The sequence below is a fragment of the Dromiciops gliroides genome, chromosome 1 (genome assembly GCF_019393635.1).
Source record: "Dromiciops gliroides isolate mDroGli1 chromosome 1, mDroGli1.pri, whole genome shotgun sequence".
Classification (NCBI taxonomy): Eukaryota; Metazoa; Chordata; class Mammalia; order Microbiotheria; family Microbiotheriidae; genus Dromiciops; species Dromiciops gliroides.
Window position 1 is genome coordinate 418,315,436 of NC_057861.1, and position 127,680 is coordinate 418,443,115.

The window sequence follows — 127,680 nt, forward strand, 5'->3', positions numbered from 1 at the left end:
CCAAGACAATCCCAAGGGACTAATGATGAAGCATACTATCCACTCCCAGAGAAAGAACTGATATTGTTTGAACACAGACTACAAAAAAAAAGAGTACATGTGCATTTTACATATATAACCTGTATTAGATTGGTTGCTGTCTTGTGGAGCAGAGAAGAAAGGGAAGGAGGGAGAAAAATTTGGAACTCTAAATCTTATGAAAATGAATGTTGAAAACTACCTTTACATGTAACTAGAAAAAATAAAATAGATATTCGTTGCAAAATAAATAAATTGGGGCAGCTAGGTGGCACAATGGATAGAGCACCGGCCCTGGAGTCAGGAGTACCTGGGTTCAAATCTGGCCTCAGACACTTAACACTTACTAGCTGTGTGACCCTGGGCACCCCAATTGCCTCACTAAAAAAATAAAAATAAATAAATAAATGAATGATAAAGATATAGGGACAAACAAAAAAAGAAAGAAAGAAAGAAAGTTATTCTGATTCAGTTACCCATTGTTCCCAGCCCTACTTGTCAACCAGTGTTCGGGAAGGCTCTGGTAGGGAAAGATACACTAAGTCTGCAACTTTTTGTATTACCTGCTCTTTGTCACATAGCCCTATCTGCAAATTGTCACATTCTTGCTACCTTAAAGAAGAAATGAGATACAAAGGCCCAACTGCTTTTGCTTAAGTAGATCTATCTGAATTGTCTTAAAGTTACCTATAAAAGCTGTACCCACCTTGAAGCCATGGCTGATCTTCAATGATCAGCCTGTCACTATATTGCTGCCTTGATGTATTTATAAGAAAATCCTTTTAATTTTTTTTTCCTGAGTTTTGTCTCATTAATTAGGGTGAAAGACTAAATGAAGAATTTTCCTTTCAACAGTTCCTATGATTGTCTACAATACATGCTGAGAAGCTCTATACATTCTGATTTGGAGCTGTGGAGAAGCAGCAAAGTTTGCTATAGTACTTCTTGAGTGATTCAACTATCTCCTCTAGCCCACACAACTTCTTATAATTTACTAGATTCCTCCACCATGATGAGAAGTGGCAATGGAAAGGAGTAGGGATTGGACTTGAAATAAGCAAATAAAGAAGTGGTTTGTTATGAGAATGTAGAGGAGACCCCTATATATATATATATGCATATATACACATACTCATACATACATGCATGTGCATATACACACATATACATATTTTACACATATGTATGCATATATAAATAGATGAATAGTTTGTCATTTATTTTTCTATGCTAATAATTAAATAACTTTTACTTGGAAGCATAAATTAATCTACTCAGTTTGGTTTTCATGAAAAAAGAACTTGAGTGGAAACTGAGTTACAGTATTTCATTTATGTTGACCCAAGCTTGCCTAGAATCTAAGAGGTAATTTGGCAGGGAAGGGGGATGATTAAGGGAGAATCTTGAGCTACATTTTTTTTTTTTGGTGAGGCAATTGGGGTTAAGTGACTTGCCTAGGGTCACACAGCTAGTAAGTGTTAAGTGTCTGAGGTCGGATTTGAATTCAGGTCCTCCTGAATCCAGGGCCTGTGCTCTATCCAACTGCGCCACCTAGCTGCCCCAAGCTACATTTTTAAAGAAGATCACCATTGGCCTAGAAGGGACCTCAGATGTTATCTAATCTCATTTTACAGATGAACAAACTGAGGTTAAGTAACTTGGCCAAGGTCACATACAGCTGGAATTTTTTCCTAGGTTGTTTTGGCTTTAAATCTTTCATTTCTTCTACTATTTCATGTATAATGTAGGTCTAGACAATGAAATCCCAACCTTTATGAACATGTCTAATATATCCTTGACCTGATGCAATCCTCAATGTGAACTCTGGAGTGTGTACAGATATCAGAAGCAGTTGATGGTACTATGGATAGAGTTCTGAGCCTAGAATCAGGAAGACCTGAGTTCAAATCTAGCCTCAGATACTTACTAGCTGCATAATCCTGAGCAAGTCACTCAACTTTAGTTTGTCTCTGTTTCTTCAACTGTAAAATTGGGATAATAGTGGCACCAAGTTTCACAGTTGTTGTTAGGATGAAATGAGATAATATCTGTAAAACAAATTCTTATCACAGTACTTGGAACACAATATAAATGCTTATTCCTTTCCTCCCTCCCCCCTCCCCGCCCGCTTCCTTTGCTCTGATCTGCTTATTGCTTTGTGAGAATAGGCTTTTCAATTCACTTCTGAGTCAAAACTGAGCATATGTACAAAAGGTCCCAGTGACCTGACCTCATATTCTTTTCTAACAGTATTTGAGTGAGGAGGCTAGGCCTGCTGAAAGCCTCAGGGTAGAAATTGTGAGCTAGAGCTACTCTCTTCACCAAGGTCAACATGAAGCCACAAACACATGCTTTCTTGGTTATAACCACTTCCTGCACCTCACATTCCCATGATAACACCCAAGTGAATAGCAAAACAAGTGGACTACGTTGAATTTTGGGAATGTAAGCAGCAGTACCGATGGATTGTCTTTCTTTTTGAAAATTTATATCCTTAGGGGCAGCTAGGTTGCACAGTGGATAAAGCACTGGCCCTGGATCCAGGAGAACCTAAGGTTCAAATCCTTCCTCAGACACTTGACACTTACTAGTTGTGTGACCCTGGGCAAATCACTTAACCCTCATTGCCCCATCCAAAAAAAAATTATATCCTTAGTGCTTAGCAAAGTGCCTGGCACATAGTAGGTAATTAATAAATGTTTACTGAATTGAATTGAATTTTCTGGGGCACTGAGAGGTTCAGTGTCTTGCAAAGAGTTGTACAACCAATGTGCCAGTGGTAGGACTTGAATCCAGCTCTTCCTACCTTTGAAGCTAGCTCTTAATCCACTATACTATGCTGCCTCTCAAATCATAGAATGACTGGTCTAAGCAGGGCAATCCAGTGGGTTAGGGCTGCAAGCATTATTGTTAGTAGTTTGCAAGCCCCAATCTGGAAAGATTCTTGTATATTGGGACCTTGTTATATACCCTTCAGAAGTATTCTATATTTATATACAATCTAATTTACATTTCTAGGCAAATGCAGTATAATATATGCATCACGGTCTGGAGAAGCCCTACTGTGCCTCAGAGTCGAATGTTGTGGGTGTTTTGCTTAAAGAAAGGGAAGAAGGATTCCAAACAACATCCATTCAAAGAATGCTACAGGGGCAGCTAGGTGGCGCAGTGGATAGAGCACTAGCCCTGGATTCGGGAGGACCTGAGTTCAAATCCGGCCTCAGACACTTAACACTTACTAGCTGTGTGACCCTGGGCAAGTCACTTAACCCCAATTGCCTCACTAAAAAAAACAAAAACAAAAACAAAACACAAAGAATGCTACAGCTGGAAGGGACCCTAGGATCAACACATAACACCATCCCACCTACCAGGATTTTTATACATGGAGAAATTGAAGTGAAAACCAGCAAGGTACAGTGGAAATGCACTGAAGTCAGAGGATCTCTGTTCCAACCCATTCTCTCAAGTGTCCTATTTGTGGGCATTTCAGTAAGTTGCTTAAGCTCCCTAGTCTTCAACTTTCTCATGTAAAAAATGAGGGGTTGGAGTGGATGGTCTCTGACGTCTCTTCTAGTTCTAAAGTTAAGATCCTGTGAGTCCCAATGACTCACTGGTCCAAAGTCATTCAGATAGTAAGTGACAAAGTTCAGACTAAATCCCAGGTCTCCTGTCTCCCAATTCAATAATCATTCTGTACCCCCACCCCTGTATCAGGACCATCTGCATTTTTACATGGCCAAATTGTGCATGGGCATAATTGAGTCCATGAACGAGGTTTACTCTATTTCATGCTAAAATCATTAGCCAAAGAGAAGGAGCAGTGGGAGGGAAATCAACAGATGTGACTCCATGGTAGCAGGGGCAAGAGCAAGTGTACCTATTGCATTGGGAATGTACTTGTGCCGCTAGCATAGACCTGCTCGCTTAAGGTAAGGAGAAGCCACCATTAGTAGCCTGTCGTTTTAGACCAGCCCCCATCCTTCTGTAGATATAGAGTATGTCTTTAAGTAGGAGAGCAAAGGGAATGTGAAGGAATCTCCAGTGAAACCCAGTTAGTGCAGCCACAGTGATCTGGGGTTACTCAGCTTCCTTTCCTCCTATACCAGCCTATGTACCCACCTTGTGATGCTCATGCATGTTCCCATGATCACAAATTGTCCATCCACATCTTCATTGCAGGCATTTCAAAGGTCTGGGGAACATGAACATCACAAGACAGCTGGCTGGTGACAAATTGTCCGCAATGTCCACAGACACAGCTGGCTGCTGGATGCCGATACATCCTTCCAAGGCCAATTCCCTTTCCTCTCTGAGCATGCTGGCAGCAGAGGCCAGGACCTTTGTCAATCTGACATTACCGCAAAGATGATCATTTCTATCCTTATAGCCAGAAGTGATAGGAGCAATATCTGTACTGTTGCTTTATTTGAGATAGAGTTCAAGATAAATTCGGATTAGAAAATAAGTCTGCTTTGCTCTCTCTAATAGCAAAAATATTCATATACATATATATTCATATATATTTAAAAACAATATAGTGGGGGGCAGCTAGGTGGCGCAGTGGATAAAACACTGGCCTTGGATTCAGGAGGACCTAAGTTCAAATCCAGCCTCAGACACTTGACACTTACTAGCTGTGTGACCCTGGACAAGTCACTTAACCTTCACTGCCTCGAAAAAAATAAATAAATAAAAATCCAATATAGTGAAAGTATAGACATAGCAATGTAACTTTGCCCAGCTCCCAATCACTGACTTTCCTTGCTTTATAACTAAAATCCATAGTTATATAATAAAAACATACTTTAATGTCTTTAAACCTATCACCTCAGATAAAAATCAATGACAATCCAAATTGGCATTCAAGCCTGATTTTTCCCCTAAGCATGTCTGTTTACTATTCCATTGGAATTAACCATCCCCTGTGATGTTCTTTCACCCAAAATCAGGCTTTTGCTGAACCACTTAATGATGTTAGGCAGGGTGTGCCTGTATAATAATAGAAACAGAGCCAAAATTTCCAGATTTTCTTAATTACTTTTAACCACTTTTTTTCTCACACACCCATCTTAAAAGGCAATTAAGAAATGACATTTTGATCCATTATTCAGGGCTCTTGGATCAGAAGGGAAAGAAAATGTTAGGGAACATCAGGTCAACATGTGGGTGATAAGGGCCCACTTTTCTATTCTTGTACATTCCATTGTCCTCTCTCAGCCTCTGTTTCCTTGAGAGTCTTTAAATAACAGATACAAATTTACTATTCAGACCAATATTTTATTGAAAGAAACCCAGCAAGTATGCATAAACAACATTATGTCTTTTTTGTGACAGCCAATCTCAGAATATAAAACAAGATCTGCTATACTAAACAAAAGGGGAGCTCAATAAAAACTTGTTAAATTGAACTGGAATGAATTAAAGTGACTTGAATAGTAAGGCAACATGATAGAGTGGAAAGAGCAATGTAAGGAAGGCAACAAGCATTTATTAATCACCTACTATGTGCCAGACACTGTGCTAAATACTTTAAAGATATCTCGTTTGATCCTCACAACAACCCTGGGAGGTAAGTGCTATTATTATTCCTATTTTACAATTAAGGAAACTGAGGTAGCCAGAGGTTAAGTGACTTGGCCAGGGTGACACAGATAGTATCTTAGAGGGGATTTGAAATCAGTTCTTCCTAACTCTAAACCCAGTGCTCTACCCACAGAGTCACCTAATTGCCTACTGGCTTTTAGTCAGAAGAATAAAGAGTCAGGTATCAGCTCTGCCACTTACTACCTTCAACAATCAGTAAATCAACCAACATTTATTAAGTACATACAATGTGCCAGACACTATGCTGAGCACTAAGGATACACAGAGGCAAAAGTTAGCCCCTACCATCAAGCACCTCACAATTTAAGGGGACAACCACAAACAAAAAACCATATACAAATAAACTACATACAAGAGAAATAGGAAATAACCTAGGGAAGGCACTAGAATTAAGAGGGGTGGGAAAAGCTACCTTTAAAAGATAAGATTTTAGTTGAGATTTAAAGAAAACCAGGAGGAGGAAGATTTGAAGAGGGAGACCATTCCAGGCATGGGAGAGAGCCAGAGAAAATGCCTAGAGCCAATAAATGGAATGTCTTATTCAGAGAACAACAAGGAGGTCAGTGTCACGGATCAAAGAGTACAAGGAGGGGAGTAAAATATAAGAAGACTGGAAAGGTGGGAGTGGGCCAGGTTATGAAAGGCTTTGAATGCCAAACAGAGAATTTTGTATTTGACACTGTAGGTGATAGGGGGCCACAGGAGTTTATTAAGCAGGGGGGTAGCATGGTGGGACCAGCACTTGAGGAAAATCACTTAGGTAGCTAAATAGAATATGGATTAGAGTGGGGAGAGACTTGAAGCAGGCTGATCCACCAGCAGGATATTGCAATAGCCCAGGCATGAGGTGATGAAGACCTACTCCATTGTGGTGGCAGTATCAGGAGAGAAAAGGTGGCATATTAGAGGGATATTTCTTTTTTCTTTTCTTTTTTTTTGGTGGGGCAATGAGGATTAAGTGACTTGCCCAGGGTCACACAGCTAGTAAGTGTCAAGTGTCTGAGGCCAGCTTTGAACTCAGGTCCTCCCGAATCCAGGGCTAGTGCTTTATCCACTGCGCCACCTAGCTGCCATGGAGGGATATTTCAAAGGGGAAATTGGCAGGCTTTGATAACAGAACAGTTATGGGGGGGGGCAGTGAGAGAGAGCGTGAGGAGTCAGGATGACTACTAGGTTATAAGCCTGAAGGCCGGGGAGAATGGTGTTTCCCTCTATGGTGATAGGGAAGAGGGTGAGGTCAGTCATTTTACCTGAAAATGAAGAAGGTAAAGAGTTATAGGAATTGCTTCAGAGTGAAGAAAGCAGAACCAGGAAAATATAATGACTACAATAAAGTAAATGAAAAGAATAACAAGAACAAAAATGAAATGGAACTCCCTGTAATTATAATGACCAAACTTGACCATGAAAAAAAAAAAGAGTTGAGAAAATGCATCTCCTTCCCTTCTTTATAGAGGTGTGATGAAATAATGAGATTTAGCAGATACTCAAAGACCCACCTGGAGATTAAACTAGACTGATTGGATCAAGTGAGAGTGATTAACTGCTGATTAGCCTACTTCAAGTTAACTGGATTGTAATCACACCTTGAGAACACCGTCAGAACCAATGGATTTGGATGATGCCAACCAATCAGCTTGAAGCAGTGTGTAAGGACCGCCTCTGTTCCAGACCTATAAAAAGCTTCCACAATGAGTTTGCTGGAGAGAGTTCGTGATTGAAGCAGGCTTGTGGCAGAGGACTTGAGGAAGAACCAGACCAGGCTGAAACTCTAGGCTAAATAGGCTTTTTTCTTAACTTTCTGAACTCCATGGGAATATCTGTATGCTTTAATAAATGTTTAATGCCCAAGGACTGGTGCTAAAGCTTCTAATTTAAGGCGACCACAATTTAGATTTTAAACATCATAGAGGTAAGTGGTTATGGGTGCTGAATATTGTGCATACTGTCAGATTCAGTTAATATATTGGTTAGTTTTACTGGACAACTTTTTTCTTTGTAAAGATCTTTTGGTATAAAGGATAATTCAGTAGGAGAAGGGAAGGGATACACTCACAAATATAGGTCATACAAAATCAAGAAAAAACTTAAAGATGAATATTTTGTTATGGCAAGAGTGTTTATTTATGAAAATATCATCATGAAGAGGATGGTAAATGATCACTAACTGTCCATGAAGGAAGTAGAAAAGGGTTTAAATTGGGGTGAAGGGGTTAGACTTTTATATGTCAATGTGTAGGAGGTGAGAAGTCAGGGTATACAATAAGCAAGGTAGCTGAAAGAAAGAGACATGGTGAGGGAAGGCCAGACTCTTAGATTCATAAATTCTTCTTATATCTGGAAGGAATCATCGAGACCCTCTAGTTCAGGAGTTCTTACATTTTCTGAGTCATGAACATCTTAGACATTCTCATAAAGCTATGGACCCCTTCTCTGAATCGTTTTTATATAATTGAAGGATATGCCAAACTTCAGTGAGAAGCTAATGAACATAAGGATGTTTTTTTTCCCCCATCCAAGTTCAGAGATTTCCTGAAATCTATCCATGCATCCCTTGGGGTCCCTTGTGGATCCCAGTTTTAGAATCCCTGGTCTAGTACAACCCTCTCATTTTGTAAATGAGGAAACTAGAACCCAAAACACACACAGATATTTAGGAGCAAAATCAGGATGGGATCCCAGGTCCAGTGGTCTTTTGACTCAACACTACACCACCAATGCCACCCCACCCCCTATTTAGAACATGAACAAGAAAAGAGTCAGGGAAGGAGTGGCTAGAATGAGTAGCAGAGAACAGAAATGGATGAAGCGGTTGAAAGGAGGAGGGGACAGGGATTGTAGAGAACAGGTAATGGCCAGAACTACAAATCAGATGTATCCGAATCCAACACTGGCAAACACTACTTGGCCTATATGCTGGTGTTCCCTAAGCTGTGGTCCTAGGCCTGTGTGACCTAGACAGCAGGAACATTGCTACCTTTTAAAAATACCCTCAACTCAGTCCTGGTCAAGGAGTTTGTATAAAAATCATCAGCCTCTATGGAGTTGGCAGCAAAGGCTAGCTAGGTGACCCTGCCAGGGAGAGTTTTCCCAAAGAGGCTTTGAGGTTGTATCTCAGACTGACTGTTCCAAAGTTCAAAGCCATTAGATTAGATGGCTAGCTGGCACAGTGGATAGAACACTGGTCTTGGAGTCAGGAAGACCTGAGTTCAAATCTAGTCTCAGACACTAGCTATGTGACCTTGGACAAGTCACTTAACCCTTTTTACCTCCATTTCCTCATCTATAAAATGAGCTGGAGAAGGAAATGGCAAACCACTCCAATATCTTTGCCCCCAAACCCCCAAATGGGGTCATGACAAGTCAGACACTAAACAACTAAAAGTGACTGAACAAGTCATTAGATGCCATTGACTATTATGGCAGGTGAAAGATGAAATGACTGAAGGTTAGATCTTCCAAGCATATTGATCTACTAAGCAATGCGTGCCAATTGCCTAATGAAGTGGGACAAGACCTCCTCAGCCCAAACCTGGACCCTGGATACAGTGGGAGATACATTTTTATATATTACAAAATTAATCAAATAAGGCCAATTAATGAAAAGGAAACAATACAGCATCAGGTAATCTAACTTCTAATTGGATGAAGGATATGGGGCTTTCCAAGTTGTGGGGTGGGGGTAGAGAATGAACAAGTGCAAATCTCTGAATTCAGAAAAGGAGGCATCCCATTCCTCACAGATCTGTAAACAACCAAAGGAACATGGAAACGATCACTGTGAGATGCAGTAGCAAACTGTTAAAGTAGTGGACTTTTCTTCAGTAAGGGAAAAGCAGCCCATATAAGGAACAGCAAGGCAATATTGTCTTAGTAAACTAGGTCAACTCAAGAATTTGAGAAAAGTAAGTTTTTCAGTGTTAGAGGGAGAACTGATTAAAAACTAGTTTGAACTCACTCTTGCCAGTACTCTAGTAAAAGTAGGTAAGAGTTCAACTCTAGTCACTACTGCACTTGCTTAATAGACTTATTAATATTAACTTCTCTTCCCATGCCTAAAATCTCCACACATTTTTGATCATGGTTTTCCTGAAGGTGTATGTGGATGGGAGGGGTAACATATCAAGGAGAATTTAGTTAGAACTCTTCCAGGAAGATTGTGAACCTGAGCCTAGAAACCTATAGTGACTCAGCAGAGGGACTTACTGAGAAAGAGCTTAGAATAAATATGGGGGACAGCTAGGTGGTACAGTGGATAGAGCACTGGCTCTGGAGTCAAGAGTACCTGAGTTCAAATCCAGCCTCAGACACTTGACACTTACTAGCTGTGTGACCCTGGGCAAGTCACTTAACCCCAACTGCCTCACTTAAAAAAAAAAAAAGAAGAAATATGAGCTGCACACCCTTAGCACCCACACTCACTGATTGGTTTTACTGTGGGTGTCCATTCTCATGAGAATTCAATAAAGGCTTTTGTCAAACCAAAGTTGCCTCTGAAAGAACTTATTTTGAGAAGGTGGTCTGTATCTGTTTCTCACAATCACTATGGGGTCAGTTTTCAGATAAGACATATGGGTTGCTTGAGATAATACAATTATAATAAAACTCCTTGTACCAATTTTTGGATGTGTCTGAGTTTCTGGTGAACATAACCAAGGTCTTTGGTTAAGGGTCTCTAAGCAGCAGGGAGAGGTGGTCCAGTTTCTAGGACTAGGTTCAAACAATGCAATAAGATTTTCTCCCAGTTCTGACAGTTGAAAAAAAGTTTTCTCACAAGACAGAAATTGAACTAGACCCATAATTGAATAGAAACTAAGATAGCTCCAAAACTGAGTCACAAGATGGAGTCAGTGTGGTTCACTCAATTCCCACAATTAGCCACTTGCTGTCCTAATTCCCTCACTATTGTCCCTCATTCACTACATTCACTGTACAAAAGAGAAACATATTCTCCTGGAAAGCTGTGTGTGAAACAGATTATTATCAATGGGGTCATCCTCTAAATGCATCAAGGGAGCTTGTTATAAGGAAACTTTCACAAGGGAATAATCCTCTTGTAAATAATTTACATGGTTTTGTAAATCTGCCTTCTACAAGTCAGGATTGCTTAAATCCATAGATCTGCCTATGATCATATACAAATAAGACTCTTGTGGGAAATGCTTCAGTGAAGAGAGTACTGACCACTTATTCAAACTCAGTTCTCTCCTGACTATCTGATGATATGCTATTTTTTATATCAGTCAATGAGCATTTATTACACACCAATTATATGTTAGGCTTTATGCTAAGTTCTAGGCATACAGGAAAAAAAGTCCCTGTCCTCAAACTGGAGGAAACGTGTGCAAATAACCATGTAACTACAAGCTATATTCAGTATAAATAGGAGGTAATCTCAGAGGCAAGGTATTGAGAAAGGGGGAAGAGATAGAAAAGGCTTCTTGTAGAAGGTGGGAACTATATCAGAGACTAAGAGGAAACCCAGGAAGCCAAGAAGCAGAGGTAAGAAGAGAAAACACTTCAGGTATAAGGGACAGCCAGAAAAAAGGCAAAGAATTAAGAGATGGAGTATCATTGGAGAGGATCACCAAGACCAGTGACATGAAATCCTAAAGTGAAATAGAATTAAAGATAAGAAAGCCAGAAAGATAGGAAAGGGTTTTAAAAGCCAAACAGAGGGGAGCAGCTAGGTGGCACAGTGGATAAAGCACAGGCCCTGATTCAGGAGGACCTGAGTTCAAATCCTGCCTCAGACACTTGACACACTTACTAGCTGTGTGACCCTGGGCAAGTCACTTAACCCTCATTGCCCTGCAAAAAAAACAAAACAAAAACAAAAAGCCAAAAAGAGATTGTTATATATAGTATGCATATAGCTCTTTCCTGTTTAAATATTTTTTATAATAAACATTTTTATTTAAAGTTTTGAGTTCCAAATTCTCTCTCTCCTTCCCTCCCTCCCCTCCCCCCTCCCCAAGGCAGTAAGCAACCAGATATAGGCTATACATGTGTATGTATATGTATGTGTATGTATACATGTATATGTAAATGATATGTATACATGTACATGTACATGACCATATTAGTCATTTTGTATAAGAAAACTAATAAAAGAAAAGTCATGAAAGAAAGTGAAAAATAACGTGCTTTTATTAAAATGGTATCAGCATATTGGGTCTTATTTTTAAATTATGTGTGTCTAAGTTCTACACATATTTAAATACTCAAGGAAATTTACCATGAGGATAAGCCATTGATACAAATCACACCTCCATGCCTAAGTGCCCTGGTCTTTATGTGTTACTGTACCTGAAAAAAAAATCATTATCAAGTGGTCAACTCTGATGATGGGCCTTGAAAATTGAATGAGGCTTGCTCTTGGGTCACAGACAGAGAGTGCATAAAGGGCTACTATATTAGAAAACTTTTACTGCTTGGTAGAATCTATCAATGCTTGGTCTCTGCAAGCACAGTCTCTGGAAACTGAGTGCCATGTCCTTGATAAAATCAAACATCAGGACTTGCCTAAGAATTCAGTAAAAGAAATTACACTCAAGACAAACAAAATCTTCACTTGAAACACTCTAAGTCAAAAGGTTCCATACAAATCTGGGCCTTAGCTTCTTCATCTTCAAAAGGAAGGGACTGGTGTCCAAACAAGAGATAGAGAATATTATGAAATGCAAAATTGATGATTTTGATTACATTAAACTAAAAAGGTTTTGTACAAACATAAGCAACACAGCCAAAATTAGAAGGGAGGCAGAAAACTGGGAAATAATTTTTACAGCCAGTATTTCTGATAAAGGCCTCATTTCTAAAATATATAGGGAACTAAATAAAATTTATAAGAATGTAAGTCATTACCTAATTGGGAAATGGTCAAAGGATATGAACAGGAAGTTTTCTTTTTTTTTTCCCTTTTTTTCTTTTTTTTGGTGAGGCAATTGGGGTTAAGTGACTTGCCCAGGGTCACATAGCTAGTCAGTGTTAAGTGTCTGAGGCTGGATTTGAACTCAGGTCCTCCTGAATCCAGAGCCAGTGCTCTATCCACTGCACCACTTAGCTGCCCCTAACAGGCAGTTTTCTGATGAAGAAATCAAAGCTATCTATTGCATATGAAAAAATTCTCTAAATCACTAAATTCTCTAAATCTGAGGTACCACCTTACACCTATCAAATTGGCTAATATAACAAAAAAGAAAAAAATAATAAATGTCGGAGCTGTAGAAAAATTGGAATACTAAGGCATTGTTGGTGGAGCTGTGAACTGTTCCAACCATTCTGGAGAGCAATTTGGAACTATGCCCAAAGGGCTATGGGACTGTTAATACCCTTTGACCCAGTGCTAGGTCTGTATCCCAAAGAGATCATAGAAGAGGGAAAAAATATTTATAGCAGCTCTCTTTGTGGTGGCAAAGAATTGGAAATCAAGGGAAAGCCCATCAATAGGGGAATGGCTAAACAAGTTGTGGTATATGAATGTAATGGAATACTATTGTGCTATAAGAAATGATGATCACAGGGCAGCTAGGTGGCATGGTGGATAGAGCACTGGCCCTGGAGTCAGGAGGACCTGAGTTCAAATCCAACCTCAGACATTTGACACTTACTAGTTGTGTGACCTTGGGCAAGTCACTTAACCCCAATTGCCTCACAAAAAAAAAATGATGAGCAGGAGGAGTTCAGAGAAACCTGGATGGACTTACATGGACTGATGCTGACTGAGAGGAGCAGAACCAAGAGAACATTGTACACAGTAACAGCAACATTGTGTGATGAACAATGGTGATAGACTTGGCTCTTCTCGGCAGTGCAATGATCCAAAGCAGTTTCAAAGAACTCATGATAGAGAGTGTTCTCAGCATCCAGAAAAAAGAACTGTGGATTCTGAATGCAGATTGAACCATACTGTTTCTACTTTGGGGCCATTTTTTCCTTCTTTTTTGAGGATTTTCCCTTGTGCTCTGACTCTTCTTTCACAAGATAACTAATATAGAAATATGTTTAATGTGATTGTACATATACAATCTATATCAGACTGCTTTCCATCTTGGGGAAGAGGGAGGGAAAGGAGGGTGGTAGAAAAAAATTGGAACTAAAAATCCTGTGAAAACACATGTTGAAAACTATCCTTATATGTAACTGGAAAAAAATAAAATACTTAAAAAAGGAAGGGACTGGACTAGTCAACTAACATTTATTAAGGGCTTGCTATGTGCCAGCAACTGTGCTAAGCACTGAGGATACAGAGAAAAGTAGAAAAACAGTCGTTGCTCTTAAGAAACTCACATTCAGGGGCAGCTAGGTAACACAGTGGATAGAGCACCGGCTCTGGATTCAGGAGGACCTGAGTTCAAATCTGGCCTCAGACACTTGACACTTACTAGCTGTGTGACCCTGGGCAAGTCACTTAACCCCAATTGCCTCACTAAAAAGAAGAAGAAGAAGAAGAAGAAGAAGAAGAAGAAGAAGAAGAAGAAGAAGAAGAAGAAGAAGAAGAAACTCACATTCTAAGAGGGGAGATAATATGCAAACTGTTGTTTGTCCTCGGTTTCAAAGAGAACCAATGACATCATGAGGTGATGTCATGACTAGTGAATTTAAGTGAGGCAGTTACACAAAATAGTCAGATTTACTCTCTCTTCTAGTGTTGTTGAAGTCCAGTGGCAAGTAAAGTCAGGATGATTGGTAATAGATTGGGATGCAGAGGATGACCTTGGGGTCTTTGATGTCTAACCAAGCTCTAAGTGCTCCACAGCACCTACTTCAGCCATCTTTGTGGTCATTGGAACAGATTGTTCTCATCTGCCTATTCTGCTCAGGGAAGTTCACATACTTGGAATAGATATCCCTCTAACTCACTGACAAGTTTGAGGCCTTTTGGCTACCCTCAACCTTGTTTCGCCTGTTTGCCTGGATAGTTTTACTAGACTGTGGCTGCTGTACATGCTATAGCTTCTTGGAACCACAGGATAATAGACAGGATAAATTAGTGGTAGTCTTGGAAGGAAGGCAATAAAGGAATACTGGGAAAGGCATCTTGTAGAAGATGGGGCTTTACCTGAGACGAAGGAAGTCAGGCAAGTCAGGAAGTAAAGATGAGAAGGGAGAGAGTTATTGGCATGGGAGATAGCCATTATAAACATTATGAGTCAGGAGATGGAGCATCTTCTTCAAAGAAAAGCAAGAAGGCCTTCCAGCCCTAACATGGTAAATATTATTCCTCTTTTTTCCAGCAGTGAGTTGTTCATTCATCTCCAGCCCCTGGCTTCCTCCATAGGTATCTAATACGTCTTTGTGGTGGCTGACTAATGGGTGAAGGAAGTGGTATGTTAAGAGTGACACTTACATACTATCCAGAAGATGTCAGACTTGTATCTTTTAATGGTGAAACCCAAGCTCTCCCAACTCAAAGAAAACTCGACTTATTTTAGAAGCATTTGATCAGACTGACCGGTTGGATAGGTAACCTGAAAACTGAAAATGAGGCAGAAAATATCTTTCAAAGTAGAAAATAAAAGCTTCCAAGAAACAAATCATGTATAGACTAAGTAAGTTTATTAATAAAGACATTCTGAGACAAAGAATGACCTGAACTAAGGAGCTTTCCCTTCTTTTTTCAGTCTCAATATAGCATTTGCTTTTGACATAAAGAATTGAAAGACATTCTGTGCTCGAATGTGTGATAAGTTGGGAGGTAGGAGACATGAAATCAAATCTAGGCTCTGCTACTTGGTACTCACATGACTTAGCCTATCTGAGCCTCAGTTGCTCATGTATAACATGAGCAGTTCAGACTAGATGACCTCCAAAGTTGCTTCCAGCTCAAAGTAAATGATCCTACATTTTTGTTTCTATTTTTCTGAAAACATACCAGAGGAGGCTCATGTTTGAAAGCAGTGATTCAACTTCAGAAAAACAGGAGATTATATTAGAGAAGCCACACCTTGAATCTAGACTCCATGGAGGGCTTCCTGAATACTGAGCAGGGATAGACAAAATATTCATTATTTCTTTGATCTGAGTTGTACCTTAAGAATTCTCTGCCGTTGACTTCCAACTATACTGCAAAGAACACAACTCCAATGTGCTGGCTGCACAGCCTGAATGGCAAACAGACTTTTACCTAAAAGATGATTTTATGGAGAACTCACACAAGGCAAACACTCACACGGAGGTCAGAGGAAGCAGTACAAGGACACTCTCAACGTCTCTCTGAAGAACTTTAGTATCAATTATGAGATGTGGGAGAGAGTGGCACAGGACTGCACAGCATGGCATACCTGCATCAAAGAAGGTGCTGTGCTTTGTGGGCAAAGAGGAATTGCAGTAGCACAAAGGAAACATGAAATGTGCAAATATAGACATCTCCATCCCAAATGTTCGAAAGAATTGTTTGTGCACATCCTTCAGTAGAGCTTTCTGAGCTTTATTGGACTGATCAACCACAGTCTAGGACACTGTACCTCAACCCCACCATCATAGCATCACTGATACTCTTCAGATATGGAGGACGAACAACAACAACCTTAAGAATTCTGAGAAGGGGACAGCTAGGTGGCGCAGTGGATAAGGCGCCGGCCCTGGATTCAGGCAGACCTGAGTTCAAATCTGGCCTCGGACACTTGACACTTACTAGCTGTGTGAACCTGGGCAAGTCACTTAACCCCAATTGCCTCACAAAAAAAAGAAAAAAAAAACAAGAATTCTGAGAAGTCTAGACAAAGCAAGAATTTCATGGAAACCCAGTTTAATGAGAAAAGGATATATCTACAGAAGTAATCCTTCTTGTATTGTACTAAATGTACTTTCAAAATATTCTAATATAATGACTTTCAAACTAACTTGACCATAGGGCACTTTGGGATTCCAAATATGTTGATAGAAATCTTAAATGTTGGTATACATGGTAATATAAAAGAATTTGAGATATTTTGAAGCAAAATATTCATAGAGGGAAAAATTCTACACATGCTAAGTGGTTGTATTATACATGCATTTTCATATTTAGCTTTGCAGAGGGAAAAATAAAATCACTACAATTAGCATTTTCTCTTGGAAACCCCTATTTATATCATGGTTTCTTGGAATGCAGTTTGGAAAACACTTGTCTACTGAATGTAGGTGACAGCAGGTGAACCTCACTTTACAAAACAGGTATACGTTGGAAAAGTTGTATAAATTAAAATTTTGTAAATGAAATTTACTCCCTTTCCCCCATTTCTGTACTACAAACTTTCATATCCAATTAGCGACTGCTTCTAACATTTTAACCTTAAGTTTACTTGACTCACTCTTTCCTGCCAAAGGGATTAATAATCTATAAACAGATACAAATACACTGGGGATGGATGGGAAGAGAAAAGCTGCTATTTTTAAAAGTCCTTTTATTTAAGAAATCTATTAAAAGAAAATGAACAGATTAGGGAAAATATTTAAAGTTAATTTTTCAAATAAAACTCTAACACCCCAAAATCTTTAAGAAACTCATACATACATATACATAAACACACACACATACATATGTATATATTAGGGCAAGGATTGCTTTTTGCCTTTCTTTGTATTTTTCAGTTCTTAGCACAGTGCCTGGCATATAGTAAACCCTTAATAAATACTTGTTGACTGACTGATTGACTGGAATGACAAACATAAAGAGTTCAAGAAAACTTAGAAGGACTTTATGAATTGATACTAAGTAAAGTAAGCAGAACTAGGAGAATGATACTTTTAATGACCACAGTAACATAAAGAAGAACATGGAAAGATTATCAAATTATGGTCCAAAGCAATGACTAATTGTGATTCTGAGGTCTGATTGATGGTTTAGCATACTTCCCTCCTCTTAGTAGAGAAGTGGTGGATAATAAGTGCAAAATGAAGTATGCATTTATAATATGGTCAATGGGTTTATTTGTTTTGCTTAACTATATTTCTTTGTTATAAGGGAGGATTCTATTAGGGGCATCATGGTGATAGTATGGAAGGCACTGAAAGATAACACTAATGTAAAAAAACAAAAGACACATCAATTCAACATTTATTGAAAAGAAAATTTCCCATTGATTTCCACCTTGGGAAAACTCCCTTACTGCCCTTGCTTTTTCTTTTGAGATTTCTTTCCATGGAAGTTCAGTGTCTATCCCGCATGCCTATAATTCTCTCCTTCCTCATATTTCAATCCCCCTTAATTCTAGTGTCTTTCTTTTTTTTATTATATCCAGTTTATGATATATATGTGTGTATATATATATGTGTGTGTGTATGTATGTGTGTATATGTACAAACAAGATTACAGATAGCTATAGATATAGATAGATGATATAGATAGATATATAAAATCTTGTTTGTACATAGTTTTTTTGCATGCTGTCTCTACCATTAGACTGTGAGCCCCTTGAGAATAGGGATTGTCTTGCCTCTTTGTATCCCCAGTGTCTGGAATATAGTAGATGCTTAATAAATATCTGTTGATCATCTGAGTTCATGATTTAGTCTATTTGAGATTGAGGAATGTATAAACCCAAAGCTTTAGTAATTCTGACATTCCTTGTCAGGCTGGAAACTTAGGAGGTTGGCAATCAACATCAAATCTCCAAATTATTGAAAATGTTCTTCCTACAAAATCCACTGCCTTCCTCCTAACCAGGCAGCTGAATATTTAGGTGGAAAGATACCTAATTGCTTTTCAAACAGGACTTAAAAGTGTGGGAGACTAAATAAAAAAGAAACTACAAGATCTTATTTTCCTTCAAAGCCACTAAAGGCACATTTACCTTTGAAAAACTAAAAATAAACATTAGGGATACTATAGACATAGAGAGGCCCATCATATCTGGGATCCTGTATAAATTGTGTCATCCCAGGAGACAAACACCATTTTCTAAATAAGAAATTCTCAGGGGTTATTTTCAGGTCTTCTGAGAAGAGTGATGCCCATACTAACTCACTGTTTTGAAATAACAAAGAATTACAAGGACAGAGACAGACAGAGAGACTAGATAGATAGATGAGACAGATGAATGGAAAGACAGGCAAATAGTTTGGTATATAGATAGAAAGGTAGACAGACAAATAGAGATACAGACTGATGGATATATGTGTGTGTATACACACATGCATATATATATATACATATATGTGTGTATGTGTGTGTGTATATATATATATATATATATATATATATATATATATATATATATATATATATACAAGCAGGTAGATAGACAACTATATAGACAGAAAGATAGACCAGACAGATAAATATGATAGACAAATAGATATACAGAGAGAGAGAGAGAAAAGACAACACATCAAAGGACAATGAGAACAGGAAGGAGAAGGTAGCCATGGAGGAAAAAGTGGTGATAGGTGAAATGTGGAAGGGACAAACAAAGAAACTTCAGGAAGTAACATAGAGGCCTAGGTCAGAGAAGGGTAAAGGAAAAATGTTATTTCTCCAAGCCCAAGTGCCAGAATCAATAACACACCTGCTCCCCACCCACCAAGAAAACAAAGCCATTAACCAAGGAGAAGAACCTTGCTCTAGTCAGTAAATCTAGGCTGCAAGCAGACCAGAGGATGTAAGGATAGAGAAATGATGAAGGAGAAGCCCCCTTCACTAGGGAATACAATGACAAAATCTCCCATTTGTCTTTTATTGCTCTTTCCTGCTTCTCAAGGTCTGGATGGGAACTGCTGTACCTGCACCAGGTCAAGGTCACAGCTTGACATCTGAGGTCAGCCCCACTGTGGTGGACAGCTTCAGTGCTTATTTTCTTGACTTAAATTTAGGATAATGAGAGGAAATACTTTTTTTTCACACAGGATTCTCTGAACCAAAAACTGATACTGGAAGGAAAGAATTTGGATCCATTTATGAATTATAGAGCCAGGAACAAGGTTTGACTTATGAAGGATGTGAATCCCTTCAACACCTTCCCATTCCATCATTTTGGCCTATTGAGTAATGTTCCCTCTCTTTCAAATAGTGGTGTAGAGTCTGAAAAGATGTTCTCAAGCATAATTGTTCTAATTAAAGTAAGGTAGGCACTGGTAGCACACTGGAAGTTAACACTTCTCTACAATAGTCTCCAAAGCCTGTTTTAAGGACAAGGTCAGAGCAGATAAAAAAACTTGCTCTGGAGTTTGGCAGTCACCCACCAGACAAGATAACCATGAGACAGCCTAACTACTCACACAGGAAAAACCAAGCTGATTAAGAATATCTGTAATCCAGACTATAATATGGAATTAGATACTCAATAACATAAAGTTCATCCATCAATATGTATGTCTTAGACAGTCACTAAGAATGGCCAGTGAAATAGACCTAAAACTAAATAGAAGAGTAGGCTGGATTGACTTTGGGAAATTACATAGTGCTTTCATAGATCCTTAAGCTTCCTTCCAAAACAAAGGGCAATTTATTTAAACATCAGAAATCTTCTGGTGATAGTATATAGCTACAAGTCATGAAATCACTATCACAGTCTCATAAGAGTTAAGGCTGCCTAAAGGTAAACAGAAAGACATGTTATTGGAGCATGGTAACATACAACCAATGAGAAGTGGCCCAGGAGTGTAAAGGATGACATAAGAGAGATGCATGAAGGAAGTAAGCTAATGCTCCAATGAAAATTATGGATAACCAATGGACAGCCCTCCCTCTCGATCACTACCCATGCAATGACATGCTCTAGAACAGGGCTTCTTAAATGTTTTTCACTTGAAACCCGTTTTAGCCCAATAACTTTTTACACAACTCCAGGTACATAGGTATATAAAATAGGTATACATAACCTTTTACTGTTGCCAAATTTTTCACAACCCCCACATTCAGTTATGTCACCCCATATGGGGTCAAAACCCACAGTTCAGTTTTTAAAATTAATGTTAAAATTATTTTACATGTAATTGGGGGGAAATCAAATTTTAAATAAAAAAAACTCCACAGTTTAAGAAACTATACTCTGGAGAAAGCAGATTAGGTGGAGAAATCCCCCTGTGGAGGAATTATGGGAGTATAGGAACAAGAGTCACATTGGATAGGAAGGCTTAGATATGTTGTAATTGGCTCGGTTGAAAAGAGAAAATGAGCTATGAAGTCATAAATACAACAAAGTATCTCTTCCCATTTATATTATATATATACATGTATATATGTGTGTGTATAATGCATGTGTATCTTTTATATGTGTGTATACATAAAGAGAGGGAAAAGAGAGGGAGGGAGGCAAGGAGGGAAGGAGAGAGGAGGAAAAGAAAGGGGGCAAGCAGCATAGTATAGTAGAGATCCAGCCTTTTCAAAGTCCTGCTTCTGAAACATCCTGGCTATGTTAACCTGCACAAGCTATGTGTGCTCTAAGAAACTCTCTAATTTACAGAGGAGTTGGCCTGCATTGATTGGTATGGGGTGTTTACTCACTTGGGAATTCTCAATACTGTCAGTTACTATTATATATACATTTATAATATCATATACTATATGACATATAGTATTTGTATTATGTTATTATACAACACTATATCGCATATTATATAATTATTACATATTGTACAACATATCTCACAGATTGTATAATATATTTCACATATGGCTTTGAGGCCCTGGACATAGTGACTTCTTGCCATTCCAAGCCTCCAAACTTTCCCACTGAGGTAGTTAGTTACAGTTCAGTAGACCTACAGGATGCTACCATCTTTGAATATTGATCCCCTACCAGATATCTCCAGAACTCTGGTCAGAAGGACAGTGGGCACAGAATATGTTCTGAGAGAGCCTCCTTATTGTGAAATCTGCAAAGGGAAAACATAGATGACCTTTGAAACTATGGGACTACCCAGTCTAGCAGCAAATAGCCCTATTACAAAAGCAAAGACATCTACAGGGATTAGGAGGATTATACAAGCCGCCTAAATTGATTGTAGCCAATGTTGCAATGAATGAGAAAACCCTTTGAAAAGGTCCAGAAGAAAATGTGATGAAACTATTGCCCACAGAGCAACAAAGCCACAAAAGCACTTCTAGAAACTTCCTAAGGATTAAGACAATTGACTCACTGAGGTCATCCAAGGCTTTCCTACCTCTCTTATCTGGACCTCTATCATTTTTTTTTTTTTTTGCAACTGAAATGAGAGATAAAAGGGTACCCACCATACTGGCTCCAAAGAATCCAACCAGACCAGACCAGTGCGGCAAAGTAACAGGGGAGTAGACTTCAGATCTATCTATAAAAAGGAAGTACTTTCCAATAAGTAGAAATGCCTGGTTACTCAGTGTACAGAGTGCAGGAAAACCTCAACTATGACTTCAGATACTTACTAGCAGTGTGACTCTGGGCAAGTCACTTAATTTCTGTTCACTTCAGTTTCCTCATTTGTACAATGAGGATAATAATAGCACCTACCTCCTGGGATCAATGAGATAATCATTGTAAAAAGCCCAGCACAGTGTCTGGCACATGGTAAGAACTAGACAAATGCTAGTCGTTGTTGTTGTTCTTATCACAGAAGGTATTCAAGAAAATTCCAGCTGACCCCTCATATTACAGAACACATTCATACTTCAGGTAGAGGTTAAATTAGATGACCTCTGATTCCTTCCAACTCACAGATACCTAGTTTCTATGGCAGTGTTCTTTTGTCCATATGCCATTGCTTCCTATATCAAGGTTTGGAGATTTAATTTATATAGCCAAATGAGTTGCCACCTACCTGGTGTAGGCTGGCTGATAAGGAATCTCCTAAATTCCCAGGAATTCTCAAATACAAATAGGAAGCCTCTGTCTCTGGCCATGGTTTCATATCATACTTGGATAGATTCATAATTTCACTGATGTGGGTATTCCCATCAATGAAGCAGATTATAAGCCATCCCACCACTTATTTTGTGGAATACTTATTTAAGCTTCTGTGTATATAGCACACACGCATGCACACACACATACATACACCTTGCACACAAAACTACCCAAGGTTCACAATACTCTGTAGGTCCATGTACCCTCAAAGTCACAGAACATGACCCCTACCAATGATTTTACTTTTCCTAAACAGACAGAGGACACAGTTAGTTTAAAGCAAAGGAATGTAATGAAATTGCATTTCAAGAAAAGTAGCAATAACCACCTTCCCTATAAACATGTGTCATATTTTCCCACAAATACACACAACATTAATGCAAAAAGTAGGTATACATGGAAAGGTGCCCAGGCAAAATGAGTGGCTAGGGTACACATATGAAGAAGCATTCACATAGGAAACACACATGACCAGGGCACACGCAATGAGAGGCAACTCATGCCTCCAATACAGAATCACCAGTTTTTTCTTGCATTATAAAAATACAGATGTTCCCTGGCCTGCTTCCTAATGGTCTGTCCAGGTGTCATCTATTCACTCTTTTTTTTTTTAATAAAAGTATTTTATTATTTTCCAGTTACATGTAGAGATAGTTTTCAACATTTGTTTTTATAAGATTTCCAATTTCAAATTTTTCTCCCTCCTTCCCCTCTCTCCCCCCTCCCCAAGACATCAGGTAAACTGATATAGGTCATATATATATGTGTGTGTATATATATATATATATATATATATATATATATATATATATATATATATATATATGATAACCTTAAACATATTTCTGCATTAGTCATGTCATACGAGAAGAATCAAAGCAAAAAGGAAAAACCTCAAAAAAGAAAAACAACAGCACCAAAACCAAAAGAAATAGTATGGTTCAATCAGCATCCATATTTCACAGGTCTTTTTTTTTCTGGATTTGGAGAGCCTTTTCCATCATGAATCCTTTGGAACTTTCTTGTACCGTTGGATTGGTGAGAAGAATCTAGTCTATCACAGTTGATCAACACATAATTTTGATGATACTGTGTACAATGTTCTGACCTGGTTCAGCTCATCTCACTCATCATCACTTCATGCAAGTCCTTCCAGGTTTCTCTGAACTCTTCCTGCTCATCGTTTCTTACAGCACAATAGAATTCCATTACATTCATATACCACAACTTGTTCAACCATTCCCCAATTGATGGACGGCCTCTCAGTTTCCAATTCCTTGCCACCACAGAAAGAGCAGCTATAAATATTTTTGTACATGTGGGTCCTTATTCACTCTTATTACATAAGTCACTCACCCTGTTTTTCCTGTTGTGCAGCACATACTTTGGAATTATCAACCCTCACTTGAATTGGGAGACTGGGCCCCTCAGAACATGGCCACTATGTACTCTCAGGACTCTAGAATTAACCCTGAAGGATCAGAAGAGTAGCCTTTATATTATCTGAGTCCACAAACTCACATAGATGTATTTCCCCCATTCATTATTAGTTGATTTCAATGTCAGTCAATTTAATTTGCTTTTTAGAAATGGGTATTTACTATAGTAGTTGGTTGGTTGTTGTTCTTTGTTCTCAAAGAGGACCAAAGTAGCATTATAATTTGTACAAAACACCACTCCACATACAGGCTGTGACATACTCTTCCACCAGTACTTGTAGAATCCAGGGGAAAGTGACCTCTAACTTAGAGTGCACATGTGATACACATGTGCCAAAAGGTGACTCACAGCTGGAATGCTTTTATAAGAATCCTCAAAGTGTTCCCTTTGGGCATTGGGTAGATTTCCTTTTAGGTTTCTTGTAGAATAAGGGTCCTTAATTTGTATGTGTCATGAACCCCTTTGACAGTCTAGTGAAGCTCATGGACCCCTTCTCAGAATTATGTTTGTTTCCTGTATTCATAATTAAAGGAAATAAATTTCAGTTAGAGGTTAATGAAAATAAAGATCTGGGGTTTTTTCCCCTTTCAAGTTCATAGACCATCTGAAATCTACCCAAGGACCCCAGGCTAAAACCCCCTCTTTTAGAGACTTGAAGATTCAAGGCAGATGCATTTCTTCATCACAGCCTGTCCTCATCTGATGTAGACAGTGCCATCAGATGTTCCAGATATGCTTCTAGGGCAAGAACATCCAAAATTTTCTGGCACTCCCAAAATTGCACATCCCTTCTTTGGTAAAGACAAAATGGAGAGATGAGGTAGACTGAGGCTGATAACAAATGCTCTCCTCCAAAACAATTGCTCAGAGACTTGGTCATGGGTTTCCACCACTATGCTGGTTTGAATCCTTGCATGCTGAATTGGTCTGCTATTATATAGACAAAAGCCCACAGAATGTGACCAAGTTTTCTTAACCATTTTGATGATACTTTCTGTACAAGATCACTCCGGTTCATGCAGTGGCTTTCAAGGGTATCTAAACTGATCAGAACTTTTTGTACTTTGTCTAAAGTCTGTAAATGACCACACACTACCTCCACCACCTTGCCCCAGGCTCAACACAGTATCTTGCATATACCAGGTACTTAATAAATACTTGTTGACTGACTACTATACTTACATATGTTAGTTGTTATCTTTCCACTGATGATCATTCTTTAGTTAATGAAATTTTGATTATTTGGAAAGCATGATATTTCATCCTTCAAATTCATATAGCTTCACCACAAGAACAATGGAGTTAAAAAGGGATTTCAACTTACAAGTATAAAAAAGTACCACACAACTTCTCATTTATGATTTGCCTTCTTCTCCTAGTAAATTCTGGACAAAAATTCACTTGTTACATTAAAAAGTCACACAGACCATTATTTTATTTAATCTTCTTGTTGGTTTAACAAACAAGAAAACAAAAAGGTCTCTCTCAGTCAGTATGTAAGTCAGGTGGAGAAGAGGGCTGAGCTGAACAGTCACCTGGGAGGACAACTATCCAATAGACAAGGAGAGAGAGCACACCTTGACCTCATAAAAGAAAGGAAGACAAGTAAGAAACAGGCCTGAATCAGAAAACTGGAAAGAAAGCTCAAGGTGTTAGTGCATTCTGAAAGGTTTATGAAGGCTATGCACACACAGGCAACCAGCCCCCCAGGCACACAGAGAAACAAGCATCCCCCTCATCATGGAGTTCAGGTTCATTCCATCACCCATGAAACAATCAGTGGAAATTTCCAGCCCTGCTCCACTGTAATGTTCATCCAGGCCTCTACTGTTTGTGAGAGGCTTTACAGCGTTTGTATATTCCCTATAAACTTTGCTTTAGAAATGATAATGATGGGACAGCTAGGTGGTGCAGTGGATAAAGTACCAGCCCTGGATTCAGGAGGACCTAAGTTCAAATCTGGCCTCAGACACTTGACACTTACTAGCTGTGTGACCCTGGGCAAGTCACTTAACCCCAATTGCCTCACCAAAAAAAAAAAAAAAGAAAAGAAAAGAAAAGAAATGATAATGACTCCAGGCCCATGCATCAGCCTCAGTCATGGGGAACTTGAGCTCCCCTCATATGAGTTCAGTGTTTCCTTTGTTACTGGGACTGTACTGGGGCTATGTCTTAATTTAACACAGTATGAGAGAGCTAATATGTATCTCCAAACAACTAACTCAATTCATGCACTACAGTTTGCAATCCTGCTGTTTCCTGGCTATGAAGGAAGGAAAGAAGGCAGGAAGGCAGGAAGGTAGGAAGGAAGGAAGGAATAAAAGCACTTATAAATCATTTGTTATATGCCAAATGAGACAGTCCCTGTTCTTGAGGAGCTCATTATCTATTTGAGACAGACTTCACATAAAAGATGACACAGCTACAAGGTGGATGAAAAGTCCTTTTGATCCTTAGGGTCTATTATCAGGTAAAATGGCAATGCCTAGGGATCTGGAGGGCATAGCTCGGTGGGTTGGAGGGTAGATGGTAAGGTTCAATATAGTGCAAGGTAGGTGATAAGGCACCATGGGCTTTATGGCATGGTGGCAGGCAGATGTAGGACCCCAAAATGCTTCAATATTACTTGCAGCATTGTAAGTGGTATTCATCCTAGCAGTGTGAGAGGCTGTGTCAGCCCTGTAATCAAAGGAGCTGGAAGACCTAGCCCTGCTGAGAAGAGGAAAGTGGGCCCAAGAATAAGAGTGGAACAGGGGTTCTGATTTCTCTTCCATGGGGTCAGGAATAGAGGAAGAGTGTCCAGATGGGAGGAAGAACATAGTATTTATAGGATAGTTGTAGGGAAGGATTCCCTGGGGCACTTGCCCAGTAACAGCTGGGTGCTGAACAACAACAATCTTCATGTTACAAATAGGGAGACTGAAACACAGAGAGATTAAGTGATTTGTACAAAGTTACACATGTACTAAGTTGCAGTGTCAGAATTTGAACCCAGGTCCTCTAACTCCAAATCTATCTGACCACTGTACCATGCTGTGTCAGGTAAGAGAAAAAGAGAGGCAGATAACACTCTCAAGTAGTTTATAGGCTATTAGCATTAACATGATGTACACAAATGATGAAAATACAACCTGATACAGGAGAAAACAAAATGCTGAATGATTGTTGTTGTTTATCCTTCATTTTCAAAGAGGATGTCATGATTTGCAGTGAATTGGATTTAAGTGAGGGTGGGCTGTGCAAAGTCACTGACCTTACTCTCTTCTCCAGAGCCATCTGGGTCCAGTGGCAAGGTATATATCAGGATGACTGGGGATGACCCTGGATGTTTAAGGCAATTGGGAATAAAAGACTTGCCCAAGGTCACACAGCTAGTGTCTGAGGTAAGGTTTGAACTCAGGTACTCTTAACTCTAGGGCCAGTAGTGTGTCCACTATGCCACCTAGCTGCTCTTTTTTGGGGGGAGGGAGGGTGGCAGGGCAATGAGGGTTAAGTAACTTGCCCAGGGTCATACAGCTAGTATGTCTCAAGTGTCTGAGGCCAGATTTGAACTCAGGTCCTCCTTAATCCAGGACTGATGCTTTATCCACTGTGCCACCTAGCTGCCCCTACCTAGCTGCTCTTATGCTAAATGATACAACTGAATCATCCTACTCAGGGTTAAGATCAGGTAGTCAGAAAAGGTAGCCACTCATAAAACAAAATTATCCAAGTAAGGCTCTCATTGTCTTTTCCTTTGACTTTTCCACCTCCAAACCAAACAAATACCTCCTCTACCAAGATGTTAGTGCCTGAAATGCAACAAATGGAGATTAATTTATTTGATTTTAAAACTACTCAGTGGCAAGGCATGATAATGCATGCCTATTATCCCAGCTACTGAGGAGACTGAACCTGACAAATCTCTTTACCTTGGAAGTTCCGGACCATAGTGCTCTATACCATGCCAGTGTCAATACCTAGGTTGGCATCAAGATGATGAGTACTCAGGAATGGGGCCCGGAAGTGAAGTCCCTTTCTGGACCTGGTTTCATCATCTGGACTTGAGTGATCTCTAAATTCTCATAGTGATCTCTATATTCTCATAAATTCAATAGCCTCTTATCTGGTCTCTTATGGTCAAAGTATTCCAAAGCTGAAGAATGACATTCATTCATTCATTTTCTCAACATCCCTGGAAGTACACAGAGACAACTTGAGTATCAGGAAAGATAATCTGAGCCCCAGAGAGTAATCTATCCTGACTCACTAGGGTCTGGCCCTGTGTACGTGCATGGGTACACTCCCAACCAGCTATTCATTCCCTATCACACCTGCCCATCAGCACTACTGATTATTTGTAGAATTACATTATGGTTTTCTTTTAGGCTTACATTTTTCTTCTGTCTATAAATCATTCAAAACATGCACATAACTCTTTTGTATCCTGCTGCTGATTCTGCCAGCAATTTATGTCAAATGTCAAAAGTTTTGAAAATATCAGCTTTCTGGGAAGCTAGGTGGTGCAGTGGATAAAGCACCAGCCCTGGATTCAAGAGGACCTGAGTTCAAATCCAGCCTCAGATGCTTGACACTTACTAGCTCTGTGACCTTGGGCAAGTCACTTAACCCTCATTGCTCTGCAAAAAAAAAAAGAAAGAAAGAAAATATCAGCTTCCTTCTTTATACCCTGTCTACTTTGAAAGATTCAAAGAAATTTCTACAAAATATCATTGCATAATAGCTCACATTTTTACAAAGCATTTTCCTCATCAGCCCTGTAAGGTAGGCAGTGTGTGTGTGTGTGTGTGTGTGTGTATATAAAACTTTCTCCATTTCACTCATCCATTCATTCATCATTCAATAAGCAATTATTAAGCAATAGGTATCAGAAATACAAAGACAAAAAACAAAACAATCTCTGTCTTTAAAAACTTTACCTGTGGGAAGGCAGGGCATGGCAGGTGGAATAATGTATATACAGAGAAGTGAATACATCGTATATATAAAGAAAAAAGAGACAATATGAATAGATTGGGGCAGCTAGATGGCACAATGGATAGAACACCCAGACTGGGGTCAGAATGACTCCTCTTCCTGAGTTCAAATCTAACCTCAGACACTTCCTAGCTGTGTGACCCTGAGAAAGTCACTTAACCCCTTTTGCCTCAGTTTCCTCATCTGTAAAATGAGCTGGAGAAAGAAATTGCAAACCACTGTAGCATCTTTGTCAAGAAAGCCCAAAATGGGTCACAAAGAGTCAGACATGACTGACAAATGACCGAACAACAGCAATAACCTGGATAGAGTAGTGGCTTTTAATCAGAACAATCTGAGTTCAAGTCCTATCTTTGGTACATGCTAGCTATGTGACCTGGGCAAATCACTTAACCTTAGTGCCCCAGGCAATTCTAAGAGGTATTCAACAATTCTTGCCTTGTAACTTCTTATAGGAAGGAAATCAGAGGTCTGACCAAAACATACACGTGCATACACACATACATGCATATGTGTGTTTATATGTATCTACATGTGTGTATATGTATATATGTACCTACATATACATGTGCATATGTATGAAGAGAGAAAGAGAAAGGGGAGGGAGGAAAAGAGGAGAAAAAGAGACACAGAGACAGACAGATGGATGGGTGGACCAACAGACAGATTAAACATATGTGGGGGAAGTCCTTAACAATTAGGAGGAATCAGGAAAAGCCACATGAAGAAGATGTTACTTGAGATGAATCTTGAAGAAAGCTAGAGATTCTAAGAAGTGGAGGTAAAGAGGGAATGTATTTAAGGCATGTGATCAGTCTGTGCAAAAGTACATTTTACAGATGAAAAAACTGAGTTAGAAATGTTTATTGACTTCCCTCTGATCACATACTACTAAGTTTCAGGACTGGGATTCAAGGCTGTTTCTCCTGACCCCAAGTCCAGAGTTCTTGCTCTTATACTTTGCTAGAAGTAGACCTGGATTGAGAATCAGGAGACCTGGATTTTAACAAACATTTATTTTTTTATTTTCCATTTACATGTAAGAGTAGTTTTCAACATTCATTTTCATAACATTTAGAGTTCTAAATTTTTCTCCCTCCCTCCCTCCCTTTCCTCCCCCCTGCACAAGATCGCAATCAGGTTATATATGTACAATCCACAAGTGTTCTTTTTATCAGTTCTTTCTATAGGGATGCATAGTAAGCTCCCTCATTGGTTCCTTGGGATTGTCTTGGATCATTGCACTGCTGAGAGTAGTTAAGTCATTCACAGTTGCTCATTGAACAATACTGCTGTCACTACACACAATGTCCTCTCAGCTCTGCTTACTTTACTATACATGGATGTTCATTAGTCTTTCAAGGTTTTTCAGGATCATCCTGTTTGTCATTTCCTGTAGCACAAGTCCATTCCACTACAATCATATAACACACCTTTTGCCATCATTCCTCAGTTGATGGACATTCCCTTGATTCTCAATTCTTAGCCTCCACCAAGAGTTGCTATAAATATTTTTGTACAATTTTCCCCCTTTTCTCTTTTTCATGATTACTATTGTTAACTGTTTCCCTTCCATCCTATTCCCTTACCCATGATATTTATTCTATTATCCTTCTTCTTTCATCCTATCACTTTTCAAAAGGGATTTGCTTCTGTCTGTCCCCTCCCCCACTCTGCCCTTCCTTCTTTTGCCCCTCTTTCTTTATCCCTTTCCCCTCCTACTTTCCTGCAGGGTTATAGAGAATACTCCACCCAATTGAGTGTGTACATTATTCCCTCCTTGAGCCAATTCTAATGAGATTGAGGTCTTTGAGCCAATTTTAATGAGTGTTAGGCTCATTTACTGCCCAGATTAAATAGATTACTCCACCCAGTTGGGTGTGTCTATTAGTCCCTCCTTGAGGCAGCTCTGATGAGTTTAAGATCTTTGAGCCTTTTCTGATGAGTGTAAAATTCATTTACTGCCCTGCTCCTCTCCCATCTCTTCCCCTACTCCATAAGCCTTTTCCTGTTACTTTCATGTAGGATTTTGCTTCTGCCCTTCCCCCTCCCCCAATGAATTCCCTTCACCCCTCAATTTAACCCTAAAGATGTTATCATCTAGCTAAGTGACACAGTGGACAAATCATCACCTGGCCTCAGACACAAGACAGTTGCCCACTGTACGACCCCAGGTATGTACCCCAGCTCCATTTTTTTTTAATGGTTCTCTAGGGTCTTGTATTTGAAAGGCAAATTTGCCATTCAGTTCAGGTCTTTTCATCACAAATATCTGAAAGTCTTCTTTATCATTAAAGTCCCATTTTTTCCACTGAAAGATAATTCTGAGATTTGCTGGGTAGGTGATTCTTGGTTGTAATCCCATTTCCTTTGCCCTTTGGAGTATCATATTCCATGCCCTCTGGTCCTTTAATGTAGAAGCTGCTAGATCTTGTGCTATCCTGACTGGGGCGCCACAGTACTTGAATTCTTTCTTTTTGGCAGCTTGCAATATTTTCTCCTTGACCTGAGAGCTCTGGAAATTTGACTATAATATTCCTAGGAGTTTTCTTTTGAGGATCTCTTTCTGGAGGTGATCGGTGGATTCTTTCAATTTCTATTTTAGCTTCTTCTTCTAGAATTTCAGGGCAATTTTCCCTGAGAATATATTGGAAGATGGTGTCTAAGGTCTTTCCTTGATCATGGTTTTCAGGTAGACCAATAATTTTCAAATTATCTCTCCTGGACCTATTTTCCAGGTCAGCAGTTTTCCCCAAAAGATATTTCACATTGCCCTCTATTTTTTTATTCATTTGGATTTGCTTTATTGTGTCTTGGTTTCTCATAAAGTCACTGGCTTCCATTTGTTCAATCCTAATTCTTAGGCAATTATTTTCATCAGAGAGCTTTTGTACCTCCTTTTCCATTTGACTTTTCAAGCTGTTGACTTTTTTCTCATGTCTTTCCTGCATCACCCTCATTTCTCTTTCCATTTTTTCCTCTACCTCTCTAATTTTATCTTCAAAGTCCTTTTTGTGCACCTCTATGGCCTGAGACCAATTCATATTTTCTTGGAAGCTTTAGATATAGGGGCCCTGATGTTGACATCTTCCTCTGAGGGTGCTCCTTGGTCTTCCTTGTTACTGAAGAAACTTTCTATGGTCCTCACCTTTCTCTGTCGTCTCATCTTGCCTTTCTTTTACTAGACTTTTAGCTCCTTAAAATGGGGCACTGTTTCCAGGCTGCAGTATCCCAAGCTTAAGATGTCCCAGGTGGTATGATTTAAGGAGAATCAGGTTCTTCCCTTGCCCGCCTGTTGCTTTGTGTGTTGTGGTTGTTAGCTCCGACGAGTCTGTGCCCCTCCCTGACCTGGGCCACTTCTACTCGAGCCTGCCACCTGGTTCTCAGTAGGGGTGTAGAATCCAAGTTCTGTCTTAGCACCAGCATGGACCCCTGTAGTCTCTCCCCTGCCCAGGGCTCAGCCCACTCACCAGACTGTGAGCTTAGTTCCAGATGACACTGGTGCTTCAGCTGATTCAGAGGCTCTGGGGATCTCCTTCTCTGGTGAGGACTTCCTGAGACTGGATCTGTGTCAGGTTGACTGTGGGGTTGGGGCCAGCTCCTGTATGTACCAGCACAGCAGCTCCCTCCTTCCAACCTTCCAACCTGTTCAAGTGACCTGGATTTTAATGCCACTCAACAAGCTATATGTTCTTGGGCAAGTCTCTTAGCATCTCTGGGACTTAGCATCCCTAGTTGGGGAAAGATGAATTCTCTCACGGTATTACTATTAGTATTATTGAGGATATTTTCTAGAACTCTGTGATACTGTGGTTGCATGAAACATATTGAATTGTTGTTTAGTCATTTTCAGTCATGCCTGACTATTCATGACCCCATATGGAGTTTCCCTGGCAAAGATACTGGGATGGTTTGTCATTTCTTTCTCCAGCTCATTTCACAGATGAGGAAAATGAGGCAAACAAGGTTAAATGACTTGCCCAGGGTCATACAGCTAGTAAGTGTCTGAAGCTAGATTTGAACTTGTCTTCTTGACTCCAGGCCCTGCTTTATCCACTGGGCCACCTGGAAAAGGGGAAAATAATAAGCATCTTTACGGTACCAGACACAATACAAAATGCTTTTTTTTTTTAACAAATATTATCTGGGAGATAGATAATATTATTATCCCATTTTACAGTTGAGAGAACTGAGGCAAACAGAGGTTAAGTGACTTGCCTGATTCCAGGCTAGCACTGCCCTCACCACAAGCACTCCTTTAGACAAGGGAAGATAGTTTGATGTTGTTGTCATGTGAGCTGACACAAGTTCTAAATCCTATCCTTCTACACATAAACTTCATACAGTGTACTGTGAGACTCAGTATTAGAGGAAGTAACTCAGCCACTAACTTTTTAACTATGAGCAAGTCACAACCTTCATTGGCCTCAGTTTACTCATCTCCTTCCCTTACTACCTTATATTTAAACACTTTGTATTTATTCTTATTCTGTTTATCCATCATATACTTATATATTTGTTTGTTGTTTACCCTGTTAGAAATAGGCATTGCTTCATTTTTTATATTGTATTCCCAGTGCCTGGCATATAATAGGTGCTTAATAAGTGCTGGCTTGAGTGATTGATCTATAAAATCACACATAACATCCTATACTTGCATAGCTTTTCAAAGCACTTTCACTCATAACATTTCATTTGATTCTCTCAAAAGCCCTGTGAGGAAGGTAGGTTAGGTGTTGTCATTTGCATTTTACATATAAGAGAGGAGCGTGGCGCAATAGAATAAATCAACCAAAATCCCTACTCTCACTTAAGTAAATGACAAAATATTCTAAGCCCTCATGCCTTTTATTGGGTAAGAACACTCTAATGAATAAATCAATCAAAGGTTTTTAACTAAATGTGAACAACCTAGTTAATTAAATGAGACTTGGTCACATCCCATGAGCTTCCTTAAAAATGACCAGCTGATTCTCAGAAATTCAATGCTCCAGTACAATCCCAAAGAACTAATGTTGAAGCCTACTATCTACCTCCAGAGAAAGAATGGATATTATTTTAATACAGAGTGAAGCATGCCATTATTCACTTTTTCTTTCATTCTTTTGCTTTTATTGAAGTTTTCTTGTACATAATGACTGATATGGAAATGTTTTACATGATTGCACATGTATAGCCTATACATGATTGCTTACCATCTGAGGGAGGGGGTAGGGCAGGGAGGAAGGGAGGGATAGAATTTGGAACTCAAAACTTTTTATTAACATGTAATTGGGGAAAATAAAATATAGGTATATGTATATTTTTTTAAATGACCAGCTACTTCAGAATTGGGCATTAGAGGATCTGACAGCATAGAGGAGAGAACAATTCCATACTTTGAGGGAGGATTGGTTGCAGAGAAGAAGAAGTTATGCCTCCCCCTCCCCCTCCCCTATCCCTACCCCTAAAACTGAAGAACTTGAAAATTTCAACAGATCCAGAAGATTTGGACTTTTTATTCAACATCCCAACATCAGAACCAGAACAGTCATGGTAGAAGCTGATGGCATTGTCTCCATCAGGAGACAAGGACAAACTAGGCATGATGAGGAAAGGAAGCTTCAATACTATAAAGAGCCCAACAGAAAGCTACCCCATGCCTAAGGAAAACTTCAGGAGGTTTCCATGAAGGGGAGAAAAAGATTTCTAACAACCAGGAACTTCAAATTATCCTCTTTTTCCTCAAAATGTTTTCTAAGCCCTAGCTTCTTAAAATGTGGGTCACAACCCCATATGGGGTAACATAACTGAATATGAGGATCACAAAAAATTTGGCAACAGTAATGTATATAATTTATATATATATTTATTTATATATAATTTATATATATTTTAATATAATTATTTATTTAATTAATAAATAACATAACTGAATGCGAGGATCACAAAAAATTTGGCAACAGTCATATATATAATTTATATATTTTATACAATTATTTATTTATTTAATTAATAATATATTTATATATTATCTATATATTTATTAGTATATAATTAGTATATACTTATTATATATAATATTTATTAATATGTGAATGAATATATTCACTCATTCATTCATTTATTCATTTATTTATTTTTTATTCATTCATCTATTTGTTCATTTATTCATTCATTCATTTATTTAATTGTTTATATATTTATATATCCAGGGACATGTAAAAATTTCTCAGGAAAAAGGAGTCAATTGCAAGTGGAAAAACTTTAAGAAGCCCTCCTCTAAGCTTTCGATCCATTTTTTCCTGGACTCTGTATGTACTTATGGTAGAGAATAGCCCTAATTTGGGAAAATGTTTTGTATCAACTGATCTTACTATGACATGTCAGTAAATACTCATTTCTAAAAACTAAATTGTCTAGCTAGCTTATTCATACAAAATAATTATCAGTGAGTGAAGCACACTTTGGGGGAAGGGAGAGCTGTTCATGAGCTTTATATACTGTTAGAAACAACCTCCCAAACCCCTAAAATCCCTTAAATCCCTCAGGGGAGAAGTATCCATCCAGTTGCCTTCTGGGGAACTAATTGACCTTACACATTCTTACATACTCCCTCACATATTCCTAGATCTAGTAGTGTTACTGGCCTTCATGCCGTCCCACAAAGTCACTCTATCTCTCTCCTTTAGGTATTTTCTCTGATTCTCCCTTAAGCATGAAAGGCTTTTCCTTCCTCTTCTCTACCTCCTGGTTTCCCAGGCTTCCTTCAAATGCCAGCTAAAATCCCATCTTCGGTGGGAAATTCTTCCCAGTTCCCCCTTAATGCTAGAGCCTTCCCACTGCTGATTACTTTTAAGTTATCCATATGTAGTGTGCTTGTATTTAATCATTTACCTGTTGTTTTCTCCATTAGATTATGAGCTCCATGAGAGCAGAGACCATCCTTTGTCTTTCTTTGTATCCCTAGCACTTAGCAAAGTGCATGGCACATAGTAAGTGCTTAATAAATGTTTATTGACTGATTGGCTAACTTGCCAGTGTAAGTAGGAGTCAGAAAGTAGTCCCCAACACATGTGCTACATATAAAGAAATTGAGGGTCAGAGTGGTAAGTAACTTTGTAAACTGTCACATGGATAATAGTATGCACTTCTTAAGACTTCAAGTTTCTTTCTCCCTATACACCATAAGCCTTCCTGCAGGAGCTGGACTCTAGATGATCCTTAAGATCACCCTCAATCTCTGAACATTTTATGATTCTACTACAATCTACAGACTGACCTTCTCTAGCACATGACCTACATTCTTGTCATTAGATTGTAAGCTCCTTGAGGGCAGGGACTTTTTGTTTTTTGTTTTTGTTTTTTGGTAGGGCAATGAGGGTTAAGTGACTTGCCCAGGGTCACACAGCTAGTAAGTGTCAAGTGTCTGAGGTCGGATTTGAACTCAGGTGCACCTGAATCAAGGGCCAGTGCTTTATCCAGTATGCCACCTAGCTGTCCCCCCACCACCAGGGACTGTCTTTTGCCTCTTTTTCTATTGCCAGTGCTTAGCATAGTTCCTGGAATATAGTAGGCACTTAATAAATATTTATTCATTGAGTGAGTGAGTGAGTGAATAAGTCTGAAAATCATAAGCTTGCAAATAAAGGGAGAGAAAAGAAAAGCATCCTATGATCTGTAAAGCAATGAAGTCTATTCACATAAAGGAATATTCTAGTAACAGCCTTCAGGTTAAAGGTGTAATGGATGTTACAGGGAAAATGCTTAATATTTTTGGCCCCCTCCCCCTGAGACAATGTAGATAGTTCAGGGATAGTTCCTGGAAAAGAATATTTGCCATATAATATATTTATTTTAAAATAATTTAAAACATTTTTTTAATTCATGTTTTAACAATTGTTGTCACTTTTCAATAACCCTCCTCCCCATGGCAATTTCCATAGTAGTAATGATGTATGGTTAAGCAAAACAAATCTGCAAATATGCCTCAGGCAGGACGTATAGGTCACCACTTCTCTATTGAGAAGGAGAGATGCTTTACCACCAGCCCCTCTGAAATCAAGACTAGTAATAGCTGCATTATATGTGCATATGAAATACCTTCCCTGCTTATCGATATAAGGGGGATACGACTAAATCGTGGTGGAGAAAATTGGGCTGAAGTATGAGACATGTATTAAATATGAAAAGCAGCTCTGAAGCTGGGTTTTGCTATCATTTTTGCACTTCCTGACTGGTGCTGAAAGGACAGCCAGCCTGAGAGGAGAATTCCAGGCTAGGGTAAAGTGGAAAGTTACCGGTATGCTTAGGAACAGCTTTAAGACAATTATAGGCTGAGGTCAGGAACACTATAGACAGTACTTAATTCCTAGTATTTCCTTGGGCTGTTAGACAACTAAACTTTGACCTATGTAAAGTATGTTGCCTCCTCGGATGGAAAAAAACCCAGATGATGGAAAATTTATATTATCTCCAAACAGAGGGCTATTGAGTTTTCAATCAGGGAAACATGTAGGAATTTGTTAATAATGGGACCCCAGATGCAGTTATGAGTCATGTTAAACTATAAGCAATTTGATGGGAAGGAGTGTTCCGGGTGAGTTCTCACTGACCCTACAAATTGGAAAATGCACCCCCACGAAACTCAAATAGAAGCCTATCTCCATCCAGCCCCATCTCCAGCCCTGCCTTTTACATGGCATGCTGATGTGCTAAGTGTCTCACATGGGTTCAGGTTTTCAAGGAACTGCTCCTGTTTAGTTCCTAAAGTGGGGTTATCAGGGTTAAGGCCATTCCACATCAGTTTAGACAAAACTACATCCCTATCACAAATCTAATTTGTTAATATCAAATATTCTTCTAATATTAGAAAAAATATTTCTAATTCTCTTTGGTTTAAAAACTTTAGAAAATTTGGAAATAACTACCTCTGGGCCTCAGTTTCTTTAATTATAAAAATGGAGTAGTTGTACTAGAAGACATTCATGGTCTCTTCTTGCTCTATATCTTTGATCCTATGATCAGCCATTCATCACATCACATAACAACCAAAAATAGCATGTTTGATGGCCAGTTGTCTAGTGTTGACACAGGATAAGAATTTGATGGATGGTCCATAAGATACCTATATAAGATTTAGAGTGAGAAGGGATATTAGAGGCCATCTAGCTCAACCATCTCCTTATTGTAGTTGGGGAAACTGAAGACAAAAGAAGTGCTGAGTTGTTCAAAGTCACACAGATAATAAGTAGCAGAGCCAGGATTTGAACCCAGGTCCTCTGCCTCCAAATCTTGTATTCTTTCTAGCACACCACTCCATAAAGAATTGGAAAAAAATCTGGAGCTGAGATAGGCACCAAAGTGAAAGACCATAGGACAAAGCAAGATCAAGGAGTCTGGAGGGTAATGAACCACTGAAAGGGAAAGGATTTGGAGTAGAATGCAAGGAAGGGGGTGGTAAGATTTGTAGGCAAACCACCCTCACCTTTGCAGTTTTGCTAAGGGTCAGTGCGCAGGGATCACAGCTGGGGAAGGTTAACCTTGAATTATTTTACCAGGTGTGGGAATGACAATGGTGATGCTGAGCTGCCTGTAGTCCCCAGATGCAAACACGGTATTGTCATTCTGTAAGGTTTTCTAAGAAGAATTTAGCTGAAAAGATAAGCTTTAATATTGATAATGGGATGGCTAGGTTATTAGATGGATAGAGTGCTGGTCTGGAGTCAGGAAGACCTGATTTCAAATATGACCTCAAACACTAGATCACCTTGGGCAAGTTTCAGTTTCTTCATCTGTAAAATGAGCTAGAGAAGGAAATAGCAAACCACTTCAGCATCCTTGATAAGAAAACCCCAAATGGGTCAAGAAGATTGGCTGCTTATGTAGCAGATTAAGCATCTTCTTAAGAGGAGCTATCTATTATGGATTTTGTTTTTTAATTAATCATTCTTTTACTTTCCCCCCTACTTCCATTAGATATTAGGTGGTAAACTATTAATGAATAAATGGAGAGAGAAAAAGGGTGAGGGGAAATGGGGGGAGGGAGAGGGAAGGAGGGAGAGGGGAGGGAGGGAGGGAGAGAGAGAGAGAGAGAGAGAGAGAGAGAGAGAGAGAGAGAGAGAGAGAGAGAGAGAGAGAAAGGGTTTATCAGAATAAACTCCAGGTTGGGGAAATGTGCCAAAGAGAACATGAACGCTTTTGTACCAGCACCCAAATCAGACCTCATCTCTATGAGTCCAGTATCTTTGGAGGGGAAAGTGGGACATAAACTGAGGGGCCTAGATGGAGACTTTCTATTGTTATGATCTATTGTTATGGCATGTATCTTTGCCTCTGTCTCTTTCTGTCTCTGTGTCTCTCTGCCTCTTCTGACTCAGGCAGAAAACCTACCGCAGTGTCTTATCTCTTACTCCCCTAAGGAATTTGTTCTAACCTGAGTTCTGGTAGAAGTGTGTTAATGTGTCTCATAGAACTTCCCTCCTAGCTTAAGGATGTGTGCATGGCTAAATCAAATAGGAGGGGGTGGGGACAGACAGACAAAGACAGAGGCAAAGACCAACAGAAAACAGAGATCTATGAGACTCTCTGTCTCTCAGTGTCTCTCTGTCTCTGTGTCTTTGTGCTCTCTGTAAATTCCTTAAAGGAAATAGGGTAAATTCCTTAAAGTGAGGCACTGGTGTGAGATTTCTACCTGCATCAGCAGGCATCATCGACAGCACTGTTTCCTCATTGGTAAGACTGATGAAATGCTATGTAGGTAAATAAAGAAATATCATGTAATTATAATAATAGCTCCCATTTATATAGAACTTCATGGTTTTCATTATTTCTCCTACATTATGCCATTGTTTCACTTGATATATGTCCTCTGGATGCAAAGATGACATTAATGATCAAAGATCAGGAAAACCAAGATTAAAATCACACCCCTTTATCAACAAAGTCCAGCAACAACAGATAGAAAGAGAAATTCCATTTAAAATAACTGTGACTGGGGCAGCTAGATGGCGCAGTGGATAGAGCACCGGAGGTGCTGACCTGGAGTCAGGAGGACCTGAGTTCAAATCCGGCCTGAGACACTTAACACTTACTAGCTGTGTGACCCTGGGCAAGTCACTTAACTCCAATTGCCTCACTAAAAAAAAAAAACAAACCAATAAAATAACTGTGACTGATATAAAATACTTGGGAGTTTACCTGCCAAGACAAACACAGGAACTATATGACCAGAACTTGAAAACACTTTTCACACAAATAAAACTATTGGGAAAATATTAATTGCTCATGGGTAGGCCGAACCAATAAAATTAAAATGGCAATCCTACCTAAGTTAATTTATGTATTTAGTGCTATACCAATCAAACTATCAAAAATATTTTATAGATCTAGAAAAAAATAATAACAGAATTCATCTGGAAAAAAAAAAAGTTCAAGGATATAATGGGAATCAGTGAAAAAAATACAAAAGAAGGTGGTATAGCAGTACCAGATCTCAAACTGTATTATAAAGTGGTAATTATCAACAATCTGGTACTTACTAAGAAATAGAGAGGTGGATCAGTGGAATAGAATAAGTAGAAATTACACTATAGTAAATGTCTATAGAAATCTAGTATATGATAAACCCAAAGGTCCAGGCTTTTGGAACAAAAACTCATTATTTGACAAAAACTGCTGGGAAAACTGGAAAACAGTATGACAGAAACTAGTTATAGACCAAAATCTCACACTCTATACTAAAATAAGGTAAAAATGGATACATGATTAGGGCAGATAGGTGGTGCAGTGGATAGAGTACTGGCCCTGGAGTCAGGAGTACCTGAGTTCAAATCTGGCCTCAGACACTTAACATTTACTAGCTGTGTGACCCTGGGCAAGTCACTTAACCCCAATTGCTTCACTTAAAAAAAAATGGATACATGATTTACACATAAAGGATGATACCATCAGCAAATTAAGAGATTATGGAATTGTTTATCTGTCAGATTTATGGGCAGGGGAAGAATTCAGGACCAAAGAAGATATAGAGAGTAAAACAAAATGTAAAGTAGATCATTTTGATTATATAAAATTAAAAAGGTTTTGCACAAACAAAACTAATGTATCCAAGATTACAAGGGAAGCAGAAAACTGAGAAAGAATTTTTGAAACAAATATCTATGATAAAGGTCTCTGTTCTCAAATATATAGAGAACTGAATCAAATTTATAAAAATACAAGTCATTCCCCAAATGGTAATGATCAAAGGATATGAACAGGTTTTCAGACAAAGAAATCAAAGCTATCTGTAATTATATGAAAAAATGCTCTAGATCACTATTGATCAGAGAAATGCAAATTAAAACAACTCTGAGATATAACCCTCACACCTGTCAGAATGGCAAATATAACAAAAACAGAAATATTGGATGTTGGAGGGGATGTGGGAAAGCTGGGATGCTAATCCACTGTTGGGGGAATTATGAAAAGATCCAACCATTCTGGAGAGCAATTTGGAACTATGCCCAAAAGGCTATAGAACTTTGCATACTCTTTGATCCAGCAATACCACTTCTAGTTTATATCCAAAGAGACATCCCCCAAAAGAGAAATTACCTATTTTTGCAAACTATTTCTAGCAGCTCTTTTTGTGGTGGCTAAGAACTGGAAATCAAAGGAATGCCTATCAATTGGGGAATGGCTAAACAAGCTATGTTATAGGATGGTGATTGATGGAATATTATTGTGCTATAAGAAAAGAAAAGCAGGATGATTTCAGAAGGGCCTGGAAAGACACGTATGAACTGATATATCAGTGAAGTGAGTAGAACCAAGAGAACATTGTTACACAGACAACAGCAATATTATTTGATGAAGAACTGTGACTGACTTACTATTCTCAACAATACAATGATCCAAGACAATCCCCAAAGGACTATTGATGAAACATACTATCCACCTCCAAAGAAAGAACTGATATTGATGGAACAGAACTGAAATCATGACATTTTTCACTTTCTTCATTTTTTTCTTTTATTCAAGTTTTCTTGTATAAAATGACTAATATGGTACTGTTTTACATAATTGTACATGTATAACCCATTTCTGATTGTTTGCCACCTCAAGGAGGGGGAGGGGAGGAAGAGAAAAAGGCAAAAAAAAATTGGAACCCAAAACTATTAATAAAAATGTTTATTACTTTTTTTTAAAAAAATCACACCCCAGGGGCAGCTAGGTGGCACAGTGAATAGAGCACCAGACCTGGAGTCAGGAGGACCTGAGTTCAAATCCGGCCTCAGACATTTAACACTTACTAGCTGTGTGACCCTGCGCAAGTCACTTAACCCCAGTTGCCTCACAAAAAAAAAAAAAATCACACCCCTGACAATTTATTAGCTGTATGAGTCTTAACAAGTCACTTTGCCTCCTTGAGCCTCAGTTTCACCATCTGTAAAATGTGGCTAACAACACTTATACCTACCTCCCAAGATCATTATGCGTCAAAGTGGGAGTTGTGTATAAAACTTGTTTTGCAGAAATTAAAATTGCAAATAAATTGGTTTGAACCTATCATTCCATTGTTTTGTAGAACTTCCAGTGTGAAAACCCCCTTCCCTGCTGGGGCACTGTGAGGTTAAATGCCTTGTCTAGAGATACACAGTGCAGTAAGGCCAGTTAAACCACAACCTCTGGAATTCACTTCATGATGTCTGGTTTACATTGCTAAGAGCTTTCTAATGATATGCATAAGAATATGATTGCTATTAAGAGTTTTTGTAATTTTAAGTGCCACTCCATTTATGAATACAAAGGAATTAGTAGAGAATGCATATATGTGTGCATGTAGAATGCTGGACTTGGAATCATCAAGAGCTGTGTTCCAATCCCACTTTTGATACTTATTAGCTGTGTGACCATGGGCAAGTCACTTAATCTCTCTGTGCCTCATTTTCTTCATCTATAAAATAAGAGAATTGGACTTGATCTACTCTAAGCTCCCTTCTAGCTCTAATTCTTTACACTTATGCTATGCACACTTATACAAAGTAATACTGATAGCTGAGGCCTCTTGCTAATATTTTAATCTCTTTTTATTAGGCATTTTTCAATCTTATATAAACCTCTTACTCTTTTCTCTAGAATCAAACTAGCATTCATATGTAGACACCCAAAGGGAAGTTGCAAATGCCTCAATCAAAGACCTTCGTCCTTCCCTTGAGAAGTTTTGGGGAGACCATTCTCCTGGTAATGGCCAAACAATTTAGAAATAAAGAGAAATTCCTCAGGATTCCCGTGCCCATATCAATTCCTTATATTCTGTAAACTGTCATTTAATTAAGCATCTAGGTCTGTCCCTTTGGAGAGATAGGCAGCATAAGAGAGTAAAGATATACTTCCTAGGTAAAAGAGGACCTGTGTGTGAAGACCTTGAACTGCTACTTACTGGGGGATGACCATGGTTAAATCACTTTGGCTTTCTAGCCTCAGTTTCTTCCTATAAAAATGAAAAGGTTGAACAGATGACCTTTAAGGTCCCTTTCAGCTCCAAATCTATGGGCCTGTGATCTCTAAAGTCTCTTCCATTTCTGTTTATGAGCTTCCATATGGTAAAATATAATGACAACCATTTTATCAGTTCTCCTATTGACCCTTTGCATACATCTCTATTTTACTCACCACCTCAAAGACTCCTTCTTGCCCACTCAAACTAGCAGGTTTCTAGATATTATCATGCTCCTTTCTTTTTTTTGTCAGTTGTGTTATGGGGGAAAATGGGGTGACAGGGTTGAGGTAGGGGCTTGGGGTCCTTAGGAATTCCTCTTAAAGAATTACACCCTCTTGCACACAAAAGCAGTTAAATAAGATGGATAGTTTATTTAGGGGCAAGGGAAAGGAAGGGAAGGGAAACCATGTAAAGAATCCTTGGACTTCTCATGGGGAGAGAGTGTATGGAACAAAGCACGTGGCTCTGAGGTACCAATCTCTTGAGCAGGAGACTGGCAGGTACTTTATAGGAGACTGATGGGGGTAACCATCTCACTGTGGAAAGTGAGGGAGAACCATCCCCCACTGGTGGTGGCTGGAGGAGTTGGGTGAGGGGTGGCTGTAGATCTCTCAAGTCATCTCCTCCAGACACAAAGGAAGCAGGCACACCCAATGTTATCTCCCCAGGGGTAAGGGAGACTAGAATGAAGGGTGGAGATCCCAGAGTTAGCTCAGTCTGATCTGGTTCCACTTATCTCTCTAGGCATATCTGTCCTCTGGTTTAGTTTCTCAAGGAGAAGATTCCTTGATGTGCCCCAAAGAACTTCTGGGGTACTTTGGGCCCCATGACAGTTGTTTCTTCTGCCTGGGCATGATCAACAGCTCCCAGTTCGAGTGGAGAACAAACACTCCTTGATTATATTGACTTAGATTAGGTAAAAGCTTTACTCCTTTCTTTCTTTGACCTCATCACTTCCTTTGACTATTTCCAGAGTCACCTCATTACAGGGGAAGAGGTTCCCTGAACCTTTGCTCCAGCTGGGGATGGAACCTGGTATCTTCAGAGGAATCACCACTCCAAGATTCTGAGAATTCTAGAAGTATCACATATCTGCTTTTGAAAATCAGAAGAGTTACAGGATCACAGGAAGCAGCACCAGTGAACTATGAAGAGATTCCAGCTTAGTCCCCAAGTCTCCTATGGGCCTAAGGGTTCACACTTAAATTTGGGAGATGGCCAAATTTAGGTTAGAAGCATGCCCAAGTCAGGCTTTCAGTGACTGTCCATTCCTAAGCAATACTGTTTGGAGCAGCTTGTCTTAAAGTCATCTTGGAAGGGACTTTTAGACATAGGTCTCGAAATGATTCTTTACTAGCCAGGGAACAAGATCATTGGCTTGGTTTCTTCCCTCATGGAATCATTCAGGGTGAAAGATGTCCAAATGAAAGAGAAAGATAATGCCATGAGCCAGGATTCTGAAGCGCTCCTCCCTGCCCAAATCATTTAATTCCTAGAAATGGTTTTGGAGAGAGAAAGTAGACAAAAATAATTAGAAAAAATGAAGTACATGAAAGGCACTTTCGGGAACATTAGTAGGCGTTCTCTCTAAATCTTAAGAACCATTAGTCCTTCAACACTTGGTCTCACATCCTGAAGACATTGGAATAATGCATTTCCTAGTGGTAGTGTTTTACTTCCTCTCTGCTATGGATTCTAAGGCTATTTAAATCTCCTAATTGCATTATGCAGGATAGGAGTGCTTTCTCTCTTTTTTCTTTAAAACTTCTAAGCCCTTGTTTTTTTCACATTAAGTTCACACAGATATTGAAAAAATTAAACACACACACAAACCCCTAATTAGGATTCCTGTAAAAATGTAATTCTCTATTCATTCAGAATCCTGCCCTTTGGTTTTATAGAACCTTCTTCTGAATTGCCAACAATAGGGACTTGAACTGGCAAGCCCTCAATAGTATCAAATTGTACTCATTTAATGAACCCCAAATTGAATAGAACCCAAAAATTCATTTTTGACTGAACCATTAACCAAAGAGGGTTTTTTTGTTTGTTTGGTGGTTTATTTATTTTTTTAAAAAACACAAGAACAACTATTGAATCAGTTTGAACCAGAATGCAATCAATATACATAGCTGGAAATAAGAGCATTTAATGTAAGCAGTTAACCTCTGTTTGACTTTTAAAATCTTTCACAACCTGGCCCCTTCCTACCTTACTAGTATTGTTGGACTTTATTCCCATTTTGTGTTCCTTAAATATAATGCCCCATCCTTATACTCTGTATCTTTTCTTTCTTTCTTTTTTTTTTTTTTGGTGAGGCAATTGGGGTTAAGTGACTTGCCCAGGTTCACACAGCTAGTAAGTGTCAAGTGTCTGAGGCCAGATTTGAACTCAGGTCCTCCTGAATCCAAGGCCGGTGCTCTATCCACTGTACCACCTAGCTGCCCCACCTCTGTGCCTTTTCATTGCCTGAAATGATCTCCCCCCACACCTCCACCTCACTTCCCTGGATTCTTTCAGAAACCAGCACAAATCTCACCTTCTGCAGGAAATCTCCCCCATGTTGTACCCCCACTCATAGTGCCTTAGATATTGATATCAGTAGATATTTATGTACATAAACATATGTAGTACGTATAAAGTAATGTTATGTTGTATAATGTGTGTATAAATATATATATATATATGCATATATGTATATATAAAACATAATGGTCTATATAAAGTAATATATAGTAAATGGAATGTGATGTTCATGTGTATGTGTGCATATATATAAAACACATAATGATCTATATAAAGTAATATATAGTAAATGGAACATGATGTATATATAAAATATATTTATATACACATATAAACATATTTAAATAGATATGTATATATATATATATACATATACATGTGTATATACATACACATGTGGCTGTATCAAATATTTGCCACTTGAAGGGGTGTGTGGCAGGTTGCCCAAAAGAAATCAAAGAAAGAAGAAAAGATTCTTTATGTACAAAAATATCAATAGAGCTCTTTTGTGGTGACAAAGAATTGGAAACTAAGGAGATACCCTTCAGTTGGGGAATGGCTGAATAAATTGTGGCATGTAAATGTAATGGAGTACTATTGTACTGTATGAGGAAATAAATTACTTCAAAGACATATGTACTGGTGTGAAATGAAGTGAGCAAACCAAAAGACTGATTTATCCCATATACATCAATATCAGTTTATAGAATAAATACGAATCCTGTAATTCTATACATACAGTGTGTCCCCTGAGGGAAGGCTGTGAGGGACCACGCCAGGAATCTTCCATCCACTCCAAAACAATGACTTCCTTCTGTGCCAATGCTAGGCAACTTCCACTTCCTGCTGCCAGCCCAGTCTCCTACTTGGAATGTATAGAACCTATAGTGCAAAAAGGATCAACCTGCCCTTTGACTTCAGGCCTTGCATCTTCTACTGTGCCTGCCCTTTGAGGGAAGAGGAAAAGGAACATTGTTGGGGGATGGGGCTTCTTTCTCCTGCTGTGCAGGTTCAACTTTCATCTCCAGTTGCATTCTTTCCCTGCCTAATCCCCAGCTTCTGGAGGGTAAAAGAGAAGTCAAGCTGGGTCTCTGACCACTTGACCATGTGTCTTCCATCTCATGTTGCAGTAGCCTCCAGCCCTAGTCTCCAACCTCCATTGGAAAGAAGAGTGGTGCACTCTACTCTATAATAAACATTCTTCCACCTGGTTATATATCCTTCATATCCCAGTGATTCTGAACCCCTCTAGATCATAGCTCAAACCCCATTCCCCACTACACAGTTCCTAATTCCCATCCCCCTTAATGCTCCTACCCCAAAGTCTCGACCAAGCTCTACCCAGCCCTGACACTGTGCCCTCTGGAAAGCCTATTCTATAGGCAACAGATTTCCCTTCATCTTAAATCTTTTCCTTTCCCATTCCCTCCATCCTCTAGCAATCATTGAAATCTGACTTCCCCACTGATAATGCAGCCTCTCTGGCCACCCTTTCCAGTACTTGGTATAGCTTCATTCATTCTCCTGAGCTCACTAGTTGAAGTGGAGATGGGGAAAGGGATAAAAGGAGGAGTTGCAATATTCCTTGCTCCCCATTTCCACTTCCAGGTTCTCCCTCTACCTTTTTCATTCAGTAATTCTTCTCCTCTTGAGGTTTGTGCTATTCATATCTGCCACCCAATTAAAATCTTGGTAGCTAAATAACACTATTATTTATTATTTTAAAATCCCCAGGTCACTCTCCTTCCTTATTCACTTCAGTACCAGACTCATATTTTCTCCTCCCCAACTGCTTTCATACTAGCAGACTTCAACACACATATTGACTTTTGCTCAAATACCCTAATCACTCGGTTCCTCAATCTATCCAGTTAGCTACTCTCCCACCCCGCCTTTAGCCATTCACAAAAATGATCATACCCTTGATCTTGCCATCACTCACAAATATCCCACCTCTATGTTCAGGAATTCTGAAATCCTCTTATCTGACCATAATCTATTGTTTTTTCAACACTCCCTTGGCCTTCCCTTACAAAACCCTATGGATGAAGGCCACACCATGACCTCCAATGACCCCTTAATTTTCTCCCCAGTCATCTCTTCTACCATAGCTACTTTATCTTCTTAACCTCATCTAACCCCTTTGGTAAACCAATGCAATGCTACACTCTCTTCCTCTTGGGAATCCCTTGCCCTTTATCATACTACCAATGTATGCCCACCCAAACCTCAGCCATAGATCAACTGCCTTCACTCCAACATATGTGCTGCTAAAATGAAGATGAATAAAACTGTGAAATCCTGCTGATTGGGTCCACTACAAATTTGGTTACACAATGTCAACTGGACCCTCGCTAACTGCTAGGCAATTTTATTATAGCTCCCATATCATCTCACTATCCCATTTCTCCATCAGCAGCTCTTCTGAACCTTTTCATCCTTCTTCAAACTTCCTATGTGTTCTCCCTTACCCCACTTTTTCAGCAGGCTATGGGTTCAGTTGCAGAAAAAAGATACACACATATGTATGTATATATATCACACACACAGATATATATATATGTATATATATGTGTGTAACACAGATACATATAATATGTGTATTTTTTAATATGGCCATTGAAGGAATTTGTTTTGCTTAACTATGGATATTTGTTACAAGAAATTCAATTCTCTTTTCTTTTTCAATGAGGTATAAAGTAGGAGGGATTTCTGTTATTTTTTTTAAACAGAGGTGGGAATTGCTATGGTTGGAAAATATTGTATACACTTTCTAATGAAGTCACTGTATTATTAATTTTGGTGGGGAAACTGAGGCCCACTGATGCGAAGTACTTTGCCCATGGTCACACAGGAGATGAGTGTCAGATACATGACTTGCATTATAGTCTTCTGACTCAGAACCCATTTTTCTGGACCAGTACTGAGGGACTAAGAATTTAAGTAACCAGAGTGTAGTTGCATAGTATGTATCTGAGGCAGGACCTGAACCTGTGCCTTCCTGATTCCAAGGCTGGCCCTCTGTCCACTACACTATGCTGTCAGTCCACAACCTCAGTATTGATCCTAAATAATGCCCAAAGCACTGACACCCAAAGAGCCCATTAGAAGAAGCAAGAGTCAAAAACATCTCTGTGGTACAAGGAAGATAAAACCTTAGTTACCGCTTCAAAGTGAACAATACAAAACACATAAAGTCATCTTGTATCAATTTCAGTTTCCCAAGGGAGCTCTTATACAGGGCTTTGGTTCTATGTAGGAAGAAGAGGGCATAACACTTTTGCAAAAGGGGCCCTTCAAGGCACATTAATAACAATGAAAAACCATTTCGTGTGTTTGGCTGCCAAGAGCTATAATATTATTACTTAGCCACGTCCGACCAAGTTTACAGTAATAAGGATTCAGCACTCTGGCTGGAAGCATCTCATTGCATCATGGGAAGGAGAGCAGCCACAAAGAAAAGAATTAAGTTCCATGATGAAAGGTTATTTCCACAAACAGGAAATGGCTGTTCACAGGGATTCATCTGTTGACAGTGGCTGGGGGCTCTTCTTGGCCTCATGAGAACAGACCAGAGACATCAAACTTCTTGTTAATAGGCCCAAGTCAAAGTGTGTTAAACCAAAGTCATGTTGCACCAGTCAGTACTTCTTGGGGCAAGCCAAGACTCTAGCATCTGGCATTGCCACACAGGAAGGGAAAGATGCCTTCTAAATCTAAGACAGTTTTCTCTGGCTAGAAAAATCAGACATCTGCATTGAGAAGATCTGCAATGCTAATCCTAAGGATCAGGGCTATCTAAAACGCTCCAGTTCTACTTTTCTAAATATGACCTATCGGGACAGCTAGGTGGCGCAGTGGAGAAAGCACTCCTGGAGTCAGGAGTTCCTGAGTTCAAATCCAACCTCAGACACTTAACACTACCTGTGTGACCCTGGGCCATGTGTTCACTTAACCCCAATTCCCTCACTTAAAAAAAAAATCTAAATATGACCTATCCTTCCAGCCTTCACTAGAACAGCACCGAGCCCATGAAGTTATCACTTATCCCCATAATTAGATATCTTTCCTTCTTCCAGCTTCCTACATTATTTAGTGCTTCTTCATAGGGGACCCTTAAACCATTGTATATCTTCATCTTAATAAGAGTCCTGGAAGTAGTTGTAAAACTGACCATCCTTAAGAAATTCAAGAAGATGATGATATAAAATTGAAGGAAAATATTTTTACTCTTAAAAATGAAATTGCTGAGACTGAATATGCCATTACCTTGGAGACAGTATAAGCTGGTCATGAAAACTGGGTAACTGCTGTACATTGGCCAGCTTCATTTACAAAGATGTGATTCAACAGCCAATGAGATTGTTGTCTGACAATGTATAAAACCATCATTGTCTGGGCTCCTGATGCAGAGTCAGGAGGATTGCTAGAGGAGGTCCAAGCATCTGAAATGAGTGGGAATACACTGGGGTTTTATGACTGCCAGTTTAGCCCCAGATGGCTCTATGATCTAACCTATGCTTTCACGAATCACTGCCACCTTTGGAGCAACAGGCACTTGAATCCAAAGCATGGACTCCAGGAGGTGTGATTTCTGGGCACTTTAATAGTGTACAAGATCCAGAAGGAGAATTTACCATGAGTGCGAATGCCAGCCAAACAACCAATTCTTTGCTTCATGGAAGGAAAAAAATGATTCACAGATAACTTGGCATGAAATTGCATAGGTTTGACATGAAGTGCCTGGTGATGATTGGTCAGTTTCAGTTTATATATGGAGCAAATGAAGAAGTGCTTGTAGTCTGCTCTGCTCCAAGGAACTTTGTGCAGAACCTCTGTAACATCATTCACCACATAGTAAAGAAACTGCCTTCTAGTATTAGTGACTTTCCAGAAGGTCTAATGGTGCCTGCTTTGGACTCTCCAAAAAAACTTTTTCAGAGAGTTATAACTTCTCAATAAGATTTGTTGGTGTTGGCCATCAGTACCAGGACATTTGCTTTCAATCCTTCAAAGTTATTGAACTCCCTACTGAGAACCATCTTTTGCAAAATACTCTGTGGCCTGAGGTTCAAAAACTATATGGATTTGGTTATGAACTTTTTTTTTGTGTTGCCCCTAAGCAGTGAACATAATTCAAATACTGGTATCGGCCTCAGATGTAAGGCGCCTCAAGAAAGGAGTGTACTACTATCATTCTCTGAGTACTGCCTTCTAGAAGCAGCTACAGAGCTTTCTTTTCCCACAAACCTTAGTGTGATTCAGATGGCCTCCTTGCCAGATGAATAAATTCCTCCTAGTTGTTTCCTACAGACAGAAAAACTGGGCAAATATGTGGGAAAACTACAAGTGAAAAACTCACAACCAGCCCTGAAATAGGTTTTTTAGTCTTTGATTACATTCACAGGACCCAAAACACAGCTGTCCATTAGTAGAATCATTTGATTTTGCACTGGAGCCCTGATAGCGGATGTCTTCATAGGGAGTTCAGAAAAAAAAAGGTTGCAGTCTGGAATGAGTGCAATTTACTCCAGTTCCACAGAAGAGAGCCACTTCTGTGACACTGGTCCTGGCTCTTCAGTCCTGGAAGTAGGAGATGTAGTCACTGCCATCACTGTTAGCCCTGTGCTTACCCTTGGGATTAGAGTGGTGGAGAAATCTGATAATGTGGAAGAAGACTTAGCAGAAACCAGCATCATCAGATTAGAACAATGTTAAGAAAAGAATCAGAGCCAATGTTTTTACAATCTGTCAAAAATAACTGCTGGAGGAATTATACTAGAAGAAATGGAAATAATGACCCAGATAGTAGTCAGTGGTTACAGTTGGCAAGCTGTAGAGAGGATAATTCTGTCAAGATATTCAGTATTAATAGTTATAAATTTTAAACGAAGTAGAAAATCCACATTAAAAAAATTTAAACCTCAGCCACCTGCTTTGAGTTTCAATTTTTAAAATCTTTATATTATTTTAAAAAATAATCATTCTTTTTGTAGCTTTTTAAATAGCAGCAACTAGGAACATCTCAGTGGATAGAACACTGGGCCTGGAGTTAGGAAGAAGTGAGTTCAAATAAGGCCTCAGACATTCACTAGCTGTGTTGACCCTGGGCACATCGCTTAACCTCTGTTTGCCTTAATCTACTAGAGAAGGAAATGCGAAAACTATTCCAGTTTGCCAAGAAAACCACATGTGAGGTCACAAAGAATAGGACATGACTGAACAAAAAAGTAGCAATAAGGAACCTTAAAGATTACCTAGTCTCCTCTTTTTACAGATAAGTAAACTGAAGCCTGCAGAGAAGAAACACCTTTCCGAAGTAACAAGCATAACACTTGTAGGGGCCAAATTTAATATGGAGAGAGTTAATTGGGTGGCTCGCTAAAATATTGGGGTTCAGAAAATAATGAGGGACCTCTAGGTCCAACGTTTCCTCCCCTCTGAACTGCCTTTTTTAGTTATTTCTCCCAGGCCAATAAGAAAGGAGATTAACAGCCTCTTTTCCACAAACAAATCAGGTTTTATTTAATGGGAATAAAATACACAGCAAAGGTGAAATTAATGAAGTCAAGGACAAGGGAATACGGAAAAAGGAAAATGAATAATCTCCCCGGCTCTAGCAAGGGCTGTCTCAAACCCAAACTCACCTTCAGCTCAGCTATTCAAGGGCTGGATTTCACTAACCACCAGGGGTCCGTAATTTCTATGGGAGTCAGCTGTTCAGCCTGTAGTCCACTCCAAATGCTCCTCCCAAGAATGAGAGTGTGTGCTACTTCCTGTTGCAGTCCCCTTTCTCTACCTTTTTTCTCCCTCCCCCAAAGGGGAGGTCCTTCAAGTTATGTGGCTGAGACTGGTTCCCTGTTGATGACGAAGTCTACAGCCTCTGAGGACACTCCTTCTCAGGTTTGGCCAAGTTAGACTAGGTTTAACAGGGAGGATCAGGTGTGGCTCAAGATCTAATCACCCTAAGTGGGTACTATGTGTTTCTCATTCACACCCAATTCAAACACTACTGAATCAATCAAGTTGGACCCCTGGGCGTCTGCCAAATTCCATTATTTTACCACACACTATTGACAGTATAAGAATTCAAACCCAGGTCTCTTATGCTCTCATTGAAATCTATTTTCAACTGTAATTATTTGTTAATTTATTTTATTTTAAGCATTCTTTTCTTTTTTAAATCTTTAGTTCCTAATTCTCTCCATCTCGTCCCCACCCACTGAGAAGGGCAAGCAAAATTTATTGATTATATATGTGAAATCATATAATACCTATTTCCATATCACAAAAAAAGAAAGAAAAATTAAGAAGTGAGAAAATTATGCAGCAATTTGCACCCAGGGTTCATCAGTTCTCTCTCAATCTCTCTGGAGGTGGATAGCATTTTTTCATAGGAAGTCCTTTGGAATTGTCCTTGGATTCATTGTATTGATCAGAGTAGCCAAGTCTTCATGGTGATCATTACATTATTGCTGTTTACTGTTGCTGGTTCTTTTCACTTCACTTTGCAGCAGTTCCTATAGGACTTGCCGTGTTTTTTTGTTTGTTGTTTTCTGAAACCACCCCTTCATCATTTCTTTTCTGTTCTTTTTTTTTTAGTGAGGCAATTGGGTTAAGTGACTTGCCCAGGGTCACACAGCTAGTAAGGTGTTAAGTGTCTGAGGCCAGATTTGACTCAGGTACTCCTGACTCCAGGGCCAGTGCTCTATCCACCATCATTTCTTATAGTACAATAGTACTCTGTCCACAATCTGATGCCACAACTTGTTCAGCCAATTCTCCCAATTGATGAGCATCCCCTCAATTTTCAATTCTTCAAACACCATGAAAAGAGCTGCTACAAAATATTTGGTACATATAGGTCTCTTCCTTTTTCTTTGATCTGTTTGGGAGTACAGACCTAATAGTAGTATTGCTGGGTCAGACAGTATTCACAGTTTTGTAGCTTTTGGGGCTTAATTCCAATTGTCTCCCGAGCTATTCGATCAGTTCACAACTTCACCAACAATTTATTAGTGTATCTATTTTCCCTCATCCCCTCTAGCATTTGTCATTTCTGATATGTGAGAAGTAATACCTCAGAGTTGTTTTAATTTGCATTTCTCTAATCAATAGAGATTTAGAACATTTTTATATGACTATAGATAGCTTTTGTTTCTTTCTTTTTATGACTTTTCAATTGGGGAATAGTTCTTATTTTTTATAAATTTGACTCTATTTCCTTATATATTTGGGAAATAAAGCCTTTAGAGAGAAACTTAATATAAAGATTTGATATTGCTCCATTGTTTTTCCATATTCTCTACCAGCATCCATGTTGGCTATGTGTGAAAAAGTCACATGTGGTTTTGTCTTTCTCCATCTGGTCTGGTGAGGCTGCCTCCAAGGTTCATGGTGCCAGACAGAGACTGATTTATTGGTCTGCAGCCACAGCATCACTGTGGAAGTCAGCTTGTAATGGGCAGTGTGGCCACTGGATTCTCCGAACACCACATGGATGGAATCCCAACAGCCTTTGATCTTCTTTGATCCATCGCCGGCCTTCTTAATGAGAATCAACTCTGGCAAAACCATGATCCAAATCCCAGAGGTAGACAGAGGACACAACCTTCAAAATACAGGTCTCAGTACTGGTCAAAGGGCATTGTTGTCTTCTACCTCCCGTTTTATGCAGGTAGTGATGGGCATGGCCCCATCTTCCATTGGAGGGTCACACCTATTGCTCCGAGGTGACCTATGGGGATCTCTTTCTCTGTTGTAGTCATATGAAAAGATATTCCTTTTCCTACCACCTTATCTCTGGCAAATTTTCAAGGGCTGATTGAAAGGGACAGAAGATCTTCACATAGGCTGGGGACCAAGTTAATCCAAGTCACTGAGGTTCTTCTCAATTTGCTGAGGAGGCAGGCACCTCATTAAGTCCAAGGCACAATCAGTTGCTGGTCACTCACGGCGGCTGCCTCACTTCAGTCCAGTTGGTTGCACTGTGTCTGACTCTCCTCCATTCATTGGCAGGAGGCAGAACGGCTGGTGCTTCTACTTCCCCTGCTTCATTGTTAATAGAGCATTTTTAGCAAAATATAGTTTCCCTGATTATTTTCTTTTATTAGGTTTATTTTTGCCTCTGCTTTTTTCTGAGATCATGATGGCTACCCATATCTTTTTTACTTCAGCTGAAGCATATTAGATTCAGTTCTAAACCCTCATTTTAACTCTGTGTATCGTTCTGTTTCGTATGTCTCTTGTAAACAGTAAGTTATTGGATTCTGGTTTCTATTCCATTCTTTATCCACTTCTGTTTTTATGAGTGAGCTCACCCTATTCACACACATATTTATGATTACTAACTGTATTTATCTCCAGCCTATTTTCTTCTCTTTTTCTTTTCTCCCTTTTATTCCTGTCCCTCTTCAAAGTGTGCTTTACTTCTGACTACTCTCTCCCTTTTGTTATAAACCACCCACCACCACCACCCCCCCCGCCCCGCTTTTGTTATCACCTCCCTTCATAATTTTTGTCTCCTTCCTATCCTATTTCCCTATTGGGTAGATAGATTTCTATACCCAACGCTGTGTGTGTGTGTACATAATATATGTATATATGTGTGTGTGTGTGTGTGTGTGTATATATATATATATGTATATGTATATATTCTTCCTTGCACATCTCTTTTATGTGAGAAAATTTTGTCCATTTTACCTCTACCTTCCCCTTTCTCCCAGTGCATCCTTTTTTCTCACACATTCATTTTTTAAGGAACCATCTCAACAAAATCAACTCAAATCTGTATCTATGTAGACTCCTTCTAACTGCCGATTAATGTTACAGTTCTTAGGAGTTACATGTATCATCTTCCTACATAAGAATGTATACAATTTAACTTTATTAAGTCCCTTATTGTTACTCTTTTATGTTTACCTTTTTATGCTTCTCTTGAGTCTCCTGTTTGAATGTCAAATTTTCTATTCAACTCTCATCATTTCATTAGAAGTACTTGAGGGGCAGCTAGGTGGCGCAGTAGATAAAGCACTGGCCCTGGATTCAGGAGTACCTGAGTTCAAATCCGGCCTCAGACACTTGATACTTACTAGCTGTGTGACCCTGGGCAAGTCACTTAACCCCCATTGCCCTGCAAAAAAAAAAAAAACCCCAAAAAAGAAGTAATTGAAAGTTCTCTATTTTATTAAATATCCATTTTGCCCATAAACAATTACACTCAATTTTGCTGGGTAGGTTATTCTTGGTTGTAATTCTAACTCCTTTGCCTTCTATAATATCATGTCCCAAGCCCTCTGATTCTTTAATGTGGAAGCCATTAAATCTTGCATGATCCTGACTGTGGCTCCTTGGTATCTGAATTGTTTCTTTCTGACTGCTTAAAGTATTTTCTCCTTGGCCTGGGAACTCTGGAATTTGGGCTATAATGTTCCTGGGAGTTTCCATTTTGGGATCTCTTCAGAAGGTGATCAGGTAGTCTTTCCATTCTATTTTACCTCTTGATCTAAAATATTGGGGCACTTTTCCTTTTATAATTTCTTTAAAGATGATGTCTAGGCTCTTTTTTTTTATCATGGGTTTCAGGTAGTCTAATAATTCCTAAATTATCTCTCCTCAGTCTGTTTTCCAGGTCAATTGTTTTTCCATGAGGACATTTCACATTTCCTTCAATTTTTTCATTCTTTTAAACTTTGTTTATTGATGTCTCATGGAGGTCATTAGCTTCCAGTTGCCCAATTCTATATATAACAAAAAAGAGTACAGGCAGTGAGTTTTTATACCTCTTTTTAAAATTTGGCCTATTCCAGTTTTTAAGGAGTTCTTTTCATCAGTAAATTTTTGTGCCTCCTTTTCCATTTGGCCAATTCTGTTTTTTAATATGTTATTTTCTTCAGTATTTTTTATACACTCATTTACTAAATTATTAATTCTATCTTCATAATTTTTCTTGCATAATTCTCATTTCTTTCCCAATTTTTCCTCTAACATTCTTATATCTTTCTTTAACTCTTCAAGGAATTCTGTTGAGCTTGGTCCAATTAGCATTTTTCTTTGAGGATTTTATAGTTGTTTTAAACATTGTTTTCTTCTAAATTTATTTCTTGGTCTCCCCTGCCACATAGTAGCTTTTTATGGTCAGGTTCTTTTTTGTTTCTTATTGTTTGCTCATTTTTCTAGCTACTTCTTGACTTTAAACTTTATGGTAAATTTTCACTTTCCTCACTTGGGAATGAGGAGGACAATATCCCAAGTTTTAGGCTTTTTCATGCTGCTATTTTCTGAGCTCATTCTTGGGGTCTGCAAGTTTTAAGTGCTTCCAAGTTGGTATGATATGGGGAGAGGTGTGGTCACTGCTCTCCTGATCTGCCCTCTGGTATTCACCCAGAAAGGGTTTCCTCCTCTTCTATAGCAACAAGTGATGGTGCTTCCTCTTGGCTTTGGAAACTGTGACCAGGTCCTTTGCTCTCCTGCAGTCCCAACCTGGAACTGCAACAAGAGACCTCTGCTCTTGTTAGAGCCCAGCCCTACTATCTACCCTGGAACTCTTACCAAAAACGGATTATGGACAATAGAGTTGCCAATGAGCACCAGCTGCACCCGTGCCAGCAAAGGTGCCTGTAATTTCTTTCTAATGAGGTGTCCCAACCCCTTACCATCTCTGGGCTAAAAGCTCCCAAAGCTTCAGCTGCTGCTACTGCTACTGTTGCTTCAGTCACCTCTAAAGTCCATCACTGGTGTTGCTGTGCATGTCACATACCTCTCCTGCCAACCTCTTAAGTTGTCTTAGACTGAAAAAATGTCTCATTTTGATCTTTTATTGGCCTTCCCACTCCAAAATTGTATTTTAGGAATTATTTTAAAGTTGTTTAGAGTGGAATATTGGGAGAATTCAGCTGGGTTGCTGCCTGTATTCTTTTTCATTATAATTATTGCATATGTATTATAAAATAGTACATACTTTTACATATACCTTATACTCTTTACTAGATTGTTAGTCTCAGGAGGGTGGGGGTCATATATTAATTATCCTGTTATCTCCCCAACTCCTAGGTCAGTACTCTACACATGGTAAGTATAGCAATGGAATGATTGTCTTCAATAAGTTTCTGAGTAACCAGCAAGGAATATCTTTTACACTGATTCTTATCTCTTGGTTGTTTGCCAAGTGGATCCATGCTGAGATTCCTTGGTGATTGCTAAATCAAAGGAACATCATATCTAAAGCTAAAAGAGGCATGTTAGAGATACTTTAATCCAAACTTTTTCATCTGAACCCTTTCATTTCACCAGATGATGAAATTGAGGCTCAGAGTAATTTGTTCAAAATCATACAGGTCATAAAATAGCCAGGCTGGAATTAAAACTTCCATCTTCTAAATCCAAATCCAGTGTTCTACCTACTATACCATAAAACTTACATCATTCAAGAAAAGGAAGGCATTGGTATGCTTTCTTTCTAGGGGAAGTCTCAGTAGGAAGGTAGGGAGAGGTCTTAACATTCTTCAGTCTTAATAATGCTAATAAAAAGAAAAGCTTAAAAGCCTGATTGGACAAATCTATCAAGAAATAAGCATTTATTAAGGACTACTGGGGAGTAGTTATGGGAGTAGGGCAGGAGATATGAATACAAGAGAGATAGACCCTGCCCTCAAAAAATTTATATTCTAATAGGAGGATAAGACATATTCACAAAGAAGTAAATACAACATCTATACAAGATAAACACATAGTGATTTGGGGAAAAGGTAATAAGAAGAAAGGTGATCAGGAAAGGCCAATGAAAAAAGGGCCACTTCAGCTGAGCTTGAAACAAATTAAGGGATCCCAAATCTAAGAGAATGAATGCTGGATACTAGGGAATAGCAAATTGTATTGGAGTGAAATAACAACACAGTGAGGTAGGTGCCATTAATACTCACAGTTTATAGATGAGAAAAATTGAGGCACAGAAGTTAAATACTTTGCCCAGTATCATTCAACTAATAAGTGGAAAAATTCAATTCTTCCCAATTCTAAATCCACTAAGAGACTGTTTGACTTCTGAAATATAAGTGAAAAATTCAGAAAGGTTTCATAAATCATCAGATCATGTTTGATGATTTCCTAAGTGTTCCTGGCTCTAGGTTTCATACTGAACCAATTTAGAAAAGACTTAAAGATTCAATAAAGAACCTGAAATGCCCCTGCACAGACAATATTTTTCTTCCCTCTCCTCACCAATCTGACTGTCAGAACTCTGTTCCCCATTGCTTCCCAGCTATGGCTTTCATATAAAAGAGAATATTAGAGTTTAATGGGGTTTTAAAGATCACATAATCCAATTTCCTAATTTCAAGAATGAGGAAACTGCAGAGAAGGTGGGGGAAATTGCCTAAGGTCCCACAACTAAGTAGGAGAGCCAAAACTTTAACCAAACCCTCTTAACTCCCTTAATACCACTATACAGACTCATGATTATAACTATTGGATCCTAGTTGTTATACGTGATGGCAACTATATGTCCATGCATCAGTCTGAGTTTTCCCAAGTGACTTTGTGATTGGGGTAACAAAAAGGAGTTTTCTTTTCTAAAACAGTGGTTTTCAGATTTCTTTTTTCATGGCACAATATTCTTTGCCACAAGCAATCATAGTACATCAAACATTTAAGTTGGCAACACTACTGGAAAAATCAGAAGATTCACATGCTCATTTTCCCTTCAATAAGAGGAACTATTCATATTGACTTCTTGTGTGTGTTCAAGAGACAACGTTATAAAGTTAGTGTATCCATGAAATAGATGAGTTTTATTTGGTTTTCCAAATATTATTATCATGGGAGACTAGTCAATAGCATATTCAATCCTCAGAGCATTCTGCATATAATTTATTATTATTATTATTATTATTATTATTATTATTATTATTATTATTATTATTATTATTATTCTGTGTATAATCCACCAGAAAGAGCAAATACTAGCAAATCTGAGTAGTCTTCAAGGACTGGACCTTTATTGCCTCGTTTCCTATCTCTCCTCCCATATTACTTATACTTGCCATACTAAATATGCTAGGGAAGTCAATTTATGGTAAACAAAATTATACATTTTATTTGCATTCAATAATGTAAAAACCAAAATTTCCCAGCATAACTAGAGAAACTTCACAGCACACCTTTTAAGAACCACTGCTCTTAAACATCCAATAATGAAATGGTCAAATCAGCAAAGAGATGAAAAGACACATGGTGCTCTTCACCCTGGGAAGCCTTGCTTCACAGAGGCCACAGCTGATCAATATAAACACATGAGCAGGGCTAACAAGGGTTGTTTTTGTGGACTCTATGTGCTGGTTGATGGGGGGTTATTTTGTAAGAATAAGTGCTGACCTAGGAGAGGGTGAGATAATCACATCTAACCCTTTGATTTTAGGGAGTGTCCATATGACTAGGTCTCCAAACTCTGGTGCTCTTTAGAATCATGAAAACATGGCTTGGGTCCAAGGCAAAGAGGGCTTTCGAATGCACTCTCCAAAGGGATTTTTGCTTCTCCTGCTGCTCCCCAAGGTTCTCTGCTTAGATAAGATCTGTGTGATTCAGAGCAAATGACTGATATGTTTCTCTGAATACAAGCCACTGGAGTGAGGCAACAGCATTTACTAAGTATCCTTGTGGGCAGAACACTCTATCAGAAGGCAAAGCCAGGCTTTTTTTGTGGTTGTGTGAAGCATCTGAAACATGGCATAGCCTTTTGGTAAGTAATTAAGTCAGTCAATGAAATAGGACTGGAAAGAGTTATTTTGAAGAGTGGTATTTATAGGGGAGCATCTCTTTCCTCATTTTAATCAAATGCAATCTAATTCTCCATGAAATATGAAACACTCATTTCGAATCCCTTCATTGATCTTATGGTTACAAATACTGGAACCTTAGAGACTTTAGAGTCCATGTAATCCAACACACCCTTATTTTACAAATGAGAATATGTGACCCAGACAGGTTAAGTGACTTAACCAGGGTTGTACAAGTATTGTCAGCAGCCAGATTGAACCCAAGTCGTCTGATTCCAGATCCAGCATTCTTTATCCACTTTAACCACACTGCCTCTCAGGCTCCATCACTGTAGACATTCCCTCCATCAGGAAAAATCCCAACCTAGTTCACTATAAAAATGTCCAAAAATCTTTCTGTTCATGTTCACAAAGCTAATAATCCTAAAATCAACCAAAAAAGATTGATTAGGCATGGGGGCGGCTAGGTGGCGCAGTGGATAAAGCACCGGCCCTGAATTCAGGAGTACCTGAGTTCAAATCCGGTCTCAGATACTTGACACTTACTAGCTGTGTGACCCTGGGCAAGTCACTTTACCCCCATTGCCACCGCAAAAAAAAAAAAAAAAAAGATTGATTAGGCTCATACTCACTGTGTTAGGTACTAAGAATGGAGATTACTGATGAAAATACTGAGAATGAAGCAAAAACCTACTCTCAAGGGGCTTACCTCCTAACAGGGGTGACAAGTACATTTATAAGTATAACCTGGCTCCCAACCAAGCCTGGGACATTTTGTGTACTACTACATATGTTTTTGGATTAAGGGATTGATTGAATCAACTGTCCAGTTAGTCAGGGAATTTTAACCAAAGCCTCATCTGTACCATACACAGATATCCAACTTTATAAATATGGTAAAATAAAATGCACTTAACAGTGAGTCTTGAGCAAATGCAATTTAATCTTTCTTTGATGATTTTAGAACACAATTCAGAATCCTCCAGGACCTCAGTCATCATTGTGAATAGCATTTATAATTATATTTACTGTACAGGGGGGAGAGTCAATTACCAAAGATTTATATTGGATAGAATGCCAGATGAGCCAAGCATTTCCTGTGTGTTTTTCCAGCAAAGTTCTCTGACTGATAATGACACAGATCCCAAGTTAGATTGTGTATGACAGATACAGTCAAAAAGCATTGGTAAATTGAAGTTTAGAATGAACAGAGATTTTCCTCTTATTTTTTTTTCCTTTCATTTATGATGTCTGTTTGAGGAGGGTAAAATAAAATAGGGAGTTTCCTGGCTCAGCCAGGGAAATTAACACCAGCGGTTTCCTTGGGAAAGGATGGGTGTGGGGAGCTTAAATAGGTAGCTTATCTACATATTCAGAGGTCCCAGACCCTTTCTGGAACATCAAAATAAAAAGAGTCTCTACATCTCACAAATTCCCTCCTTTCCAGGAAATGTCCATCTTGAATTAGGCTTCTGGATCTGGATTTGTTTTTTGTGGGGGAGGGTATTTTACCTCAGGATTGAGAATCTTTCCACCCCTTAGAGAACACTACTTTTTCTAGGAACCCCCCTCAGATGCAGCTATTCATTTGGCCTTTCAAAGGACAATATAATATTCTGTTTTGTCCTTTATTGAGTCCTCAACTATAAAATTAGGGGGTTCATATTTTGGAAATGGAAAGAACCTTGAGGCTGTCAAGTCCAAATATTTCACCTTCTGCAAAAAACCTTTGTCATCTGCTGCCCTTAATGCTAGTGCCTTCTTTCTGAGATTACCCCAATTTATCCTGTTTATGTCTTCTTTATGCATAGCTCTTTGTGTGTTGTCACCTAACCTCTCTAAATCCCAGTTTCTTCATCTTTAAAATGGGGATTGAGAAGAGCCTTGCATGGTTGTTGTGGGGGATCAAATGAGATCTATTACACAAAGTGCTTTGCAGAACTTCAAGCATAATCTAACTGCTGTGGGAAAGATAAGTCGAAAAGGGGAAGGTATAGAATCAGGGATATCTACTATTGCTTTTGTTATTATTCAGTCATATGAGTCATGTCTGACTCTCTGTGACCCCATTTGGGGTTTTATTGGCAGAGATACTGGAGTCGTTTGCCATTTCCTTCTCCAGTTCATTTTACAGATGAGGAAACTGAAAGGTTAAGGGACTTTCCTAGGGTTATATAGCTAGTCAGCATCTGTAGCCAGATTTGAACTCAGGAAAATGAGTCTTCCTGACTTCAGGCCCCACATCCTATCTAATGCACCACCTAGCTGCTTACTAGGAAACTGTCTGTTGCATTATTCGACAAATATTCATGAAAGCATGTACTGGGGTGATAACCATGGGAAAAGAAAGTAAAGGAAAAGATTTAGAAATGTTATGGATATGGAATCAGTAGAGCTTGGTATTGAATATAGCCTTGCACCAAAAACAAGATTCATCAGGTTTCTCCTGAGGAAGGTTGGAAGGAGAAGAAGATTTGTGAAGGAAGGAGTGGATTGGAAGCAACTGGCTTGGACAACTACCAGGTAAGGCTTCAAGAGCTATCTGCATACCCCTGTTTACTGGTTTCATCAGACTCCTCCTGAACAGGAGAAAAAAAAAAGATATAAACATCAATGAGTGTTTGTTTACATCACTTGTAAACATCTGTACATTATAAACATAGCATTGGTTTCACAGAGCACATTCCATTATATTCAAAGTGATTTATCCCTTCAAGCAATGAGTAGCATCTACTGAGTTCAAAGCACTGTGCAAAATGCTACAGGATACACACAATTAATGAAAATACAATTTTTGCCATCATGGTACTCGGTCTAGGAGGGAAAATAAGATAGACACAAAGTTTCATCTTGATACTTGTAGAAGGTGAATGAGAAAGGTCCAGATAAAGCACTGTAGGGGTGCAGAGAAGGGAGAGATCACTTGTTCTGGAGATCAATGTAATCAAGAGGTAATATTTCAGCTTGCTTTTGAATAATGGGTGACCTCAGAGGGAAAAATATATCCCTGGAGAACATATTCTAACAAAATAGAGTAAGAAAAAAATTAAAGAACTAGATATGCAATTCAAAGTTAGAAAATAAACTCAAAATAAGCACAAAAGAGGAAATATTGAAAATTAGAGGAGAAATAGATAAATTAGAAAAAAAAAGGCCAAAAGGAATTTTTAAGTAAAGCAACAAAAAAAAACTAGTTAGTGAACAAGACTTAAGATTATAGACCTTTAGCCAAACTGATTAAAAAGCAGAGAGAAGGAAATCAAATTGAAGGAGAGGTAGAATTATACAGGAACTGCTCTTCCAGAGTCTTTGGATGAAATCATCAAATGAAGTCTCTCATTGTAATCAGATTCCTATGAAGTCCTAGAAATAGCTACCTGTAGCCAAAATATGCCTAGGGCAAATTAAATGATCAATAAAACCAGACATGCAAATCCCAGCCTCCCCTTCCTTTGTCGGACAAATGAAGAAGAAATGTATCAGCAATAGAATCAGACCATTTATGCTTCCTCCTACCACTTAAGAGAAAAAACAAAACTTTCCCCTGAGCAGTGACCCAACAATGGAAAATCCCAGGGTGGAAACAGAGAAATGGTTGTAATCATTCACTAGGTCACTTCCTGTTGCCTTCAAATAATATCTACAGAGCTTCATGGAATATGAAGAGATTCAAGATTGAAAAATGTGAAAGGCAAGGCTTGGATACTTGGAGTATCAATATTATCAGTATCATTATTCAAATATTTATATAGCATCTACCCTGTGCCAGGCACTTAGCTAATAAGCACTTTGCAAATATTATCTCATTTAATCATCACAACAACCCTGAGAAGTAGGTATTATTATTATTATCCCCATTTTACATATGAGGAAACTAAAGCAGAGTTGAAGTGACTTGCACAGCTAACTAATGTCTGAGGTTCAGATTTGAACTTGGGCCTTCCTGACTCCAGGCCCACTCTCTGTCCACCATATTCATTAATTTAGATCTTCCCTCCAACAATGAAGACAAAATCCATCCATGCCTGTCAATCCTGAATAACTTTTGCCATACTCATCCCAAAGTCTCCACGGGGGATTGCTCAAAGTGCTAAAGGCCCTCCTATGATAGGTTAGTTTATATGGCACCTTGTAAAGTCTATCCCATTTGATAACAAAGACTTGGGTTTTATCCCCATCTTAGAGAATAGGAAAGTGGGGCTTTCAGAGTGTTGAAGGACTTGGTCTATGGTTCCATGTTTGGATCAAGTAGGAAGGTAGGGACAAAAGACCAGATGTTCTTATTCCCAAATCCAGTTTTTCCCCATCAGCATTTCACAAAAGCCATGAGCTAGGAGCTAGGATCCATTTAATTTTATCCATCAATTTCTGAAGAGCAAACCAACAGAACACAGAGCTGGATTTTAGATTTTTTAAATTCAGGAATAACAGAATATTTCATTATAAGGGACCTCGAGAGGTCATCTATTCGAATGGTGTCAAATTCAATAGAATCGGGGGGCCACTAAACCATATGTAAAGGATCCCTGTGGACCACATATTGACTTAGAAAACAACACGTGTTTATATGCTTATTTTTTATTAATACATCAACACATTAAAACCAGATAGAACTACATTTTAATATAATTTTAGCTGCATGAGCTACCACATGTTTGACACCTGTCATCCAGTTCAATCCTCACCTGAAGCATAATACTCTTCTACAGTTATCCAATAATGGATGTCCAGCATCTGCCCAGGAGGATGGAAGCCCTCTTCTGGGCACACCCCCCCCTCCAAAATCCATTTTAACTTTTAGACAGGGTCTAATTGCTTGGAAGTTGTTCTTATATTGAGCCACAATCTACCTCCCTATAGCTCCTACCCACTGGTGCTGATCCTTTCTCTGAGGCCAAATCCTCTTCCATATGACAACCTATCAAATAGGTGAAGATCATAATTCTCTTTCCCTCCGAATTTCCCCCAAAGAAGTTTTCTTTAATTCACCTGTTTTCTCTGATTTCGCAAAGATGAAGTAACTTTAAAGTCACACTGGCAGTTTACCTCATTCTCATCTATTTTAAAAAACAGGATCCCTAGAGTCTTTTACTAGATCACACTTTGCTCTTTTGCTAGCTTCTTCGAAGTTTTTTCAGTGTATTAGAAGATAATAAAATTTCAGGATGCAAAATCATTCTGTAATTCAGAATAGAAGTGTTGCCTTCTATTCCATTAGTCTGAGAGAATGCAGTTTTACTATAGTTGCAATTCAAAAAAAGAATTCCTAAGCTTGCTCTGCTTCATTGATGGCCATTAGTAACCTTTAACACTGAAGTGGAAAGCCCAACAATGCATGTTCTCATACATTAGTCTAGGTAAGTTCCTTTGTCCTTGGCATCCATTCTCCCTCAGAAAAAACAATTTCTATTTCTACAGCACGTGAAGGTTTACAAAGCACTTTCCTCATAAGAACCTTGTAAATAGGGTGATAGTATAATCCTTATTTTACAGAAGAGGAAACTAAGGTTCAGAGGGGATAAAATACTTGTCTGTGCTCATCTAGTTAAAGTATCAGAATTGAGATATGATCCAATAAGTATCTTAGGGGTCTTCTGTTCAGAAAGTCCAGGACTCCTTCTATAACAACTGCTGCCGATCTTAAATGAATAAATGTTTAGGTACACTAACAGGAACAGATTTACAACCCTCTTTTGTTTATCAATAAGAAAAATGTATAAAGTGCTGACTATCATTTGGTAACTATGCTAAGGGATATACTCATTACAAAGATCTGATGATTTCTCCTTTGCAACAACTCTAGGCTATGCCCACTTCTTCCTTTGATTGCCTGCCAACAGTGTTCAAGCCCTCATCAGCACACACTTTGGGCTTTGTAATAGCCTGCTGTGGGTCTGCATACCTCAAATCTCTCCCTACTCCAATCCTTGTTCAGCCCTTAAAGTGCTATGTCACACACACACCCACTCAGTAAACTCCAAGTGGGCTTCCTATGGCTTTCAGGATCAAATACAAAAGCAGCTGTTTGGCATTCTAAGTCCTTCATAACCTAGCCTCTGCCTATCTTTCCAATCTTATACTTACTATCCACTATATGCTTCTTCCTTCCAGTGACCTTTGGTTTCCTTGTTGTTCCTTGAACAAGCCACTTTGCTCCATTCCAGGCATTTTCTCTGGCTATCTCCCATGCTGGGATGCTCTTCCTCCTCATCTCTACCTAACTGCCCTTCCCTTTTTCCTTTCAAATATCAATTATAATTCCATCTTTGAAAGAAAGCCTTCCCCAAACCCTTTTTTCTTTTCTTTTTATTTTATTATTTATTTTTGGTAAGGCAATTGGGGTTAAGTGACGTGCCCAGGTTCACACAGCTAGTGTCAAGTGTCTGAGGCTGGATTTTAACTCAGGTCCTCCTGAATCCAGGGCCAGTGCTCTATACACTGTGCCACCTAGCTGCCCCTCCCCAATTCCTTTTAATTTTAGTGTCATCCCTCTTAATTATTAATTATCTGATCCAATCATTTAATCAACTAATTAATTGACTCAACTATTTATTTAATTATTTTCTATTCTGTGCATGGCATCTTTGTGCATATTTGCTTGTTATCTCCCTCATTAGATTGTGAACTTCTTGAGTGCAAAGAATATATTTTGCCTATTGTTGTATCTTGAGTGCTTAATACAGTGCCTGGCATATAGTAGACACTCAAAAAATGTTTCCTAACACATTATTCCTTATACCTAGAACATTTTCCTTGCCTTTCGCCAAGTCTTGAATTCCTATATATCCTTTAAGGCCCAACTAATATGTCATCTCCAGAAAGCTGTCCCTGAAGCCCAAATTGTACTGTTTCCCACCCCTACCCCAATAGCATTTCCCTCTGATGTGCATCCATCTTATACATTTATGTTATCAAAATTATAGCAGTGATCTGCTGAATCAGTAGAGAAAGTCCCACAACTGTACAACCTAGCCCACTACAAATTCATAGTAATCTAGTCTCAATTAATCTCATGTTAATCTTAGCTGAAAACTTGATTCCACTCCCAGCTCCCTTGGTTGTCTAATTTTTCAGGGTCCAGTCTCCTCACCTTGACCCCATATCCCACCCGCTATCACTTTCCAGCACCATTTTATATGTTGTAGCAGTTTTGTTTCCTTGTATGCTTCAAACAAGCCTGGGACAAATTAAATTCTTAATAAATGCTTTATTTTTTTATTTATCAATCAACTAGACACAGCAAAAATCTTATGCTTCCCATGATTGACTCTCAAATCGACTCCACACTAGCAGTTGTTCCAGATCTTCCATTCTCTCTCTGAGCTTCCTTCACTCCCACCATCTCATTCTGTCAGTCTAGGTCTTTGTTTCCTATTTTACTGAGGAAGAAAAAGAACCAATTAGCCCAAGCTCCCTCTTCTCCATTGTTCCATACTTTTAATTACCTCTATATTTTCATCTATGGTCTTTCTTTTCAAGGTGAATCATGATCTGTGATCTCAATAAGGATCCTCCCTTGTCTCCCAGAGTAGTTTGACTTTAGATAACTTCTCAAAATCCCACACAATCTAACTTTCTACTCCACCCCTTGAATGAAATTACTCTCTCTAAAGGTAACCCTTTCTTAACTGATGTATCTAGAGGTGTTTTTGTTTTTTATTTTTGTTTGGTTTTTGCAGGTCTTCATCCTCTTTTACTTCTATGTATCTTTTGATATTATTGACCACCCCTTTATAGACATTCTCTCTTCTTCCTGACTATCATGACACTACTTTCTTTCTGTTCATCCTCCTACCTGTCTGAACCACTCCTCAGTTTTCCTTTGATGGATCCCCATCTAGCTCCTCCCCCCTTAGGATAAGTATTCCCTGGATCTCTGTCTTGGTCTTCTCCTTTCCTTCTCTTCACTCTCTCTGATATCTCATCAATGCCATCAAACTCAAGTATCTTTACCATAAAGATGATTCCAAAATCAATATATCCAGCCATAATTTTCTTCTGCCACATATCACCAGCTAGTCATAGCGGCACCCTCCTGTAATCCTGGCTATGGGGGAGGTTGAGGCTGATGGATCATTGAGTTTGGGGATTCCAAACTTTCCTTTTTTTTGTTGAGGAAATAGGAAATCACCATCATTCCAGTAATCCAGTTTCATAACCGTAGAGTCATCCTTTAAGCTTCCTTTTCTCTTACCTCCCCCCCGCCCCATATTCGAATACTTGCATGGATTTGAAATCTTAGATTTAGAGAGAAGGAACCTTCAAGATCATCTAATACAACCCTTTATTTTTACATTTAAGGTTAAATGACTTACCCAAGGTAACATAGATAGTAAATGGCAGAGTTAGTATTTGAACCTATTTAAATCCTGACTCCAAATATACCACATTCTTTTCTATGACACCACATGGAGTCAGAGGAACTGAGTTCAAATCCAGGTTCTACAATCTGTGACCTATGTATCTTTAAGAAAAGTCCTACTTGGGGCAGCTAGATGGTACAGTAGATTGAACACCAGCCCTGGAATCAGGAGCACCTGAATTCAAATCTGGTCTGCAGACACTCACTGGCTGTGTGCCCTGGACATGTCACTTAACCCTGATTGCCTCCCCCCAAAAAAGTCACAACCTTTTTGGACCTCAGTTTCTTCACTTTTAAGATTATGAGTATAAACTAGATGGCCTCTAAGATTTCTTCCATATTGAAATTGATGCTTCAGCGATCCTTGATTCTACATGTCCAACATTGCTCCCATCTTTTCTCTTATCCCCATTTCCATGACTAATTGGAATAGTTTCCTAAAAAATTCTCACCTGTATCTACTCTGTCTTCTCTCTAATCGAATCTTCATGCAGCTTCCAAACAATCTTCCTAGTGCACAAGTTTGACTATGTCAACCCAATGCTCAAATCCCCCTCTGATCCCCTCAGTGGATCCTTAAAAATGAGAAACTCATATAACCTCATATTTAAGGCTTTGATTCAATTGGTCTCCCATAGATCTTTCCAGCCTTTCTTCATATCTATTTCCTCTCACCAAACTCTTTCATACCAAAAAAACTACCAACTATTTTCCGACTCTCACCTCGATGCATTTGCAAAAGCCTTGTCCGCTTACCTGGAATGTGTTCCCTCCTCTTGTCTCCTCCAAATCTTTAACTTCGTCCAAAGCTCAGCTCACATAGATGCCCTCCATGGTGTCTTCCCTGTTTCCCCCAAGTTGATAATACTCACTTCTGTCCTCAATTCACCTTGTACTATATTAACTGGGGTCCAGTGGCATCTCCCCAGGAAATAAAAGCACCTTAGAAGCAAAGATAGTTTCATTTTCTATCATTGTAGTCCCAATGTCTGCATAGTTCCTAGCATGTTTTGCAGTAGGATAAATGCTTGCTGTATTCAATAGAATGGAAATGAATTGAATAATTTATGTAGTTTCATGTCCTCCTATTAGATTAAGCTTCCTGAGGATATGACCACAAATTCTTCCTGAACTTTGCATCTCTCCCAATACACATGCATTGACACACAGGAGGCATTTACAAATTATTTATTGAGCTAATTGAATGGAAGAATATTAAGTTCAGTAGAGGTACTTGAAAAGATGAAAGAAAGTCTTGCAGCAGTTGCAGCATGGTCATTCATATGCACTCTGGCTTTAGAAAGATAGGTTGAGTGACTTGCCTGGGATTTACAGTCTGTGAATAAGAAAACAAAAACTCACCTTCCATTTGGCTTTGTCAAGATTGTGGGAAGAATCACTGAGTTTCTTGACTTCTTAGGCAAAAGGAGAGGGACCTCAGAAGTGGGAGGTGCTAGAGTCAGCAGCTGGTAAGAGCTCAACTGAAAACCCAGGGCAAAAGGAAAGAAAAGCATCCATAGGGAAAGAGAGGGGAGAGGGAAAATGCCAGGCAGTAAATTGCCTGTTTTCCAGCATATGCTGGAAAGCTTCTCAGGGAAATAACTTAGGGTGGGTGGAGTGGCCAAATCCAAACAGAAACGCCCTAGGTAAAAACATTTGGTAACTCCTCATGGTGTCTATAACAGGCACCTACACACAAGAGATCTCTCTCAAGTGTTTGCTCAACAACTGTTAGGCTGTTTCCTAAAATTCTGATGTGGACTCTATCACGAAGTCTCATTAGGAAAATAATATTCAGGGAAACCCATCCCTGGCCAAACCATGCCTATTAAAGAGGCAGCCAGCTGCTGCAGGCCATTACCAACACCCAGACATCCTCCCTTTCAAATCCCTCTGGTCTCCAACCACAGCAGTGATGCACTCCACTGGGAATTTCATAAAAGCCAGTGGAACCAGCAGATGTAAAATAAGGATGTATGTATTTTTTCAAATGAATTCTCCCCAAATGACTTTGAAACCATTAGAGCAGAGGTTCTTTATGTTTTCTGGATTGTGAACCTGTCTGGCAGTCTGGAAAAGCCTATGGACACCTCAGGAAAATGTTTTTAAATTCTTAAAATCAAATACATAGAATTACAAAGGGAATAAACTATATTGATTTTTTGTTTTTGTTTTGTTTTGTTTTGTTTTGGTGAGGCAATTGGGGTTAAGTGACTTGCCCAGGGTCACACAGCTAGTAAGTGTTAAGTGTCTGAGGCCAGATTTGAACTCAGGTACTCCTGACTCCAGGGCCAGTGCTCTATCCACTGCGCCACCTAGCTGCCCCAGGAATAAACTATATTGAAATAGTTTTTCCCCATTCCAAGTTCATGAACCACCTAAAATCTATTTGCAGAACCCTTGGGTGTCTCTAGACCCTAAGTTAAGGGCCTCCCTTAAAACATTCTATAATAAAATAATACAATGATTATTATAAGGGTAGGTAAATTCATTGGGTATAGGGAAGTCCTAATGAGTAAACTTCTTTTAGCAATACAGATAGGACTGTAATAACAACACAGATCAATTGTGCTTAATTTACATTCTCGGAGAGTGGTCAGGAGCACTGGAAAGGTTAAGGTCATTTAAGTCATTTACCAAGGGTTGCATAGCCAGTAAGCATGATTTAAACTCAAGTCTTCCTGAATCCAATGCCAGACCTCTATCTACCATGATGATGATGATGAAGAAGAAGAAGAAGAAGAAACAGAATGGGGGCAGCTAGGTGGCACAGTAAATTGAGTGCTGTCTCTGGAGTCAGGATAAACCTAAGTTAAAAATCTGGCCTCAGACACTTATTTGCTGTGTGACTATGGGCAAGTGACTTAAACCTAGTGGCCTCAGTTTCTCCTCTGTAAGATGAGCTGAAGAAAGAAAATGGCAAACCACTTCAGTATCTTTGCCAAGAAACGCTAAATGGAGTCGCAGAGAATTGGACACAACTGAAATGATTCAACAACAACAGCAATACAAGCAAAAGCAGGAATCTGGCCTTAACATTTTTTTTTCAAAATGACATTTTATGAACGAAAGTTGCTCCAAGACTTTTGAAGAAATCACCCTACTTGCTATGGTCTACTCATTTCCCAAGATAGACAGAGACTTTGTGGTACTGCCAATGACATTGTTCTGACACAAAGTACAATATCTTTTTTTTGTTTGTGTGGCAATGAGGGTTAAAAGTCCAAGGTCACACAGCTAGTAAGTGTCAAATGTCTGGGGCCAGAGTTTGAACTCAGGTCCTCCTGAATCCCAGGGCCAGTGCTTTATTCACTGCAACCACCTAGCTGCCCCTGATTGTTCTGACACAAAGTGCTAGATCTTTTTAATGATTTAACGCACTGGGGGATTAGGTAGCTTGATATGAAAAGAATAATGATTTAAACAAATCTCTCATATCTCATTCCAGTTCTGAATCCTATAATAATAACTGGTACTTATATGGGACTTAAAAACTGGTTAATACTTTTATATACAGTATATAACAACCCCATGAGTAGGTTCTACATTATCATTCCTCTTTTACAAATAGAGAAGATGATCTCAAAGAAGTAGTAACTTACCCATGGTCATAGAGTTAGTGTCAGAGGCAGATTTGAACCCGGTTTTATGCCATGTTGTCAGTCATTGTAAGCCAACAACTATTTATTAAATGCTTAAGTAGATGTCAGGCACTGTACTAATGTTGGGGAATACAAAGAAGACAAAATACAGTCTTTGTTCCCAGGGTACTCTCACCCTAATGTAGGGGAACATATGCAAACTATGGACACATAGAAGCATCTATATATATCATCTATATCTATATCTGTATCTGTTAGCTATATCTATATCTATATCTATATCTATACTGTGATGGGTAAAACTAAATGTGGTGTGGCACCTGCCCCATGTGGGGAAAGCTAACTAGGACAACAGTTTAACAGTTTAGGGTATTAAACATTTATTAAAATATATTAGAGGGTTAACACAAGAGAGAACAAATGTCTCTGAAAGAATAGGAAAACCTAACTACCCTCCAGGAGCAATCAGAGCTCCACCTCTCACAAGATTCCAACCACCAACTGACAAAACAAACAGCCTTCCACACTGCTCAAGCTGATTGGTTGAGAGTGGTCTCATGTTGCTGTGAGGTAACTTTGGACACTGAACCTTAGAAAAGGTCAACCCACGGGGCAGCTGGGTGGTGCAAGTGGATAAAGCACCGGCCCTGGATTCAGGAGTACTTTGACTTCAAATCCGGCCTCAGACACTTGACACTTACTAGCTGTGTGACCTGGGGTAACCCCCATTGTCCCACAAGAAAGAAAGAAAGAAAGAAAGAAAGAAAGAAAGAAAGAAAGAAAGAAAGAAAGAAAGAAAGGTCAACCCATGCTATCTAAACAGGGAGCCCCTGGTAATAATGTTCTCATACTCCCCCCCCCCTGTGCTTCATTAAGAAACAGTAGTTTCCTTAAATGAAGCAATCACTTTGCAGATACTTATAACTAGTAATGTAAAGGGAATGAAAAAGAGAACAGAAATTGGAGCAACACATTGACAAAAAACTAAAGGGGGCGGGGCAGCTAGGTGGCGCAGTGGAGAAAGCATCGCTCTGGATTCAGGAGTACCTGAGTTCAAATCCAGCCTCAGACACTTTGACACTTACTAGCTGTGTGACCCTGGGCAAGTCACTTAATCCCCCATTGCCCCGCAAAAAAAAAAAAAAAAAAAAAAAAAAACTAAAGGGGGCAGGTGACATTACAAATAATGTATGCAATGGGAAAAGGAAAACAGGAAAATGTCCATTTAAGTCTTTGAAAGTCTTTTCTCAAATGATTCTTGGGTATAGCTCTGGATTCTGGCTCTGATCCTGGGCATGGTCTCAGTGTGGTTGCACAAAATCTCTCAGGTGTTTCAGATACTGATGATTAGCTGGAAATTTCCTAACAAAATTGATCTTAACACAACTTTAAATAACTTTGCCAATAACCAAATCAAACAATGAGAGTTCTCAAAAACATGTCTAAGGAAATTCAGGATCTTTTAGAGATTAATAAAAACAAAAATTGAATTTTGTTTTTTTTAAAAACTTAATATAGACTGTAAACCCCCCTGTGGGGAATAAATTGAACGACAATTGTGATCTTAAGAATGGGCTTTGGACAGCTCCCTGGCAGGGCTACTGTTTACCAATAGCAAATAGCTGTGTTCTTGGGCAGGCAGGCCAGGGGGTCATCAGAAGGGGCTCAGGTCAGGGTCCTATCCATGTATTTTAACCTGACCACACTATAAAACAAAAACAAAAACCACCCAAATATTGAATAATGACTATACCCTTGTTGTTTGTCCTGCATTCCCAAAGAGGACCATGACATCAAGATGAGGTCATTACTTGCACTGAATTGGATTTAAGTGAGGGAGGGCTGTGCAAAATCACCAGCCTCACTCTCTCCTCCAGAGCCATCTGGGTCCAGTGGCAAGATATATATCAGGATGACTGAGATGACACCAGATGTTTAAGGGAATCGAGGTTAAGGGACTTGCCCAGGGTCACACAGTAAGTGTCTGAGGTGAGATTTGAACTCAGGTTCTCCTGAATCCAGGGACAGTGCTCTATCACTGTGCCACCTACCTGCCTATACCCAATTCTTTTCTGGAAGGTAGGAAGAGGTATAAATGTAATGAAATAACATTGAGGGCTACTCAAGAAGATAATTCTCTTATGCACATTTTTTGGTTATCTCTGATACTTGAAGTATCATTTATAGGCTCTGTCATCTGTCTCACATTAGACCTATATGTAGTTTATTTATAATACATTATTATAATATTTACAATAGGGGCTGCTAGGTGGCACAGTGGATAGAACACTGGGCCTGGAGTCAAGAAGACCTGAGTTCACATTCACCCTCAGGCACTAGCGATGTGACCCTGGGCAAGTCACTTAACCCTGTTTGCCTCAGTTTTCTCATCTACAAAATGAGCTAGAGAAGGAAATGGCAAACCACCCCAGTATCCTTTGTTAAGAAAACCCCAAATGGGGTCACAAAACTTAAAATGACAGGATAACAACAATAGATTACTTGTAATAATAGTTTGTCATTTACACAGGACCCTAAGGCTTGTGAAGTGTTTTACATATATTATTTCTTTGAGCCTCACAACAACCTGGTTAGATACTTATTGTGAGGGAGAAGGGAATAGGCATTTACATAGCAGCTACTTTGTGCCAGACCAGTTTTATAAATATGATCTCATTTGATCCTTACAACAGCCCTGAGAATAGGGTCTATTATTTTCCCTCATTTTACAATGAGTCAACTGGGGCAGACTTCAGTTAAGTAAATTACCCAGAGTCACACCGCTAGTGTCCTGAGATCAGATTTGAACTCAGTTCCTTCTGACTCCAGGCCCAGAATTCTACCCATTGCACTACCAGATACCTCTATTGCTTTACTAGCATTATTATCCCCATTTTACAGATAAAGGAAGCTGAAACTCCGAGAAATTTAAGGGACTTAGCCAATAGTAAATGCCAGAGACAAGATTTGGATATGCCTTCCCAGACTCTGAATTCTAGCCAAACTATTTGCTACTCTTCCTACACTTGTGATGTACTTTTTTGCATTAATGCCTTTGTTCAGACTATTACCTATGCCTAGAATATCTTTTCCCCAGATCTGACTGTTGAAATTTTATCAGTCCATTATGATCCAGTTTAATTGTCACCTCTTCCATTAAGCTTCCCCTAAAACTACCAGGCAGAAGGTGCCTCTTATTAATTATTATAACACTTTGAACTCCTCATATATTCATCAAATGTACATTATAATAATGCATATAGTTTATTTCTCCTATAGACTATAAGATCCCATAGGGCAAAAGTTATTTAATTTGTCTCTGTATCCCCTTCAGTGTATACCATAATATACTCAGTAGGTAGTCATTGACTGAATTTATGAATGAATAAGAGATTTTTTTGTGTGGGCCAATAAGGGTTAAGTGACTTGCCCAGGGTCACACAGCTAGTAAGTTAAGTTTCAAGTGTCTGAGGCTGGATTTGAACTCAGGTTTCTCCTGAATCCGGGCCAGTGCTTTTATCCACGTGCCACCTAGCTGCCCTGAATAAGAGATATTTTTTAAAAATATAGGTGATGCTGAACTTGGAGCCAGGCAACCTGAAATCAAGTCAGTCAACCAGTCAGTAACCTTTTTTGAAAACCCACTTGTTCCAGGCACTGTCTAAGCACGGGGGATACAAAGTATGGTTTTAAAAGAGTCCTTGCTCATTGGAAGCTCACAATCTAATGGGGGCGGGGATAACATGCAAATAACTATGTACAAAGAAGCTAAAGGATAATTGGAAATAATCCACAGAGGGACAGCATTAGCATTAAGAAGGATCAGGAGAGGGTTTTCTGTAGAAAGTAAGATGTTAACTGGGAACTTGAATAGAACCGAGGGCAGCCAGAAAGTGAAAATGAAAGAGGGAAAGTATTCCAAACTGATGGAAAGCCATTGAAAATACCTGGAGTAGGGAAATTGAACTCTCAATTCTGTCACTGTGATAACTGTGGATTTTTGAAATCTTGTTTTAATGGTGGTAGTTTTAAATGATACGACTCTATTATAAGAGTCCACTTAAGCATTAATAAGACAACCTGTACTTTTCCACTGTCCTGACTCCTGACCCTGTATCAAGCATGTAAATGATCATGGCTCCTGATTGGATTCCTGCTACTACAAGCTAACATACCTATTCCTGGAGTCTCTGATTGCCACTCAAACCCTCACCCTATTTTCTGGTCCTGATAAGGGAAACTTTCTCTCCCCGTCAAGTCAGATATCAATAAGTAACCCCAGGGAATTTTCCTACCACATCTGGTATGATTAGAAATGCCCCCTTCCACATGTGACATCAATTACCTATTCTCAACCAACTCCATTTTTAAGGTATGATAGATACTTCTGGGGCAGCTTAGAGGCCACAGTGGATAGAGTACTGTCCCTGGAGTCCAGGAGGACCTGAGTTCAAATCCAGCCTCAGACACTTGACACTTACTACTGTGTGACCCTGGGCAAGTCCACTTAACCCCTCATCACCCACAAAAAATAAAAACATAAAAATAAGGGCAATGAGTGACTCTTAGGGATCCTTATGTATTTATTAGTGGCCCCCATTTCAATTTGAGTTTTGACACCATTTGCTGTAGAATACCTGAAAAAGTATTGATGCTTAGAGAAACATCCTGGTATGTTGTTTGTTTTTTTAATCCATGGACTTAAAAAAGGCTTTTAAATTTGATTTGTCATTAAAGAGTTCAACAGTGACCCTTAAGATAGCATGTACTATGCTGGGGGATCAAAGTTAGATTGTAGGGAGTTAAGAGGACATAGGTAGTTAGGGAAGGACCAGGGCTTATATACTGAATGCTATACAGGAAGATAATGAAAAGAAGGGGAAACAATAATAGAATTGAAGGGAGAGAGGAAGACAAGAAAAGTATTTCAAGATAAAAGAAGACTGTACATTTTTATTGGCAGAAGATACGGATTCCATGGAAAGGAAAGAATGCTCAATGCTGAAAGAGTGTGGGAACGAGTTCTCTAATGTGTCTTTAGCCACAGAGGCAGCTTGGTAGTGCAGCAAATAGAGTACAGAGCCTGGAGTTAGAAGACCCAACACTCAAATGTGGCCTCTACTCACTAAATAGTTGTGAAATCCTGGGCATTTCAGTTAACCTCTGTTTGCCCCATTCTCTTTAACAATAAAATGGAGATAATAATAACATCTATTTCAAAGGATTATTGTGAGATTCAATTTGAGATAATATGCATTAAAAACACTTAGATACAAGGCTTAGCACACAGTATAATGCTATATAAATGTGTATTTTCCTCACCACGTTGCTCCCAAAGTGGTGAAAAAATCAGAGAGGAGCTTTTTTCCCTAAGGTTATTAATACCTCAAAGTAAGAGCAACATCACTGTCATCCTTGGCTTACTTTGGTGAATAGCAATTTTTTCTGCTCCTAACACATCATTGATTCACAGTCCTTGAGAAACTGCCTGAGGTTCAGAGAGGTTAGATGACTTGCCTTTGGGCACATACTATTAAGTATCAAGAGTCAGGGTGTTAACCTATATCATCCTGACTCCAATCCAGCACTGAATCCACTATGCCCATACTGTCCCTCTGGTAGGACATCTAAATAAAACATTATGTAAAAAGATGGAAATATAGGTTAGGAGCAAAAGGAACTTATGAAATAGTGATAAAAATTTGGAAATATCTTCAAAAAGTTGAAACCAACGAAAATAGAAAAATATTCAAGAAAGAAAGTATAGGGAAGAGACACTAAAGATATAGCCCTGGTGAAGTTCTGTGAAAAGGGGGTAAGAGCATTAAAACATAAAGCATAAAAGAGCACAAAGTTTTAAAAGAGGCAGAACAGAAACATGATATAGGAAGAGAACAACAAGTGTAAGTCACAAGGAACATAAGAGGACCAAGGAAAAGTGGATGGTCAACAGTTTCCGATGTTGCAGAAATGGAAAGGGAAAGGGACTAAGGAATGAATTAACCAAGCATTGATTTGGTAATTAGGAAGATTCGGGGTTTAGGTCATTGATCACCCTTTGAGAAAACAATTTTATGGAACAGCACAGATTGCAAGAGTAGAGAGTTAGAATTATGTTAAGGGAAGCAACAGCCTGGGTATAGCTGCAGGAATGCAGGATCAAGGTGTCTAAGATTCACCTAATACTGCAATACTGCAAAGTGAAGCTCCAGGTAATTTGCATTGCTCTAGCACAAGTGTTATGAAAGGAAGTTGAAAACAGATTGACTTACACAGCCCAATAGTAAACAAGCCTGAGGTAACTTGTGCTGAGGAGGGAGCAATAACCTTGAGAAAGACAGAGGCAGAAACAGAGAGTGAGACTTGATTTGAGTTACTCTTTGATGTTCCACAGCTATGGGTATGACGCACAAAAGAGCTGTTAATGCAGGTTAGCAGCACCAGAGGTTCAGTGAAGCAGCTCAGGTGATAAAAGCAGCCCATTTAACAGTGATACAGTTCAGTGATACAGTCCTATATCAGATAGCAGCAGTTCTATGGGATAGCAGCAGTAGTTTCAGAATGAGGTGTTCCAATATAAATGCTAACAATGGATTATTACATATCAAACCAGTGGCATGAAATCTACAAAATTATACTACCCTGTGTTTCTTATGGGGAAACTTTTTTCGGTTTTTTTATTTTGATATTCTCTTTAACTCTATTAAATTATATGAGATGGTGTATAAGAATTTGGGATGTTGAATGGAAAAAACACAAATCTCAGATCATTGGGAACCACTCATCAGAATAGAGAAGGGAATCAGTGCATTATTGGACAACTGAGAAAAAGCTCTCTATTGTCAACTTCTCTCTATATACTCCTATAGCAAATGTATTCATTTGTAAAATAGAGACCACCTATCAACTTCAGAGAGCAATAAGGAGAAAAAAGCTTTGAAATTTGTAATGTGCTGAATAAATGTGAGCTTAATAGATCATATCTTTATCCAGAACCCAAAGTCTCATTTTCCGTTTCTAGAGAATGGCATGGATAGAAAAGATAAACAATATATGGTAATTAAGGGGAAAAGTAGCCCAGTTTCATATGTAACAATAAATGATCTTGCAATTTAAAGATAGACAAAGTCAGGGTAGTAGGCTAATCCATTCATAGAACTATAGTTGGAAGAGACCTCAGAGGCCAGCTAACCTATTCTCCTAATTTTACATATGAGAAAATTGAGCCCCAGGATGGTTATTTGGCTTGCCTTATATAGTTAGGGCACTGGATAGACACAGGACACTTGGGGTCTTGACCTGGTTTTAAAAACATTTTATATAATGTGAGAACCAACCTAATTTCGTTAAGAAGCATCAATGAAATGTCATCCTTGATCTTTGTAGTTCTGTACCTATTATTTCTTCTACTGAATTATAAGCAAGAGAAGGTCTTGAACATAGGTGAAGATCAAGAAATATTTGATACATGAATTGGATGGTTAAGTATTGTGTTGACAAATCTTATTTTGAACTACATGTGCAATAAATCTGAAATAAAGAATATCATCCCTCTATTACCAGGAGAGAATTTGAAATTAATAGAGACATTACTAAGTCCTAACAATACATTGTTAGAGAGTATGGAATTGAAACTGGTGACTTTTTACTGTATATCATCAGAAAACCTCATTAAGGGGTGGAGTATGGGGTGTGGTCCTGTTTTAGTTATCATGGTCTCCTTTAATATAACTCTGTTTTTCTATATTTTTCATTGTTTCAATATTCCTAAAATCATGTCCATCATTAAGGTACTTGGATGAGGAACAAAAACTTATATTTATGTCAAAGAATAATAGGAAATGATGAGGGTTTATTAAAAGAATATTTATTTCAATACCCCAAGGATCTATGATTTCATTAGAGTTCAGCTAGGTCTTGATTAGTATGAATAATGAATCCCATGAAGTGATTACATTATTTGAATTCATCATTAATTGTGACTTAGCTGTATTACCCCTATTTGTTCTGCTCAAAATCTCTCTCCTAGGATAATTTTTGAGAGTTATTGATCACCCTGTGACCAGATTCTCTCCAAACTCAGCTAGGATGATCCTTGGACAGCAGCCATCCCGTCTATCATTATGTTGCTTAAAAGTTCCCCTTCAATGCCTTGTTGAGTATGTCACAAAATTTCTAAGTCCAATGAAGGAAAAGAAACAGCAAAGTCTCCAAGCCATAGAAAATGTGGCCCTGGATTCAGGAGAACCTGAGTTCAAATCTGGACTCAGACACTTAACACTTACTAGCTGCGTGACCCTGGGCAAGTCACTTACCCCCAATTGCCTCACCAAAAAATAGGTTTATTGAGAGATGGCCTATCTCATAATAAAGCCAGTAAGTCAGGGGTTGGACCTGAAAGACCTCTAGCTAGGACTCAACAGGGTTTTTGTACCCCCAACAGAGCTTTAAATGCTCATATACCATACTAATGAAAAGAATATAATTTAAATAATCTTTTTAGGAAATATAGAAACTGCCTACAAGACAAATGTCAGCATTTTTCAATACTCTTATCAGTCTTCTCATGGCAACAGGGTCATAATTCTGCTGTATGACCCCCTTCTAGTCAAGCATATCACTCATGAGCTGCATGACCCCCTTGAATCAAGCATATCACTCATGATTTCTAAAATATATATTGCTGACTATAGTATCTTCTGATATTACTTAATGCTTGACATTAGAAAATATCATCTGACATTATTAATTAGAAAGAAAAGAACTTAATCTACTAATACAATTAAAATAAGATATCTAAATATAATAAATGACAATTTCTCAGTTAATATGCTGATTATTATCATAATTAAATCACATAACTATATTAAATCAATTATAACTAAGGGGTGGGGAAAATCTCACTCACAGATATGAGGGTGATATGAGGCTCTTGAAGATTTTGCCAGTAGGATTCAAGTCTTGGTAGGGCCAACCAAACTGCAAATGGTTCAGATATGGACCTGGTGATGATTAGAATGAATATCTGATGTTTTTAAAATCTAAAAATTTGATGTGCAGTGAAGCAGAACAACCAGGAAAATTATATACACTATTCACATAACATGTCAATGTAAAAAAGATCAAAAGGAGAGAGACAAAGACAGAGAGATGTTCTTTATTCTTAGCATTTGTTCTTTCCTTTCTTAAGTGAAAGAATGTTGGAGGATGTAATGGATCACACTATAAACATGTGAGATCTTATGAGTTCCAGGAACTGTGGTCCATAACCACCATTTGCAAGCAGCTGAAGCCAGTGAGGAGCAACCTTTAGTATCCATCCCAGCAATGATTGCATCTGACAGTTAACCCTAATAAAAGAAAAAGAGGAAGAGAAAACAATCAGTAAAATTAATCCATACATTGAAAAAGTCTGAAAATATATTCAAAGTACCATATCTACATATCTTCCACCTCTGCAAAAGAGTTGGGGAAATTGTTTTCTCATATCTCTTCTTTGGGATAAGCTTGTTCTGCATAATTCTGTGAAGTTCACTTTCAATTGTTTGTGTGTGTGTGGTGTTTTTAACTTTCAATTGTTTTGTGGTGGTTGTTGAAAGTCAGGGTTTTTTTAAGATTTGAAAAATTATTTTAAAAGAATGTGAATACATGAGTATGTTGGTAGGTGTAAAGAAAAGAGGCAGTGAATTAACTATGTTATGAACTAGGGAAAAAGGGAATAGGGAAGCCCAACATAATTACCATCATAACCCTATAAGTTGGGTACAACATATATAGATCAACCACATACTCCAGTGAAGGTTGTATATAGAAAATTCATTTTAACCAAAGAAGGAAGATCCAAAGTCAGAGTTCAACTCAGTGATCAATTTTCTGAGGACAAAGCAAAGCAAATAGGACTAAGAATGTTGAAGAAAAGTAGTGAATCAACTCTTCAACTAAGCATGTGCCCTTTGGGCATGCTCATTCTTTCTAGAGAAGCTTCATAAGCTGACTTCCTGCCCTATTATCTCTTTTTAAAATTAAGTTTTTATTGATATAATATGTTTATTACATCATCATAGTTATCCTAAATTTCCCCCTTATCCTCCCAAAGAACTATCCTATATAACAAATAGTATTCCATTATCTCTTGGTTTAACTATATCATCAGACAATTTCATTCTGAACAGCTCTGGTTCCAGTGAATCTCTATCTATGTTACTGTGGTGGTGTACACAAATTCTGTGGTGTTTCAAGCTAGTATATTAGGTTCTGACAGACATGGGAATTGAGAAATATATTTACCATTCACTTTTCAACAGTACAATTCATCTTCTAGGGAACAGAGAGAGAAATAGTGGAGCGGCTATTCTAGAGAGTAATTTGAAATTATAACCATAAAACTGGCATACCCTTTGACCCAGTAGTATCACCATAACCCAAAGAGATCAAAGAAAAAAGAAAAAGACCATATGTACAAAAATATTTATGGTGGCTCTTTTTGTGTGGCAAAGAACTGGAAACTGAGGGGATGCCCATAATTGGGGAATGGCTGAACAAGTTATGGCTTGTGAATATGGTGGAATAGTATTGTATTGTAAGAAATTAAGGGGATGGTCTCAGAAAAACCTAAGAAGACTTACATGACCTGATGCAAAATGAAATGAACAAAACTAGAAGAACAATGCCCACAGTAATATTGATATTATAAAGGATAATGAACTGGGGAAAAAACTTAGTAACAATTCAATGATTTACCATAACACCAAAACACTTATGATGAAGAATGACATATACCTCCAGATAGAGAACTGATAGAGTCAGGATGCAGATTGAAGCATATTTTCTTCCATTCTTTATTTTTTCTGCTTTTATTTTTAGAACTTGGCCAATGAAGAAATATATTTTTGCATGGCTTCATATGTATAATGGATATTATATTTCTTGCTTTCTCAATTGGTGGAAGAGGAGGTGGTGGGAGGAAGAGAACTTGGAACTGGAAATAAAAATAAAATTTGAAAATAACAAAAAGGAGTTGAAAAAGATAATTACCTATACTAACCACCTACACAACATTATTGACTTGATACAGCTTTGTTGCTATTGGGAACAAGTCAGGACTTACATCTCTCTATATAGTATGTTGGTAACAATTAAAAGACAGCATGTTGTGGAGGAAAGAGCACTGGAATCAGAGTCAAAAGACATAGCTTAGAGTCACAGACAGTTAAGACTGAATTTAATTAATGGGGCTTTGGTTTAAGCTAACTTTTTTTTAGTTACCCCATAAAGGAAAGCAAAGAAGGAAACAAACATTTATTAAATGCCTACGACATGCCAAGCATTGTGCTAAGCACTTTACAAATATTATCTCATTTGATTCTCACAAGAAATCTGGGAGGTAGCTACTATTATTATCCCCATTTTACAGATGAAGAAAAAAAAAAACCAGGTTGAGTTTAAGTGACTTGCTCTGGGTTGCATAGCTACTAAAGTGTCTGAGGCTGTATTTGATCTCAGGTCTTCCTGACTACAGAACCACTACTCTATCGACTATAACACTTAGGGACAAGCCAACTGGAAATTTTGTCCTAAGATGATTATGTGTTTTGCTTCAGGGTAGAGGTAGGGAGCCAGATCCAAATTCAACAAGAGAGATCCAAAAAACATGAGTTGGGGATTAGTATGAAGTAAATACAGACATAGAGGAAGCAATTAAAATGGAAATAAGGAGACTGAATCAGGGGACCCAGAGAGCCTTAAATTGAGAACTGAGCTAACAAATCAAATGTCCATGTGGGATTTCAGGACTTAAGTTCTAGGGTTGCTGGTGGCATATTTGCATTGTTCACTTAGTCATTGCACAATAAAAATGCTTTATTGCCTTCCATTCCAATGCACAAATATTCACATTTCCTTTCCAGGCTCCCATGGATCTTCTGTGTCTTCCAGAAATGGCCAAATACACATAGGACTTGATTAATTGGCTAATTGTTGTTATATATTTTTGGACATGAGCCCAAGTTTTATTTTTAGCCTTAATTATAAACAACATTCACTGTTTATTAGCTTAATTTCTATACCAACACCATTAATTCTGTAATGATTTAGATGGTAGTTGCTTGACAGGTTCTCATTCAAAACTTAACCTACCAACTCAGAAAATAACATGACTGCATCTTCATTTGGAGGAAAAGCCCCTTAAGATGCAGTCAGAAAACTGTCACAAAAGATACAAAAACACCTACCCAAATGCCTCTTTAATGCAATCTTTATGTTTCAGAAATCCCAGGATTTGAAAATCTAACATCCTGGGAGGAAAATGTTGTCTTAAGAAATATGCAGAAAGGTTCTAAGAAGGACAACTCAAAAAGTAGTAGTAAATATGTCCAAAATGGATATTGTCTTCAGCTGGATTTATTCTTCCTCCATGCTGTCTAGTGGCTTTTAATTTAATAGAAAACAAAATAACCAGCCCCTACAGGGAAATTAAATATATGAATACAGGTTTAAAGGGACAAGAAGCACTTAGCTAAACAGTTACACAAAAACACCTGGGAAAATTAGGTTAGATCAATGGAATCACCAAAGTAATATTATTTTGAATGCTTAAGATTGCTTTAAATTAGGGCTAGAAAAAGTCCAATATAAGAGTTTTCTCCACACAGTTAAGTGCCAAGTTTAAAAAAAAAGCAGGAAAGAGAGGAATCATCCAAATGCCTCAACTTAGAAGTGACTTTATAATTTAGTTCATCAGCAGCATTTAAAGTCCTCACTAGGAAGGTGTGGAAGAAACTGTTCAGATGAAATGAGAACTGACAACATTTTTTAAGGTCTGCAGAACTTAAGCTACCCACCCTCCTCAGCTCACCACCAAACATCACTTTTCGTCTTCATGCATCCCTGCACTTTGTGGACCTGGCTGGCAGCCAGGGATGAAATATTTGAGAACAAGTTTGTTTCTTGGTATTTGTGGCCTAACCTAAGTAGAAGGCAGTGGCAGTAGTAAGCTATGTAAATTTCAGGGCTGTGGCTTATAGTCCTTCAGACACTGTGGCTTAAGTTCCAACATTGTTGAATTTGGCTGTTAGTTCAAAATCAGCAACTGAATGTGACTGAAAGTAATATATCACTGAACTGATTTAAAATAAGTATAAGACGGGTACTATATATTTAAAGCAGTAGGGGAAATATTGGGTAAAAGAATATTTTACCATAAAGGCATTAGAGACAATTGTTTCAGTTTTCTAATTTTAGCTAGTAACTTTAAGAGAAAAACACATATGTAATGTTAAGGATCTAGTCTAAGAGAAAACATTTTCTTTCATGTGGATTCTCTAACACTAGCAATTATTATTTGTCTTTTCTAGCAATTTAAAAGTTGCTTTATCTCCCTTTCTTTTTATTGTCTCCAGAATTTGGCCACAATCCATCAAATAATGTGTCAGATTATACTTTTCATTCTAATCAATGAGAGTATTTTGTCCCCAGTCAGAATACTACCAAAAAAGAAAATGTATAACCAAGGTGAGATGATGAGGGCTTTTGACCCTGAAAACTGACATTTTGAGAGCATAAAAATGTAACAAATGCAGTCTAGCAACATAGATGCCAGTATAATGAAGCAGGTAGGTGGCAAAGTGGGGTAAAGTGCTGGGCCTGGAGTCAGGAAGACTTGAGTTCAAATCCAACCTCAGACACTTACTAGCGATGTTGCCCTGGGCAAATCACTCAATTTCTGTCTGCTTCCATTGCCTCGAACTGTAAAAATGTGGATAATAATAGCACTTACCTCCCAGGGTTATTGAGAGGATAAAATGAGATAGTATTTATACAGCATTTCACACCATGCCTGGTTCATAGTAGGCTCTATTATAAATGCTTACTTTCTCCAATAAGAAATTTCCCTTCCCATGTAACTGAATGTGTTTTAATTGCTTGTTAATCAATTCATTTCAATTTCAATTTCATATTTATATATTATTTTCATATTATTTTTCACATTTGTGAAAATATGAAAAATTTCATTTCAATTTCATATTTATATATTATTTTCATATTATTTTTCACATTTGTGATGAATTTAATCTATTGCAAATTTAACTTGAAGGCATATTTTGTTCTGCTTGTCCCAGATGCAAAAATTACTGGTTATGGTTCTGCCTTAAAGCCTTTTTCTTTCATAAATAGTCTAAGCCCCCTCTAGAAACAAATAAAGACTATTTCAAGACTCTCACTGTAGACTACTGCTTCCCCTTCATAATTACCTCTTGTGACTTCTAGTATCTTTTCCCTGAATAAAGTTAGTTTTGAACTGTGATCAAATATATTCAAGTTCAGCATTTAAAGCAGTATATACACCAAATTGGGCCTTTACTTACATTGGTATTTATGTTTAAATAGTGCATCAAAGTGTAATTCTGGTAAGACCAAATGTATTTGAAGACTTGATTTGACAAACATTAATTAGGCACCTAATGTATGTGCAGCACTGTGCCAAGTCCTGAGGTCCCTAATGAATAGCTCAATAAGAAATGAGAGTATATGTTCTAGTATTGCACACCTCTTTATTTCTCCTGGCCTGGCACATGAGAGAAATAAAAAGTGAAGAATGATTGGGAGGTCACTGGGACCCCTCCCGTGGCCCTCATTCTTGGCTCACCTTGGAATTATGATGTGCAGTAAGATGCAGTATATAGAGGCCCAGTTGATGTTTTCTACACTTAGTGTAATTATCTATCATATTAAACCTGAAACATATTCCTGTTTGACTGAGTTATGATTAAACATCACTTTCCCAACATAATTCATTATTCTAAAACATTTGTCATGGACCATTCCCTAAATCTGGCTCAAGGTGTCCATAAGAGCCTTTCATGCCTGGATCAAATCAACTCAGTAAATCTAAAACCAATGAAAACTTTATGACTAGCAATATTAAATGGCCTTTTAAGCAACCTAAATGAAAATCACTCATTGATCAGCATGAATAGCAATGAATTACTTTGTTGTCAGTTTAAACTGAGAACATTCTTCTGCCCTTTCACCAACTGAAACTCTTGACTTATGAAAAAGAAAAAAAGTCAACAACTATATGAAAAGCTGTTTCAAATAACTAGTAACTAGAGAAATATAAATTAAAACAGCTCTGAGATACCACCTTACTTACACCTATCAGATTGATCACAGTGATCAAAAAGGAAAATGGCGAGTATTGGAGGAACTTCAGAAAAAATGGTTGACTAGTGCAATTTGGTGAAATAGTGAATGGGTGCTGCAATTCTGGAAAGTAATTTGAACTAGGTGCCAAAAGTTACTAAAATCTATGTACCTCTTTGACATAGAAATAACACTGCTAGACCAAAAAGATAAAATAATGAGGAAAAGAACCCATGCCTATACAATAATTATAGTAACTCTTTTCAAAGTGGCAAAGAACTAGAAACTCAGGAGGGTCTCATCAAATGAGGAAAAACTGAACAATTATGGTGTGTGGATGTAATGGAACACTACTGTGCCATAATAAACAATGAAGAGGTATATTTCAGAGAAACCTAGAAAGCCTCATATGAACTGATGTAAAGTGACTGCTCAACCAAGGTAACAATTTGTATAGTAACAGCAGACTTGTAAAGTAAACAGCTTTGAAAGACTTAAGGACTCAGAGGATCAATGTAATGACCAATCACAGTTCCAGAGGATTCATGACGAAGAATGCTCTCCACTTCTTGACAGAGAGATGAGTTTAAGATATAAGATGAGATGTATATTTTTACATGTCCAGTGTTAGAATTTGTTTCATTTGACAATTTCTTATGAGGGTTTCATTTTTCTTTTCTTTGTTCCTTAATGGGTAGAGGGTGGGAGAGAAATGAAGCTTATTAATTTTAACAAATAGCTCTTTTTTAAAAGAAGTGACTCACCACAATTTTAGAGTACCAATGAAAAAGTATATTGTATATCTCCTCCAGAGATAAAGGACTCAAGGTGAAAATTAAGTATTATTTTGGGATATGGCCAACGTGAGGATTTTCTTTGCTTCAGTATGCATATTTGTTACAAGGCTGTTGTTTTTCTTTTCTTTCTTTTCTTCCTTTTTTTGATAAAGGAAACAGCAGTTAGGGATAGGGTTCCTCAGAACCACTACCACCACCAAATGAAAAGAGAACAGAGGAAGGACAGAAGAAATCACAGCCAAGCAATGACAGCTTTGAAGGTTACATGTTGAATTTATTATTTACTTAAAGAGAATCTCTACATAATGAAAATTTACTGTTTCATGTACAATCCTTCCGTCTCTTCTATAATGTATATGGAAATGCTCACTTTATTTGGTGTTTAAGTTCAGAATATTGAAAATTACAATAAAATAGAAACTATTAGTAGTTTTTTAATGTTGAGGATTTAAGCTTTAACATTTCAATAGATTCATGTTTTTAACAACTTAGGTGCTGGAATCCATGCATTGTGAGTGCTTCATTGGTACAGACCACAATCCTTCCAAGTCTTCTTAACTGTGCAATTTCCCCTATAAGCTATAGAAGATCCACCCAACTTATAAGAGGTCTTCTTCTAGGTCTTTTTATATTTTACATATTGAGGGTGCCCATGGAACACTTCTACTATCTTATTCTTTGCTCATATGACATGCCTGGATCTTCCTTTTTGAATCATAAATATACTCAATGATATTTTACGTCCCTTCTTGAGAATAAGTCATTAGTAGAAATAAGATATAGCTTATTTGCTCCCCAGTGTATCTTTCCATCGTCCATTAGGTCATCTCAAACTTTAATTCCTTGGAACTTGTGATGTTCCAAGGTTTGTACCACAAAGCATTCCAAGAGAATGTTTGTATTGAAAAAGTAGACTTTGCAGCAATAAGAAGCTTGGGATCATTAAAAGCACAGCACAGTTCACAAATCTATTATACCCTCTGTGGGGGTAGATCCACAGTGCCTATCTCAAATATGCATGCTGATATATTAACTCAGTGAACTGACCATTCAACCTGAACAATAGGCATTTTTATCCATTTAGTTTTCCCATGTGAATTATTAAGTTGATTCTCTTTGAATAAGCATGGATCTCATTGATAGAAAGGCCCTATAATGTGAATTATTAGATTGATCTCCTTTAGATAATCATAGATCTCAATATCAAGGTCTAAACTAGTGGTCAGCAAACCATAGCCCATGGGCCGAATCTGGTACCCCAATTGTTTTGTATATTCTGTAAGCTGAGAATGTTTTTTATGTTTTTCTTGTTTTTTTCTTTTGTTTGTTTCTTTTTGTTTTTGCTGGGCAATACGCCACCTAGCTGCCCCCGTTTTTTATGTTTTAAAAATAAATGGCATTTAAATTGTAAATATATTGTATTTTTACAATTTAAAATCACATAATTTTAAATAAATTAAGGGCATCTAGGTGGCATAGTGGATAAAGCACTGGCCCTGGATTCAGCAGGACCTGAGTTCAAATCTAGCCTCAGACACTTGATACTTACTAGCTGTGTGGCCCTGGGCAAATCACAACCCTCATTGTCCCACTAAACAGACAGACAGACAGATAGATATTTGATAGATAGATAGGTAAACAAGTGAATGACTAAATAAAGGATAAGTAAATAAATAAATAAATAAATGGCTGAATGAATGAATGAATAAACAAATGGATGGATGGATAGATAGATAGATAGATAGATAGATAGATAGATAGATAGATAGATAGATAGATAGATAAATTATATTTTAAAATGTAAAAACCATTCTTAGCTGATGGGCCATATGAAAACAGGCAGGGTCAGATTTGACTGAGAGGCTGTAGTTAGCTGACTCTTGGTCTAGCACTTGTTGCAATCAGCAAATATTATCCACAAAAGGAAGACTCAAGAAGAGCTCACCAACTATAGGGAAGGCTACTTCTATTTGGAAGGATGTTTGACAGAATACCCTGCTTGAAAGTGGATATCCATTTTGACAACTACACATTGCCTTTAACAATCAGAGGGATTGGGGCAGCTAGATGACACAGTGGATAGAGCACCAGTCCTGGATTCAGGAGGACCTGAGTTCAAATCCGGCCTCAGACACTTAACACTTACTAGCTGTGTGACCCTGGGAAAGTCACTTAACCCCAATTGCCTCACCAAAAAAAAAAAAACCCAATCAGAGGGATATTGAATAGTTGGTTCTGTTGCTGCATTTGTCAGAAAATTTTGTAGGATCTTAACATATACTTCTTATGAGAGAGACTTTGATGCGGCATTTTATGCTCCCAAGTCAAATGCTTTTCTAAATTTTTATTTCTGGGAATTAACTAATAATAAACAGAGAGGAGACTTCTACCTTTCAGCCAAGTGTATGATGTAAAAGATGTGGTCTGCTTTAAAGAGCTATCAGTGAAAATCTGTCTATTCTCATATTTTCACTGAGGATGACCTCAATATGCATGGAGCTCAATCATATAGCTGCCAAATTAACTTTTCTAAGGCATAGGTTTGTCCATGTCATTCTCCTCCTCAAAAATCTTTAGCTGTTCCCCATTACCCTGAAGATAAAGCATTTCTCTGTACTGAAGAGCTGTCTCCCCCATGGCCACAAGTGATTACAATTACTTTGGCTAATTAAGAAAGAAGCTGAGCGAATTGTACAACACTTACTGACCTGCCTGCCCATCTTCACATCCTCTGTTTCCTACCTTCTATCATTGTATAGGCTGGCCTCCATGTCTGGAATGTGCCCCCTCCTCGACCACCTCTTGGAATTCTTAGCTCCATCTAAGATAGTTCAAGTGTCATGTCCTACACATGGCCTTTCACAATCCTCCAAATTGTTAGCACTCTCTGATTCTGCCCCACCCCACTGAGACCATTGAGACCAAATTACTTTGTGTTCACTTGAAGTAGAAAGGCAGCTTTGACATAGTATTGGAGTTCTAAACTGGAGTTCTTGAACTTGTGGATTTTAAAAATATTTTGAAATGAATTTCATTATAATTGGTTTCTTTTGTAATCATATATATTTTATTTTATGCATTTAAAATATGACACAAAAAAAAGTTGAGTCCCTGGCAAAGTGGATGGATGACTAGCCTTGAAACCTGAAGACCTCTATTCCTGCCCCATCTTTGATACATACTGGCTGCATGACCCTGGGTAAGTCTCCTAACCTCCCAGTGTTCTGGTCAACTTCATGGGTAGAGGAAGTTTCCTTACCCAGAAGTTCTCTATACCAATAAATCACAGGTCCACTACAGCCCCTTACTTTGCATATATTTGGCATATTTGTGTTTACTATTTATATATTTTGTGTTTGTTTCATATGTATATTATCCGTATACATGCTGTATATAGTGGTAGATTGTAGGCTCCTTAGAGCACAGATATTCTTATTTGTTTTTATCACTAGTAGCAAGCACTTAATAAATGCTTAGTTAATTGAATCAAACAGAATTGAATTGAATAACTTATGACTTGTTACATTGTTGTGACATTGGAGCAGGGGGGCTGCTGTTGCCTTATAACACAGAAAATGGGATAGCTGGTTAGTGCAGTGGATAGAGCACTGACCCTGAAGTGGGGAGGACCTGAGTTCAAATCTCACCTCAAGACACTTACTAGCTGTGTGACCCTGGGCAAGTCACTTAACCCCAATTGCCTTAAACATCTGGGGCCGTCTCCAGTTGTCCTGATAACATGCCTTACCACTGGACCCAGATGACTCTGGAGAAGAAAGTGAGGCTGTTGACTTTGCACAGCCCTCCCTCACTTAAATTCAATCCAATGTTAATCATGACATCTGCCATGGTCCTTTTTGAAAATGAAGGACAAACAACAACACAGAAAATATTCATTCATTATGTACAAATTCATGTTGTAATGATAATGGGATCACAGACTCATAGAAACAGAACTAGAAAGACCCTTAGAGGTCACCAGTCCAATTCCTTCATTTGACTGTTAAGTAAACAGAGGTTAAATGACTACCCTCAGGTCACATAAGTAATGGGATGAAGATCAGATTTGAACTCAGGTAAGCTAATTCTAATACCAGAATTCTTTCCACAATAATCACAATAGTCATTTTTTTTTCCACTAAGAAACTTGTTCTTTGTAGACTTTCATATATTGCTTTCTTCCTAAGCATTGCAGTTTGAATTGGGACTACATTTTCCTTTGGAACTCTATACCATTCTATTCACTGATGACAGAAGTATTGTCTGTATCACTCTATAGCCACCACCTAAGGAACTTGGAGAGGGAAAAGTCAAGTCAAGAAGGGAAAAAAGTGGGGGAAACCCACAAATCTTTATCTGAGGCTCCTAGTTGGAAAGTTTTTCTATATTTCTAAGCTTGGCTTCATATACTGGTCCTGTTAAAATTGCATTCATTTTAATATAGGTTCTCTTCAGTGGTCTGATTCAATTTCTGTACTCCTCTGGGAAGAATAGTTTCAAAATCTAACTGAACAATTTCCCAGGAGACCTTAATATAAAAACTAGTTATTTGCTGCACAAGGTCTTCCTTTTTATAGTTTTTTCCTTAACATCCTAATAGCTCAAATCTTCTTCTTTTTTTTCTTTTCATTTGCCTGTAAGGGACTTAGAAAAGGAATAAAAAAGGCTCTTTCCATCCCTGGATGGATTCAACTTTCTGTGAGTGTCTTCAAACATCATTTACAAGGTTGCAAGCAGAAATAACTTCCTGACTAAAACTACCAGTTGCTTTTAACATATGTAGCCCCCAGATCCTGTTGGACTTGTTCCCTTGAGACAAGGGTTTCCCACAGTGTTCTGGTTAAACATTTCAGATTAGGACAGTCTACAAATGCAAATTTTTAAAAATAGTTTTAAAATCAGTATTTGTTCTGGAAAAAAAAAATGACTGATGCATGGGTAAAGATTAAACTGGGTGGGGGGGGGGGTGGCAGCTAGGTGGTGCAGTGGATAAAGCACCGGCCCTGGATTCAGGAGTACCTAAGTTTAAATCTAGCTTCAGAAATTTGACACTTACTAGCTGTGTGACCCTGGGCAAGTCACTTAACCCTCATTGCCCTGCAAAAAAAAAAAAAGATAACTATGGCATATGTACATAAGGATATAAAGAAGACAGGTCAAGTCCTTGTCACCTCTTTCTCACTGGGCCTACTCCAACAACTTCTTAACTGGTCTCCCTGTTTCTAATCTTTCCCCTTGCCAAGACATCCTTCATTCAGCTGCAAAATTCATGGTCTTGAAACACAGATCTGGCTGTCACTCTTATACTCCACAAATATTCCATGTCTTTCTTTTGCTAGTAGGATCAAATACAAAATCTTTAGCCTTGAATTAAACCCTTCACAGTCTGGCTCCCACCTACCCTTTCATTCTTGCCTTCACATATTTGCTGCTCCAGTCAAACTGGTCTGATAACACAACATTTTATCTTCTGCCTCCTTGGCTTTGCATAAATAACCCCCAAGACTGGGACAACCTCACTCTTCACCTCTGCCTTTTGGAACCCCTCACTTCCTTCAAAACACAGCTCATTGCCAACCCCTGCAAAAAGCTTTCCCTGCTCCCTGAGTTATGGGTGCCCTCTCCTTTAAATTCCTTTGTATGTTACATGGGGTGGGGGGAATGCAGCTGATTGGCATAGTGGATAGAATGATGGTCTTGGAAGATTTATCTTCCTGAGTTCAAATCCTGCCTCAGACACATAATAGCTTTGTGACCCTGGATAAGTCACTTAACCCTGTTTGCTTCATTTTCCTCATCTGAAAAATGAGCTGGAGAAGGAAATGGCAAATCACTCTAGTATCTTTGCCAAGAAAATTCTAAATCGAGTCACAAAGAGTTGGTCACAACTGAAAAATGACTACAATGTTACATATAGGCAGCCAGGTGGCATAATGGATAGAATGCCAGAAGACTTGAGTTCCAATCCAGCCTCAGACAATTACTGGTTGGGTGATGCTGGGGCAAGTAACAACCACTGTCTGACTCAGTTTCCTCATCTGTAAAATGGTGATAATAACAGCAACTATCTCACAGGGATGTTGGGAAAATCAAATGAGATATCATATGTTTGCTTTGCAAACCCTTAAATGTTATACCTTTATTAAATAACTAATAACAGATAGATGAATAGAAATATAGCATATACTATATAATAATTGCTGTTAGCTATTATTATATACTTTACATTTCTATATCTGTATATATGTTGTGTCATCCTAGTAGAAGGGGAAATACTAATTCCTTGGCCCTTTTATCCTCCTCAATCTTTAAATTTTGGAAAATTGTATCCATTCAATAATTCATTCATTCAATAAGTATATATTAAGTAACTATTCCATGCCCCAGGCACTACACTGAACTAGACTCTGACCATATAAAGACAAAAACCAAAATAATTCCCACCCTCAAAATTCTTACATTCTATTGGAAGAAAACAACATGTATATAGAACATTAAATGTTATATGTTATAAATATATATGTATATGTAGTAAATACATGTGTATATATACTAGGCATGCATGTATATATACATAAGTATACATATATACTATAAATGTAATATACATGTTATCTGTTTGTTGTTAATTGTTCAATCATTCAGTTGTGGTCTGATTCTTCGTGGACTGCAATGGACCATACTGTCCATGGGGTTTTCCTTGGCAAAGATACAGGAATGTAGGTTGCCATTTCCTTCTCCCAGTGGATTAAGGCAAACAGAGGTTAGTGACTTGCCTGAATAACAGCTAGTACAATGCCTGAGGTAGGATTTGAAACTCAGGTCTTCCTGACACCAGGCCCAGTGCTCCAAGTCCACAGAGCCACCTAGCTGCCCATACACATACACACATAGAAAGACAGACAGACAGAGAGGCAGGCAGATGAGAGTGAAAGAGAAAGAATGAGACAGAGAGAGAGAGAGACGCAGAGAGACAGAGAGAGAGAGACAGAGACAGAGAGAGAAAGAGACAGAGAGACAGAGACAAAGACAGAGACAGAGACAGAGAGAGAAAGTTCATTTGAGCTTTAAGGATATTGGACCCTCATAAGTCAGTCCCCCTAACCCTTATCATATGGCTATGTAACAGGAGGAAGGGAGAGGATGAACAGAACTCTCTCTTCCCTGGTTTCTTGTTGATCAGTTAAAAACCACTTTGGTCACCATACAGGAAACAGTTCTATGAATCTTGGGCATGCTCTGATGTAGAGAAGGATTGATTTCCCCAAGCTTCCATGTGCTTTGAGGCCAGCTGAAGCATAACTGCACATGCTTTAAGGACTGGGCTTTCATTGGCCACTCTCACCACTACATATGTGAAATAGAAAACAGAAGACTTTCTGAAAGGAGGGTCCTAGCAACTCAGGGAGCTATCACAATAGGCTGCTGCATATAGGTGAGCTGAGATACATGAACTGAGTCTTGAAGGGAACCATGGAATTCATGAGGCAGAAGTGAGGAAGATGAGGAATGGCCTATACAAAGACATGAAAAAGTGAGGTGGAATGAAGTTTGTGGGGAACAGGAAAAGTGGGCCAATTTGATTAGAAAGTAGAATTCATAAGGAGACTACTGTAAATTAAGTGTTAAAAGGCAAGCTAGAACTAGACTGTGAAGGAATTTAAAACCAAACAGTTAAGTTTGATTTTGATTTTGATCATAGAGCCAAGAGGAAGCTTCTTGTGTTTTTAGAAGCATCAATTTACCAGTGTTTGGAAGGAAAGAGATTAAATGCAAGGTGCCTGATTCAGAGGCTATTGTAATAAACCAGACAAGGTGATGATGACCTAACCAAGGTACTGGCTGTGAGTGAAGAGAAAGGAAGAGATGCAAGATATATTGTGGATATGGAATTGAGAAGATGTGAGAACTTGACAAATTTAAGAGTCAAGGAAAATGAGGAGTTGAGGGTTGAGGGTGACTTGAATTAGGTGGCCTAGAGAGAAAGGGATGTTAGAAAGAAGAAAAATGTTTTGGGGGAAAATAATTGATCTCTGTCTTTGGACATGTTGGGTTCTAGATGCCTTGACTGTGAGATATTCAATTGGAGATGTCCATTACCAGGACACTGGAATCCAGGAGAGAGACTTGGAATTTACACACTGTAGAAACCTTGGAGATATCTTCAGAAAAAATTGAAGTATTCCAAGGCTTTAACTATTACTTCTATGTAGATGAGACTCAAATCAGTTCTCCAGCCCTGACCTTTCTCTCTGAAGCTCTAGATCCATATCTCCAACAACCACAGGATTTCTTTGTCTGCATGGCAATTGTCAGTTCCTCAAACTCAAAAATTTCAAAACTGAGCTTTACTTACTTATTCAAAAATCTATTTCTTCTAATTTAATTATTTATGATGGTGACCCCATCACTTACCAACTCTCCCCCACCGGAACATCAGTATTATCACCAACTTTTCTCTCTCCCTCACCTCCTCCATTCAAAGTGTATGAAGTAGTACTGCCAATTCTACATCTACAAACTCTCTCAATCTGTGTCTTTTTCTCTACTGCCACCACCCTAGGAGAGGCTCTTATTACCACCTGCTTGAATTTCTACTATGAGCTTCTACCAGGTTTCTTAGACCTACCGAATATCCATTGCAAAACTAGCACATTGCTTTCAGACACATCTGCCTTGCACAAATATTACATAATGTCATAATGAACAACCCCTTCAATGGCTCTCTCATTCCTACTAAGAAAAGTTCCTAATTCTTAACATTCAATACTCTACACAATAATTTGGCTTTCTAGACCTCTCATACTTCTCCCATGAACACACTCTACAATCCAGGCAATTCAATTCAATCAGTAAGTTTTTCAGTCAAGAGACATTTACTAAGTGTCTCTTATGCATTAGGTATGGTGTTAGGCTTAGGGATATAAAGACCAAAATTAAACAGTCCCTGGCTTCAAGAAATGTCTATCCTAAATTGGGCTACATGGCATTCTAACAAATATCCTGTACTTTTCCAGCTGCAAAACCTTTGCTTGTTATGTCCCTACTAACCTAGAATGCCCTGTTCTCTAACTCTTGAATTCCCTACCCATCAATGAAAGTCCAAATCAAATTCAGCCTTCTCCAGGAACCTTTCTTTGATCCCCACAATCCAATAATGACCTTCCTCTCACTCTTTCAGTTCTAATATATCATTTTGTTTGCATCTCTGTTATAAACTCATCCTGTTCTGTTTTGTATTATAGTTATCTATGAATATGTCATATTCCACCACCACCACCCCAATTAGATTATAAATTTCATGAGGGCAGGACTGGAGTCTTATCTCAGCTTTATATCTATTACAGAAATTAGTACAATGTTCTGTACCACAGTAGCACTTAAAATATCTGTTGAATTCAAAGAAAGAAAAAAATTACTCAATAGTTTATGGATACTTTCCTATTTAATTACTAAACTCTTTCACAATCCCAGATCTCTTAAAAAAATTATATGTCATAACAAGTATGGCTATTTCTCAAATATTGTCATACACTGAATTCTTCTGTTTGGTGTCAGGCCAGCTGTTGGTGTGGTAGGAAGCAACCACACATATTTTCTCCCCTTACTCCTATGAACTGAGTTATTTATCACTAGCATGCAGTATTCATTGAATATCCACTCCTTAGTGTGACTATTAAGGGTGTTCTTTATAGGGCTTGATCTAGGATAAAAATAGAATATGAAATTATTTTCCCAGCTTCTTTTCTTTTTAAGAAAACACCAGTTTGGAACTCCTAATTTAGAATTCTTCTACCATAAAGTTCTTACATTAATAATCATAACAGGCAGAAAGATAATAATTAATATAATCATTGTTAATGATGATGAAAATACCAGAGTACAACAAAATTTCACTACAAAAGTGTTTATCTCTATACTTAATATGTCTAATTTTCAGTTTATTTTCTTTAAATATAAAAAAAGGCATTATTTAAAACATGAAATTTGTAGCCTAATTTGAAAAGAAATCCAGTACACAAATATAAAGCCAAAAAGTAGTTGGTGCAGAATACATCTAAACTGGGAGAAAGCAGTGGCATAATTAAAAGGACCTTGGATCTGAAATAAAAGAACCCAAGTTTGAATCTTGCCTCTGTGACCTATCAGTTATATAACATGGGGGTTAAGACTCTCTGAGCCTCAGTTTCCTCATCTGCAGAGTAGAAACAATAATATCTGTACTACTGACTTCAAAAGGCTGTTGTTTGGCAAAAAGAAGATAACACAGGAGATGTAACACAAAGCACCATGTGTCAACTGTGGCTAATAATTGGCTTCTCAAAATACTAAGGGACTACAATTCCGTGTTTAATTTCTAATGTGACTCAGAAAGGCAACTTTCCTATCCAACTTGAAAATTCCTCATAACTTATAGGTCAGTTACCCCTCAGTGCCAGAGCTAACATGATTTTCTGGGAGAGGGGAAAGAAAGAAGGAAGAGGGGCAGCTAGGTGGCGCAGTGGATAAAGCACCGGCTCTGGATTCAGGAGTACTGAGTTTCAAATCCAGCCTCAGACACTTGACACTTACTAGCTGTGTGACCCTGGGCAAGTCACTTATCCCCCATTGCCCATCAAAAAAAACAAAAAAGAAAGAAAGAGGGAAGAAGGAAATCAGTCAACCAAAAAGTATTTATCAAGCACTTGCCATGTTCCAAGTACAGTGCTAAGTGCCAGATATTCAACTACAAAGAATGAAATAATTTCTACTCACAAACAAATTCCATTCTAAAAGGGGAGATAACAAGTACATATAAAAATATATACACCATGAATATGAGCGAATAAATACAGATATATGTGCATGTAGAGATGGATGGATGGACAGACAGATGAACGGATACAGATAGATAGATAGATAGATAGATAGATAGATAGATAGATAGATAGATAGATAGACAGATAGATATAGTTGTTCAATACAAGGAGTGTGGGAGTGAGGACACTCACAGTTGGGGAAAGTCAAGAAAGGCTTCATGCAGAAGTTCATATTTCAGCTATCTCTTAAAGGAAGAGAAGGACTCTATAAAATGGAGGTAAGGAGAGAAAACAGGCCAGTGTGACTTGATTGTAGTGTGGGAGGAAAAGTACTAATCCATTGAAGCTGGAAAAACAGTTTGTGGCTTGGTTGTATTGAGCTTTAAAGGTTAAACAAAAGAGTTTATCTTTTATTGTAGAAACAACAGGAAGCCATTGGGGTAAACTGAGTTGGATAGTCACATGGTCAGGTCTGTGTTTAAAGGAAGTGAAGAAGAACTGGAACTGGGTTATATTTCAAAATTAAGCAGTTCTCCAAGGACTTATTAGAAGATAAATGTTTCAGGTGCCCTAGGCTGGCTAATAATATAAAGGTCAGGATACCGAGGCCTGGCTAACCATGGTTACACCATGGTTACACCACAGTCCAGTGACTGCTACTTTGCTTTTTAGACTCAGAAATTCAATTCTATCAACTCATCCAGGGGTGCCCAGGCTCTGGGAGGTTAATTTAAAGTAGGCAAACTCATAGGAAATTTATTTATTAAGCAGAATTTTAATCTATTAATTTGTGATAAATAAAATCAGTTAGTGAAACAAAATAATCCTATCAATTAGTCAGCCCATTCTCTTTCTAGCTGAGAAACTAAAAGAGAATCAGAAGACTGTTTGGTGAATACAACATCATAATATGGGGACTTTGGTAGTCTTAAGAAATAGCTTCAAAGATGGCAGAGGAGAGGAAGTGAGCTCTTGAACTCACTACACAATCATTCCAAAAAACATCCAAATAATGCTATAGGACAATTCCTGGAACAGAAAAATCCGCAGAAGAATGTGCTGAGATCATTGTCCAACCAAGGATGGCTTGGAAGGTCAGAAGGAGGAGCTGTTGTGCTGAGACAGGAGCGGAGCCCAACCCCATAGTCACCCTGACACAGATCCAGTCCCAGAAAGGCCTCGACAGAGAAAGAAACCCCCAGAGCCTCTGAATCAGCTGCGTGCCAGTGTCATCTGGAACTAAGCTCACAGTCTGATGAGAGGACCTGAGCCCTTGGCAGGGGGGATATTACAGGGGTCTCTGCTGATGCTGAGGCAGAACTTGGGTTTTTCACCCCTGCTGGGAACCAGAACATAGGCTTGAGTAGCAATGGCCCAGGTGGGGGAGAGGCACAAATTCATCAGAGGTGACAACCACAGCACACAAAGCTGGTTGATTAGCAAGTTGGTCTGGGGTCATCTTCAGACCAGGGAACTGGCCAGGCTAGTAAAGAACCTGCCCCTCCTTAAATCATACCACCTGGGATCTCCTGAAACTTGGGATAGTGCAGCCTGGGAAACAGAGCCCCACTTTAAGGAGCTAAAAGTCAAGTAAAAGAAAGGCAAAATGAGCAGACAGAGAAAGGTGAGGACCATAGAAAGTTTCTTCAGTAACAAGGAAGACCAAGGGGCACCCTCAGAGGAAGATGTCAACATCAGGGCCCCTATATCTAAAGCTTCCAAGAAAAATACGAATTGGTCTCAGGCCATAGAGGTGAGACCAAAAAGGACTTTGAAGATAAAGTTAGAGAGGTAGAGAAAAAAATGGAAAGAGAAATGAGGGTGATGCAGGAAAGACATGGGGAAAAAGTCAACAGCTTGAAAAGCCAAATGGAAAAGCTCTCTGACAAAAATAATTGCCTAAGAATTAGGATTGAACAAATGGAAGCCAGTGACTTTATGAGAAACCAAGACACAATAAAGCAAATCCAAATGAATAAAAAATAGAGAGCAATGTTAAATATCTTCTTGGAAAAACTGATGACCTGGAAAATAGATCCAGGAGAGATAAATTGAAAATTACTGGTCTACCTGAAAACTATAATCAAGGAAAAAGCTTAGACATCATCTGCCAAGAAATTGTCAGGGGAAAACTGCCCTAATATTCTAGAAGCAGAAGGTAAAATAGAAATTGAAAGAATCCACCAATCACTTCCTGAAAGAGATCCCAAAAGGAAAACTCCCAGGAATATTATAGCCAAATTCCAGAGCTCTCAGGTAAAGGACAAAATATTATAAGCTGCTAAAAAGAAAGAATTCGAGTACTGTGGAGCCCCAGTCAGGATAGCACAAGATCTAGCAGCTTCTACATTAAAGGACCGGAGGGCATGGAATATGATATTCCAGAGGGCAAAAGAATTGGGATTACAACCAAAAATCACCTATCCAGCAAAACTGAGCATATAACTTTTCAGAGGAAAAAAAAAATGGGACTTCAATGAAAAAAGAGGATTTCAGGTATTTGTGATGAAAAGACCTGAACTGAATGGAAAATTTGACTTTCAAATACAAGACCCTAGAGAACCATAAAAAAAATTGGATTTGGGGGACATGCCTGGGGTCATGCAGTGGGTGACAGTCTCATGTCTGAGGCTGGGTTTTGGCTGGGGTCCCCCTGGGTATGGGGTGGATGCTTTGTCCACTGTGTCACCTAGCTGCTCTATGATGACATCTTTAGGGTAAAATTGAGGGTTGGGATGAATGTACTGGGGGAAGGGGAAGGGCAGAGGTAGCATGGGGTGAAATCCCACATGAAAGAAACAGGAAAGGGCTAATGGAGTGGGGGAAGAGATGGGGGAGGAGCAGGGCAGCAAATTAACTTTACACTCATTAGAATAGGCTCAAAGTCCTTACTCTCATCAGAATTGGCTCAAGGAGGGAATAACATACACACTCAATTGGGTAGAGTAATGTATCTAACTCTGCAGGAAAATAGGAGGGGAAGGGAATAAAGAAAGAGGGGCAAAAGAAGGAAAGGCAAATTGGGGGAGAGGAGAGACAGAAGCAAATCCCTTTTGAAGAAGGTGAAAGAAGATAGATAATAAAGTAAATATCATGGGGAAGGGAATAGGATGGAGGGAAACAGTTAAAAATAGTAACTGTGAAAAAGAGAAAAGGGGGAAAATTGTACAATAAATTATTTATATCAACTCTTTGTGGTGGCTAAGAATTGGGAATCAAGGGAATATCCATCAATTGAGGAATGACTGAAGAAGCTCTGGTGGTATATGATTGTACTGGAATGGTATTGTGCTATAGGAAATGACAAACAGGATTATCACAGAAAAACCTGGAAAGACTCATATGAACTGATGTATAGTGAAATAAGCAGAACTGGGAGGACATTGTGCATAGTAACAGCAGAATTGTTCTATGAGCAATTGTGAATGACTTAACTACTCTCAGCAATGCAATGATCCAAGACAATCCCAAGGCAGCTAGGTGGCACAGTGGATAAAGCACTGGCCCTGGATTTAGGAGTACCTGAGTTCAAATCCGGCCTCAGACACTTGACACTTACTAGCTGTATGACCCTGGGCAAGTCACTTAACCTCCATTACCCCGCAAAAAAAAGACAATCCGAAAGGACTAATGATGAAGAATACTATCCACTCCCATAGAAAGAACTGATAAAAAGAGCACTTTTGGATTGAACATATATAACCAATACCAGATTGGGTGCTGTCTTGTGGAGCAGGGAGGAAAGGGAGGGAGGGAGGAAAACTTGGAACTCTAAATCTTATGAAAATAAATGTTGAAAACTACCCTTACATGTAACTGGAAAAAAGAAAATAAATGTTTGTTGCAAAAAAAATTTTTTTAAAGAAATAGCTTCAGTAAGTAGGGGTTGACTTATGTGATCTTCTGCTACACATGGATGCACCTGTGTGACATAAACATTCCCTATGAATATTTCCTGATTCAGTCTATTATCCAGTTAGGATACCCTGTCCACTAAATATAGTTGGAGAAACAATAAGAAAAATTATTCTTTGATTGTCCTTTTTTCAAAACTTCTGTGATTAGATTACTTCATAAGGGACACATAGCAATTTCCAAAACTAGAATTCAACTTTCACAAGTTACATCTTAAGTTGTTGACTTTTCCTGATGAGACTTTAGGGAAACACTTGAATCTCAACAGCAATATGTTTCCACATTGCTTATTAATACGAATTACTTCTGAGAAGACCTCTGCAGATGCCTGATCACAATTCATTATATCAGATGTAACTTTGAAGTCAATTCAGTGATTTAATAAAAATGTTCCACAATATTATCTGAATGAGCATTTTCCCCTTTCAAGTAGTGACCGTAGGTGACCATCTACTTGTTCAAGTATAGATTAAAAGATATTTATCTTCACCCAAGACATTTTGGGGACTCCTCTTTCAGAGAGGCATTGCAATCCTACAGCACACAGGATCATTGACCTTGAGTACTGGAAAAAGATGTTAGTGGCATTCTCTTCTATATTCAAAGGACACACTTACATACCCTCAGTAGTGATAAATTTTCACCTTTAATGGATGTGTTTAAAACAGCCTCAAATTACAAAGAGCCAAGTCTTCATGACAATGATTAAACTGGGTCATGCCTTTTGGAGTGAAAAATGAAAAATAATTGTAAACCAAGGGTGTGATCTCTCTTGTGTGATTAATAAACTGGCTATGAAGGCCATTCTTAGAGAGGAGTTCCAAACTCATGGTGAGCAATAGCAACATTCTTGTGTATCATCCATACTATTGCTACATTCAAATTACTAGAAGCTGTCTTGTCTTGGTCTATCATTTATTTGAAACTACTGCTAATGAGCCCCCATTTTCACTGAATCTCTTCAATCAAGCCAAAATTAATAACAACATAGAAATGCCAAAGATCATTCACTTAGAATAGTCAATTCAGGTCAAGAAGAGTTTATTAAGTGCTTACTATATGCTTGGCACTGCACTAAGGACAGGAAATACAAATATAAGCATCAAGAAAGACAGTCTCTGTCCTCAAAGAGCTTACAATAGAGTGGGGGGGGGTATAGAAGGTACTTGAACAGGGGCATAGAAGAGAAAGAAGGTTGTAGAGTCAGGAATATCCCAGAAAGAAAAGAAAGAGTAAATATCATTGGCTTGGGTGCATGCCTTAAAATGGAAGTTCCAGGAGGAACTGACCAATCAGAGGAAGAGGCTATATGGAAGGATTGACCTTCCAGGGTAAGAAGGCTTCTGTACATGGTGGAGGAAAAAGTAGAGAGAAAGTAATGAAGGAACTATAAGTCAAGACAAATAAAATTAATTAAAACCAGTCTAGGTAAATAAATTGTGATTAAAATTGAAAGGACCTAAGGATTCCAAAGATTGAAGTGAAGGAGAGTACTCCAGGTACAAGGAAGCAATGTGAAATCAGTTTATAAAGCAAGTTGGAGCCAATCCATGAAGGGTTTAAAATACTAAACAGAGGAGTCAATATTTTATCCTAGAAGGAATATGGAGCTTCTTCTTTTTTGAAATTTAAATTTTTTTCATTCTTAATCATATTTTATTTTTTCCAGTTACATGTAAAGAAAGTTTTTAAAATTTGTTTTTTATAAAATTTTGAGTTCCAATTTTCCCCCTCTGTTCCTTTCCCCTCCACAGACAGAAACCAATCTGATATAGGTTATACGTGTACAATCACATTAAATATATTTCCACATTAGTCATGTGGTGAAAGAAGAATCAGAACAAAAGGAAAAAAGCTGAAGAAAGAAAAAAAAGTGAAATGGTATAATTCAATCTGCATCCAGCTTCCACAGTTCTTATTCTGGATGTGGAGATCATTTTCCATCATGAGTTCTTTGGCATTGTCTTGGATCATTGTATTGCTGAGAAGAGCTAAGTCTGTCATAGTTGATCATCACACAATGTTGTTGTTACTATGTACAATGTTCTCCTGGTTCTGCTCACTTCACTCAGCATCTGTCCACTTAAGTCTTTCCAGGTTTTTCTGAAGTCTACCTGCTCATCATTTCTTATAGCACATGTAGGGGCCAAATATAATACATGGAGAGTTAATTGGGTAGCTCTCCATAATATTGGGGTTCAGAAAATAATGAGGAACCTCTAGGTCCAAAACTTCCTTCTCTCCAAACTGCCTTTTTAGTTGTTTCTCCCAGGCCAATAAGAAAGGAGCTTAACAGCCTCTTTTCCACAAATGAATCAGGTTTTATTAATGGGAATAAAAAAACACAGCAAAGGTGAAATTAATAAAGTCAAGGACAAGGGAATAGAGAAAACGGAAAATGGATAATCCCCCTAACTCTAAAAAAAGCCTATACAATCCCCAAACTCACTTCCAGCTCAGTTAATTCAAAGAGCTGGGCTCGTTTTATTAACTCACCACCTGGGGTCTGTAGTTTCAATGGGAAACAGCTATGCAGCCAGGGCCCACAGGACAAACCTCTGTCTCATTGACTCCCAGAGCTCACTGACCAGAAAAGGACAGAGCTTCCCTCAGCAAGCGTTTACTCTCCCTCCCCCAAAAGGAGAGGTCCTTCAAACTGCCTGTGGAGAGTTGTTCCCCTGCTGACATCAGCAGCATATGTCACTCAGGGCAGACCAGGTGTGGCCCATCTCCAATCAGTCTGCCAAATTCCATTATTTTACCACATTCAACAGCGGAATGGGGAGCTTCTTAAGCTAGGGAGAAACATAGGCTTGTTCTTTAGGACTATCAATTTGGCAGCTATGTAGGATGGATTGGAGAAGGGAGTAGCTAGAACTAGGGAGACAAATCAGTAAGCTTTTGCAATAGGCAGACAAGAGGTTAGGGGAGCCTGAACTAGAACTCTATGTGTGGAGAGAAAAAAAACAGATGTAAGATTGTTGTGGAGGAAGAATCATCTAGAATTAGCGACTAATTTGGCACGGAGGGCAAAGAAGAATAAAAAGTCAAGGATGGTTCCCAGGTCACTAATAAGAAGGATGCTACTCTCAAGTACCCACCATTATACACATATATTTCCAATCCCTTATCAAATTCCACACACACTGTTAGGTTCTGGGAATTGTTGTTGTTCAGTCATTTTTCAGTCATATCTGACTCCTCATGACTCCATTTGGAGTTTTCTTTGCAAAGATACTAGGGTGGTTTGCCATTCTCTTTTCCAGGTCATTTTATCGATGAGGAAACTGAGGCAAAAGGGTAAAGCGACTTTCCCAGCATCAAACAGCTAATAAGTATCCGAGACTAGATTTGAACTCAAGAAGAGGAATCTTCCTGACTCTAGGCCCATCATCTATCATCTGTGCCACCTCACTGTCCTGGTTCTGGGAATACAAAGTCATAAATAAAACAGTCCTTGCTTCCATGGAGCTTACATACTACTCAGAAGCATATACAAGAATATTTACATATATGCAAAATAAATGCAAGGTAATTTATAGGAAAGGGGATTAACAGGTGGGGGGGGCATCAGTGAAGACCCCATGTAGAAGGGGACATTTGAGTTGAGCTCTGAAGGACACTCAGGAATGCCCGAGGTAGAAGTAGAGAGGGTGTATACTATTTTAGACATGTTAAGTTTGGTTGTGGGACATTCAGGCAGAGGTGTCCCTCAAGCTAATTGGACACTTCAACAAAATAAATGCAAGGTAATTTCTATCAGATAATTTAAGTCATTTTACAGATAAGGAAACAGACCAAAAGAGCTTAAGTGACTTGCCCAGGGTCATGCAGCTAATAAGTGTCTGAAATAGGATTTGAATCCAGGTGTCTCTGATGTCAAGTGCAGAACTCCACCCACTACATCTCACTGCCTCAAAGACTGTGAGGCTCAGGTAAGCTTAGAAACCGTAAATCTGCAGTGGATCCAGTTGGTACAGTTGTAGCAAGAGCTACAGGGCCCTAAGATGTTACTTTTTTCAGTTATCATAAATTAGGATTGTCGAAGTTCCTAGTGTCTGGCCCCACAAACTCCTATGGCAGCAGCTCTTTGTTTATTGTTAAAGGAGGAAGGGGAGAGGAGGGAGGAAGGGCACTGAGCTGAACAAATATCTTGCTGGTGTTGGCTAGCTATCTGCTGCTCCCAAGGCCCTGAGGAACCCTCTGTTTTCCACCCTGTGTAGTGGAAGGAAAGGCAGCTGCAGGGGGTGGCACCAGGCCCAGTCGATGTCAGCTTAATTCACTGACCCTTCTTCAGACCCTCAACTGGAGATTGTTAGAGCAAATTCTTAATTTTTCAGTACAAGTGCTATGTTGATCAGTGCTTAACAAAATCCCCTTAACATCCTGCAAATTAATGTAAGACCAGCATAAGGAAGTTATTTGTTCACATGTGGATCAGAGATGATCCTGATTCTCAAATGTTCTACCAGCAGAACACAAGTTCTAGAAGATTCTTCCAAGCTAGAAAGGTGTCAAATACAGGTTCAATGATAGTCTGTTGTCTAAGGATGAGCTAGCTGTGTGAGGAGACACATCTCTAGGTTAATCAACCAGAATTTGATTCTTTTCATTCATAATTCATTCATTTAATTTTTTGTCTTTTTATACTCAGTAACTAACACCCTTGTTCTATTTATCAGACCTGCTATTTCTTCAGTATTACTGAATCCCACTGAATAACCCTCTCCATTAGCATAGATGGGTACCTTCTTTTTCATTAACCTGGGGCATTAAGGGGCTAAATAACTTGTCCGTTGTCAGTAGGTATCAGAGACAGCACTTGAACTCATAGCTTTTGTTTTTAACTCATAGCTTTTTAACTCCAAGATCAGATTTCTCTATCCACTGCTTGTCTCTTAATAAATGCTCTTTAATTAATTGATTAATCTACTGGAAATCAGAAGAGCTGTGGTCTGTGATAAAAGGAGCATGCTCATTGACAAAATAAGTCATCTTTTGAAGAACTGAAGAAAGGTTGCTGTTCAAGGCAGATTCTAAAAAAAGTTTTGTAATCATAGCCTTTTCATTTCTCTTTTGGCTTTAGATAGCATGCTATGTTGAATTCCTTTAACCCACATCAAATTTAATTCCCATAACCATCTGGCCTATGGAAGAGAAAGAAATGTTCACTTTGCCAATATTCAGTCACTGAGTACTGTTAGGCCATCCTTCAAGTTGGTTCTACCCTTCATCCCTTCCTCTTCATCTCTCACCACCTTCAACAATAAGGCAACCTGAAAGGCACAGGAATTTGAGACTAGCTAGACATGAGTGGAGTGGACAGGCTCCAGAACTTAGCTGTATCAGCTGACCACTTCCAGAGAAGTCATCAAAGGCAGGGAAGTGCTAACAGTTGGGTTGGGTTTTTTTGGTGAGGCAATTGGGATTAAGTGACTTGCCCAGGGTCACACAACTAGTAAGTGTCAAGTGTCTGAGGTCAGATTTGAACTCAGGTCCTTCTGACTCCAGGGCCGGTGCTTTATCCACTGCACCACCTAGCTGCCCCAGTGCTAACAGTTATTAATGAATACATGCAGTCAGATGAGGGTTCAGAATCTGGAAATGCAGGGATCAGAACTCCAAGAAACTGGGAAACAGAGGGTTAGGGACCAGGCAGGGGGTCGGGTCAACAAGGGTTAGAACCAAGTTGAAGGGTATGGGCAACAGGAATGGAAAAAAAACACCACCTAGGATATTGGCAAAGGGCCTGAGTAAAAGAATACCAGTTACAATAACAGAGATTGATAGGGAGCCAAGGCTCTGTAGGGCAAAAGGATCCTTCTAGCCTTCTTGCCTAGTGCCACAATCACAGAGTGTGATTTTATTGTTATGGATGGCAGATCCCAAGTCATGCTTCATTAATAGGTCATTGCACTCGCATTTCTACCAACATCAAGGTATGCAACATCTCTTTTGGAAGTTCAGTTCTCACCCTTTTGTGAACACCACTGGTATTAACCATGAAGTATAATAGCTCACATTTCTCTATTGTTTTAAGGTTGGCAAAACTCTTTCAGAAAAAGAAAAGTGAAGTAGGTAGTATACATATTATTGCACCATTTTACTGACTGGGAGACTTGGGCTCAGAAATGTGAAGTGACTTACCTAGGGTCACACAATTAGAAAGGGTCAGAGATAGGATTCAAACCCAGGTCTCTTGATTCCAAGGAGAGCCCTATTTCCGATGTGCCACTCATCTCTTAATAATAAACATTGTATCATTTCTGATTTTCTTAGCAGGTTCATGTGGGATCTCCTTCACCATACTCTTTAAGGCTAGCTGTTAGCAGCTATGTTACTTAGTCATATCGAATGTCCTTTATTCAATTAAATTCAACAAGCACTTATTAAGCTCCTACTGTGTATCCATTGGTATTGTATTGGACCCTGGGGACACAAAAACAAAACCTGAAGCATCAAGATGGTGGCAAATAAAGACTAAAATGTGAAGACTCTTCAAATGAGGATATATATGTATATGTGTGTGTATGTGTGTGTGTGTGTGTGTGTGTGTGTGTGTGTGTGTGTGTTGGAATGATTAGAATGATGCCACCTGCTGGAGACTTACTGTAGGAGGGCTCCACCATGAGAAGAAGGTCTCTGAGGGCAAGACCATGCATCTTTTCTTTGGTGTCAGGAAGTGACATTTGCTTGTGGGAGGAAGAAGTGGGAGGCTGGCGCTCTGACTCGGTCTCTTTCCTGAGGACTCTGGTGGAGAAGGGAGCTAGAAATGCACTCTCTCTTTAATAGATAGATGAATCTAGGCTTTTCTCTCTCTCTTTACCAAATTCTTATTCTCCTTAATAAATGCTTAAAAGTCTAACTCTTGTTAAAGCTTATAATTTATTGGTGACCACTCATTAGATATTTTATACAGTATAGCTAGAATTTTAGCCTCTTACAGTGTGTATATATACATATGTATACACACACACACACACACACACACATATATATATATACACACACACATCCTATATAAGTAGTTAACTGGCTAATACAGTACCTTAGGGCTTTGCAACTATTCAAAAAAGTTACTCTTTCATTCCTGCTTTCCTGTCACACAAGTGACAGGAAAAAATCAATGCTTTCATAAATGTCTTAGTAGACATGTTTTATTCAATTCACTATATCTGGACTCTGGGCATTTTTTCTATCCCCCAAACCTGGAATAATCTCCCTCCTCATCTCTACTTACTGCCTTCTCTGTCTCCCTTTTAACTAAATTCTCCTCTTCTACAGGAAGCCTTTCCTAACCCCTTTTAATTCTCATGCCCTCCCTCTTTTAATAATACTTTATTATTATTTATTATATATTTTTATTTATCCTATATGTAATATATTTATAATTTATAATATATTTATCCTATATATAGCTTGTTTGTACACATTTGTTTGCTTGTTGTATCAGCCATTAGATTATGAGCTCCTTGAGGGCAAGGACTATGTCTTACCTCTTTTTGTATTTTTGTATCCCCAGTGTTTAGCACAGTTCCTGGTACATAAACAGGGCTAACAATGATTTCTGCTGATAGAATCATATCCATTTCTGATGTTGGACTATATGACAATGCTAAGGACTTTGGTGGCAAGAACTCTCTCTTCTGAGTCTTTAGCAGCTGTGGCCATAACACCTGCAGGAGTGGTTGCCAGGTGGCATCTACACAAAGTTTGTTTCCTGAGATGATGGCTCAGGGAACCAGACAGGAAGAATTGCTATTCCCAAGGCTCTTAGGGTCCAGGTCCTGAGCTTTCTCTTCAGGATTTAAGGGGAGATTGTGGTGGTGGTGTGGTAATTGGACTTAACTAGAACATCCTATCTCTCTCTTTCCCTGAGGGTGCTTTGTTGCTTCAACCAGGCTAGCTTGCTTTGTGTGTAGCAGTTGGTTGGCACTTTATGGGGATGACTGGATTCCTCCCAGGAGTTGTTTCCTGGATGATAGCTATGGGGGCTGGGCTGGGCTGGAGGCAGGACCAATGATCTGGGGAGGGGGAGTTGCCACTTTTAGGACTCCTGAGCCCATCTGCCTATTTGGTGGTGGTGATAAGAAAGTTAAGCTCCATTTCCACAGTCATTTCTCCCCTCAATGATAGTTGTAGGACTGGGGTAGAAGCAGATCTGGTGGTTTAGGAACATTGCTATCCCCAAGGCTCTTTAGCTCAGGGTCCTGGGTTTTCTCTATCAGAATCTGAGAAGGAAGTAGTGGTGGTGGTGGAACATGTTGTCTCCTGTCTTTCCTTCAGGGTGCCTTTATGAAGGGGATGGCTTCAAGAAAGCTCTGTAATGAGATTTAACAAGACTTAGACACATTGGATATGGGTGCTGTGAGTGAGTGAAGAGTCAGGAATGAGGTCACAAGGTCACCTTGGTGCCCAGAAAAATGGTGATGCCCTGGACATCAGTAAGGAAATTTGGAAGACATATAGGTTTAGAGGGAAAGACAATAAGTTCTGTTTGAGACATGCTGAGTTTTAGATGCTCATGGGATATGCAGGTGGAGCTGACCAGTAAGCAGTTGGTAAGGAAGGGCTGGAGATCAGAAGAGAGATGATAGTTGAATATTTTGATTTGAGAGTTGTCTCATAGAAGGAGTAGGGTATCTGATGACATCACTTAGTGAGAGGGGTAAAGAAAGAAAAGAAGGCTCAACATGGAATCCGGGAATATACTACTACACAGAAAGATGAAGACTTATCAATCAAAAGAGACTGAGCAGGATTACATATATAAGAGTAGAATTAGGAGAGAACCGTGGAATGAAAACCCAGAGAAGAGAGAATATCCCAAAAAGAGAATTTTGTTAAAAATTTGGTTTAAAATGAGGGTTAGAGGAGTAATGACTGAGTTCTCATCTCAGTTCAGCTGTGTTGCTAGGTCAATTACTCTACCTGCTCTGGACCATAGTTTCCTTGCCTGTAAAATGACAGAGTTAACTAGATAATCTCTAAGATCTTTTTAAAAATTACAGAGGGATGTTTAGTGATAGGATATAGCAAGAACAGAAGTACAAACCATTCTCCTCAATACTTAGTGGCATACTCTTCCCTATACCACCTCCATCCCTGGGGAGCATGGACACCAATGTAAAGCAGTTGCTAAGAAACATTTGCCCCACTAAGTTTACTCCTAAATTCAGCATGGCCAATGAACATAGTAGATGCCCTGTTTGTACAGCCAGTTCAGTGCTGGGCTTGTACCTCAGCTGATCCTTTTGGCTGTGCTGGCGAATTGAGGTTTGGCTGTTTCTAACTTCTAGCATGCACTCTAACTCCACACTTCTGACAGCTCACTTACAATCTTGAAGCTCACAAGGCAGCAGCCTAATCTGTTCCATATCCAATATTCCTTTATCTAAGGAATAGAAAGGTAGACACCAACAGGGCCAGAAGTAACTACCTGTGGTCATGGGTTCATGTCAACCAGGATGGAAGGAGTAGACCACTGGTGTGTTGGCACTACCTTTCTCAGCTCTCAAAAGACCATGTGCTTAAGGCTTCACTCTGATGAATGAAGGCATCTAAGAGAAGACCTGAGGTCCTTTCTCCACCCAAAGACCCAGGGAAGCTAAACCTCCTTGCTTGACACCAGAGAAGACAAAAGGCTCTAAAGTCTATGATTCTCTAAGCAATTGAAGAGAAGATAAAGATTTTAAGGTCAATGATGATCTAAACAATTTACTATATACAGGAGGAGGAAATTAATTTTCATTCATTCAACAAATATCTATTGAGCATCTACATCTACTGTATTCAAGGACTGTGTTCTGTTGGGATCAGTTTGCTTTCCATGTAGTCATCCTTAGAAGGTGAAGGGAGTATTTTGCCTCAAAAAAGGTGCTAATTTGAAGATTCTCACATGAAAGTGAGCCTTGGCATCTGCCAACTCTAATATGTGACTTCCTTAGCTTCATACAAAAGATTATTTGAATGGTTTATTTGACCAACAGATGGGTTTTTTTCTCCTTACAACAGGTCTCACTATAGGATTTCCCTAGAATACTGGTTCCTCTAATATTTTTTAAATTCTACTTCCCAATTTGGATTTAAAACATACTTCCAAGGATATACTTATTACCCAAAGCAAGCTATACCTGTATTAACCCTACTATTGATATATGGCCTGTAAATGTAGTATGGTGATTTTGCATGTTGGACAGTTGTGGACAGGAATAAAGGCATGAATAATTTTTTTAATAAGAGTTGTCCACTTCCTACCAATCCTTTTTGAAATCCTTGCATCTATTTAGGCACTGCACTCCCCAAATTTTCAAGGGAAATTTCATGTCAGGAAGAGAAGGAACAATTTGGTAAGTCAAAGAAAGAGAGTAAGGGTTGTTGGGTTCAGGTGGTAGGGATTTGGATGAAGAGAGAACCCCAAGAATCCATCCCTCCCTTCAAGGGAAAAAAAAAAGCCCTGAACCACTCAAAATAAAGAGAATCTAAAAAGACCCTAAACATTCTACATTCTTCCATTTCAGTGTTTAACAGCCTTCACTATCAGGAAATTCTTCCTTAAATCCGGGCTAAATCCTTCATGCTGTAGCTTAAGCTTTTTTCTATACTCTGTCCTGATTAAATTTACCTTCAGCTCTTTCTTCTCCAGGAAAAGTAAGCCCCTCTTCTTTAAGCATTTTGGCGAGGATCAATTTCATTTTAATCATTTTTATGATTGTCCCTTTAAACTCTCTCTAAGTCATTCTTGGTATTGGTGTCAAATAGCTGAATCCAGAGCATGATCTAGTGCCCTAAGTAATAGCCTGACCTAGAAGGGGAGGATGAACTCACATCTCCCATAATATCTGCTCTTCTTTTTGCAAGACAGCATTATGACCACTTTTTAAAACCACTGCTATTGTTACACATCTTCTCTTTATGGAAGAAATGGGGCTTATGGTTTGGTACATTGTATACACCATCAGACACCCCCCCCCAATTGATGTGTTGTTTAGTTTTTCTAAACTGCTTTAATTCTTTGTTACAATGGATAGTTCATTAGTAAGCTATTAAGAAATGAAAGTGATGTAAAACCAAAGGATACGATGTTTAGCTTGGTATCCACAATGACTTCTAGTTGTTATAGTCAGGATTTTTTTCCTACATGCTTATTTAATCATTCTACCTATTTTCCCTGTATACTTCAAGTTTGGTTCACATTATGAATTATTATGAACCAGTCAGAATCTAATCATTTAAGTTTAAATCAAATAAAATCTAATTTTAAAAAACTGATTTTGTGGTTGCTATGTGTCAGATACTTACTAGTTGTGTTACTCTGAGCAAGTCACTTAACCCTGTTGGCCTCAGTTTCTTCATCTATAAAATGAGCTAGAGAAGGAATGGAGTTTCTTTGTCAAGAAAACTCCAGAAGGGGTCATGATGAGTCAGACACTACTGAAAATTATCATCATCATGTAAAGGTATACCAATCTGTATTTGTTTCTAAAGTTCAGGCCATTTCTCACCTAATTTCAATTTGATCAAGGTCATTTCGATCCTAATCTTCAGGTTTATCATCAGTCCTTTCCACTTTATGTTTGTCTTCTGTGAACTTCAAAGAATAAAGCTGAGTGTCATGGTCAATATCTATAGCCTGCTTGGGAGGCTGAGGGCAGTAGATGGCGTGAATTCAGGAGTTCTGGTCTGCAACAAGGCTAAAGTTGATGGGGTGTCCACACTGAATCTACTACCATGGGCCCCTTGGAGTAGAAAGTGACCAAGCCACATAAGGAGGGGCAAACAGACTCAAGCTTCAGTACAGACCAGTATTGGGATCAAGCCCATGAGTGTCTGCTGTACTTCCAGATTAGGTAAAGTAAGGAGTTATTATTCAGTCATTTTTTTGGCCATGTCCAACTCCTCATGACCCTATTTGGGGTTTTCTTGGTAAAGATAATTGAAGTGGTTTGCTATTTGCTTCTCCAGCTCATTTTACAGATGAGGAAACTGAAGCAAACAGGATTAGGTGACTTGCCCAGGATCACACAGCTAATAAGTGTCTGAGACCAGATTTGAACTCAGGAAGAAGAGTCTTCCTGACTTCAGGATCAGTACACTATCCACTGTGCCAAAGACCCAGTCTCAAAAAACAAAAAACAAAAAAATTCCAAGTTATAGAGAACATTTAGAAATTTTACTTTTTATGATCTTATGAAACTATCAAGATTTTCATAGTATAAACCTGAGCTCTAAAATCAAGTGGCATGCCTAAGATTCTTGTATTCATTTTCAAAACTGGGAGATCTCTAGCATACTGAATTATGATAACCTAAGAGATGACTGCCTGCAGTGAAGATAAGAAAATAAGTTTTGCCAAGTTAATTACACAGGCTTATCTTGTGGTTTCAAAAGGAGAAAAAAAAGGGACAAAATGCTCTCTGAAAGACTCCCTGAACATCAAACAGCACTAAAAAAGCAAGATCTTGAGGAAATGATGTAAATAAACTAGATAATATTTCCCTCAAAACAAAGGCTTAAAAATTATGAGAGGAGGCATACTTGGCAACAATGACTTTAGGGTTTTGCTTAATTCAAAACATTTCTAAATCAGTGTGAAACATTTAACACAAAATGCTGACATGAACTTTTGTACTAATTCAAATTAGTTTAATGTCTTTGGTTTTTCAAAGTTTTTTTAAAGAAAGAAATACTGTATATTTATAAATTGTGCAGGTTGGTAGCACAGTAGATAGAGTGGTGGGCCTGAAATCAGGAAGACCTGGGTTCAAATTTGGCCTCAAACACTTACTAGCTGTGTGACCCTGGGCAACTCACTAAACCAGTTTGCTTTAGTTTCCTAGAAAAGGAAATGGCAAACTGCTCCAGTATCCATGCCAAGAAAACTCCAAATGGGGTCATAAAGACATGACTGAACAATAAGCAATCAACCTGTAAATTGGCATAATATGAATATATGCATTTTTTTAGTTTGGATATATGATTTCATAGGTATTATGGATTTTTCACTGAGGAAATTCCTTCCACTGATATAGATAGACAACTCAAATTTTAACTTAACAGTTTTAGAGAATTAACCAAGGTACTGACAGGTCTTACTGCAGTATGCATCAAAAGCAGGAATTAGGGGCAGCAAGGTGGCACAGTGAATAGAGCACTGGCCCTGGAGTCAGGAGCTATAACATATAGAAAGGAGGGTGACTGTGATAGTGCAGGGACTGGTGTGCATGCCATAGCAGAATGGTCTGTAGATAATGAGAAATTTTAGCCTATAGAAAAAAGAAACAATTTGGTGGGGTGGGAGTGGGGGAGGAGGGCGGGCTGGGAGGAGAGAGAGCAGGGAAGGCAGGGAAGTAGAATGGGAAAATGATAGCTTCCTTTAAGTCAGTCACTCAAGTCAGCAAACAAGCATTCATTTATTCAGTGCATATGACGTGCTAGGCACTGTGTTAACTTCTGGGGATACCAAAGGGAAAAAAAGACAAAGCAGTGTTTGAAAGATTATCATATGGCAAAGGGACTAGACTAATTCTTCCTTGTCCCATTAGGCAGAACTAAAAGCAATGGGACAAGTTCCAGAGAGACAGATCTTGGATCAGTGTAAGGGGGAAAAAAATTCCTAGCGATTGAACTACATAGAACCGGAATAGTCTGCAGTGGGAATTTGTGGGTCCCCTCTCATTAGATGTTTTCAGGCTAAGGCATAACAACTTGTCAGTGGTGCTGCAGAGGATAATTTGTTGACAGATTTAGGTTGAATTCTATTGCCTCTATGGTTCCTTCTGAAAATCTGTGGTACTTGTGTAGGAAGAGCAGATTTGATCGGTATTAATAGGAGTTAGGACAAAAGTAGCTCCTCTCATTCTTGTTTCTGAGGAATGATCTATGTGCACCATGATTCATGTAAGTGGAATGGAAAGGAGTTGAAAGAAATTTTAGCACCCAGGTGGAGGTCAGGGAAGGAAAGCTCAGACAAAATCAAGGAAGTTCAAAAGAACACTTAATGTGTAGACCTTGTTTGCAATCACTTTTTTTTTTTGACCGAGCAATGAGGGTTAAGTGACTTGGCCAGGGTCACACAGCTAGTGTCAAGTGTCTGAGGCCGGATTTGAACTAAGGTCCTTCTGAATCCAGGGACGGTGCTTTATCCACTGCACCACCTAGCTGCTCCCTGCAATCACGTTTTTTTTTTTTTTTAATTCACAATCCCTGGGTCTATGAGTTTTTTTTTTTTAAATACTAAAAGAACCCTCTTTGAGGGGGCTGGGGGTGGGGATGGATAGTAGATGAAAAACAGTAGATGGCAGTGAGAGCAGTAAAGGACTCAAAGAGAAAAGGCCTGACAATGGGGAGGGCTTGGGGGTAAGGGACCAATAGAGGACAATGCAACAGAAACTTGGAAACAATCTAAGGGGACATCTCATCCAATGTCCTCATTTGGCACATACAGAAACTGAGGCCCAAAGAAATTAAGTGACTGAAAATGGGCTGGGTTGTATTTCTGAAATTATATAGGATTTATCATGAGCCCAAGTTGCTCCCTGAAACCAAAACCAATCTTATATCAATCTTCTTCCACAGACACTATACAATTATGGATCATGAAATACCATATGTCCAAAGAGTCAAAATAGCAGGTGACCCATAGGGCAATGGAGAGAAAGGGATAAAAGTTACTTTCTAGCAGGGGCATAATCAAAAAAGAAAGGGGCCACCCATAGTAAGAGTAAGGGACAGTGAAAATGCTGGTGCCCATGTAATGTTAAAAGGCCTAGACTCTAGGTCCTAGAATAAGGGTAGGACTCCTCTGGAAGGTCTGTGGGAGGAGATGGACAAGAGTTACACAGATGTTGAAGCATGAATGGGTTGAGAGGGGTGACCACATTTCTGATAATATGGATATCCAGAAGTACTGACCTGTAGGGAATATGGAAGCAAGAGTGGATAATGAAAGGTGAATAGAAAAGTTTAGCCTGCTTCTATAAGAGTAGCATTAGGAGAGCTAAGGTTCATAATGAGTAAGGTTGGCAATGAACACTAAGGAACAAAAGAGGTTTTTTTGTTTCGTTTTCTCTGTTAGAGATAAAAATGACTATCAAAGAACGAGCAATATTATTCTTTGAGCTAGATGAGGTATTGATAATGGATCACAGAGAAAAAGCAGAACCAATATACTTTTACATTACTTCTGGTATTTTTTCCAAGGAGAATGATCTTGTGATGGACAAGTACTGAACAAAAAAAAAAATGACTGAGCAAGGAGTTGAAATCCAAAATAAACGAGAAGGTACTAAGAGAGCACTTAGCTTCTCTGAATGAGTTCAATATAATAAGCCTGGATGAATTCCAGGATACTGGAAAAATTAGAAGATGTAATAGCTGAGATGCTGTCAGCACTCTTTGAAAGATCGTGGAAAATGGAAACAGTTACCAGACTTGAGACAAGCAAATGCTCTGATTTTAATTTTTTAAGCCACGAAATTAACTTAATTTTACCAGTTACATTCATTTCAGGAATGGTTATAGCAAAGTGTACAAAAACACATGCTTTTAAAAAAAATTTTTAGTTTTCGTCTCTTTAATAACTTTAGAAATGCTAGAGCTTTCTCTAGATCACTATTAATCAGAGAAAGACAAATTAAAACAAATCTGAGGGTATCACCTCACACCTATCAGAGTGGCAAATATAACAAAAATGGAAAATATTGGATGTTGGAGGGGATGTGGGAAAGCTGGAATGCTAATGCACTGTTGGTGGAGTAGTGAAAAGATTCAACCATTCTGAAGAGCAATTTGGAACTATGCCCAAAGAACTGTGCATACCCTTTGATCTAGCAATACCACTTCTAGGTTTATATCCCAGAGACATCCTCAAAAATAGAAAAAGACCTGTTTGTACAAAAATATTTATAGCTGCTCTTTTCGTGGTGGCTAAGAATTGGAAATCAAAGGAATGCCCATCAATTGGGGAATGGCTAAACAGACTGTAGTATATTATGGTGGTGGAATATTATTGTGCTATAAGAAATGACAAGCAGAATGATTTCAGAAAGGCTTGGAAAGGCTTTTATGAACTGATACATAGTGAAGTGAGCAGAACATTGTGCACACAGATAGCAATATTGTTTGATGAAGAACTGTGAATGACTTAACTATTCTCAACAATACAATGATTCAAGAAAATGCCAAAGGACTATTGATGAAAAATACTATCCACCTCCAAGGAAAGAACATATATTGATAGAACACAGACTGAAGCATGTTATTTTTCACTTTCTTTCATTTTCTTCCTTTTATTCAAGTTTTCTTGTACAAAATGACTAATATGATAATGTTTTACATAATCGTACATGTATAACCCATATCAGATTGTTTGCCACCTCAAGGAAAAGGGAGGGGAGGGAAGGGAAGGAGGGATAAAAATTGGAATTCAAAACTATAAATAAAAATGTTTATTACTTTAAAAAAAGAAAGAAATTCTAGAGCTTACTAAGCATAGATTTAAAATACTGATTTTAGGAGAATTTCAGTCATTCTACATTTTCAAATCAGTACAAAGCTAAATGATGTTCTGTGATAAAAATTAATTGTCATTGTTATGTAAATGGTAGACTCATAGTATTGATATATTTTAGCTACTTCTAGAGTTAAAACCAAATTTTATAATGAAGAATCCTAACATTTAGACCTCTTGTGTTACAGTTTGTATTCAACACCTTTCCACTAAAAATTTGACTCGAGGCATGAATAAATTATCTAATTTTTAAGCAGGTACCTTAGGTTTTTAGACCAAAGATGGAAAATATATAACTCATTACTTTTAGAGAATGATTATTAATTTGGTAACTTGAAAGAAAGTCCCCAGAAAAGTAACCAAGGGCTTTATCACATTCACCCCATACTATTTAACATTTTTATTAATTCCCTGCATGGGTATATGTGTACATAGACATAATGTTCTTCAGACTTGCAGAAGATTCAAATCTAGTAGGAACAGATCACATAATGGACGATGTCAGTATCCAAAAGGGTCTTGACAAGGTAGAATGATGGGTCAGATCTAATCAAATTAAATAGGGGTAAATATAAAGTTCTCAACAGATTCTTTCATATAGGTATATTGAATATTGTCATGTTTCTAATAAGTCAAAGTTGTACTTATATGTAAACCCTTAATGAAAAAAAAACACAAAGGAAGAAAATAATTTGATTAGATTGGCATAATGGATAGAGACCAGGCCTAGAGTCAGGAAGATCAGAATTAGCTATGTGATCCTGGGCAAATCATTTAATCCTGTTTGTCTCCTTTTCCTCATCTATAAAAAGAACTGGAGAAGGAAATGACAAACCACTCCAATATCATGGCAAAGAAAATCCCAAGTGGGGTCACAGAGTCAGACACAACTAAAACAACTGAACAACTGTCCATGAACAATGAAATGGTGCAATCAATGACAGTTTAATCTGGTACAAATTACTTAACTTTACTTTAGAAATAATGCCATCTGGCAAGGAATTGGAAATTATGGGGATGCCCATCAATTGGGGAATGGCTGAACAAGTTGTGGTACATGAATGTAATGGAATACTATTGTGCTGTAAGAAACGATGAGCAGGCAGATTTCAGAGAAACCTGGAAGGACTTACATGAACTGATGATGAGTGAGATGAGCAGAACCAGGAGAACATTGTACACAGTATCAACAACATTGTGTATTGACCAACTGTGAAAGACTTGACTCTTCTCAGCAATACAATGGTCCAAGATAGTTCCAAAGGATTCATGATGGAAAATGCTCTCCAAATACAGGAAAAAAAAAGAACTGTGGAATCTAGATGCAGATCAAACCATACTATTTCTATTGTTTTTTGTTGTTATTGTTTTTCTTTTTTGAGGTTTTTCCTTTTTTGCTCTGGTTCTTCTCTCATAACATAACTAATACATATATAACCTATATCAGATTACTTGCTGTTTGTGGGAGGGGGGAGGGAGGGGAGGGAAGGAGAAAAATTTGAAATTAGAAATCTTTTAAAACCAATGTTGAAAACTATCTCTAAATGTAACTGGAAAATAATAAAATATTTATATGAAAAAAAAGAAATAACCCCATCTTTTGTCCTATTTACTTTGAACATGGTTAACATCGGCAGTGGCCATCCTTCTGAGGCAGTGATTGAGGCCTTTCCAAAGTGTCCTTTACAAATTTTTACAAGTTTTGTTTGGCACATAAACTCTCTATGACTGTCCATTTACATTCATGTGGTAGATGTTATGGAATGAGACAGCATGTGGCTGTCCTTGCTACTATTGAATTTGGAGTGACCTTGCAGATTAGGGTTTATTAAACCTATTGTTCTTCTCTTGATTGAAGCCCCTCAGTGAAAATACTTGAATGGTCTGTGACCTCATTGGATATACATTCTCTCCTGATGCAGATGGAAGCCCCTCAGTGGTATATATTAAATACATTCATAGTACAAAGAACCTTAGAAATTAACTAGCATAAACCCCTCATTTTATAGATGAGGAAAACAGGAGCCGGAAAGGTAAAAGTGATTTGCCCAATGGCAAGAACCAGGATTTAAACCCAAGCCTTTTAATTCTAAATTTTTATATTACAATATCCCCTGCTGGGCAGGTAGGTGGCCAAATGGTTAGAATGCCAGGCCTGGTATCAGGAAAACTCCTTTTCCTGAGTTAAAAACTGGCCTCAGACGCTTACCAGCTCTGTGACCCTGGGCAAGTCATTTAACCCTTTTTGCCCCAGTTTTCTCCTCTGTAAAATGGACTAGAGAAGGAAATGGCAAATCACTCCAATATCTTTGCCAAGAAAACCCCAAATGGGGTCATGAAGAGTCTGAAATGACTAATAACAAAACACACTAGAATTTTGCCTTTATCAAAGTTCAGTCAAGACAATTATTTTTAAAAGTCATATTCAACTTCACAGAAACATATAATCACATTACAAATGCCCAAATGCCTGACCAAAATTCTGTTTATGCTGGTTGAAACCCCAAAGAAGTGGATTTGCATTTTCTTGAGGCCTATTACTGAGTGAAAATTTCTTGGGCCTCCAGGGGGCAGCCTATACCATTTAAATCTGGTGTCATTGATGCAGGAGCCTTGCTCTGCCTTGAATACATACTGAATAATTTTTCTAAGAATCTGGTTGTAGGTTCATTAAAGAAATACATTAAAGAAAAATGGGAGGTATTTTAGGAGCCTGCAAACTGTAAATAAATTGATCAGTGCTATTCCAAAGGAAGCCACTGTAAAAATATTCATTTCACTGAAATCAAAAATCATTACTCTGATGCTCTTAATAATTATGATGCTCTTCACTGAGAAAATTATTGGAATTGAATGAGTATATAATGATGGCATTTGAGGGAGTTCCAACCAAATATATTTCCTGGAAAACTATGGATAATTTCTACTTACATTTCTACTGACAACTGCAAAACCTGGGCCTGGCCTGGAATCAGGAAGACCTGAGTTCAAATATGACCTCAGATACTTACTAGCTATGTGACCCTGGGCAAGTCACTTAACCCCATTTGCCACTATTTCCTCATCTGTTAAATGATCTGGAGAAGGAAATGGCAAAACTCTCCAGTATCTTTTCAAAGAAAACCCCAGATGGGATCACAAAGGGTAGGACATGACTGAAACAACTGAACAATAATGATGACAACATGATGGCTTACCATTAAGATATCACAATCAGTTCTGATTCATCCCATTGCAAGGGTGTGCCTGAAGAGAAACTGGAAACTAGCTTTTATCTCTGATATAGTTCATTTCTGAAATATATAAGGAACTAGTTCAAATTTATAAAAATAAAACCAATTCCCTAATTGATAAATAGCCAAAGAAAAAACAAACAAAAAAAAACAAGCAATCTATAGTCATATGGGGGGGGGGGCGGGGAGAAATGCTCCATATCCCCAATAGAGAAATGTAAATCAAAGTAATCCTGAGGTCCCACCTCATATATCCATCAGAGTGGTAAAGTTGACCAAAAAAAATAAAAATGACAAATTTTAGAGGGGCTGTGGGAAAACAGGCACATTGTTGGTAGAGCTGTGAATTGATATATTCTAGAAAACAATTTGGAATTAGGTTTCCTAAATTACCAAACTTTGCAAATCCTTTCGTCCAGTGATATCATTACTAAGTCTATACTCTCTAAGAAATTTGTAAAAGGAAGAAAAGGTCTGATGTGTACAAAAATATTTATAGTACCTCTTTCTGTAGCAGCAAAGAATTGGAAACTAAAGGATACTTATCGATTGTGGAATGGCTAAACAAATTATAGTATATGAATGTAATGAAGTATCATTATGCTATAAAAATTGTGAAATTGGTAGTTTAAAAAAACCTGAGAAGACATATATGAAGCAATTTAAAAAGTAAACCAAGTAGACACAGGAGAAAATTGTATACGATAGTGACAACAATGTATAGGTCAAACAACTTCGAAAGACACAAGAACTCTGGTCAATACAGTGATAAAAAACAATTCCAGAAGACTTATGATGAAATAAGCTTTGTTGTTGTTCAGTTGAGTCTGACTTTTTGTGACCCTACTTGGGGTTTTCTTGGTAAAGATACTGGAGTGGTTTGCCATTTCCTTCTCCAGCTAATTTTACAGATGAGGAAACTGAAGCAAACAGGGTAAAGTGACTTGCCCAGAGTCACACAGCTATTAAGTGTCTGAGGCACAATTTGAACTCTTTGGGATACAGACGTTGTAATGGTATTGCTGGGTCAAAGGGTATGCATAGTTTGATAGCCCTTTGGGCATAGATCCAAATTGCTCTCCAGGATGATTGGATCAGTTCACAATTCCACCAACAGTGCATTCTTGTCCCAATTTTCCCACATCCCTCTCAAAATGTTGTCATTTTTCTTCTCTGTCATAATAGCCAATCTGATAGGAGGGAGGTGGTTCCTCAGAGTTGTTGTAATTTGCATTTCTCTAGTCAATAGTGACTTAGTCCTCTTTTTCATACGACTATAGATAGCTTTGATTTCGTCATCTGAAAATTGCCTGTTTATAAGAAGCATAGGAAGACATATGAAATAAGCAAATCCAGGAAAACAATATACTAAATGACTACAACAATATAAATGGAAAGATTTTTTTTAAATGAAACTAAAAACTACAAAATATATTATAATGATAAAGCTTGTCCTACCCAGAAAGAATGAGAAAATATACTTTTATCCCCTCCTTATAGAGGTGGAGTACTATGGGTATGGACTATTGAATATACCATCAGACTGGGTGTTGAAGTATTGGTTAGTTTTACTGAATTAATTTCTCTCTGTGTCTCTCTTTTCTTTGATATAAGGGATGACGCTCTGAGGAGGGGAGGAAGGAAGAAGATATTTGGGAATGAAGTGAAAGTAAGGGGAAAAAATATAAATCAATGATTTTTTAAAAAGAAGAACAAAACACTCCTGCCTCTTCCTACCTTCATATATCTTGACCTTTGATTACCCATAGTTGGTAAGAGTGCCTTTATATTTATTATGCTTTTCAAAGCACTTCTACTTTCATAATTCCATTTGGTCTTCAAGAATCCTTTTGGGGTAGGACAGGTATTAGCATCTCCATTTAACAAATGAGAAGACCAGGGGGCAGCTAGGTGGCACAGTGGATAAAGCACCAGCCCTGGATTCAGGAGGACTTGAGTTTAAATCTGGGCTCAGATACTTGACACTTACTAGCTGTGTGACCCTGAGCAAGTCATTTCACCCTTATTGCCCTGCAAAAAAACCAAAACGAAACAAAACAAAATAAAAACCAAAGCCTTAAATGACTTGCTCAAAGTCATTCAGCAACCAACAGAGCTGTGAATAGAATGGAAGTCTCCTAATGCAGTTTCCTTTCTAGGTCATTCCTTTTCTTTCTCTTTACCTGGTTTCACAATTGTGCATCATCTGCAAGAAAAATAGAAGCATATAAAAGGAAGTGATGCTCAGCTATGTAACAATCTCCTTGGAAAATCAGGTCAGATCTGACGCTGTATTATACAGAGAACAGAGGCATATATCACCCTCCCAGATGCATGAAGGTGATGAGAACAAAGTCCTGGATGAAAGTAATGGGACACAATCACAAGAAAGAAAAGTGTTGATTTTGAGTGCTGAAAACACTGAAGGATCTGGAACAGACCCTTCAACTTCAAAAATTTCGAAGGCCTATATAACTTGCCAGAATCTACATGCTAAAACTTTTTTTTTAATCAAGGCTTATGTTGCAGTCTCATGGAATGGTTGGATTTTTGATGTATTAATAAGCTTCCTAGATAGGCTAATATCTTCAAAGCAACTTGATATATTCACAGGTGTCAATAAGAAGAAAAATGTGTATTATTTGTGGCTTACAAAGGGATAGATGACACTGATTGACAGGAAATATTACTAACTAACTCTACTTACTAACTCTAGTTAGTTCTGTGATTACAAGATTCATCATAAAAACACAATACAATGACTCACTGCCTCCCTTTCATCAATTAAGTTTTTTTTTTCATTCTATAATCATCTATCTTTGGCCATTTGAGGGTCCTCACACTAAGTCAGGGTACAGAAATATTAAATAACATATAAAACATTTACTCATATACTATCTGTGTGACGAGGCAAGTCATAATCTCTCCATGCCACCAGATAATTCTCTAGGACTATGCTATAGACAATTGTTGATCTGCATCTTTGTATGTTAGAGGACATTTCCACCTACTGAAATTAGCTACTCTAATGAAATCATCCTAGATCAAAAAAAGAAGAAAAAAGTCAAACATAATGAGAATTTTCATTAACCTATCTATTTCCTGGATAAGTCTTAAGGTACTCCAACCCCACCCCCTCCCCTTTCAGGATTCCACTCTATAAAGAATTTTTACCTTATGACAAGTAAGCTAATTTTGGTCCCACCCAGTAGTGGAATTTCCTGTGCTAGGGCAACTCTCTTGTAAACAACAAATGTGTCTTCTGTGTATAGAGCCTTTTGCCATGCACTGAAAGAGAAACAAAGTTTAGATAAGATATTCCCTATCCTGAAGGGGCTTACACTCTAGTAGTAGTATAGGAAATAAACACAACTAGAGTAGATTTTACAATATTACACAAATGTATTAGCATGGCACAAAACTCAAAATGAAATGGGTGAATATCAATTGGAGTATGTCCGAACTATATAAATATATATGCATATGTATATATATGTATATTATATACATGTGTGTAATAGAATAGTATTCTATTACAAAAAGTCAGAAAAATGAGGAACTCAGAGAAACATGAGAAAACTTGTATGAACTGATGAAGGGAGAAAACAGACCAATATACACAATATTTATTTAATATAAATAAAAGACCCTTAAAAGAAATCAGAAATAAGATTAAATATAATAAAGAACCTTAATTTGAGAGGAAAGATGATCTAAGTATAGTACAGTGGAAAGGCTTCTATGTTTATAGAGTCAGAAGACTTGGATTCAAACATGATCCTGCCATTTATACTACCAGTAGGGACTTTGGGCAAATTATGTAGTCTCTCTGAGCCTCAGTTTCTTCATCTGTGCAATGAAAGGATTACACTAGATGACCTTGAAGATCCCTTCCAGTTCTGAATTTTTGTTTCCCTTGAAATACATTTCTATCCTCTCAACAGAGAGAAGGTAGAAAAAATGTCAAATGCACTGTTAGATGGGATCTCTGGGTGAGCTGGTTTTGATTTGCTGGTTTTCTTAGTTATATTAGAGAGTTCTGAGAGATAGAATACATAATGAATAGTATACATAACACACAGAGGATTTAGATGGAGGTTCTGGTCCTGGCTGACACATACTAACTGTGTGACCATGAGCAAGGATCCCCGTGCAACTCTCGAAGACTAGAAGTTATGCAGGAGTTGCTAGTCAGCCTCCTTGGAAGTAGTATCCACAACAGGAATTTTCGACACTGATAAAACCACGTCTGAACCTCTCTCTTTCGCTCCCCTACCCACCCCAAGAAACGGTTCTATGAGGAAGGTAGTTGATTGGAAAGTGATAGTGAGTGGCACAAAAAAAATTAAATAAGTGCTTGAGTAATAATAATAAAGTGTCGTAAGAACAAAATCCAATACTGTCTGGGGAAAGGAGGGAGGGGGGAGGTCGAGAAAGGCTTCCTGGAGTTTGAATTAGGTTTTAAACCATACGTAAAATTTCGTCTGGCAAAACAAAACAAAAACAAAAAACGAAAAAGGAGAATATTCCAGACTCTTTCAACTTGTGCAAAGTCTGGGAAGCATGAGCACCTGCCTGCAAAAAAAAAAAAAAAAAGAGTAAATAACCTAGAAATGTGGCTCGGTTGAAAGCCACGGCTGAACAATCCTCTCTCCAAACCACGCCCCAACCACCACCTTCTTAAACATCCCTCTGCCCCGTGCGCTTTGCACA

General features: G+C 38.4%; 2 pseudogenes; one reads left to right on the plus strand and one right to left on the minus strand.

The window, feature by feature from the left end:
- The first annotated feature begins 4,222 nt into the window (after positions 1–4,222).
- Positions 4,223–51,725, plus strand: LOC122749980 (annotated as a pseudogene).
- A 2,417-nt stretch (positions 51,726–54,142) lies between these two features.
- LOC122749987 lies at positions 54,143–113,897 on the minus strand (annotated as a pseudogene).
- Between the last annotated feature and the right edge of the window lie 13,783 nt (positions 113,898–127,680).